At 41.2% G+C, this 144179-nt stretch overlaps 2 protein-coding genes and 1 pseudogene across 3 annotated transcripts in view; 2 read left to right on the top strand and 1 right to left on the bottom strand.

Annotated features, from left to right (window-relative positions):
* Nucleotides 1-5733, bottom strand: part of gabra6b (gamma-aminobutyric acid type A receptor subunit alpha6b) — a 26106-nt gene extending 20373 nt beyond the window's left edge. Inside the window, exons 1-7 of one of the 2 annotated variants that reach the window (XM_068331978.1) lie at nt 5561-5733; nt 5292-5410; nt 4869-4936; nt 3888-4108; nt 3289-3371; nt 2899-3042; nt 2573-2725 (exon numbers count right to left, since the gene is read on the bottom strand). In XM_068331978.1, coding sequence (XP_068188079.1) covers nt 2573-2725; nt 2899-3042; nt 3289-3371; nt 3888-4108; nt 4869-4936; nt 5292-5410; nt 5561-5649 — 877 coding nt within the window. In that variant the 5' untranslated portion in view covers nt 5650-5733. The remainder of the gene's footprint in view (nt 1-2572; nt 2726-2898; nt 3043-3288; nt 3372-3887; nt 4109-4868; nt 4937-5291; nt 5411-5560) is intronic. The other variant, XM_068331979.1, reaches the window with a different exon arrangement.
* Nucleotides 5734-28705: 22972 nt separating this feature from the next.
* LOC137606472 (uncharacterized) lies at nt 28706-33137 on the top strand (annotated as a pseudogene).
* A 7775-nt stretch (nt 33138-40912) lies between these two features.
* LOC137605977 (gamma-aminobutyric acid receptor subunit beta-2-like) lies at nt 40913-123986 on the top strand. Its single transcript, XM_068330974.1, has 10 exons — nt 40913-41201; nt 41368-41459; nt 42017-42084; nt 84131-84351; nt 100363-100445; nt 107352-107489; nt 115658-115810; nt 117048-117292; nt 121165-121305; nt 123451-123986. Exons 1-10 carry the CDS (start codon nt 41119-41121, stop codon nt 123796-123798), a joined length of 1572 nt encoding a protein of 523 aa, XP_068187075.1. The 5' UTR covers nt 40913-41118; the 3' UTR covers nt 123799-123986.
* The last annotated feature ends 20193 nt before the right edge of the window (nt 123987-144179 follow it).

Below are 144179 nucleotides of genomic sequence, written 5' to 3'. Positions count from 1 at the left end.
AAAAAAGCAAGGTACAAATTGGGCCACAGTCAATTGAGTCTTTCAGACTTGTGCTCAAGGGATTTTCAGTTCTTAGGTTGTTGACAATCCAGTACACAGCATCCCCTGACTTGAGTGGAACACATACATGTAGCAATAGGTTTTTTTTTCTCTTCTGCCTCATTTCAACTTTCTATCTCACATGCACAACCAGCAGCATCAATGAAACATTACACTGATTAATTTTAGAGCTCAAGTGTATAGAGACTTATTGCAATAGACAAAGTTTATCACAGTTAGAGAATAAAATCTCACATATTGTTATAAAAATCTTATTTTTGGTATCGTATTTTTTGTTATACATCTTAAAAAAATACAGTGTGCCCTAGCTTCAGCCAGAGATCATTCTAAAAACACCCAATATAGAGAAAGAAACATTTTAGTTTTTTTCTTTATTCTAGAGCCAATATTGAGTGAAATGAAACCAGCAAGACTAGGTGAGGTTTATGAGTTTCCAAAGATGGGATTTCCACATGGGGACTCAACTCCCACCTGAGCACTAATGATTGGGATGTATTCTCAGAAGAAGTGTGCAGGCTCAGAGTTCTGGCTTGTTTCCAAATGCAAGCACAGTGAACCTACCACTGCCAGCAGGACTAGTCCACTCGTGTTAGATCGTTCAAAATGAACAAATGGGTATATTATCAAAAATATTTGCTGGGAATTTTTCAAAATACTGCCTTAATTTATTCCTCTTTGTTCTGTGTGGTTGTCATCTCCCTCAATCTCTCTTTCTATCTTTGTTCATGGTCTCTCACTCTCTGATCCTCAGGCTAAGGGTTGATGGCAACTGTAGCGTAATGTAATGTGAGCAAACGGAACCTGTGAGTGCTGGGAAGAGAGCCAAATAAACATCCTCCCTCTCTCCCTTGCATGACCAAATTCAAACAGGACATTTATTTCTAATTAATGCAGCTGCAGCATAGAAGAAGAGGGGGGATAGCGGTAATGAAGAGAGGTCAAAACAAGCAACACTGAGTGTCTTTCTATTTTCACCAAAGGTTGTATTTGCAGAGCTGCTGGGGTCAAGCCGTGGGTGGTGAGTCAATAAATCCAAGATTTAGCGTCTTGGGGAAAAATTTTTGAGTTACTTGGAAGCTCACGATGAAAACAAAAAAGTTGATAAACAAAAATATCACGGACTTGGGATCCCCACCTATATATTTGAATAAGCTTTTGAAAACTTCATGCTGTCCCACGCCCAACCAATCATGGCGCATCTGCCAGGAGGAATCACGTGAACAATGTAGTGTAAGTCGTTGGGTAGCAAGGCTTTTGTTGCGGTTGCAACTTTCGTCCACACGACAACACAGATATCCGGGACGAAAACACTGGCCACAGTGAAGTTTTTTGAAAACGCCGAGTCTGCGTTGTCATGTGGACGCTGTAACCGAAACTTTTTGTATTTGGGGAGTGTCTCCCTGCGACGAAAATCGCTGTGACGTTAGTGTGTGACCCGTGTCTACATGTATACACAGAATGGATGGAGTTAAAACTGGCTATTTTCTGACGTATAACAGGTCCGCGTCGAAGAAGCGTTGATAAACATTCTTGACAGTTGGATATTTGTTCGTCTGTTTCTTGCTTTATAAGTCATAAAGTTTACATATTTATTCATTCATTCACATAAAATGTAGAACTCACTGTTCAGGTAGTAAAGTAATCTAGAAGGAATATGCACTAGGATACAATACATCACCATGTCTCACGTTGTGTTGCAGCAAAAGCTTGGCTACCATCAGTTGGCTGTTGTTTAGGTGGAGCTCTCCACATTGTGTAGCAGTGTAGCGTTAGCTCCATAGAACAAGGTAGCTATTTATTCTTTTCATATGTTTGGTATGAAGTCTAATATTGTTTTATTGTGGAATTTCCACAGATTCCCACTAGGTTTTTCTAGAACTATGGGGCTGCAGTGGCTCAGTGGTAGAACAAGTGGTGGAGCGGGTCATCCAATTTTCCAAGATTGGCAGTTTAATACCCGCTCCCGCCCAAAAACACACAGGGTGTGAGCTGACAGCTCACCTCTGGAGCACTGCCGAGGTGCCTTTGAGCAAGGTGCCATCACCCCTTACAAATTGCTCATTTGGGTGCACCAAGCAGGAGCTGCCCGCCAATCTACCTCCCCCTGCATGTGTACAGGCCCCTTCTGTGTGTGTTTGTGTGTTCAGGGCCTGTACACACTAATATGTGCATGTTACTAATACTAAAGTGTGCTACTAATTTCCCCTCGGGGATTAATCGAATATATGAAATTAAATTAAGAAATAAGACACTGCGAAAGATGAACAATATACCAAGAAATATCCTGCCTCAAAGACAACACTTCTTTCATGACTTCTTGACTATATGATTTAACATTCTCCTCACAGTAGTCATCTAAGTAATTCGAAATCTGCAACATGACCTTATTATTTCATTATTCCTATCAACCATGTTAAGCATGCATTTTTTATTGGTTTGTGTAAGTTTACATGTTCATTTTCACTTATTTTTTTATAAATAGACATAAAATACAGCATATAAGAGAGCTTACCAAATACAGTCCGCGCTGGAACCGATTCCTTATTAATCCAGAAAGACACTTGGGCCAAAATGACTGTCATAATACAGGGGATGTATGTCTGAATCAGGAAGAAGCCCATTTTCCTTTGCAGATGGAAATGGACCGTCATGATGACATATTCACCTGAGTAAAATTCAGAAATTTGTCTGTTATTCCAAAAATCAGCAATGTAAATGGGGAAATCAAGTAGTGGAGACAATACACAAAAATCACTTATCTTTCACTATAGATACAATCAACGCAAGTCAAACCACACATTGGAATGGACTCCCAGTTGTAAGCACTGAGGTCTTCACCTGTATTGGATTTGAGTCTCTCACTTGATACTGTCTGACCAATGAGGTCGTACTGTAGCAAGCTGGAGGATTCTTGTGGCACCTCAACAGATGACAGAGGACCCTTTTTCCATGTGTACACAATTTCACTGATGGGGTAAGCATCTACACAGAAAAGACAAAGATATTAAAGAAAACTTAGATCCAGAATTTAATACAATTGCTTCTTAATTCATTTACGAAAGAACACATTCATGCTGCCAAGTTGTTTTTTTCAACTGGCACATTCAACTGGCACTTTCAGGTATTCTGACCTGAAAGTGAATTTTTTTGGTGACAAGATGATCACTTTAGAATAACACCATCAGTCACATCCAGTTTGACCAAAGAAATAAAAATTAAGTGACTCACAACTCCCAAACTTCAGTGGGCAAGCGTGGCCATCCATCGGGAAGTTCATGAGACGCATGGGGCACTCTGCATTTATAGTTAATCTGTCGGAATAGGGAACTCAGTTTGATTTATACTTGACAAACTGTTACTGGCTAAGTAGAAACCACTGCTAAGAAACTGAATCACTAAATGTGGCACTGTGCTTTAGAATGGTTGACACACCACCCAAAGCACAAAACTAAATGATTTTTTTATTTTTTTTATTTTGTCATTTTGTTATATAATATCCCGTACCTCTTGTAATATGGGTTAAATCAATTTCAATCCCTAAACTGCTTTAAATTGAAGTTGGCATTAAGTATTTATTTTTAAGCAATCAGTCATTTTCATGCTAAATATTTCCTCATGGAAAAAAGCTGGTGTCGTTACTATTTGAATCACTTCCAAGGCATGCTTTCAGTATCAGATGGCACATATCTTGTTTTTGGAATGGGGCTCGTCATTTCTTTTCATGTCTGTACACATTCTTGGATGCCTGTTTGTTTTATTTTCTTTCCAGGTCTGTGCTCTATTCCAGTCTTGGCTGGGTTTGGACATCGCTGTCCAGCTCTGTTTACCTCATGGTGTAGAGGATAGTTCCGTTCTGCATGATGCGGAACAGCTTGTTGGGGGTGGTCATGTTGTGAGAGATCGATCTCTTGCCATTCCGGAAGAATGTGTCTGGCGTCCAGATCTTGCTGACCATAAGGTTGTTGAGCCGCAGGATCTCAATGGGGCCCTCAAATTTCAGCCGTTCGTCAATCCATGTTTGACGGAAGAACACATCCATGGTGTATTCCTTGATAGGGAATAGAGTGCAAAGAAAATATTTATTTACATTCCACTTTTGCTTCTATATCACCAGCACTTCTGCAGCTGCTACTCTTGTTCTTACTACTATCTCCACTGCAAAATGTGGCCGCTAACAACATACTGTAATTTTTGATATCTTTATCAAACATTCTTCAAAATTGAATGCACCTCACCTTTTTTCTTTTTTCAATTTATCTTAAATATATTAATGTTGCAATTAAGGTTCTGAGCCTGTCATAGACGCTTTGGAATGAAATAAATGGTTTTGTTGCCTACTCTACATTCCCTTTATGACACACATCACGTGGCACTCGAGTAGGCTTTAAATACAGTCAAACAGTATCTAAAGCGTAAGGCTTACACAGAGTACAATACACATACAGTGCTCAGCCTATCCCATGTCAAGACTTGCAAACCTATCCCATCTCAGCATCAGCCACATCTCTCTCTCTCTTTCTCTCTCTCTCCCGCCTTCTCTCTCAGGCTCTTTGGCCCAGGGATTGTCAACCAGATTAAAATCCTAAGCTGCACTAATGACATCCAACCCAACGCTGGAATACTGAAGGCTTGGAGAACCATGATTTCATGTGGAATGAGTTACTGGAAAAACTACATACAGTATTATTGGAATGTTCATGCATCGGTACCACTAGTGTTAAGTAAAGGTGAAACATATATTCAAGCAGCCAGTGAATAAGACTTTGAATCATGAGTACATGTGTCAGTAGTTTGTACAGGTTACATACCATCTCAACATCTGAAACCGGACCAAAGCTGGTGACAAAGATGTCAGTTTTGACCTCTGTAACTGGACCTACAGCAGAATGATAACAAGAAGCTCTGAAAGAGTAGCTTTGATTTGTGTTTGTGTTGATTTGTGTTTTTCATAGTAAGCCAATGTACCTATATGTAATTTACAGCCATTACAAACTGCAACATGACAAACACAATTACTTTTTAAGGAAAAAAGTACAAAACTGACTTTAAGATGATCTTTGCATTCAGTTTTTCTCATGACTGTTCATAATTTTATTTGAATTGGTAAAAGTAAAATATTCAAGCAATTCAGCAACGAAAATAAAGTGAAAGTTTAGCTTCTAATGAAAAAAAAAATCGATAAAATCATATGTGCTACAACAAAATACATCATGACATGGTCATTAGCATACCTCCAAATCCAGGTCTCAGTCTGTTATCATATCCATCCAGTAATCTATCCAATATACGCGTGATGTTATCTAAATAGATACTCGTCTCACTGTGCTGATTTCCCCAAACACTGCTCGCACTGTAACCAAAGTACACACAAACCAAAAAAAGACAGAAAAAAAAAGAGATGAAAATACACGACATTTCTATATTGCGCATCCATCCAAAGAATCTGACTCTGGTGCGTAAAAGTGCGAGAACATACGGAGAAAAGAGTTGACATACTCACCAAGACAGGAATAACCAAGTTAAAATAAAAGCCATGCCTCGCAGACACCCCACAACTAGAAATCCCTGGTCAACTTTTAAAATCAACATAGTCCATCATTTAAAACATGGCACGGCTCGCGTCTTCCTTTAGTTATTAACCGAGCGACGATATCGCGCCAATCCAGCACGACTTGACACCCTTTCTAGTGCGGTTGCGCCCGCCTCAGTCGGAATCGTTCAGCAGGAAAAAAAAAACTGAAGAGTTTCCAAGAGTGAGGAGGAGGGACGGGGGAAGTTGGGGGGGGGGGGGTATTAGTAAATCGAAGCATTTTAGCAGAAAGGAACCGGACTGATATTTGAAAAAATGTTCGTGGAAATGCTGTCGTTTGCTGTGACAATTTGATTGGAATGTTGAAGTGAAATATGGTGACAATCAGAACGGGGGTGGGGGGCGTGCGTGGGGGGTGGAAGAGAGCTTGCACGAATGCCAACATCATCAGGTCAGTGGACAGTAGACTTGCATTAATTGAATGCAATGTCATTTTCAGCATTAGACAACAGGTTCTCAGATTTTGCTCTGAGTGTGTGTGTGTGTGTGTGTGTGTGTGTGTGTGTGTGTGTGTGCGCGCGCGCGTAACAGAAAATTTCCTACAAGAGATAAAGCGTGATGAGCTGTGATTCATGTAGCGTTTGGGTGGTTGAGTGCAGTACGTGGTAGATACATTTAGTGCTTCAAAACTCAACTTCAAATTGCCATCATTCATAGGCCTGCAAGATTTCCCTGCAGGGAAACAGCTTTGGAGTCAAAGTTGTTTTTTTTCAGTCAGGACATTGTTCTGTTGCACAAGCTGCACAATGGTATTCAAAGCAAACCCAGTGTGAGATAAATCTTTTCAATGTATAATGTTTCAAAAGCTAATTATATCTCTTGCATTGAACATAATTTACATTCACTTAACTTGACCCGTAAACTGGAAAAAAAAAAGTAATTTAAATTCTAACTTAAGTTAGTGTCTTGCATTATGTCCCCACTGATCAGTGAGCCAGAATTTTTTTTTCCAGCAAAGCATTCCTTTTTTAATCATAAGTGGTATAATACTTTAGCCATCAATAATTCATTGTGGGGAGTAAAAAAAAATAAATGGCACTGCTCTGATAGCATTTAAAGGTAGAGACTGATTATGCAACATGATAGTTTAACTCCAATCTATTTGTATGCAAAGTTATATGATGATGTTAAAGATATATAAATGTACACAATTAAAAATAGACAATATACATTATTTTGTTGTTTTAATAAAATAGATCATCATGATTTGTAGCATACACAAACTCACTGGATTTTGTGTTGTCACATGTTAGCATGTTTTATAGGGGAATCACATTGAATAATACTGTGACGCAATAGTATATAATTGTTGGATTGCTAAGGGACATGCTAGATGCAATAGGAACAAAAAAAATGCAGTCACTCCAACTGCCATCCAAGTGATGTAGCACTACAGGAGAAAATAGAAAGGGTAGAAGTCATGGACTTGACAATAATTTATGTAATAGCTATAGCAATTGTGGGGATAGAAGAAAACGATGCAAGCAAGCGAGATAAGCAGCAGATGAAGAAGTCAATTACCCATTTCAGTGGTACTGGAATCATAGCAGTAATAGACTGGAGTTAAACGATCATGATTCTGGGCAATGACAATTATGACAATAGCATTTTTGTGAGCTCATTCAATTTGTTGATAATAAAAAAAAATACTTTCAGTAATCCCTTACTCATTCCCTCATTGGCATGGATATGATTGGCATGCTATGGGATGGCATCCACTATAAAGCAAGCAAGCAGCGGCCCACTGAGCATTGGGGCTCTTACACTTTAATCCATTCCTATAGCTGTGAGTGTCAAGTGTTGTGGTTTGGACACACCTGCTTAGTCATTTTTAATCTCTGCCTTCAAAGCACGTCACCCCTTATGAGCCTGTTCTGAGATGACGTAAATTTAGGTAAAAGTCTGATTTTATTGTTGATACTGAGAAGAGTCTGCAGCCACCTTGGATTATAGTTAACAGCTATGGCTCAAAATTAACATTCTGCACATGCATATTATTTTCTTCATGGAGTTTGAAAACACATACCATTTTAGTAATTGATTGTGTTCTCATACCAGTCTAAAGTTGTCTTAATGTGACAGAGTGAAGAAGGAAAAACAAACAACTATGAAAGAGAGTGGCCAAATTGCAATTTGCTTTTAACAGATGCATAGATGCATGAGATAAGCACTGTCGTCATCAGGCAGAACTTGCAGAATGATAAAATGATCAGAGAGGAGAGATAAGAACAATGCAGCAGAACATCATCTGCTCATAAGCAAAATGTGAATAGCTGACATCCTCGCACAAGCACTTTATTTTGAATACAATTTATTGTATTCAAAATTGTATTGTATTTAAAAGTGAAGCATATTACTTGTGCAAAAAGTAACAATGTATGTAAGTCTGTCAATTTACAGAAAAGATGCATGTCAGATTGGCTAAATCACTTTTACCAACATATTGGATTTTAAAGTCCAAATCAAGTGAACCTTGTTTAATAATGAAATGCCTTTACGTTGAATGACCATGTTTTTACAAACTTTAAATTGCATAAACATTCATTTGATTTAAAATCCTAATTTTGTTGGTGAAGGTGCGATGATTACATTGATATGCATTTACGCATGCTTCATTTACTGAGAACAATACAAATCACGTGACAAGGTGGGTGTGCCAATTCCAGAAATATTACTTTTGGAAGATGAGGGTGTATGTCAAAAATGTTTTGATGAGGGGACAAGAGCTTTGATTAGGAGTTTCTTAATTTGGTCATTATATAATACAAAAGATATATTTAAACATGTCATGTGGCTGAGTGCCAAACTAGCTAATCACTGGAAGAAACCTTCCAAAATTTTACTGACCTTTCGAAGGAAGATATTTAGACTTTTCGAATGACTTCAAAACAAAGTTTTTTCAAGCTGTTTGCACGTGCTACTCATTAACTTTTGTTCGCCTGTGGACAGACTAAAAAAAGCATGCTGCAAAGAGGAGAAAAAAGGAAAAAGAGCAGAAAAAAGAAAGAAATATAAAGTAACCACCCCTCTTGTCTAAAGATTTTACATTTTGACACCTTACAAAAGTACTCCCAGTCAGCTGCATGGAGAGGTCCGATATCACACTAAAACACACAAAAGCTAACAGTGTATCTCAATTGCCAAGAAACCTCATTGCTTCTCATTACCAAAAAAAACCACAAAAAACTTCACACCATTTCAAGTCATTTTCTGACTATACCATGATACTTCTATAAATAGATATTTCCTGCATGAGATGGACCCACTGTACTTCTTCAACCTCACCATGTGGTATCTATGGTAACTGCTTACAGTAGGAGAAACTCTGGTGGAATGTCTGTGTGAGTGTATTTCTAGACTGTAAAGGAGCAAATGTGTTAGAAGATGTGATAATTTCCCTTTCTTTGCTTCTGAAAGTGCCTTCAATGATTTCACACAGTAATCTCAGGATTGAACCATGAATTGTGCTCATAAACTTTTAACTCTCAATGATAATTCACCTTATATTATCTCCATTGTTTGTTAGGTGAACATAAAACATTAGTTTGATGCCTCAGAGTTGGTAAATTAAATGCTTCTTTGTACTTTAGTGGTATTCAGAATCAACGAGTTTGTACAAACTTTGGGACTAGATATACCCTTTACTTTCTTTCTCAGCCCCCATAGCCATACATCCTACATGAACAGTAGTTCCTTAAAATCTGTGCTCCTTAGACATGAGGTGCTGCACCGCCTCCACTGGATTTGATGTCAGGAAACATTTCTACTGCAGTTTCCATGGAGACTGAACCATATTATAGTAAGATAAAATAAATGTTGAGTTGGAGAAAACAGTTGTCTTCAGTGCCATGATTGACCTTTTGCCTAGCTGCAGCCAAAAGCCTCCCAATGCACTGTGCTGGACAGCTGCCAACAGCCGGTAGTACAGATAAGTGAAGTAAAGGCAGTAACCTTTAAAAAACAAGCAAAAAAAACAATGATGTCAGTTCAGTAAAGTTTATTGTTTTATTGTTTATTGGTTCTGTAATTTATACTGTATGTAAATATTATGCGTCTAATAATTTCTGCAAATGGCAAAGTTTTCAGACCAACAGTTGTTACACATCTTCCTTTAAATAGAGACACAAAATATGCAGATAGCCAACTGAGCAGACAAATACAGTTAGCATATTTGCAGCAAATATGAGCACACAGAAAAATTCTCTACATCAATGTATAAGGCACAAAAAGTTGAAAACAAATACATTATGGAACATGGGGTATCCAATCAATTTTCTCTGCAAAGCAGCATTTTAATGAAACTTAATTTATTTATTGCTTCAGCTGACCTGGATCACAGATAAAAAAAACAAAGGACTTCTGTCTTTTGTTTTTTCAACAGAATGAAATTCTGCCAGCAGACTGCTGTGAAAAACAAATACAAAGATGTGTTTCAAGAGTTCATAGTCTTACCTTAATACAGTGATACCTCTGTACTCGACCATAATCCGTTCTGAGGTGGTGGTTGAGCACCGATTTGTTCGACCACCGAAACCAATTTTCCCATAAGAAATAATGGAAAGTATTTTAATCCGTTCTTACCATTTAGAAAAATACCTAAAATATTATAAGAACGTGTATCTAAACAACAATGAATACGTAAATGTGCACAAGCAGTACATGATAAAGATAAAGCATTATAAACCATTTTGTATAATTTACTTTACGTTTTAGAGAGTGGTTGATGGCACTAGCGTCATCATGGAAGGGGAATCCCTTCCATGATGACGCTAGGTAACGCGCCTCCAGGGGTTTTCTCCCTTCTTTCTCTCGTCCGTGGAGGTGAATCTGGCTGGGCAGTAGCCTTCCTCTTTTCTTTAAGAAGGAACCTGTCCATTGTCAGTTGCTTCTGCTTCAAGATAGTGGAAATGGTTGACTTTGCCATTTCGTACTGCGACGCGAGGTCGGACACTCGTACACTACTTTCATATTTTGCTATAATTTCCGTACGTAATTTGCGTACGTAATTTGCGTACGTAATTTGCGTACGTCTTACTCCGCTGGCGGTCTGAGTCGAACTGACGCTTACCCGCTGGCTGAGGAGCGCAGCCGTGGAGCGCGTTCGGGTCGACTCGGCTCGTCGAGCACCGAAAATCGGTTCGGGGTCCGATACATTTTCTACTCGAATTTTTTGGTCGAGCACCAATTTGGTCGAGTATAGAGGCGGTCGAGTACAGAGGTATCACTGTAATGGGTATAGATAGAAATATTTTGCTGAGGCATGTTTCCTCACCTTCTGCAAGTCATTAAACATAGCCAAAGTCACAGTTTAGTGTATTTGTTTATAACTATTACACTTTTATTTGAGTTTTAATGAAAAACTGATTTTCACTTTTTGAGACGTAGCAGAAGTTCATTAAAATCCTCACACTCACACATCACACATACTGCCGGCCTAAAACCTTGTCTTGAAAAGGGCCTTGCAGTGGCCAAGAGATGTCAACGCACACTGCAGCTGAAGCAAACACATCCACATGAAGAATACACCCTAAATTATAAAACACATACTCATCATTTGGGAAATGTGGTGCTGTACAAATAAACTAACATAATATGAAAGAATATGTATTAATTACTGCATCGATCACAAAAATGACACTACTACCCATCATCATTAAAGTAAAGGCAGGTGTATGTCTATTAAAAAATATTGGTGTCATCATGACAAGTGTTGCTTCCTACATTTTGAAGTGTTACATAAATTCATAAATTTAACCTCAAAGCAAATGACAATTACTAAAGGTCTCCCGAAACACATGATATACTGTATATAGCAAACAATGGGCAACTTGAGTTTTGTTCATTCAGCTCTTGTTTCATTTTGATCATTAAGCTGTGCTGACTCTTAAACAAAGAAAATAACAATCCTTCAGCAGATGTAGGATTCAAGAGTTACTATTCAGTCTCTATGGTTACCGCTTGTAGTTGGAGAACGATTCAATGTCAACCTCCTGTCAGTGAGCATGCAGGGGTGGTGTTTTGCCTACTCTGTGGGGCTGTGGACCTTGATTGAACTGATCCACTTAAATTTGACTGGGTCAAAAACAAAGATGTCTATAACTTATGTAATTCATGAATTTCAATAATGATATGATTAAAGGGACAGTATATATATATATATATATATAAATATATATATATATATATATATATATATATATATATATATATATATATATATATATGCCACAATTAGTCGACTACTCACGATTATGTCGACTATTGAAATCGTCGACAACTAATTTAATAGTCGACTTGTCTTTTGTTTGTTTTTTAATCTTTGTTTTTCTCTCAAAACTGCTGCGGCACCTCCACGGCCGCGCCTGCCTTTCTGTCCTTGACACACATGCGCAGTAGAGGTAATCGGGGCCAGCCGTGATGTCACTGGAAGTTATACCAGAGGGGCTCTGGTGTCATGGCTACCCGGTGGCACCGGACCTCAAAAGTGTGGGAGCATTTTACTAAAACAAAAGAGAAATGTGTGCAATGCAATATCTGCAAGACAGAAGTTGCCTTCCACAGCAGCACAACTGCGATGTTCGAGCACCTGAAAAGGAAGCAGGCTGTGGCAACATCTCGGTAAGCTAACTGGGCAGTTAGCAGCTAATATTAGCGTAAACAGAGATTTAACTTACTACTTACTCATATAGCTGTAAACGTTAATATTAGCGATGACGATTTGATTCATTAGCCGCCCTTAGCACACATATTTCATGTGTTTTCTGTAACGCTACGACAGTGATGTGTTTGAATAGGAAATGTGGTAACCCTAATGTTTTCTAACTTTATGTTTCAGTGCTAAAAAAGTAGGTTCTACTTCAATGGACGGCGTTGTTACAAAGCCAGCTACATGCACACCTCAGCAAGCATACGTCCTGACTGAGCCCATACTGAACATGCTGGTGACGGACAGCATCGGAGCGGATTTTCTCTGCAGCAGGGAACATCTGCTCTCCAAAGAGAGCAAGCCTTTCTCCAAGAATTGGAGAAATGCTAACTTTCCTGGCTATGGACAAGACCCTTGTGCAGTTTGGGATTGCATAGAGTCAGAGTGTAGTAAAGCTGAATACAGTTGTGAGCACTGAGCACAAAATGCACTTTTGTTATATTTGAGTCAGTGAGACCAAAACTGTAATAATTCCTTAGTTACAGGTGCCTACCTCATTGTTGCTATGTTTGATGCCAAAGACAAATTAAGGAAAGAAAAAAACTAAAAAATAAACCTGAAGTATTTATTTTTGTAATGTTTAGGCAAGAGTCTTTTCCTTATTTTACTCAGCTGTTTGCACTTTATGCTACGCAGTTAAACAATTGTTTGTTGCTACAAGCATATTTCATTAAAGGTTTAATGAACTATCATCTTAATTGTCTTTATTTTTAGTTAGCATATGCCTTGAACACTTGAAGCTGAAAAGTATTGATGGTTATATAAGAGCAGCTTCATGCTGGTGCGATAAGCTGTATGTCAATTTACGTATGATCTGATTAGTCGACTAATCGAAAAAATAATCGGTGATTAGTCGACTATCAAAATAATTGTTTGTGGCAGCCCTAATATATATATATATATATATATATATATATATATATATAAATATATATATATATATAGTTGACTGGATAGTGTTTGTCCCGAGCAATCCCAGAGAGAGAGGGGGATATATGGGGCAGATGTGGGACCAATGGCTGCTTCGAAACCCAAAATCAAGGCTAACAAAGAAACAGCTGTTAGCCCAGTGTTCCAACATCTGTAACCGAAAACTGCTGTCACAACTAGAGATCGATGAAATACTACAACAATGCTACGGCAAGGGGGGGCCAGGACGCCAGGTCAGCGGGGGGATATCACCCCCCCCCGACAATCCGAGATTGGGTACCAAGCCCCAAGACATACACAGCCTCAATACAAGAGCTGCTGACCTGAGAAGGAAGATCGTGACCCAAATGGAAACCTGGAGCCTCCGACAAATACCGAAGCTAAGTTGTCAAGTACCTTCAGAAGATCTGCTAGAAGATGTGAATGCTGCAATAAGAACCATCCCCACAGGGAACATAACTGAGACGAACAAGCTGATCCACAGTACAGCAACAGTAATCCTTGAGATGCTGGGATATAAGATCAACACAGGGCATAACAAACAATACCCTCCCTGGAAGAGATGGTTAGAGGCCAAGATAAAGGCGACACGGAGAGAAGTCAGCCAGCTAGCCGAGCTACAGAAGGGGAACATCGTGAATAAAGGGGTACCCAGGAAATACCGCAAGCTCTCCATACCTGAAGCACTCGAAACTGAACAGACTGAAGAGATACACCAAGGAGATTGAGCCCAGGAGAATAAACATGTCCTTCTCCACTCAACCAGCAAAGGTGTACTCTCAGTGGCAGGGAAATAGCATCCGGCCAGACCCACCAAGAGCTGAGGCGGAGAAATACTGGAAGGGCATATGGGAAAGAGAAGCATCACACAACACCGATGCCCAGTGGCTAGTGGACCTGAGGACTGACCACAACTGCCTCCCAGAACAAGAACCGGTAACCATCTCAATGGCAGACATCCAAGAAAGAGTGTCAAAGATGAAGAGCTGGTCAGCACCGGGCCCGGATATGATCCATACATACTGGCTAAAGAAGCTGACAACACTCCATGAGCGTCTAGCAGCACAGATGAACCAGCTGCTAAAGGATGGGACGCACCCAAAATAGTTGACTGAAGGCAGGACAATCCTGATCATGAAAGACCCACAGAAGGAATCTACCCCATCCAACTACCGGCCAATAAGCTGTCTCAATACAACATGGAAGCTCCTGTCAGGCATCATGGCGGCTAAGATGAGTAGGCACATGGATCAATATATGAGCGGGGCACAGAAATGAGTTGGTAGTAACACCAGGGGAGCCAAGCACCAGCTACTGGTGGACAGAGCAGTACACAGAGACTGTAAGAATAGGCAGACCAACTTGTGCATTGCCTGGATAGATTACCAGAACGCCTACGATTCAATGCCACACACGTGGAATGTCTGGAACTGTATAAGATCAACAGGACACTAAGAGCCTTCATCAAGAACTCAATGGGGAAGTGAAAGACAACCCTGGAGACTAACTCCAAGCCAATTGCCCAAGTTAACATCAAGTGCGGCATATACCAAGGGGATGCACTATCACCGCTGCTGTTCTGCGTAGGCCTGAACCCCCTCAGTCACATCATCACAAAGAGTGGCTACGGATACCGGTTCCAAGTGGGACAACAATCAGCCATCTCCTCTACATGGATGACATCAAGCTGTATGCCAGGAATGAGCAAGAAATTGACTCACTGATCCACACCACCAGGATCTACAGCGACGACATAGGGATGTCATTCGGATTAGACAAATGTGGCCGGATGGTATCAAGAAGAGGCAAGATGATCAGAACTGAAGGGGTTGACCTACCAGGGGGCAGGATAGAAGACATCAAGGACAGCTACAAATACCTTGGAATCCCACAGGCTAATGGCAACCATAAGGAGGCCGCAAGGAAGTCATCCACAGCCAAATACCTCCAGAGAGTAAGGCAAGTCCTGAGAAGTCAGCTGAATGGTAAGAACAAGGTCCAAGCCATCAACATGTATGCACTGCCGGTCATCAGATACCCCGCTGGGATCATAAGCTGGCCAAAGGAGGAGATAGAAGCCACAGATATCAAGACGAGAAAGCTCCTCACCATGCATGGAGGGTTTCACCCCAAGTCCAGCATCCTGAGGCTGTACACTAAGCAGAAAGAGGGAGGCCGAGGACTAGTGAGCATCAGGGCCACTGTCCAGGATGAGACATCAAAATCCAAGAGTACATCAGGAAGATGGCCCCTACAGATGAACTGCTCAGTGAATGCCTTAGACAGCAGAAACCTGAGGAGGAAGAGGAGGAGACAACATGGAGGGACAAACCCCTGCACGGCATGTACCACCGTCAGATAGAGGAAGTGGTTGATATCAAGAAGACCTACCAATGGCTGAATAAAGCTGGACTGACAAACAGCACAGAGGCACTGATCATGGCAGCACAAGAACAGGCCCTAAGTACAAGAGCAATAGAGGCCAATATCTACCACAGTAGATCTGACCCAAGGTGCAGGCTATGTAAAGAAGCCCCAGAGTCAGTCCAGCATGTGGTAGCAGGGTGTAAGATGCTCGCCAGCTCAGCATACATGGAACGGCACAACCAAGTAGCTGTGATAGTGTACAGGAACATCTGTACCCAGTATGGACTAGAAGTACTCAAATACCAATGGAACATACCACCGAAGGTGGTTGAGAACGACAAGGCTAAGATCCTGTGGGACTTCAGCTTCCAGACTGACAAACAGCTGCTGGCTAACAAACCGGACATAGTGGTGATGGACAAAGAGCAGCTGATGCCAACATCAGGAAGAAGGAACATGAAAAGATTGAGAAGTATCAAAGGTTGAAAGAAAAGCTTGGAACAGATGTGGAAGGTCAAGGTTAATGTGGTCCCCGTGGTAGAAGGAGCACTTGGGGCAGTGACCCCCAAACTTGAAGAGTGCCTCCAGCAGATTCCTGGAACAACATTTGAAGCCTCAGTCTAGAAGAGCACAGTCCTAGGAACAGCTAAGATACTGCGCAGAACCCTCAGACTCCCAGGCCTCTGGTAGAGGACCTGAGCTTGAGGATGACACACAGATACCACCCCACAAGGGTGAGAGGGACATTTATTATATATACAGTGATACCTCTGTACTCGACCATAATCCGTTCAGAGGTGGTGGTTGAGCACCGATTTGTTCGACCACCGAAACCAATTTTCCCATAAGAAATAATGGAAAGTATTTTAATCCGTTCTTACCATTTACAAAAATACCTAAAATATTATAAGAACGTGTATCTAAACAACAATGAATACGTAAATGTGCACAAGCAGTACATGATAAAGATAAAGCATTATAAACCATTTTGTATAATTTACTTTACGTTTTGGAGAGTGGTTGATGGCACTAGCGTCATCATGGAAGGGGAATCCCTTCCATGATGACGCTAGGTAACGCGCCTCCAGGGGTTTTCTCCCTTCTTTCTCTCGTCCGTGGAGGTGAATCTGGCTGGGCAGTAGCCTTCCTCTTTTCTTTAAGAAGGAACCTGTCCATTGTCAGTTGCTTCTGCTTCAAGATAGTGGAAATGGCTCGTACACCACTTTCATATTTTGCTATAATTTCCGTACGTCTTTGCGTACGTAATTTGCGTACGTGTTACTCCGCTGGCGGTCTGAGTCGAACTGACGCTTACCCGCTGGCCGAGGAGCGCAGCCGAGGAGCGCGTTCGGGTCGACTTGGCTAGTCGAGTACCGAAAATCTGTTCGGGGTCCGATACATTTTCTTCTCCAGTTGGTCCCCAATTAAACGAGTTGGTTGGGCCTGTATGGCTCCATTTGGTCTTGTGTGTGTATGGAAGGGGGAAATTGCTTAATAAAATGTGAAAATGACATAATTGTCCTCTTTGATGATTCCATTAATGTTATTTCCATTTTTATAGATGTTGGGGAAGGCTTGGTATAGTATAACATAATGGCTCTACAGGCAAGCACATTAGTGCAGGTGGTTTCAAAGAGTTTTCTCTGAAACAAGAGATACAAGGTGCTATATATTAAATTATAAAATGACAGTAATTCAGGCAGGTCTATTCTCATCAAAGATAAAAAAAAAAAAAGGAATTTACTCTTACTTTTACTTTAAGTACATCTAAAAGCATTTACTCTTGAATACTCAAGTACATTTAAAAGCAAGTACTTTTTTACTCTTACTCAAGTAATGTATTGACTGGGCTACTCTTACTTGTAGCGGAGTAAATTTTGACCAGAAGTATTTGTACTCTCACTCAAGTACTGGGGTCAAGTACTCTGTCCATCTCTGGGCATGAAACCATACTGCTGCTCAGTTTCCATCATTTCGTCTTCTGCTCTGCCTTTGCCCTCTTCATCTTCCTCACCACCATAGTCATCCTGCACACCACCATTCTATGCTGTTTGGCTACACTCTCGCCTACCACTACTTTGCAGTCATTGATTTCCTTCAGATTACACCCTCTACACAAGATGTAGTCTACCTGTGTGCTCCAAAACGGCTCCGTAAGTGAGAGACATGGACAAATGTGAAGACCGGAGCTAACTCAGCTAGCGGTTAGTGCATACTGTAAGTATGAGGTCTTCTCCTCAGGAATAATCGGCCAAAAAAGATTTAACTGACTCTTGAGAGAAAATGTTTGCATCAAAGTTCTTAGAGTCATTGTGCCTTGTGAGAGTTTGACATGGTATTTACAGGTAGGATGGCTTGAGACAAAAGGATTGTTATACAGTAAGGGACAAATCACTGACCCTAGAAAAGATCAATCACAGTTGATAACCTTTCCTGTAAAGCCAGGAGGTAAACATCTGTGTGTTTTAAAATGTAAAATTATGAGAGCACCACTCTTGAAGTGTTCAGCTCTCCATACCGATATGTATTAAAGAGAGATGACTGACCACACCGTGTTCATAACTTAGAATTCTTCAAAGATTTAGCATCTCTCAATTTAGCAGGAATAATTTCCCTGATATATTTGGTGATGAGGATGGGATGGACGCTTCACTGCTCAATACCTGAGCCACAACTGAAGGTTGACTGCTGGCAGGAGTCTCCAGGAGACTCAAGGAAAGTTCCGCTCCTATACTCTGAAAAGTTACAAACTGCAAAATGTCTTTCAGAGAGATGCAGCACTCATAAATTATCTTAAATATCTAAAGAAAGTAGATACTGTAGTGGACACTTGGGAGAGCTGTCTCACACCAGGCAGGCACAAGGGAGGTGTGATGTCACGGGTGTGATAGGGGAAGCGGGTAATTAAAGGAACTGTGTTGGTTGTTGTGACACTTGTGAATAAATACACTGAACTCACCCGTACCCTTGCCTCGTTCCTGCAAACCTCCACATTGGTGACCCAGAGGTGATCATGGATGCTAGTCACGAAACCCAGCCAGGGAGTTCGGCGCAGGTTCCTGCCACTTCTCCTGCGATTTTTGCGGCAACAGTTAAGCTGCCGGAGTTTTGGCAGCACGACCCGGATCCCTGGTTTCAACATATTGAGGCACAGTTTCACTTCCGTGGGATCACAGCCGATGAGACCAGGTATTTCCATGTGGTCTCAGCTCTGGACTCCTCCACCACCCGCCGCATCATGGGGCTGCTGAGAAACCCGCCGCTGACTGGGAAGTACGGGGCGCTGAAGGCCATGTAGCTGCAGGTGTTCCAGCTATCCGACACTGAGCGGACGGAGCAGCTACTGTCGCTCAACAGCTTGGGGGACGCAAAGCCCACGGAGCTGATGGAGAACATGCTGGCGCTGATGGGATCCGGTGATACTTCCTTCCTCTTTATCTAGCTGTTCCTCCGCCAGCTTCCACCGCCGGTGCGCACGTCTCTCGCCACATCGCCTCTCACGCGCACGAAGATTACCAAGGGCTGGCGGAGGAGGCAGATAGGATTCTGCTGGCGTCCCATTGCTCTCACATGCACGCGGTGCTCCCGGGACAGCCGCAGTCCTCGCCAGAGGATGGGGCTGTGCCAGCTGTGGTGGTGGTGTGCCGGAAGGACAATCAGGAGCTCTTTTTATCATCGCCATTTTGGGGCCAAGGCAAGGCGCTGCATTCCGCCCTGCTCCTTCTGCAACCAGGGAAACACCAGGGCCGGTGTTCAGTAGCAGCTGTGGGCACTGGCGTGGCAGAACCGCTGCTTTTCATGGAGGATGAGTTATCTGGGCATCGCCTGCTGGTGGACTCAGGCACTCAGCTGAGTGTCATGCCAGGGTCATGCCAGCGTCAGCTGCGGATGCCCTGGCTGGTGGCGTCGGACCTCCGCTCGACGCGGCAAACGGGACGCCCATTCGCACCTTCTGCTCAAGGTTTGTGAGTGTTTCTTTTAATGGACGACGGTTCGGGTGGGAGTTTATTGTGGCTTCTGTCTCGGTACCCATACTGGGTGCGGATTTCTTGTGCGCGCACAGACTGCTAGTGGACGTAGCGAATCGCCGCCTGATTGACGCTGTTTCGTTTGCCACCTACCCCTGCACGCTGGGGAGCTCCGCGCCGCTCGCCCTCGCCAACATCCTTGCTAGAGGGGACGTATATCAGTGGTTCCTTGCTGAGTTTCCGGCCCTGACCATCCCAACTTTCTCTGCTGTGGTCGCGAAGCATGGTGTGGAGCATCACATCACCACAGCCGGTCCGCCGGTTTTCGCCTGGGCGCGGCGTCTGGATACCGCCAAGCTGGCAATCGCAAAAAGAGAATTTGCCACAATGGAGCAACTCGGCATCATGCGCCGCTCAGACAGTCCATGGGCATCCCCCCTGCATATGGTTCTGAAGCGGGATGGGGTTTGGCGTCCCTGCAGGGATTTCCAGCGCCTCATTAATGCCACCACCCCGGACAGGTACCCGTCCCGCACATCCAGAATTTCTCTGTGCACCTGGCAGGGGCAGTAATCTTTTCGAAGGTGGATTTGGTGCAGGGTTACCATCAGGTGCCAGTCCACCTGCAGGACATTCCTAAGACTGCTGTCATCACTCCATTCGGATTATTCAAGTTTTTGTGGATGCCTTTCGGCCTTAAAGGGGCAGCACAGACTTTTCAAAGGATGATGGACTCAGTCCTGCGAGACATGCCCTTTATTTTCATTTACCTGGATGACATCCTGGTGGCCAGTGCTTCGGTTGATAAGCACCTGTCACATCTTCGTTTGCTGTTTGCTCGGTTAAGTGATCATGGACTTATTGTGAACCCGGCCAAGTGTCAGTTTGGCCGGACCGTTATTGACTTCCTGGGACACCATGTCTCACCCCTGGGAGCCGTCCCCCTGCCTGCCAAGGTTGAGGCCATCTCTGCCTTTCTTCAACCCCGGACTGTTAGGGCCCTGCAGGAGTTCCTAGGCATGGTGAACTTTTACAACCGGTTCATTCCCAGGCAGCTCACCTCTTGCGCCCATTGTACGAGGTGCTGAAGGGTCAAAAGGCCAGCGCACCTGTGGACTGGTCACCGGAAAGGGTGCAGGCTTTTGAGGATGCAAAGGCTGCACCTGCCAATGCTGCCCTGCTAGCACACCCATCAGCTGCTGCTCCTGTGGCTCTGACAACAGATGCCTCAGATTCTGCAGTGGGGGTGGTCTGCGAGCAGTGGGTGCCAGTGGGCGCATGGCAGCCCCTGGCCTTCTTCAGCCGGACGCTGAGGGACAGTGAGCGGCGGTACAGTACATTTGACAGGGAGCTGCTGGCTCTTTTCCTGGCCTCACGTCACTTCAGGTTCCTGCTGGAGGGCCGGGACTTCACTGCCTTTGTGGACCACAAACCTCTCACCTGGAATTTACAACTGACATTCGCCATGTGGCAGGGAAGGATTACCTGGTTGCTGACTGCCTCTCCAGAGCACAGGTCACCTCTATGCATTTGGGGGTGGACTACTCTGCCATGGCTGCTGACCAACTCACAGACAGGGAGATCCAGGCGTTCCGGTTGGCCAAGACTGGACTGCACCTGGAGGGTGTGGCTTTTCAAGGCTGTGGGGCCACGCTTCTCTGTGACGTTTCCCTAGGGCAGCCCCGCCCCTTAGTTCCCTCCAGCTGGCGCCACCGGGTTTTTGACTCTGTGCATGCCCTTTTACACCCGGGCGTTAAAGCTTCGGTAAAGCTGGTGGGAGCAAGGTTAGTCTGGCCAGGCCTCTGGAAGGACGTCCGGGGATGGGCTGCTGCCTGCGTGCCCTGTCAGCATGCCAAGGAGCACAAACACACTAAAGCACCTCTGGAGCCATTTCTCATCCCACAGAAACGGTTTGACCATGTCAACGTGGACCTGGTGGGTCCGCTTCCCCCATCTAGGGGTTTTACTCATCTCCTCACCATGGTAGACAGGACCACCAGGTGGCCGGAGGTGGTGCCCCTGTGTTCCACCGCAACAGTGGAGGTTGCCCGGGCGTTCATTTTTGCCTGGGTGGCCAGGTTTGGTACACCCTCTGACCTGACGTCCGGCCGGGGGCCACAGTTTACCTCTGAGCTCTGGACGGCAGTAGTGGGGAGCTTGGGTGTGAAGCTCCATCGCACCACGGTGTACAATCCACAGGCCAATGGGCTGTGCGAGCATTGTCACCGGTCCCTGAAGGCAGCGCTCCGAGCTGCACTCACAGACGCCAACTGGATTGACCTGCGGTCTTCATCAGCAGAGTTGGTCTACGGCCAGCTGCTGAGGGTCCCTGGGGAGTTCCTGCCGGAGGGTTCGGCCCCCGGGCCAGCAGTGGTTCCCCGGCCTGTGCCCCCTAATGCTGACCATGTTTGTGTCCCTGTGCCTGTTCACCACTGTCTCCCCAGATCGTACATCCCGAAGGATCTTCTCGCTGCGAAATACGTTTTCATCTGGCACGATGCTCACCGTTCTCCGCTCCGGCCTCCTTATGACGGGCCCTTCAGGGTGATTGAGGCACGGCCGAAGTCCTTCACAGTGGAAGTGGAGGGACGTTCTGAGCGGGTTTCTGTGGACAGCCTTAAGGCTGCGCATCTACTGTCAGAGGAACACGTCAAGGTGGCTCAGCCCCCGCATCGCAGCCGGCCACCCCTTGTTTCATCACGTAAAACTTCTGCTTTTGTTTCAGGTCGTGCCTCTAAGCCAGCCCGCCGGCCAGAGGAGCTGCCACCGACCCCTGCACGGCCCCTGCCAGCTGTTAGGCGTAACCGTTGGGGCCGGATTATCAGGCCGCCCGTGTGGGGCTGAGACTTTTTCGGTGGTTGGCCTGTTCTGGATGTTCGGGGGGGGGGGGGGGGTGTAGTGGATACTTAAAAGAGCTGTCTCACACCAGGCAGGCACAAGGGAGGTGTGACGTCACGGGGTTAAAGGGTGTGATAGGGGAAGTGGGTATTAAAAGGAACTATGTTGGTTGTTGTGATAAATACACTGAACTCACCCGTACCCTTGCCTTCCTGCAAACCTCCACAATACAATATATTCATATAAACACATACACACTAGAATATATACAAGCATACGCAATACATAGAGGCTGACATGAGTGTCTCTGCCACTTTGACCATGAGCTTTGGAATACTGTCCTTTGTGAGGTAGGATTGATATCAGACAGTGAATTCATGAGATTATGCCCAGATTATACAGACCAGGTGCAAACTCCTAAAACTGCAAGATGTAGAGATACATTTGTAGGACTACAGATTAATCCACCACCTACCCTTTGGACATGACAGAAATATTTAAATAATACTTGTTTGAAGTACCTTAATTCCTTTGGTCAATATTTGTTATAGAAGTATGATACAACAAATTAATCAATTTTGAAAATAAATTGAATTAGTCTATTATTGTGAAAGATTAGCTCAAACGTCTATAAAGCCATCAAGATAATTAAAAACTTCAATAGGGTTTATGAAACTCTATTATTTATTGTAGTTATTGTATAGACTGAGGGGCACACTTTCAAACAAATTGCCAAGATGCTTGCAAACAAACCCCAACTTACTGACATGAAACAGTATGAAGTCTGAGGAGGACATCTTTTTTTTTCATCAAGACAGAACAACCTGGGAGGAATACATTGTGTTTCACTGAGTGGCTCAGAAAATCGGTCTTTATACTCCTTTCAGTGCAAAGATGTAGAAAGATGTAGAGAGAAAATGAAAGAGCTAAATGCCTTTTGGGAATGTAAATCAATTCACTAAATCAAGCATTAAGAACATCAGAGTGGGTCAAAGTACTAGCCTGCTTGCTTCGGTGCAGGTCTTACAGGGTTTTGAATATTTGCCCATGGATATCAAATGGTTACAACTCAATTTAGTACATTTTAGTCTCACAATAATGTGATTGATTGAATGCCTTTTGTTCATATTATCTGTTGGTTCTATAGTGGATTTTAAGAAAATACAAAGTCACATATGAACTTATTTTTCAGTTTTTTTAACACAGTTTCCATGGTGTTGTTGCTACAGTCTGCCCTTTAAAACAGGCACAGCATAACACTGAAAGAATTGCCAACTGTAAGCAGGGTGCGAAGTCAACTCACTATGAATTAACATGCAACATTTTCCCTCAACTCCCTTGACTCTAAATACACTCGGGAAAAACAACTTGTCCAGTAGATATTGATGATGTACATTATTCAAATAATTATATTTAGAAATACAGTGGCATGAAAAAGTTTGGGCACCCCTGATAATTTTTCAGATTTTCCCTTATAAATCACTGGTTGTTCGGATAAACAATTTTAGTTAAATATATCATATAGCAGATGAACATGAACATGAGAAGTAAAATAAAGTTTATAGGATTTTCAAAAAGTATGCAATAATTATTCAAACAAAAGTAAGCAGGTGCATAAATTTGGGCACCCCAACACAAAAATTACATCAGTATTTAGTAGAGCCTCTAAATGCTTTCTATAGTTTCCAATGAGGGTCTCGATTTTGGTTGTCTTCACAACACTTCTCTGGTTTGGTTAGTTTGAAGGTTGCCAACATGGTCAGCCTGCTTTAAATCACACCAAAATTTTTTGACAATATTCAGGTCCAGGAGTGTGATGGTGTTGTACTTCTTCCCCTGCATGAATGCCTTAATAGAATTCAAACAGTGTTTAGGGTTGCTGTCCTGTTGACGTATCCAGCCCTTGCGTAACCTCAACTTTCTTTGGTTCTTAAACATTGTAAGAATCTGCTGATATGGACTGGAATCCATAAATTCAATTTAAACAAGATTGACAGTACCTGCACTGGACACACACCCCAACAGGATGATGGGACCACCACCAAATTTTACTGTGGGTAGCCAGTGTTTGTTTTGGAATGCTGTTTTCTTCATCTGCCATGCGTACCACCCCTTGTTATATTCAATCAGTCCAGATCACTTCCTTCCAAAATGACGCTGGCTTGTCCAAATGTGCTTTAGCATACCTCAAGCGACTCTGTTTGTGGCAGGTACGCAGACAAAACCTCTTCCGCATCGCTCTTCCGTCGCCTCTGTTTATCTGACATTTTTCTTGGCTTGCCACTCTGGGCCCTAACTAAAACTGTGACTGTGGTCTTCTGTTTCCTCACTACGCTCCTTACAGTTGAAATTGAGACCTGAAATCTTTGATGTTGAACAATCTTTGTTTTCAGGTCATTTGAGAATTGTTTTGAGGCTCCCCTGTTGCCACTCTTGAAAGAAAAATTCAAAGAGGACAACTTACAATTGGCCAGTGTAAACACCCTTTCTCATGATTGGCTTCACTCTTGTACGCATGTAGGTCAAAGGTGAATGGGCTTACTAAACAAATGTTTTGTTCAAATAATTAGTGCTAAAGTTATTCAAACCAATGAAACAACAACAGTACCCAAATTTTTGCACCTCCCTGCTTTTGTTTAAATAATTACTGCACAATTTCTGTAAATCCTATAAACTATCATTAAATATTTTAATGTAGTCATTTTAGATTGGGTGCCTCACACAGACTCTTAATTAGGCATCTCTACATCTTTTAGAAGATGGTCTCCTGACCTTTACCTGTTCTCTTGCAATAACTTTTAGTGACTGCTGATTTCAAGCTACTAATATTCTTCTATTTGCTCCAGATCAAAAATATCTTTTTTTTTTCAATTTGTACTCTTTTTTCCCAACTTTTGTCTGATGAGTCCATAAATTGTGTTACTCCTTACTAGGAGATTCAACCTCTACCATGGTTGTCCCTTCATCCTTACATACTATTCACGTCCTCAGTCTATATCTATTGAGATGAATTTCAGATCAATCGATGTCGATCAAGGGAAGAAAAAGAGTCGTAGGGAATCTTGAAACTGTGAAACTGTAAAAACTGTGTGTGTGTGTGTGTGTGTGTGTGTGTGTGTGTGTGTGTGCGTGCGTGCGTGCGTGCGTGTGTGTGTGTCAAGACATTTTGACAAGGAACTGCAAAATTATGATAAAACAAAATGGAACATCAGAACAGGCTACGGTAAGAGCAGTCAGAGACATTCAAGAGCTGGATCAATAGAAATAAAAATGCTGTAGTCACAGGGTGAGGCGTGGAATAGTGGGGAATGTTGAACATTTATTTTGTTAGAAACATAAGCATACTGGAAATACTGCTTGTGTGTGACAAAGCACACTTGTGTGATTTTAAGTTGTTTGACTTTCAATATCACAAGCTTTTTGAGTTAGAAAATGATACTGACCCAGAGATTCACGTCTTCTAGAACATTGATATTATTACCAGTAAGAAGATGGAGGGGTTTTCAATGATTCATTTAATAACAGAAGTCTCTACAGTAACTTCTCAAAAATTAAGGATTACCCACAACAGCTTTCAACAGATTCAACTATGATTTACTATGTATGTAACAATATGTACTATATAGGTAAAGACTTTGTGGATATGACCAATGATATTGATAATTTGGTGGAATGAAACCATTGAACCATAGAAATTGGTGTTGAAAAATCCAAAAACATACTCATTTTTGTTATCAAAGAACACGAGGGTCAGGTATTAACAAATTCAAGATTTCTGATCGAGGTTGAAAACAAAATAGTAATGTAGCCACAAGAGGACACAAGCCAGTGTCTTATTGTGCCGGTTCAAAGCCCGGATAAATACAGAGGGTTGCGTCAGGAAAGGCATCCGGCGTAAAACTTTTGCCAAACCAAACATGTGAATCAAACCTATGACTTCCATACCGGATTGGTCGAGGCCTGGGTTAACAACGACTGCCATTGGCGCTGTTGACCTACAGGGCGCCGGTGGAAATTGGACTACTGTTGGTCGAAGAAGGAGAGGAGGAAAGTATGTTTGTTAGAAGAGAGAAGAGGAACGCCAAGAGTATAGGACTGAGAGTAGGGTCGTTGAATGTTGGAAATATGACAGGAAAAGGTAGAGAGTTGGTTGACATGATGTAGAGGAAGGAGGTAGACAAACTGTGTGTCCAGGAGACCAGGTGGAAAGGTAGCAAGGCTAAAAGTTTAGGAGCACGGTTCAAGTTATTCTATCATGGTGTAGATAGGAAGAGAAATGGAGTTGTCTTGAAAGAGGAATGTCCTGGTGGTAAAAAGGTGTCAGATAGAGTGATGAGTCTCAAGCTAGAAATCGAGGGTGTGATGGTCAATGTTGTTAGTGGGTATGCTCCACAGGTAGGATGTGAGCTGGAAGAGAAGGAGAAATTCTGGTTGGACTTTGATGAAGTGATGCAGAGCATACCTAGAAGTGAAAGAGTTGTCATTGGTGCAGACTTCAATGGACATGTTGGTGCAGGTTACAGAGATGATGAGGAGGTGATGGGCGGGTTTGGAATCCAGGAGATCCATTCTTTTTGCAAAAAGGATGGAAATGGCTATAGTGAATACTTTCTTCCGGAAGAGCAGGAACACAGGGTGACCTATAGGTCAGAATGGTGGTAGGAGCACACAGATTGACTACATTTTGTGTAGACGGTGTAATCTGAAGGAGATCAGAGACTGTAAAGTAGTGGTAGGCAATAGTGTAGCCAAAAAGCATAGGATGGTGGTGTGTAGGATGACTCTGGTGGTGAGGAAGATGAAGAGGACAAAGACAGAGCAGAGGACAAAATGGTGGAAACTGATAAGGGAAGAGTGTTGCATGACTTTTAGGAAGGAATGAAGACAGGCTCTGGGTGGTCAAGAGGTGCTCCCAGATGACTGGACTACTACAGCTAATATGATTAGGGAGACAGGTAGGAGAGTACTTGGTGTGTCATCTGGAAGGAAAGTAGATAAGGAGACTTGGTGGTAGAATGAGGAGGTACAGGAGTGTATACAGAGAAAGAGGTTAGCTAAGAAGCGGGACACTGCGAGGACTGAGGAGAGTAGACAGGAGTACAGGGAGACACAGCGTAAGGTAGAGGTAGCAAAGGCCAAACAAGGGGCTTATGATGACTTGTATGCTAGGTTGGACTGTAAGGAGGAAGAGACTGATCTATACAGGTTGGCAAGACAGAGAGACAGAGATAGGACGGACTAGCAGCAGGATAGGGTGATTAAGGATAGGGATGGAAGTCTATTGACAGGTGCCAGTAGTGTGATGGGAAGATGGAAAGATATTTTGAAGAGTTGATGAACGTGGAAAATGAGAGAGAACAAAGACTAGATGAGGTGAATGTTGTGGACCAGAAAGTAGCAAAAATCAGTCAGGATGAAGTGAAGAGGGCATTGAAGAGGATGAAGAGTGGAAAGGCAGTTGGTCCTAATGATATACCTGTAGAGGTTTGGACGTGTCTAGGAGAGGTGGCAGTAGAGTTCCTGACTGCATTGTTCAACAGGATGTTAGATAGTGAGAAGATGCCTTGAGGAATGGAGGGGAAGTGTGCCCTTGCCCATTTTTAAGAACAAGGGAGATGTGCAGAGTTGTGGCAACTACAGAAGAATAAAGCTGATGAGCCATACAATGAAGTTATGGGAAAGAGTAGTGGAAGCGAGACAAAGGGCAGAAGTAAGCATTTGTGAGCAGCAGTATGGTTTCATGCCAAAAAAGAGTACTACAGATGCAGTGTTTGCTTTGAAGATGTTGATAGAGAAGTACAGAGAAGGCCAGAGGGAGCTGCATTGTGTTTTTGTAGATCTGGAGAAAGCTTATGACAGAGTGCCCAGAGAGGAACTGTGGTATTGTATGAGGAAGTCTGGAGTGGCAGAGAAGTATGTGAGAGCGGTGCAGGACATGTATGAGGACTGTAAAACAGTGGTGAGGTGTGTTGTAGGTTTGACAGAGGAGTTCAAGGTGGAAGTGGGACTGCAGCGATCAGCTCTGAGCCCCTTCTTGTTTGCTATGGTGATGGACCGGCTGAGAGTCGAGGTTAGACAGGAATCTCCATGGAATCTCCTCAGCACTGACCACACCCCACAGGGTTTATAAGCTGGGACATTATCAGCCACTCTCTGAACTGAAGAAGTCTCTTGGATGAGAGACGAAACGTCTTCACGAACTTTCTTAACATCCAGTGGATTGACTTAAACAGCTTTTGGATAAGCATGTCCTGGATGACTGAGAACCTACACAGACATCTTGCAAACCACTTTGGGAGGAACACCCTCAGGGTGTACGGTAGTACGAAAGGACAGCAAGGAAGATCGCGGACTACAGAAACCACTTGCGTTTCAACCTGCGGTGTCGCCAGAACAACATCATCCCAAACAGTCTACGGCTGGGATCTTCAGTGAGGGGACACCGTGCCAGCATCATCTTGGAGAAGGCTCAAAACCAACTCCTAAATGAGAGAGTGAGGCAGGTCCACTTCATCATCGAGGCACTGAAGACGAAGGCTGACCAGCTCTATATGAAACTCACGTCAGCCTTACCACCCAGGAACCTACAAGAGGTCCACAAGTTTGTTGAGGCAGCCCAAATAGCTCAACACTCAAAGAGCAAGGAAAGGCAAAGACGTACGTTTCAAAGCCTCCAATCTCGGAAAAATACAAGGCCAGAAGAACTCAGCTGGAGGCAGAAACCACCGAGTACAAGACAGATGGGTGAGGAATCTATCAGACAGAGAACTCACCCAACCAGAGAAGGACGTCCTCACCAAAGGATTGAACTTCACCATCACCCCACAGCATGTACCGGTAGTGGACATCATTACCGCTATGTAATCAGCAATCAAAAAGAACAACCTTTCCGCAAAAGAAACAGAGGAGCTAAGGCTAAAGGTAACAGCAGCCCTTTCTGAAGCAAAGGTCCCCCCTTCCAACCTCTCCACCCAGGAACGGAAGGCAGTGACGGTGCTGAGTAAGAACCATAACATCATCATCCTTCCAGCAGACAAAGGAAGATGCACGGTAATCCTCCAAACAACAGATTACCACATCAATGTTATTTATTTATTTATTTATTCCATTTATTTTTCTTCTTTCCAGACATGTAATTACAACGTATTTCACTTTCATCCGTGCTAAAATATCATCAACAACATCCGAAAAGAAACAAAAGGGTTAACGGGTAGAAGCCATTGGCTTGTAAGATTCCCGTCCCCTAAATCATCAACAAAACATCTCTCTCTTGTTGTAATCAACAAACTCAGACATTAAGAGTCTGAGTCATGCATTGAATTTTGACAGATGTTCATATCCATATCTTCTTCCAGATGTTAGCCTTTTACCCTAGAGTATAACCATATTGACATTCTTCCTAGAAACACAAGGTTTGTTAACATCATAAATAGTCAAAACTAGACATTGACCTTGCCAGTGTTCTCCACAAGAATATAACGATCATATTCACCTTTCAGCAGACAGTGTTTATACAAGAATTAACCAGTTTGTTGCAGACACTTTAACAGTTTCACATGATATTATATTGTCAAAAGATATCGACATGCTCTTTAAAGTCTCAAAGTTAATGTCCTATGTTATCACGAATACATGTTGTTTTTTTTGTTTTAGGTTTTTTTCTTTTCTTTTTTTTTGTTCATTAGTCCATGTTTCTGACATCGATGGTGTTAATTTTTTTGACTGTTCCATGAAATACTTGACGTGTCCAAAATCGTAGAGCTCCTAATATTGAAGTGACTCTGTTGTATTGATCTTTGGTGTAGTAAGAATTCTTGTCCGTCTTTATTGCTCATATTTCACCAACTCCTCTGCACTCCTGATCACCAATGTTTTCATCTGGTCCGGAGAAAGCCCCTTTGTTTTGATGAAGATCCTGCAGTTGTTGGTCCAGGTGTTGTCGATCAGCCCATTCTCTTTCAGTTGTCGAGCTTTTTTAGCAATATCAGCATTCTTTTTAGTGAGATTCTCATTAATGTAAACATTTTTTCCTTTCAGTTTGAAGCCTTGTTTCAGAAGATCAATCTTGTGTTTATGATTGTTGAATTTTATCAGCACTGCAGGTGGTATCCTACCTCCAGATGGTAGTGGGTGACAAGTCTCAATCTGGTCCGGCTCTATGTTAATCTCCAGGTTCCTCAGTTGAGAAATCACCTGTTGTTCCACCGACTCAAAATCAGTGCTGTGTTCAGTTTCCACTCCTCTGGTCACAGCATGATCATAATTTCTCGGCTTAAGTTTGATGCCGGTGATGATCACATCATTTATTCGAATGCTTTGTTCGAATTCCTACATTCTTTGTTGTCCTTGCTCCGCTCCTTTCTGCATTTTTCCCATGTCATCCTCCACTCTTTGCGTGCGGTTATTTAACAGTTTCAGCTTTTCTTCCAGCCTCTTATCAAGTTCCCTGTTGAACTTTTCGAAGTCACTCCTTAGCATCACAGTTCTCTGTAGCTCATCCATCCCAGAGGCCAGCCGTTCAAGGGTTACTTTCATATTTTTATTCTCATGTTTATTCTCATACTCCTCGGATTTCCCTTTTCCTTTCGGCATTTTGAAGGAGTCAGTGAGAGTTGAGTGTTTATCCAATACGAGTTTGAGAGAGATAGCAAAGTTAGCAACAATGAGAGACAGAAGAAAATACGTCTGCTCACATTGAAAGTCGGAAGTGTCCGTACTCAGTTACAGCACAACCTATGAGACCCTGAAGCGCGGCCCAACCAGCAGCTACAAAAAGAAGGTTATGGACTGCCTACAGGAACTACAGAAGGAGGAAACTATAAATTGCCTGCTCTACCTTCGCCTGTACCCTGGGGAGGCTATACCATGCATATATGGCCTCCCCAAAATTCATAAAGAAGGAACCCCACTCAGACCCATTGTCAGCAGCATCATCTCTGTCACGTACAACATTGGCAAGCATGTTGCAACCATCTTGGCCCCGCTAGTGAGTAACAACCCCTATCATATAGAGAATTCCATGGACTTTGTGGAAAAGGTGAGAGGACTGAGATTGGATACAGATGAGACCATGATATCCTATTTTGTGACCTCCCTGTTCACATGTGTCCCCACAACGGAGGCTGTGGAAGCACTTAGACAACAGCTTTCACAGGACACCACCCTCAGCGACAGGACAAACCTCAACCCCGACCAGATCTACAAACTTTTGGACCTCTGCCCCAACACAACCTGCTTCCATTACAGAGGGAACTTCTATAGGCAGAAACACGGATGTGCCATGGGCCCGCCGGTATCTCCTATCGTAGACAATTTGTACATGGAAGAGGTGGAACACAAGGCCCTTAACTCGTTCAACGGAACACCACCAAGCCACTGGTTCCGGTATGTGGACGACACATGGGTTAAGGTAAAAATCCACGAGGTGCAACCCTTCACCGAACACATCAATTTGGTGGACAGCAACATCAAGTTCACCAGAGAGGATGTAAAGGACAACAGTTTGCCCTTTTTGGATTGCAAGGTCGACATAAAATATGACAGAAGTCTGTATGTTTGGGCATATAGGAAACCAACACACACGGACCAATACCTGTTTTTTGACTCTCACCACCCACTGGAGCACGAGGTAGGCGTCATCAGGACCCTGCAGGACAGGGCTGATGAGCTACCAACCAGCGCCCAAGACCAGGTGAAAGAACACCAACACCTGAAAGCGGCACTGAAAAAGTGTGGCTATCCTGACTGGACCTTCGTAAAAGCCCACACAAGATCCAGAAAGGAGAACAACCCAGGGAGGACGGAAAAGAGCAAGCACAATGGTATAGTGATCCCATATGTGTCTGGAGTGTCTGAAAAGATGAGGAGGATCTTTAACAAACACAAGGTCCCTGTGTATTTTAAGCCGGGCAACACCCTCCGACAAAGACTGCTCCACCTAAAAAACCCCACACCACACAATCAGAAGAGCAATCTGGTGTATGCAGTTAAATGCAGCGAGGAATGCTCAGATGTCTACATAGGGGAAACCAAACAACCACTACACAGGCGCATGGCTCAACACAGAAGAGCCAACACATCAGGACAGGACTCGGCAGTCTTCCTTCACCTCAAGGAAGAGGGACACTCATTTCAGGACACTGATGTTCAGATCTTGGACAGGGGAGATAAATGGTTTGAGAAAGGAGTGAAAGAGGCCATCCACGTCAAAGTGACGAAGCCATCTCTGAATAAAGGGGGTGGTCTGTGACATCACCTTTCTCCCATTTATAATCATGTCCTTTCGAAACTCCCAAAAAGATTGTCTCAGCAGATTGATCTAGGTGATGTGTCTCATGCTAATGACCCTCATTAGCATACAAAGGTGTAACTCACATCTCAACTACCCCCTTTGACACCCCCACCAACAATCGTTGAGGAGCCAGACGGGTTTTAACAACGGTCGTTGGAATGTGAAAAATACTGACCACACCCCACAGGGTTTATAAGCTGGGACATTATCAGCCACTCTCTGAACTGAAGAAGTCTCTTGGATGAGAGATGAAACGACTTCACAAACTTTCTTAACGTCCAGTGGATTGACTTAAACAGCTTTTGGGCATGGACTATGATGTTTGCAGATGACATTGTGATCTGTAGTGAGAGCAGGGAACAGGTAGACGAGAATCTAGAGAGGTGAAGGTTTGTCCTGGAAAGGAGAGGAATAAAGGTTAGCCGCAGTAAGACAGAGTACATGTGTGTGAATGAGAGGGACCCAAGTAGAAGAGTGAGGTTACAGGGAGAAGAGATCAAGAAGGTGGAGGATTTTAAGTACTTAGGGTCAACAGTCCAGAGCAATGGAGAATGTGGAAAAGAGGGTGAAGAAGCATATACAGACAGGATGGTACGGGTGGAGAAAAGTGTCAGGTGTGATGTGTGATAGAAGAGTTTCAGCTAAAATGAAAGGAAAGGTGTACAAAACTGTGGCGAGACCAGCGATGTTGTTTGGTCTAGAGACAGTGTCACTGAGGAAAAGACAGGAGGCAGAGCTGGAGGTAGCAGAGATGAAGATGCTGAGGTTCTCTCTGGGAGTGACCAGGAAGGATAGGATCAGGAATGAGTACATCAGAGGGACAGCACATTTTAGAGGTTTTGGGGATAAAGTCAGAGAGGCCAGACTGAGATGGTTTGGACATGTCCAGAGGAGAGATAGTGAATATATTGGTAGAAGGATGCTGAGTTTTGAACTGCCAGGCAGGAGGCCTAGAGGAAGACCAAAGAGGAGGTTTATGGATGTAGTGAAAGAGGACATGAAGGTAGTTGGTGTGAGAGAAGAGGATGCAGAAGACGGTTAGATGGAGGCAACTGATTCGCTGTGGCGACCCCTGTAGGGAAAAGCCGAAAGGAAAAGAAGAAGAAGAAGATTGAAAACATAATAGTAAGGTTATTTTGGTTTGTGGTGACTCAATTTTGATTATTTAAAATCTAATGATCATATGAAAACTGCAGGTTTTGTTAATATTTTGTTAAACACAAGTTTCCATCCGGGCAAACCAAAAAGAATAACCAGAAATGTTGCAACACTGATAATATTTTAAAATAGATAAGTTTATTAGTGACTGATGTAAAATGTAAAATGTAGCCGCAAGAGGACACAAGCCAGTGTCTTATTGTGCCGGTCCCAAGCCCGGATAAATACAGAGGGTTGCGTCAGGAAGGGCATCCGGCGTAAAACTTTTGCCAAATCAAAGATGCGAATCAAACATATGACTTCCGTACCGGATCGGTCGAGGCCCGGGTTAACAACGACCGCCATCGGTGCTGTTGACCTACAGGGCGCCGGTGGAAATTGGATTACTGTTGGTCAAAGAAGGAGAGGAGGAAAGTGCGTTCGCTCAAAGAAAGAGAAGAGAAACACCAAGAGTATAGCACTAAGAGTAGGGACGCTGAATGTTGGAACTATGACAGGAAAAGGTAGAGAGTTGGTTGACATGATGCAGAGAAGGAAGGTAGACATACTGTGTGTACAGGAGACCAGGTGGAAAGGTAGCAAGGCTAGAAGTTTAGGAGCAGGGTTCAAGTTGTTCTATCATGGTGTAGATAGGAAGAGAAATGGAGTAGGAGTTATCTTGAAGGAGGAGTTTGTTAGGAATGTCCTGGAGGTAAAAAGAGTGTCAGATAGAGTGATGAGTCTGAAGCTAGAAATAGAAGGTGTGATGTTCAATGTTGTTAGCGGGTATGCTCCACAGGTAGGATGTGAGCTGGAGGAGAAGGAGAAATTCTGGTCGGACTTTGATGAAGTGATACAGAGCATGCCTAGAAGTGAGAGAGTTGTCATTGGAGCAGACTTCAATGGACATGTAGGTGCAGGAAACAGAGGTGACGAGGAGGTGATGGGCAGGTTTGGTATCCAGGAGAGGAACGCAGAAGGACAGATGGTAGTTGACTTTGCAAAAAGGATGGAAATGGCTGTAGTGAATACTTTCTTCCAGAAGAGGCTGGAACATAGAGTGACCTATAAGAGTGGCGGTAGGAGCACACAGGTAGACTACATCTTGTGTAGACGGTGTAACCTCAAGGAGATCAGTGATTGCAAAGTAGTGGTAGGTGAGAGTGTAGCCAAACAGCATAGGATGGTGGTATGTAGGATGACTCTGGTGGTGAGGAAGACCAAGAGGGCAAAGGCAGAGCAGAAGACAAAATGGTGGAAGCTGAAAAAGGAAGAGTGTTGCATGACTTTTAGGAAGGAGTTAAGACAGGCTCTAGGTGGTCAGGAGGTGCTTCCAGATGACTGGACAACTACAGCTAATGTGATCAGGGAGACAGGTAAGAGAGTACTTGGTGTGTCATCTGGAAGGAAAGTAGATAAGGAGACTTGGTGGTGGAATGAGGAGGTACAGGAGTGTATACAGAGAAAGAGGTTAGCTAAGCGGAAGTGGGACACTGAGAGGACCGAGGAGAGTAGACAGGAGTACAGGGAGATGCAGTGTAAGGTGAAGGTAGAGGTAGCAAAGGCCAAACAAGAAGCCTTTGATGACTTGTATGCTAGGTTCGACAGTAAGGAGGGAGAGACTGATCTATACCGGTTGGCAAGACAGAGAGATAGAGATGGGAAGGACGTGCAGCAGGTTAGGGTGATTAAGGATAGGGATGGAAGTCTATTGACAGGTGCCAGTAGTGTGATGGGAAGATGGAAAGAGTACTTTGAAGAGTTGATGAACGTGGAAAATGAGCGAGAACAAAGACTAGAAGAGGTGACTGTTGTGGACCAGGATGTAGCAAAGATTAGTCAGGATGAAGTGAGGAGGGCATTGAAGAGGATGAAGAGTGGAAAGGCAGTTGGTCCTGATGACATACCTGTAGAGGTATGGAAGTGTCTAGGAGAGGTGGCAGTAGAGTTTCTGACTGGGTTGTTCAACAGGATCTTAGATAGTGAGAAGATGCCTGAGGAATGGAGGAGAAGTGTGCTGGTGCCCATTTTTAAGAACAAGGGAGATGTGCAGAGTTGTGGCAACTACAGAAGAATAAAGCTGATGAGCCATACAATGAAGGTATGGGAGAGAGTAGTGGAAGCTAGACTAAGGGCAGAAGTGAACATTTGTGAGCAGCAGTATGGTTTCATGCCAAAAAAGAGTACTACAGATGCAGTATTTGCTTTGAGGATGTTGATAGAGAAGTACAGAGAAGGCCAGAGGGAGCTGCATTGTGTTTTTGTAGATCTGGAGAAAGCTTACGACAGGGTACCCAGAGAGGAACTGTGGTATTGTATGAGGAAGTCTGGAGTGGCAGAGAAGTATGTGAGAGCGGTGCAGGACATGTATGAGGACTGTAAGACAGTGGTGAGGTGTGCTGTAGGTGTGACAGAGGAGTTCAAGGTGGAGGTGGGACTGCATCAGGGATCAGCTCTGAGCCCCTTCTTGTTCGCTATGGTGATGGACAGGCTGACAGACGAGGTTAGACAGGAATCTCCATGGACTATGATGTTTGCAGATGACATTGTGATCTGTAGTGAGAGCAGGGAACAGGTGGAGGAGAAGCTAGAGAAGTGGAGGTTTGTCCTGGAAAGGAGAGGAATGAAGGTTAGCTGCAGTAAGACAAGAGTACATGTGTGTGAATGAGAGGGACCCAAGTGGAAGGGTGAGGTTACAGGGAGAAGAGATCAAGAAGGTGGAGGATTTTAAGTACTTAGGCTCAACAGTCCAGAGCAATGGAGAGTGTGGAAAAGAGGTGAAGAAGCGTGTCCAGGCAGGATGGAACGGATGGAGGAAAGTGTCAGGTGTGATGTGTGATAGAAGAGTTTCAGCTAAAATGAAAGGAAAGGTGTACAAAACTGTGGTGAGACCAGCGATGTTGTTTGGCCTAGAGACAGTGTCACTGAAGAAAAGACAGGAGACAGAGCTGGAGGTAGCAGAGATGAAGATGCTGAGGTTCTCTCTGGGAGTGACCAGGAAGGATAGGATCAGGAATGAGTACATCAGAGGGACAGCACATGTTAGAGGTTTTGGAGATAAAGTCAGAGAGGCCAGACTGAGATGGTTTGGACATGTCCAGAGGAGAGATAGTGAATATATTGGTAGAAGGATGCTGAGTTTTGAACTGCCAGGCAGGAGGCCTAGAGGAAGACCAAAGAGGAGGTTTATGGATGTAATGAGGGAAGACATGAAGGTAGTTGGTGTGAGAGAAGAGGATGCAAAGGACAGGGCTAGATGGAGGAAATTGATTCGCTGTGGCGACCCCTGAAGGGAAAAGCCGAAAGGAAAAGAAGAAGAAGAAGATTAGTGACTGATGTAAGTCATCAAATGCATATTTTTGCTGTGTTAGAAATAATGGTAGAATTAAAAGTAGGAACAAATACTACCAAACAAGTAATTTATTTAGAATAAAATCACAAAAGGCAATTATGGCACTCAAGACAGACCTGGTAAATCATGACTGACAGATTACAAAAATACCAATCAATCATATAATCTATTTTTAGATTATTTTTTTAATATTTAGGACTAACATTACCTCTTGAAAAAAACAGAAGAAAGTAAAAAAAATAAAAAAACAGAAACCATGGTTTACGGAAGCGATGGAAATAGCTTGTAAAAAGACAAATAGCCTTTATTGGAATTTAGTATACACAGAATGAAGAACCACAGGAGCAAATATAAAAAAATAAATCAACATAAATCGACATCTATTATGAGAATGCACAAAAAGACTATAATGATATATTGCTGTTAAAACACAAAAAAAAAATCAATGTTACCTAGAGTGTGATCAATGGTGTGATCAAAAATCATAGTTAAATGGTTTTCTAACATACTTTTTAAATAATATAATTACTCTTAAAATACTAATGAGTTAAATGTCTTTTGGAAATGTTGGTTCAAATTTAGCATGAGAAATCAGGGATGTACAGCGTCATTATGAATTTGTGTTCAACATTAAAAAATCAGTATTCCTTGGTGGAGTTTGTGGTAGTGATGTATTAAAACTACATAATCCAGGTGTTTAAGAATAAAAAAATCTACAGGTAATGATACTATTGTTATATCACTTATAAAAGAAGTACAGTAATTGACTGTGTTTTCAAACAGTTTATTTATACATGTTATAAATCATGTATACAAATTGTTTTCACGATATGATGGTTCCAAACTATAAAAGTGGTGACAAACACATTGGATCAAATGACAGATCTGTGTCTCTGCTACTGTACCTCAGTTTTTAAAAATACTTGAAAAGTGTTTGGAAATAAAGTGGAATGATTTTAGGGACAACTATGGCATATTTAGCGAATTGTCCATTCTCAAGTTGCCTGGAGGTGTAAGTATGTGCGTGCTTGTTTGTATGTCTATATGTAGCTTTGTGGTGCACTGGCGTTGCACCCAGAGTGTACCTTGCCTCATGGCCCCAGTCCCCTGGGATAGGCTCCAGCAACCCAGTGACAGCAGAAGAAGCAGGTAATGAAGGTGAATTAATTAATTTACAGAAAATATTATCTTATTTTCTTCTTTATATTGCAGTGCGCCGTCATTACTCGCAGTTAATGCATTCAAGGAACCACATGCAAATGACAAATTCCGCGATATAGCGAAAAACTATTTATCTTATTATTTAAGGTAATTTAAAAGTTTATGAACCTCCCCATACTGATATTAAACCACCAACTATCTGTATTACCTTTTCTTACACTCTTATCAACTGTTTAAAGCACTTATATGTCTCACGGAAGTGCGCTGCGTTTTGAGACTCAAGGAACGTCGCGCACTTCCAGATGCCGTCAGCCAATAGAATGAGCGTATTGTATTATGTGACTACCTACTAAAAATCTGCTATGAAGTGAAGTCAGGCATGTTGATGCGTGGATGTGCAAGGAAATACTATACTGATATTCTGCGTAATTGAATTGCTTGTACATGTTAGGCATAAACAAGAATTGGCTTCCCCATATCCCTTTTTTGGTTACAGAGCTTGTATTTTTAGGGGGGTTGGCAGGGGTGTGAAAAATGTTTAGTTCAGTGAGGTATAAAAATGCTGTGTCAGCTGAATGTACATAATCATTCATTCAAAATAATTAAATAACCTACAAAGTAACAAATTTAAATCAACGATATTCCCATTGACCTCTATCTCATCGTCCGAAGGTGTGTCTCCCCTCCACAGAGGTTATAGACAAACTTTTTCAGGCCTATAAAATCGGTCAATGTTAAAATGGTTCCAAGAAATTTGAGGAAATTTTTTTTTTTTCATTTTAATCACAAATTAGATAAGTACAGTAAATGTCCCTCCAATATTGCAACACAGTTTCCATGTCATGACACAGAAGATAGTGTAGAGATTTATGATTAGAGTTTAAAAGTGCAGCTGGAAAGCTAACTCTCAAAGCAATGTTGCAACTCTGCCATTTCAGATACTTTATATGATTAATTTGTTTAAGTTTACTGAACCCCTTCATATTAAACAGGGTGTGATTTTTCTTTCTATTTTTAGATTCTAATATTTAATAAATGTAAGTACAAAAATGTCTGTACATATATATATAGTCGTGTGCTTTTATATCACACTACGGTACATTTCGCAGCCACTTAGTTGGATTACTGTTCCTTGGATCTCTGGCAACACAGCCGCTGTAGAATACATTCAGAGGCCACCGTTTTAGCATCCGCGTATGATCCCAACTATTCCATGACAATTCCTGTCTGAGTTCGCACAGTGGCGCACATCCTGCTTGCCAGTACGTGGAGCCACAAGCGCACAAAGATGCGAGAGCTGTGCCGCCTGAAGGCTTTAGTGCGTAGTGCGCTGCTCCATGCAACCCACTTCCACCCCAGGGGCGCTGAATTGACACAGAGCCTCTCGGTGTATTAAGCCACGCTTCTCATTTTGTCAAAGGCCTGTACGCGTGGGGATCGATGCGTGAGCAATTGTTAGAGCAGGGATATATTCATAGCACGGTATACCTCTTGTTTTTGTTTGGATACAACAGTAGTGATAGTGGAGCCCTTTCAGCACCACGGACAGCATCAGGGGGATAAATTATACAGTTAGTTGCATATTAGTAATTAAATGAAGTTATAACACAAAATTAAAATTAAGTTATAACTCAAAATTAAAATGAAGTTATAACATGAGATAACTTACATTGAACAGTGCAGATATTCATTGTTCTCAGTATTGTCTTTGTTCTCCACTTGAAGTGAAAGTTTTAGGTAGGCAGTCACAATGAAATCAACTGAGTGGTTGTCTTTCCATTACGGCTCTGACCGGCTCCTTATTGATCCCTCAGTGGGAAATTATCGTTTCACTCATTCATGTACATGGATATGTGTGTGTGTGTGTGTGTGTGTGTGTGTGTGTGTGTGTGTGTGTGTGTGTGTGTGTGTGTGTGTGTGTGTGTGTGTGTGTGTGTGTGTGTGTGTGTGTGTGTGTGTGTGTGTGTTTGTGAGTTAATCACAGCACAATGTTATGTACAGGCCCCTGAAACAGACACAAACACACCAGGGGCCTGTAGGCACGCAAATAGTACAACAGTGAGAGAGTGACGGGTCGCGAGTTTGGGGTGCGCCCAAAACGAGCAGCTTGTAGAGGGGACGGCGCCTTGCTCAAGGGCGCCTCGGCAGTGGCCGGGAGGTGAGCTGACACCTCCCACCGTCAGCTCACAATGCGAGGATGTCTGGAGCGGGAATCGAATCGCCGATGTCTCGGTGATGTCCGGTCTTAGGGCATCTGCTCTGCCGAAGAGCCCCACACGTTCACACAAGCAGTCATCCACTTCAGACTGTCTGTGAGCAAAGACTAGCTCTGCTGGAAGCGGCGGGTTTGAGCGTCTTGCTCGCGGACAGTGAGATGAGTTGCATGATGGGTGTCTTAAGAGGGAAGAGAACGAAACAACCCCACCCACACATCCAGCCTCGCCCCCGGGGATCCGAACCGCCAAGTTTCCCGTCACATTAACCGCTTCTGGAATGGCCACTTTCTGTGAAAATAACTCAGGGAAACTCCCGTGTGCGTCTCTTGTTCTTTAAATCTCTCCGAGGCTGAGTACATTTGCCACAACCGACGGCAGCAGCGGCGCTGCTTCTGAATGTTGTGGCCGGAAATACGCATGCGCCTCCGCATTGGAATTACTGCACTGACAAGAATAAGTTGGAGCTCGTTTGTCTTCACAAACAGAAAAAAAGAAGATAAGTATGACAGTGTTTATTAAAAGAAGGATGAGATGTTTTTGCTACTGGTTGTTCCTTATCATGATGGCCGCGGTGTGCGTCCAAAGGTAAGTGAATGGGTCGGATGATGCTCCACTCGCTTTTACTGAGTGTAACTGTGACACAGGATGCATGGTGAATACTTGCACTTTACGGTTAAATATTGTCTGGTATTTAAACCGGCTTAGCACCCTCTCTCTCTCCCTCTCTCTCCCTCATTTTTCCCTTACATAGTGCCAGTGACCCTAGCAATATGTCTTTGGTTAAAGAGACGGTGGATAAACTGTTGGACGGTTATGATATACGATTGAGGCCAGATTTCGGAGGTAAATGTTCTAATTTCTATGTCTAACTCTGGTATAGTTAACGCCTTGTCAGCCTGTATAACAGTGCAATGTTTAGATTACTTTTGCGATGATACGGACTTCCTCGCGTAAACATTTAACATTTCATGTCTTTTGCACGGTGAAGACAAAATGTGTCAAAACAACCTCGAGTACCGATAGAATGAGGGAATGCATGAATGATGGAGTTGAAAGGCGGATGGTAAAATATATCAGCACATTCGTTGGAATGAAAATCCTTATCGTTCACCTTTGGTGGAATTTCACAGAATTAAGCGCCAATTCTTGTTCAGGCTCCTGCCAAGTTCAGCCTTCCTGTGCGCGGTCCATGTATTTCATCATTTTCTACATGTCAACAACTTTCCTCAAATGCACCATCGCACTCTTTGCGACTCGGAACATTGAACACTAAACAATTATCGGGCTGACAACAGCAAAAGAACACAACTGTTAACCTGTGTTTACATGTTAATAACCGTTTCATGTATGTTCACACCGGCTGCACCTGACAGTATCTCTTCCCTGTCGATCTGTCTCAGGTGCCCCTGTTGGAGTGGGGATGAATATAGACATAGCCAGCATAGACATGGTATCAGAAGTCAATATGGTGAGTAGGCCATTATAACCTCTCGTTTGACAATGGACCAGTGATCCCTGCTGTGCGTAACCAGGGGAAATACGCTCCAATATGAGGAAACTCCTCCACAGGTCTATGGATGCATATTTTCCCGATCACTGGATTTGACTTGGAGGCTCTAAAAGCAATATTTTGTTTGAAGTAAGCTCCGTTATTTGCCATTACAAAGCGTCTCTAAGTGAGAGTGAATGAATTTATTTCTGTCTACTTCTGACATGTCCTTTAGGGGTAGTTGCTGGTATTTGCTCCAGTTAAACACAAGTTTTTTTGATAAGTGTTTCGGTTGTAAATCTTGCAGCTGGTATTTAGGTGCTCTGCAAGATAAAAGGTGGAGTCAGTGGACGAACTTGAGAGCTATGGTGATGAGTCGTGGAAAGCAAGTTTTGACTCGTACAAGTGCGCCTCCCAGTGATAAGATGTTACAACTGCAGCTGGGTTAACTGAGAAACGAGCATTTAGGAAGGTCACTTGCTCTTAATGTATTTTAACAAGGTGAGCGGGATGGAGATTTATGGCAACTGGATATTCATTGCATAGCTAATATTTATAGCTGTATTTTTTTTTAATGTTGGCTTTCTTCAACTGAGATATTTGCCGTTGTTTTGGAGGTTGTAGCTGTGAGTCATCGTGATGTCAAGGAACGAGTACACACAAGAATATTTTTAGTAGCAGCTCTCAAAGGCTATTCCTGGTGTTCTCGTTGGGCCCATATACACTATGTAAATGTGTCAAGATTAAAAGGAGAAAACACAAGAGGATGATTGTGATGACGATGATAATGATAACGATGATGATAATACAGATGATATTGTTTTTGTCTATTTACAGAAGGCCTACACAACCCACACACACACACACACACACACACACACACACACACACACACACACACACACACACACACACACACACACACACACACACACACACACACACACACAGTAGGTCATTCATTTGATATTAAACACAAACAGAGTAGCTGTGACCACCTGACCCTTTGGATTCTCATGAAAAGACACCACATGTGTGAATAAGGATGTTGGTATCTTTGATCTGCACCTCTTTTCCATAAACATAACTAATTTTCAGGGCAGCAGCTGTTGTACAAGCATTTCCGTTTCGTACATTTCTGCTCCCCCATCTGGCTGTCTGTCTGCTGGCTACTTTGGTCATAGAACTGCTCTGTGCACATTTTGTTACTTAGAGATGTATCCTAATGTATCTCATAAGCATTCATGGCAAAGCTCTCTGTTGAAAGCCTTACATCATTGGATTGGGTGATAATTGGAGCTATAAACAGATGGCAACAAAATGTGTTTGTTTGATTTTACCAAAGGGCCATTTCAACATGGAACCGCAAAAAGCTTCTTTTTTTTTCTAAGCTGGTTTGGTACTTTGTTTAAGCAAACCCTCCCTAACAACACAAGCCTCTGCCTCATTTTATATGAGTCACCAAAACAGATAAGCCTTCAACTATGAGTGCCCTATAAACCATGAAGTCCTCAACAGTAAACACATATAGTTTTGAAGTTTAAATGCACCGTGTGATCTTTAGAAAACTGTATCATCTAAACCACAATTTACCTTTGGACAATATTCTAGAAAGAGGTATCTAAGACTGTACACCAGTAGCTGGCTTCACAGAGCCATACACCATGTAAATAAAGTTGATTGAGAATGATGAGGCTATGGTTGGTGTTCATTATGTAACCATGAAAGGTCACTGGTTCCTTGTGTAAGACACCAGCTACCAAACCTTCTAGGGTGAGAATGGATAGGACATGATACCTTGGGGTCAAAACTTTCACCCTTTATTACATGACAGAGTGAGATAGAGATGGATCTGGATGAGAGAACTGACATTAGCGAGTTACCATGTGGAGAGCCAGAAGCAGTTCTGCTTTCGGAGGGGAAGGTCATGCACCTAGTACTGCTGAGGGTTCATTCTGCATGACTCAGAAGTGAACATATACGGAGGGACACACACTGAATGCCAATGTCATGCTAGATAGTCAACACAGGGCAAATGGCTTAACAGGCCTCAATTCAGGCACTGTTCAAATGAGGGATGGGCTATACATATACACAGCTGTCATGCAGAAGAATTGGTTGCTTTATTTTGCTTTCTTTTCACTAGAAATTGTCTTTAGGTGACTTTTGCCATTTAATCTCCACGTATGCTTTCGGCTGAGCCCCACAGCACTTGAATCAAAATCCAACAGTTTTCAGAGTAGATACTTATTTTTGTGCATAAACTAAAGCATATGTCTTTTTTCCAAAAGGCAGAGATACTATTATTGTGCACATAAAGGTCAAGAGGAGCTCATTGATTGTTGCAGTGGGACTGAAAAATTCAGAGCCCCCAATTTAAATGCCAAGTTATTTCTATCTCTCTAAGCAGAAGATGTCCCTTAAGTGAATTTTACAAAACAGTTAAAATAAAAGGAAATGTATGTCTGCATTTTAATGCATATCTAGGTGTATGTGGATTAAGTAGATCATTGCCTGACATGTATTATAAAAGGAAAGATTGTGGAAATGCTTATGTGGTATTGTAACATTTTTGAGCTACAACCTTTGCAATGATAATAAATGTGCACCTAAAGTTGTGTCAGAAGCTGTTTCACAGCATACCCCAATATTATGTGAATGTAACGGTACTGGCAGAACCAGGGCTTTGAACCAGAATTTTTTGCCAATCAGTTCGTTCCGAACAGAAATGGAATATAACGTTTCCGGTTTTGTGTTCCACCCATAAACTGACATTCCTGAAACGGTTAGAACAATAAAATATAGTTCCTGAACCGGTTAATAACGTTCCAGGTAAATATACATATGTAGGTGCCGCATTTTGCATACCATAAGACGCGCTTAAAAGCCTTAAAATTTTTCAAAAACCAACGCTGCGCCTTTTAACATTAAGCGTCTTATGTGTACACTGAGTTCCAAAATCTGTAAAAATGTTTTTGTGTGATTTTAGTCAGCGCTCCGCCAGATCGACCATTGTCCACCGACACAGGACGCATTACGTCACTACGCACGCCCTCAGCGATAGACCAATTAGAGAACATGACACGAGACTACGTCCGGCACACCCCCAGTAGGTACCCAGTATGAGGTAAATGCTGGTATTGTACCACAGGTATGCTGCATAATTGCATTTGTTTGACTGAAGACCCCCGACAATGACGCCAGCGAAGAGACACGCTTACGACGCAAAATGTAAACTTCAGGCTATCAGCTCTGGTTGTTCCGGTTCACGTAAAGAGACCAGGTGGCTTTTTTCACACTTCGCCATCTCTCTTGATCTGTGACTCCATGCACGCCCATACAACCGATTCTGTAAAAAACCATGTCAAGCGGCTGAATTCTGAGCTTGCCATCATCCTGGGAGGATTAACGAAAGACCTCCAACTGCTGGACATCGGTGTAAACAGAGCCTTTAAAGTTAAGCTGCGTGTGTCGTGGAGTGATGGATGAGAGACGTGAACACACATTTACCAGGACTGGGAGGCAGTGCAGAGCGAGTTACACCGCCAGTTACACCCCCACAATATGTGCGTGGATTGTGGATCCTGGACTAACGTGTCTGCTTCGACTTTTGTCCGATGTTTGCCATCATTACTGGACAACCACCCAGAAACCAGATGGTCAGCTATAGTGAAATTTCCAAGCTATTCAATGCAGACCGAAGATGAGGACTTCGAAGGATTTAGCACAGATTTATCAAAAAATAAAGAAATAAAAACATAAAAAACAATGTCAGTGTATTTTTTTTAATTTAAATACGTAGTACAACACAGTTCAACCACAGTCACATTTTTGCTTCTGTTAGCAAGCATGCACCGAACAATAACGTGTGCCTTGTGTAAAAGTAGAGAGAGTAGAGTATAACTTTATTTATCCCTTAATTTCACCGTCGCACACAGCATAAGTACACAAAACACAGACATAGCACACAGAAAGCACCAGGACATAGAAAATAGCACGTCGAAGTACAGAAATAAACTCGGTAATTTAGATTGCGTATCGTTATGCAATGCGCCGAATGGTGCGTAAAATACGGTAACTTAAGGACTGTTAAATTGGCAACTAAAGCAATTAGCTTATACTGTATACTATAGACTATAATTATAGATATGTCCCTACCCTACAGTAAACAGTACCACGGCACTACACCTTTGCTTTATGCAAGTTATATAACTGTAGTTAAGGCCTATGCCTCCTACTTAGACACTACATGAAATAAGACAATAGAATAAGAATAACTTTCACCATGTAATTTATTGCCGAACAACAGATCTTCATTGTGCTTCTCCCATAGCTCAGTATTGCTACAAAACGCTGGCAGTACCAATCCAATCCAATCTTTATTTGTTGAGCACTTTACCACAAAACAGTCGACCAAAGTGCTGTACAGGTGAATAAATAGAAAAGAACAAACATTATAGATAAAAGACAAAATGGCTCAAATATTATAAGTAAAATTAATCAATTAAAAACATAAAATATGGATAAAAACAAAAGCATATAATCAGAGCAATAAAAAATAAGATAAAATAAAATCCAGTGTCTATCTAGATGTTAAAAGCCAAGGAGAAGAGGTAGGTCTTCACACGAGATTTAAAAACAGATAGAGAAGAGGCCTGTCTGATTTGCTGAGGCAGATTATTCCACAATTTAGGGGTCACAACAGCAACGGCACGGTCCCCTCTGTGCTTCCGTTTGGTTTTAGGCACATTCAGGAGCAGCTGATCAGCTGACCTGAGAGAGCCAGCAGGTACATAGGGGTGTAGAAGCTCAGACAGGTAAGGTGGGGCAAGAGCATTTAGGGATTTAAAAGTAAATAAAATGATTTTAAAATGGATTCTAAAATATATGGGCAGCCAGTGGAGTGAGGCTAAAATGGGGGTAATATGCTCATGCTTACGGGTGCCGGTCAACAAACGTGCAGCAGCGTTTTGGACCATCTGGAGACGGGAAATGGAAGAAGCACTGACCCCCACATAAAGGGAATTGCAATAGTCCAGCCTAGTGGTGACAAAGGCGTGGATGACTGTTTCAAAGTGTTGCCTCGAAAGAATTGGTTTTATTTTGGCCAGCTGCCTCAAATGATAAAAGCTTGACTTCACTACTGCCCTGATATGGCTGTCAAGCTTGAGACCTGAATCCATTTTTACCCCAAGATTAGTGATGCTTGGCTTGATATGCTGGGCCAAAGATCCCAGATCTGGAAGGGATGTACCAGCAGTACCACCAAAAAACATCACTTCGGTTTTCTTTTCATTGAAACTCAAAAAGTTCAGAGCCATCCAGGCCATCAAGACATTTAACTAATGCAGCGATAGAGTATGCATTGTTCTTTTTGAGTGGAACATAAATTTGGCTGTCATCCGCAAGTATGGAGCCAAGTGGGAGCAGATAGAGAGAGAAGAGAAGAGGGCCCAGAATTGAGCCCTGTGGGACCCCACACAAGGGAGGAGCAGAGGAGGACACCGAGTCGCCAAGGCTGACACAGATCGTTCGATCTGTCAAGTACGACCTGAATCACTCCAGTGCTATGCCCCTGCTGCCCACCCACTGTTCCAAGCGGGAGATCAGGATTTCATGGTCCACTGTATCAAATCCAGCAGTTAAGTCTAAAAGCACTAAAATAACACAGTCACCAGAGTCAGTAGCTAAAAAGATATCATTAAAAACTCTTAAAAGAGCTGATTCTGTGCTGTGCAGGGTTTTAAAACCGGATTGGAAAACCTCAAGAATATTGTAGTCTTTCAGAAAGTCTATTAATTGACTGTAAACTATCTTTTCAAGGATTTTTGAGAGAAAAGGTAGTTTGGAGATCAGCCTGAAATTGCCAAGAGCTGTATGATCTAGCCCAGGTATTTGATCACAGGTTGGACTACTGCATGTTTAAAATACACTGGGACGACACCTGAGGAGGGACTGCTATTAATAATTGTGAGAACAGAAGTTCCAACCGTGGGGAAAACCTCTTTACGCAGTTGAGGAGGGACAACAGTACGGGAACACACTGCTCTGAAAATGACTGCAGCCAATGAGTTAATGTCTAAGTCATACATTTTAAGATTGACATATTGCAGTGTTTACCTGTTATGATTAAATTATGACTGGGAGACTGCCCTTTTCTTAACCGCTGCTGATAGCTGCTCCTTCTCTCTGCTCTCATCCCGCATCGAGTGAATGACAGAAAGTGAAACATGAGGTCAAATATTTTTTTCAAGAAAGAAAAAAAAAAACGGTATTAACCGGTTTACAATTATTTTCTGTTCCGATTCTGTTCCGGAACATTAAAAAATATAAATGTTTTGGTTTTGTTTTCATTCCTGGCAAAATACCAAAAGTTTCTGGTTTTTGTTTTCGTTCCATGAACGGTTCAAAGCCCTGGGCAGAACTGTCAATGGATGAGTGGCTTACACCAACCAGAAAGGTAAATCAATGTGATTTAAATAGATTTTTATGGCGTGGATTTGAAAATGTAATACCCTTTATATAGAATTAATTGTGAATGAAACATCGCCTTAATTATCTCATTGTAATGTTAAAGATATTAATCAATTTATGACTTAAGTCAGTGTTGGCTATTGACAATAATAGGCTGTATCGTCACAAGGTGGTATGCGGTAAATAACAAACCCCCACAATGGTTAGCATTTTAGCTATGTTACGAAATTGATATTGGCTTACAAGACTTATTAAGTTTAACAAAGAAGCAATGGTTAAAGAAACAAACAACAATAACATCAAGTATCAACGCAATTGTAACCCAGGTGAAGAAACAATTCATTTGGCGTTTCTAGTCGTCTCCTAGCGACCGTCGGGGCGTCACATGACCCCACGTATCCTATCGGTGCCCATAAAACGGCGTCCCAGGAAGTGAGTCGGGTGATGCGAGAGGGGCCGTGAGGAGACCGATGCCGAATTCTTAGTTTTGATTTCACTGACAACACTTGAAACGTTATTGAATGTGAATTTGTGAGAGCCAACTACAGCGCAACTACGTTCGTGAAACGGCTGATCCGGTGAGTTGCGCTACCAGTTAGCTTTTAGGCTGTATGCATACAATAGGGTTTGCGAGCGTAACTATGCTCGTTTCTCCAAATGCATGTATTTAAGTGTATCTTCGGGCATACACTTTAAAAGGAAACAAAGTTAATATAGTACAGTTATGTACAATTGTTATGCGAACTGCATTATTTATTGATTATGATTGATATATATACTGTATATATATATATATATATATATATATATATATATATATATATATATAGTGTACACTGAGCTGAAACTGGTCCTGTTCCTTTTTATTCAGGCCAGGTTTGGATGGCGAGCTAAGGAACGAAAAGAACTTGGAAAAAAATCCTTGTGTACTGAATTTTGAGGTCTGTCCCACACACTCACATTCACACATTCCCTTCCCTCACTTTGCACATTATCCCTATGGAAATTCTGCTCAAGTCAACGCTGGTGCAACCCCGTGCTGTGGACAACCCGAACTTTTGTTTAGCGCAATGCGCACAAGGACTGAAACCAAATTAAATGGGCTCATTGGACTTTAGAATTGAATGTATTAATTGAATGTATGCATTTCACGGCATTGATTTTTTTTTTTCCTTGAAGCTAATTTAAGTTAGAAATGTCATTTGATTTTTCCTTTGTGAGAATAGCCATTCTTTGTGTTCTATAATTTTTTTAAATATATGGTACCAAATTCAAACCTCAGTCTCAGTCTCTTCCTCTCTCCACTCCTAGAGCCGAACCACATCTTCTGAGAAAGCCCAATTTGATATTGTTAATTTGTTAATATACGCATTCATATGCTACACAATGCCATTTTGCATTATAAGGGGAGTCCATTGAAATGTTCATTTGAGACTAATACAAAAGCTGACATATTTTTGGAAGGTATGATGATCACAGTCAAAAGTTTTTGTGATGTATGCCATTGCAGTGCACAATTTTAGCATAAACTACATATGTGGTATAATTCATGTGAGGACCTCTCCATGTGCTGGTACCTCTCCCTGAACTGGTACCTTGACATTGTGTACTTCAATGACCCTAGAAAGCTATACCAGCAGAGGAATCACACCCTTGGCAGGTTTAACCAGGGGTTAAACCTCTATACCAAAATCGGGCAGATTTTGGGATCAAGGAAAGTCAGCACTTGGTCCTCCAGGTTGGGGGCTGGGCGTGAGGTTAACAACCTCACCCGTAAATAAAACAGCATGTTACTGAAATGACGAGAAGGAGCCATTCCGATATACAGTGGCGGACAAGAGAAAGCACATCCTTGGATGTATTTATGACGAGGCCGGAGCAAATCTGGCAGAAAGGCCGACCCCTGATGACTCCGATCTTTGATGCTGAAGCCGACACCAGAGTAGGCACCAGGAAAGTGCGCACACTGTTTCAATGTGAGCGCATGGACCAGGTGCTGAAGACTATGAGGGACTATATCCTGGACATCTTAAGCACCTCGTGATAGATGGAGCAACCGTCCTTTTTTTCTGGCAAGCAAGACCACCATACCCACGGAGTTGGGATCATCCTTTCCAGCTGTGAGGCACAAGCACTAATGAGATGGAAACCAGTGAACGATCGCATCATCTCAGCGAGGCTCTACAGTAGACGTGCCAAAGTCACCATCATGTGGGTCTATGCCCCAACCGAAGTCGCCTCAGAGGAGGACAAGGACTCCTTATACAGCCAGCTCCAGGCCGTGCATGATGAAATCCCCAGTTATGACATCAACATACGGATTGGAGATCTAAACACAAAATTGGATGGTGACAGAAGTGGCCTCAATGCCACAGTGGGACAACATTAGTCTGCAAGCTCCACCAATGACAACATGGAGAGACTGTTGATGCTAGCTAGTACCAATGGTCTCAGCAATGTTAACATATTTTTCATGCACAAGCCGATCCACAAGATGACCTGGGTTTCACTTGGGGGTGAAACCCGAAATGAACTGGACTATATCTGAATAAACATAAAGTGGCGTTCATCACTGCTAGATGTTCGCTCACACAGGGGTGCAGATATAGGCTCAGACCACTTTCTTGTGGTGGGTAAAATCAGGCTGAAGCTGAAAACGGGGAAAAAAGTGCAGCCCAAGATGCGGTGGAAAAGCTTAAGTTCACCAGCCTGTTGAGTAGCTACCATTATGAGTTGAGGAAGAAGCTTGAAGTACCATAACATCCTTCCATCGAGCGTCACAAAACCCCCACACTGACTGGAGGCATAGGGGTATTGTGACGCTGCCGAAATTGGGAAACCTCAGAGACTGTAACAACTGTTACAGTCTATTTAAAAGTCTACCCTCTGGGAGGCGCTACAGAGCCCTCCTCTCAAAAACAACCAGACTTAAAAACAGTTTCTTCCCCCAAGCCATAAGACACTTGAACAATAAACATTAAATATTTGTCTCCAAGGCCCTGCAACATGCACTCAGCACCTGTACATTGTGCCCCCCCCCCCCACCTACTGCGTTTTGCATCTTGCATTTTGTATTTAGTATAGTTATTTATAATATTTAAAGTATTTAGAATAGTTAAGTTATGAATGCACAGTTTGAGACACCACTTGCCGGGAAAAAAATTCCTCGTCTGCTTTCAACAAACAATGGCCAATAAAACTGATTCTGATTCTGATTCTGATTCTGGCGGGGCATCACATTGCTATCTATCCCTGGCAAGGTATTCTGCAGTGTCCTGTTCCAATGCCTGAAAGGCGAAGTAGATACCATCATAAGGGAAGAGCAAACTAGAACAGATCATCACTCTTTGCAACATCATAGAACAGTGCCAGAAGCTCCAGAGACCCTTCATCATCAATTACATCGATTTCAAGAAAGCTTTTGACAGCATCCCCCGAGAATCACTGTGGCAGATCCTCCAGCTATACAGTATACCATCCAAGTACGTCAACATCTTCAGATCCCTGTGCCACAACTCCACCTGTCGAGTGAGAACCACCAACACCACTACCAACAACTTTAATGACGTGACTGGGGTAAGACAGGGCTGCGTCCTGTCACTTTTACTATTAATCATTGTCATAGACTTTCTGATGAGGGAGTCTGTCATCGGGGCAAACCTCGGCATCAAGTGGGGAGGGGGCAGACTGGCAGATCTTGACTTTGCAGACGACTTAGCTCTACTTAGCCATACCCATGCTGCACTCCAGGAATTTACCAACAAAGATGTATTGACCAGCATCGGAAAAGCCACAGGAGTCTTCCCACACCACTGGAACATCTGGTCATCAAAATCAATCAGTATGTTCACAAAGATGCACCTCGATATGTCAGTGGTCATCCCTGCAGTGACCTACGCCTGCGAGTCGTGGATGAAGACAGCCGGCATCACAAACAAGCTGGATGTCTTCCACAGACAGTGCCTCAGATACATCCATTGATATGGAGAGACCATATCACCAATGAAGAGTTGATTAGAAGGGCAGGGGTAGCACCTCTGTCTCACATAGTCTCGAACAGAAGAAGGAGAATGGCTGAACCCGTACTGCGACTGCCAAGAGAAAGACCAGCAATTGTGACAATGGACTGGGTGCCAAAAGGGGGGAGGAGGAAGAGAGGACAGCCAAAGAAGACATACAGCCATAGAAGACATACAGCCATAGGAAGACCTATGAGAGATGGGAGTCAGCTGGCATGGAGCAAGAGAGGCCGCCAGTGACAGGAACACATGGAGGGGACTTGTCACCCAACATTCCAGGAGGAACAGGAAGAACAAAGTAAGTCAACTAAGTAAGTCTAAGTATGGGTTGTATCTCAGTGTCTTCATTTCTGAGGTTCTCTTTGGGAGTGACCATGATGGATAGGATCAGGAATGAGTACATCCGAGGGACAGCACATGTTAGAGGTTTTGGAGATAAAGTCAGAGAGGCCAGACTGAGATGGTTTGGAGTTTGGAGAATGCAAGCAATCTCAGTTTTTTAAATGAACTATAAGAATATAGAATTAATTACTTATGCAGACCAAGCATGATAACTTTTAATGTATGTAGACAAAACTTCTATGCTTAAAGTTGCATCTGATAACTGCTGGTCAGTTTCTGAAGAAAACAAAGTTTGACATTATCATTGAAATGGTTTGCTGACACTACACATCAACCACGCTGGTCGTGTTAGCAAACAATTTCCAGGTTATGCATGTAATACAAAAGGAACAACCCGATTGGTATTGCTGTTGCTTGATAGCTAGAAGGTCCAAATTCACTTGAGGACTTGTCGTTTTACTGTGTGGGTTCCTTCAATTTCTTCTCCCGAAATTGTGAAATCAAATGAATCAAAGTGATTTTTTGGCCACAGCATTCTCCATAGGCATGAATGTGAGTGTGAATGATTGCATACTATGGACATAAAATGATCTTTATATGTCGAATCGTCCTTCAGTATCACAATTTTGTGTTGATTTTTTCTTGTGTGTGTGTGTGTGTGTGTGTGTGTGTGTGTGTGTGTGTGTGTGTGCGCGCGCAACAACCAGCTCCATAGATTCATCAAGAAAGTGAAAATATTCATTCATTCATTTTGTCTAACCGCTCCATCAACTTGCGCGGGTCGTGGGGAGCTGGAGTCTCCCGGCTGACTGAGGGCGTGAGATGGGGGAAAGTCCGGGCGCTACGCCAGTGCACCATGGAGCCAAACAGAGATACAGACAAACACGCACACACTCACACCTACGGGGCAAATTGGAGTGGGCAATTAATCTGAAGCACATGCATTTGGAGGTGGGATGAAGCTGGAGAACCCTGTGAGAACCCACACAGACACGAGGAGAACATGCAAACTCTGCACAGAGCAGGACTCGCACTCGGAATCGCCTTGCTGCACAGCGAGAGCACTACCCACTGCACCACCGTGCCGCCCAAGACAAAATATAAAATATAAAAAAAACAAACTGCATCTGTGATTACATACAGATACAGAAAAGACAGCAAACATTGTGCAGAGCAGTTACAAGGCAGGGTGGGGAAAGCGATACACAAGGGGTTGAAGCATATGAGTAGAATACCATAACAGTCCATGCTCCAACGTCCATTATTCTTGGTGTTAGTTTTAGATACTCATGCCTCCCTGTGAACTTTGAATAATCCACTTACACTCATATATAATCTAAACATACTGCAATAATAATAACTATGATAACCAACAATGTAGCTGCTAATACTACTGCTACCATTATGCACATAATACAGTACTTGCAGACTAAAATTAATGATATGGTTAGAAAAATGAACAATGAAAAATAACTACTAACTTTTTTTCTTAATCAATAATGATCAGATCTATCTTTATATTAGAATTTATGTTAACTCAATGTAAAGAACTCAAATGAACACAATATGAAAATATTTAGTGTTGCAACAACAATAACAACAGCAACAAAGAGACATTGATAAATAATGTAGTATAGAATTAGAAGTGAAACAAAATCTCTGTAAATAAGTAAGCAAAAATTTGAAAATGTCATTTCTAACACAAACACATCCAAAATAGTGAAGATGACAAACAGGAAATCAAAAGCAAGCCAGATGGTTGTATGTAAACAGGTACAGATGTAAAACAGAAGGAAGGCCTCACCACTAAAGTAAGATGTCAACAAAAACAATTTGACGGAGGTGGCTGACTTAGCTATTCTCTATGTCTGGTGGGGATAATTACAATAACTACTGGGTGAAAAGGACACTTCGTTAAGCAGGAACAGGGTAAGTTCTATAAGCAAGAGCTGATGAACAGGTGAGGAACTGCACATCAAAGAAAGGTGGAGGTGACAAAGAGAATCATGTCACAATCATACTTACAATTTGAACTTTTTTAGGTAGTTACAGTATTTTCTGCACTATAAGACACACTGGATTTTTAGGCACACATTTAATGAATTGTTCATTTTACTATTTATTTCATATGTAAGGCGCACCGGATTATAAGGCACATATAATAAAAATAAATAAATTAGATTTTAAAAACTAGTGGTGGTAGTTGCACTATTCATCCACTGGATAGAACATCCATGACTATGAGTACCTGTGAACTGCTATTGTTATGTCAATGAGGCCATTCTGAGCCTCATCAAGGAAACCTGATCACTTGATCTCTTTGCCATTTAGAAAGAAGTCAACACGCATATTAAAAAATCTGACATTAAAAGACTGGTTAAATTCATTACGACTGGACCACTCAGTTCGAACAGGGTGGATTATTTCCTGATATGAAGTTATGAAGATATTTGCTGCTGCACTGTGTGTCCTAAACAATTTCTTTTACCAGTTTTTAATGTCAGGCTGCTAATTTACTGGCAAATGCTACACTGTTTTAGTCATTGACCTGACTTTACCATCGGTGTCTCACCGCCGTGAATCTCACAGCACGTCGCTGCCAGACAGAATACATAAGCTTAAATGTGCGCCCCCCACCCGTAATGTGTTTTTTCAAGTATCAACTACATTTGCAAGTCAATTGCAGCACACCAGCCACCTTTTTCTAGCAGTGAGTTAGCTCTTGAAATTTCACAAAAGGCTGGAAGTTCAGCTTTGAGGGTCTTTCATTCGCCTTTATGCCAGTTTCTCCGTGTGTTTCCGCACTCTAATAGAATGGACCATCACTAGATTGCAGATTAGAGCACAATGGCATTTTTTAGACCAATTAAGTTATTTCCGGTGCTACAGTGGTTGGGAAATACTGAGATCAGTCAGTCAAACTTTATTAATGGAGCTGTTGAAAATTCCCTATGTTCTGCTACATTATCGTTGCCGGTCACCAGTGTTCTCCGCAGGCTGCTCTGCCGTCAGACAGCAGGTCAGTGAGAGCTGGGACGCCCCTTGACTACCGTTGGTAGGGGGCATAGTACAGCCATACCTTCTGAGGGTGCCCCTGGTGGCGTAGTGCGGTATGACTGCTGACAAGACTGCCGGCTTTTTTTCAGCAATCTTGTTTTTACCAATACATTCACCATTTTACCATTCATTCATTCATTCATTCAATATCAATCCGTATATAAGACGCATTGGATTATAAGGCACACTACATGATTATGAGAAAATTATAGGCTTTTAGGTGCGCCTTATAGTGCGGAAAATACTGTATTATAATTTGATTATTAGCATGTTATACTAATTCTTTACATCTTCAACTTATATGCTATAACTTTTTATAAATCTTTATATATTTACTAGCGGGAACCCATGGAAATTCCACAATAAAACAAATAATATCAGACTTCATACCAAACATATGAAAATAATAAATAGCTACCTTGTTCTATGGAGCTAACGCTACACTGCTAACATGGAGAGCTCCAGCTAACCAATAGCCAACTGATGATAGCCGAGCTTTTGCTGCAACACAATGTGAGAAACAGTGATGTCAAGTATGCTAGCACATAGTCCTTCTAGATTACTACCTGAATAGTGATTTCTGCATTTTATTAGAATAATAAAAGTTGACGTTTTTGAACTTTCCAGAGTTGGAAACATCTTGTTGCGAGCATTGGACAGCAGGAACCAAAACCAGCAGGACGCCCGTTACGGTGCCAACGCCATCATGACCTCCATTGAGTCTGTAATCTGGTGGAGAGACTTTTCAAAATCATCCATACAGAATGAGATCTCAGTAGGGATTCAGCTCGTCTTCATCGGAATAAACTCAACAGTCTGCAGCAGAAACACAACTGGACGGTCTGATGTTTCCTTGTTGTTTGGGCCATAGATTGGTTGTTGATTGTGTACATGATCAGGCTTGAAGGAGACTTAATGAACTTGCAAAGCTTTGATTTCATCCTTTTCAGTTGAGTTTTGCCCATTTTTTTGACGACAGTACGATAGCATTTAGAAAAGTTTTCACCCCCTGCTGTTCGCAAAGGGATGGATGTCACAAATATAGGAGTTTCCTTTTTGGCCAAAGCAGTCAATGTGTAAACAGACACACTTTTTGTATACCCCACATTCATTGGCTCTGGCCGAGTAGTACTTCTGTTTTTGTGACGCAATCGTTTCCTCTTTGGTCGGAGTTTCACACAGAATTCGTTGACATTTTGTGTCTCGTTCCTGATGTTTAGACACTATGCTCAAAAACATGAAAATTGTTGAAACAGTTATGACACTGTAAAATTATGTTGACTGGGAAGTCCATGTATAGTTATTTCTTCTCCTAACATAGCAGATGCCTTACGACATATTGTTCACATGATTTCTTCTGGCAGATGCGCCGTGATTTGTTGGGTACCATGATTGGTTGGGCGCTTGATGGACAGGTGCTGGGTGGAGCTGGTGACAGTGTGACAGCACGAGACTTTCAAGTGAGCTTATTCAAATATATAGGTGGAGAGATAAAGATTTGTATATCATACATTTGTACAGTAATACCTCTACTTACAAATGTCTCTTCTTACGAAATTTTCTACTTAAAAAAAATTCTCAGAAGGAAAATATTACCTCTACTTACAAAAGAAATTTCGACTTAGGTAATGTAAAAACACAGTATCGGCTGATACTCAAATCTCCCACATGTTCCTGAATGCAACATTCTCATAGCTGATCTGCCATTGGCTTTTACCTATTATGTATCTTCCTGGCATCCCATTGGCTAAGAGGGATGCCACTCCACCTCTGTGGGGAGCTAGATTGGTGCTTATGGAGAGTTCGGCATTCGGCACTCGACCTGTGAGGTAGTCTGATAGTTTTGCGCAAATACAATAACCTTTTGAGTACGTATCCGCTATGGACCCCAAGAAAGTGACGGAGAAAACAGGAAAAGAAAAGACGAAGAAAAGAGTTTTTTTGTCCATACAAAAAAAGCAAGAGATCATAGAATAGCATAAGAAAGGGATGCGTTTGGTTGATCTCGTCAAAGAATATGGCCGTAATGCATCTACAATCGCCATGTTATTAAAACAAAAGGAAGTTTAAGGAGTTTAAGGCATTGCGTGGGTTGTTGGAGAAGTTCAAAAGGAGGACTGGAATTCACTCTGTTGTTCTGCATCGTGAGATAGGAGAGCATGAACCAAAGAGGGCAAAAAAACAATGGGGACAGCTGTTAAAAGGTACATGACAATCCTTATTATTCTTTACTCTAGTCTTTGTTTTTTACCTTATGCACAACTCTCATTTATTGTGTAATAATGTAATCGTAACATGTATTTGTTACGTGTTTTGATGCATTTTTATGCTTTATAAAACATTTATGTTGGAATTTTTGTGGGCTTGGAACGGATTAGGGCATTTGCATGGAAAACGTGTCTCTACTTACGTAATTTTCTACTTACATAATTTCTTCCGGAACCAATTAATTTCGTAAGTAGAAGTACCACTGTATATAAATTTATATAATATTCATATTTATAGCATTTACAATGTGCCCTTTGCGCATTCACTTATCAACCCTCTCGACTTCACCTCATCACCGATTTTTGGTAGGTAGTCAAGTGATACCATACGTGCATTCTATTGGCTGACGGCATTCGGAAGTGTGATACGTTCTGTGTGTCTCGGGCTTCAATGAGACACAAAAGTGCTTTAAACAGTCGATAATAGTGTGGGAAAAGGTAATACAGATAGAAGGTGGTTTCAGAATCAGAAAATAGTTTATTGCCAGGTACAGTAAAGTTTATCACACGAGGAACTTGAAACGGTGATGGGTGCATTAAAAGGTGGCAAGAGGCAATAAGGTTTAAAATATAAAAAATATTTTAAAAAAACATGATTTAATATCAGTATGGGGAGGGTTCATAAACATCTGAATCACAGCTGCCTGTGATGGCGAGTGATTGGATAGGTGCTAGTCCTTCAAAAAACAGACCAGTCACTGCAACTGTACATCTATTAGACAATACAGTTTTTTTTTTCTTGTCACCGGGCATACTGCAGGCAGTTGGCTGCATGCTGTCATAGTGCCATTTGCTCATTGCAGGGCAATAATTCCCACATCTGTCCTGCATTAAGCTGATGTACCTCTCTTCTGTTAAATTGATTTAACCCAATGTTCATCACTTGGCCAGTGGTTATTTCTACATTGAAAGTCCTAGAAAAAAAGAAATTACGATTAACTACAGCTTTATAGTTTGTGTCTGAAATGTTGTATTTGTTATCATCAACCCAGTTTAAAGTCAGTGAAGGGAAGTGCATCAAGAGAGAACCATGCTTCTCCTTAATGTTTTTAATAATTAGATTTACATTTATGGCTAGGTTTCCAAAACAAGTAAACTATAATTTCCAGCACATATAAACATTCTACCACTTCTGCCTTGGGTGTGTAATTCTGTGCTCTGTGTTCTGCAGTGAAGATAATGCTAATCAATGTGTGGGACCTATTTTTAGTTTGTTAATCAAGATAACATGTTCAGACCTACACACTCAATATGATATTCCATAAAGTGTGAGTGGTATGAGATTGTTTTCATTTCAGTTTCATTTCTGTGCTGAGCAAACAGGTCTGTGAGGTCTGTGGGTGTACATGCATGTACTGTAAGCAGCTGAGAAGTAGGGAACAAACTAATATTACTTATCAAGCTCTCTGGCATCCTTTCACTTTTCGGCATTCGTCTACTAAATCTCCCTGCCATCTTGCCTACACATTTCCATACTTCTACTCCTATGTCGTTTGGATCAACAGCCTTCCCAATCTCCATATTTTCCAATGCCGTCCTCATTGTTATCCTTAATAATCTGCATCATTTCCCAATGTTCAAATTCCACATCCGCTGTTCCTTTCTCATTGTCCTCACCCATCAACTACTTTGTAATACTCCCTCCACAGTCGCAAAACTCTCTATTTTTTATTTTATTTTATATCCCGAATTAATCCACGAAGGGAAATTAGTGGCACACTCTAGCTAGTCACATGCTTTTATTATATATATATATATATATATGTATATATATATATATATATATATATATTTATATACTGGTTTGATCCCCGGAGGGAAATTAAGAACGCACACTCTAGCTACTGATTCAAATGCATGCGTACATATATTAGTGAGTACAGGCCCCTGTATCACACAAACACACACACAGGGGGGCCTGTAGGCATGCAGGGAGGTAGAGTGGCAGGCAGCTCCTTCTTGGTGCGCCTCAAATGAGCAATTTGTAAAGGGGACGGCACCTTGCTCAAGGGTGCCTCGGCAGTGCTCCAGAGGTGAGCTGACACCTCCCACTGCCAGCTCACCTCCGGGTATTTTTGGGGGAGCGGGAGCGGGAATCGAACCGCCGATCTTAAATCATAGGACGACCCGCTCTACCGCCTGCTTTACCACTGAGCCACTGCCGCCCAAACAAGAAAATATATATATATATAGTATATATTAGGGCTGTCACTTTAACGCGTTAATTAGATTAATTAATTACACTGCAAATTAGCACACTATAAAAATTAACGTAATTAATCGCGAGTGGCAAGTCAATGCACAAGCATTTTAAATTTGGCCCATTGAGTGACCCGTAGGCTGCAGTGACGTCACTTAGTACCTGTGCCACTAGTCAAAAGGAGGGCGAATGACAACAGAGATGGACGCCACACAGGAGAACGAGGCAAGCCCACTCGGACCCCTGGGCAGAAAGTTTATTTATAAAAAGAACAAAGACGCAACTATCAACAAAAACGCAGTGATTCTGCGCTGCCAATCTGCACTGTAGACACCTCCGTCAGTCTGCCCGAGGGCAGCTGTGGCTACACACGTAGCTTACCATCACCAAATATGAATGAGGAGTGAATGAATAATGGATCCGATGTAAATCGTCTTTGAGTGTCCAGAAAAGCGGTATATACATCTAATCCAAACGCTGTCTAAGTCAATCCACTGGACGTTAAGAAAGTTTGTGAAGACGTTTCGTCTCTCATCCAAGAGACTTTTTCAGTTCACTGGATTTCTTAATGTCCAGTGGATTGACTTAAACAGCTTTTGGATAACCATGACCTGGATGACTGAGAACCTACACAGACATAAATCTAATCCATTATTATTACTATTATTGTTATTATTATTATTTGTACCTTTTGTAAAATAATTTTCATATCACCGAAGCAGCTCCAGCCTAATGTATCATTTAAATTCAAAACATGTCAAGGACACAGAGTTGAAAGTTAGCTTACCTTTTTAAAGGAAAAAGCCTGTTGGCATCTTGCTATTGATGGTGCCTTATTTAGAGGCATGTTATACGATTCATTTTGAATTGCTGTATTGAGTCAGCTTTTGTGTTCATTTTGATTGAGAGTCTGCTTATGGGCCTATTTGAGACTCAGCCTTATTTTATTAATTTTATTTAACTTTATTTGTATTGCATTTTTGAGAAATGCACCTGGCCTAATTGGTTTGCTGATGTGCTTGACCTTTTTTCCTCTGAATTTCATTTATAAAGCACACTTAACCAATAAAAATGTGGATTTCAGATCTTCTCCTCTTGGTGTATTCTATTGATTAGACATGCACTACAATTTTGTAATGTTCTAGAATTCAAATTCTTTTTTGGGGGGCTTTTAGCAGGTATGAGATTAAAATGTGATTAATTAGATTAATAAATTACAAATCCTGTAATTAATTAGATCAATTTTCTTAATCGCCCAGCAGCACTTTATATATATATATATATATATATATATATATATATATATAGGACGACGTGGTATACTGACTGCTCTACCACCCGCTTTACCACTGAGCCACTGCCACCCAACCAATCACTACTCAGCACATTACCATCTCTATACTCACTCTATACGTCACTCTAACAGGCTGCACATCCATATCTGCCTGGTCTCTTTAGCCGGTTAACCTGTACACGTTTTTTTCTCGTTCATTATTGTCCGGCCTTTCATATAATTCATCAGATGATTCTGGCTTAGCCTTTGCACTCTATTTGCATCATTATACCTGCATTATCATTATGCCTACTTTCCTCATCTAGCTGCCTAAATGAGGCAGTGCCAGTCCACACTCCAAACTTTTTGGTCCGCATGGGTCTTGAATCCATGATGACCAACCGGCCACCCTCTTTTCCACATGCCGAGACCTAGTGGACTGAGCTACTGCTGCCCCACACCCAATAAACATATATATTGAAGATTTTTAGTTTAGTTTAGATGCTTAGTTTATTTTTATTATATTTTAATTGTTGATAGATTAACCCATGAGGCTCAGCTGGTTTGTGTTGCCATCAATGCCTTACCATTTGACTTATGGGTCACTTTGGTTTGCAAGCAGCATGTGTTTGGCATGTGTTTCCACACAGAGTGTGGAAACACATGCCACTTGCATTCAGTGCGACACAACACAAAATTATGCAGATTGTCAAAATTCAAACTGATGACCACCAAAGATATTGCAGGTTTAGAGTTGTTTTCATAGCAGCTGATCATGACACCGATATGGCTTCATATGAAATATCATGATAAAAATGTCATTCACTTCAGCAGCTCAGACTAAGGTGAATAAAAATACTTTAATCAAGATAGAGAGGATCATGTTCACACTCAGTACCCTCACATCATTAGTTTTGACTCATCTCTGAGTGGTGTGTGATGTAATTATGAAAGTAACCCTTTCATTTTTTCAGATAATTAATAAAGAGCAAAAGGACCTGACTGTTCAATTTCAATGCTGCTATAATCCTAATGCATTCAGATAAAGTTTATAATGCATTAACTTAAATACCCTCTGTTGTTTCAGACTGTAATTATTAGGTATATTGTTGGATGGTGCACATGCACTCACATACACACAAACACACACACACACACACACACACACACACACACACACACACACACACACACACACACACACACACACAGTGTTATTGTCTATTGAAGGTCGTTTCAAATGTGTCCTTGCTGAAGGAGAAGCTGTATAAATGCTAACAACGCTACATAGACAGATAAATAGATAGAAACAGACATATAGACATGGCATAAGATGGATTTGTGGATCAGAAGTATTTTTTCAAACCATTTTTTCTTGCATTGTCAAGCTCAATGCCTTCTATTGATTCATGTAATGCACATATTGCATATTGTCATTGTTGACAATGTGTTGATGTGATGTTCGCTTCTGGGTACTCTGTTTGAATAGCAATCAGCTTCTTTGTCAGTATCCCAAACTTAGATTATGCATAAGGTGCAAGACTCACCAGTGGATCAGTGTGTTCGTATCTGTGTTGACAATATGGGATATTCAACAAACAGCTGTCAGGAGCCCTCACTGCATGGGAAAAACAAGAAAGTATGTATTAAAATAAACACACACACACACACACACACACACACACACACACACACACACACACACACACACACACACACACACACACACACACACACACCTTTACCCACAGTTAAGAGACCCAAAACAAAATCCTGAGACATGAAATGAAACTGACATGAAATGTATGTGTGTAAGCTCTTTAAGAGGGAGAAGCGGAGTGATCAATGATATCTGTGACATTTTTTTCATTATATATTTTTAATCTCTGTCCCACTCTGCTCCTCTCCAGAGACAGAAAAGCACCTGCAGATGCTCTAATCAACCTTAACAAATTGCTTGTTTGTCATTTAAGATTTTTGGTTGTCAACTTGACAAAATTGGGGGCCTTTGGTTTGGAAAAACCCTAAGAATAAAAAGTCTCACAAAACGGGATCCACACTGAGATAATTATATGATAGTGGAGGTGAGTGAGAGGAGGAGAGTGATGGAAATGGAGGTTGGACAAAGTAAACAAATACTGCACATTTTCTGGCTTCTTTGAAATGGGTCATCTCATTTCATACATTTAATAAACAAGGCAAAAAAAATGTCCTGAGTCCAAGTGTAACAGTTCTAACAGAGTTAGATTTCAAGCCTGTTTCTACTTACTGCTCAGTGTTTTGTATTATCCACTAAAGAAGATGAAGACATCTATTAACAAGCTTGTATGGTTTTTGTTCAGGCTTCTGACTGGCAATAGCATTCATCTTGGAACAAGCAGGCCACACAAATCCCCTTCAGCATACCCTGTATGGTTCCCTGTTGCAGATTTGCTGCATGCAGCGCACAAGCTGTTCCAGATACAAAGCTGAAACTTCGGATCTCTAGAGAGTCAGTTATATATGTCACTCAGCTCTGTGGGTATCGGCATGTTTATTATTAGGTCTCTGTGGAAATGATGCGCCCTATGCCAGTCTCCTCATCAGTGACGTGCGGTGAGGTTCATAACTGGTGAGGCACTGACTTCATCATTATCAAATAAAGATGTTTACAAACACACTAACCTGCTGTAACACACAAATAAGCACATGTGATTAAAAAACGTATGTTTTCACTTACATGTTTTTTTTTTGTGTTATGTTTACTTATAAAAGAAGTCCATGCGCAGCACTGTCTGAACAAAAGCATCGAAAAAAATTTGGGTGGAGATATGTAATCCTCCAATTTTATAGTAAGGCAAGGCGAGCTGCACTTGACTTGCTGACTATAGATTATAATTTGCTGTCACTTCTTCTACGGCCAAGGAAGAAGAATTTTCGGCCGAAACCCTGGGATCACCAGTACCACTACCATGAGGCATGAGAACTGCGTGCCTCACTTTGTGCCTTTTTGAGTGGTTTCAGGACTGCTCACCTCAAGAAAGACTTTACACACATGCAATTGTTGACAAAAAAACCCACTGTACATTAGCTGAATTATGGCAATTAAGTTCATAGAGCAAACGTGTTTCAACATTTTAATAGCGACATATAGAGAGATAGCATTACAGTCTCACTGTATACCATGCCAGCACAGCTAGTCGAGCCATTGCGCAATCTATGGTAAGGCACACTGCCTCACCGCAGGTCTCTTCTCAATATTTCAGCGGTAAATGTTAAAATTCAGCGATTTTGAGTAAAAATAATGTAAAATTGGTGACGTTAAAAGGTAAATAACTATACAATACACACCACTGAATAAATATAAAAATTAAATTTATTTTTTCCATTGTCCGTGCAGTCAGTCTTTCCCATGACTGCAAGGCACTGCTCCTCATACACTGTTGTTGACAACTGTAAAACAGGAAATTGCAAGCCACTTGTTTTTTGGAGGGCTTTTGGGAGGAAGTAAAGTAGATAGATGATAGACTTCAGTGTAGACATATGCTAATTGGAGGAGGGATTGCATTTCCTCCCTACTAAAGGTGTTTCCAAGAGAGTCAGAAAGGATACAGGGAAGAGAAAATTCAGAGGAGAGGCAGTTACATTAGGATTCAGTCCCACACTTCAAGGTCAGTGCACTATAATAATTGAAAGCACTGTGTACCTCTTTCTGCCCCTCCCCGGCTGAAACACATTTACCTGATTTGAAGAGAATCTTTTATGGAACCATTCAGAACCCATCTAGCACCTCAAAGGCCGATTCAACACCTGCTGTGTTCTCTGGGCAGCTCCCTCTGCAGTATCTCCTTAGTGGTAATGATCTAAGCCATTCACACTCAATTCCAATGTGTTCTCACCTTTTTTCCCCACTATATGCACACAGAAGCAATGGAAATGTCAGTGAGACTGAGGTGGATAGATGGAGAGACGATGTAAGAGGGAGAGACAAAGGTATAGGAAGGAGAAGGCGGAAGGATTTTTATGTAGAGACTTGAGGGGGAAAGGTGGTAGAACTGGAAAATTAGAGTGAAACAAAAAGAAAGCCAACGGATTGGAGAAGATGGGAGAGGGAGACACAAAGAAAGTAGCAACGGGAGGTTAATGCTGGTGCTGAAATCAGAGATTGGGAATGAAGAGCTTCAATAATAAAAGCATGTCACTGCTCCACAGAGCCAAAAGCCCCACCCATGCATTTAAACAAATTCAGACCATTTCAGAACACCACAAAAGGAAACTGTTTTTGAGAGTAACTGGCAGAAAAAGACAAATATGCTGACAATGTATTCATTTTCAATTATGTCCCATTTCTTTTGTTTTCTTGCACTGTTCATTTCATCTCATTATACCAGGTCACTCACCAAATGTTTATCAATAATCTTGTTCCTTTAGAAGTAGAGCAATTGTCAATTTATCTGGAAGGAGGGATTGCATTTCTTTTGTGCTGAAGTCACCTTGAGTAAGATACTGAGCCCCAATTTACTGCCAATGGCTGTTCCATCAGTGTGTGATTAGTGACAGATTGTGTGAATGATTATGGCCTCTGATGGCATGGTGCACTCTACAACCACAGGATTAATGTTTGTGTAAATGGGTGAGTGTTGTAAGATGCTTTGAATTGTTGGCCAGATTAGTAAAGTGCAATATTAATAATACCTGTAAAGTTCTTGTTCATCCATTAATAAACATAATTATCATTACATCATTATAATTACATGCCCCTTCCAAACAAGTGAGAATAACATGATTCACAACTCTTGAAGTACTGTTATGTCATTCTGTAAATCTCAACAGTCCTAACATTCATATGTCACAAATATATGTCACAAATAGTGCAACAAACTACATTTCTTAGCACCAAGCTTTTTCTCAGTAAATATATATGTGACCTCAATGCAAAATAAAATGTATTCTCCCTTCTTGCTTCTAGCTTTTATTTTATTTAATTTATTTAACCTTTATTTAACCAGGCAATTGAGAACAGGTTCTTATTTACAAATGCAGCCTCAACAAAGAGCAATGGCTCTTAGAGGTGTGGGGGTGGGGAGGAAGGCTAAAATAAACACAAAGATATACATTATACAGAAAATATAAGAAAAATAAATACAATACAAAAGAGAACGAGACAGAGAGAGAGAGAGAGAGAGAGAGAGAGAGAGAGAGAGAGAGAGAGAGATAGAGACACTCAACAAGTGCAGCTGTCAGCTACAATTTCAAACAGGTTATGTTTAAAAGCAGTGGGTGATATGGGGACAGTGAGTTCAAGGGTGTTTTGAAAAGTGTTCCAATCATTAGCACTGCGACCAAAGACAGTACGGGCTTTAGGGATGGAGAGTTTGATGAGCTTACTGGACCTAAGATTGCGGGCAGGATGGGAGTGTTGTAGAAGGGAGGAGAGGTAGGGAGGTGTTTTTCCAAGTATGGATTTGTAAATGAGGTGAAGCAAGTGGTGGAGCCGTCTGGTGTGGAGGGATGTCCAGTCTACCAGGTTGTACAGGTCACAGTGGTGAGTTCTGAATGGAGCGCCTGTGGCAAAACGGATGGCAGAGTGGTGGAGAGTGTCAAGTTTGCAAGGGTACATTGGGAAGCCATCCTATAGATGGTGTCACCATAATCAAATATGGGCAGGATGGTCATTTTCACAACCATGCGTTTGGCTGAACGAGTGAAGGAGGCCTTATTCCGGTAGAGGAAGCTCAGGCGAGCTTTGACTTTTGATTGCAGGTGCTTAATGTGAGTGGTGAAGGAGAGGGATGAGTCCAACCAGAGACCGAGGTATTTATAGCTGGTCACAAACTCCAGTTCAGAGCCATCGGCACAGGGGATTTTAGGGGCAGTGGTGGAATCATATTTCCGGTCAAAAATAATGCATTTGGTTTTCTTGGAGTTAAGTGAAAGATGAAGGCCATGAAAGTACTGCTCGACAGAAGTGAGACTGAGTTGGAGTGTGGATGCTGCAGAGTGGAGAGAAGGGCCCTCTGAGTATAAGATGGTATCATCAGCATATAGATGAATCTTGGAATTACCGGCATACTTGGCTACATTGTTGATGTAGATGGAGAACAGCGTTGGGCCCAGGATGGAACCTTGAGTCACCCCTTTCATGATGGGAAGATGGTCAGACAAGACATTTACAGATTTTACTTGCTGAACTCTGTTGTTTAGGTAGCTAGCAAACCAGTTGCAGGAGTGTGATGACAGACCAATGCTAGGGAGCCTCTGCAGGAGGATGGAGTGGATGACAGAGTCGAAGGCTTTGGATAAGTCATTAAAGGCAGCAATGCAGATTTGTTTGGAGTCCAAGGAGGTAACAACATCATCCAGAACCTTCAAAGTGGCTGTAGTTCACCCGTGGCCAGGCTGGAACCCAGACTGTAGGTTGGACAGAATAACGTTAGAAGCAATGAAGTGGCTGAGCTGTCTATGAAACAATTTTTCTAGGATCTTGGCCAAGCACGGCAGGATGGATATAGGTCTGTAACATTTGGGATCAGAGCTAGAGCCACCTTTAAAGAGTGGAAAGACCAAAGCGGATTTCCAATCTGAAGGAAAAACAGACAGCTCCAGAGATAAGTTGAATAGATACAAGATGGGGGTGGCAATGACAGGAGCAGCAACTTTTAAAAATAAGGGGTCGAGCCAATCAGAGCCAGCTGACTTGTTAGGGTTGAGTTTGTTGAGTTCCTCTAAGACCTTCGAGGTCAGGATGAACATCCGCAATGCTCCTTCTAAGCCATGTTTCAGAAACCGCTAAAGCATCAGGATTTGCAGTGTGTACCCAGGATTTTAGCAAATCAAGTTTAGGTAAATGACTATGGATATTGATGTGTAAAAAGCCCAAGGATTTCCGTTTACAAAAATCATCAAACGACAGACTAGGAGCAATAGGACTAACATTAACTGTAGCAGGCCCTGGATTTGAATGAACATTGCCAGTAATGGCCAACATGAGAATGATTAACAAACGACAAAAAGCAGTACTAAATCGTTGAGAGTTATTATCTTTCATTGGGGGCTTGGTAGAGATGAAAGACTTGGAACTAAGTAGCTGTTGCAATAGCAGGATAGAATACAATGGAACAAGAGCTGTTACACACCAAGTAGGAAGACCAACAGACATTGCAGTCCAAAGGGATGAGACATCCCTAGATGGAAAAGTGAAGTCCAATGTACCACGGCCATAGGATGACAATCGAGGTGATAATGTCTCTTGAACAGGAGATTGCCTAGGGGTAGTAATGGTCCCAGTATCGCGGGCAGTTAGAAGGAAGAGTAAGATGATGAAAAGAGACATCTTTAAACACCCAGCAGTATCTTACTCACGTGAAGAGTTGTGAAGCTTTCTGACCGCGGGGGGTTTCAGCCACACAGACCACTTCCCTCTCTGCTGGCGCCGACATTTGCTCCTGACGGTCTGCGCGCAGGTCTCACACAAGAAGGACTTTTCGTTCACGGTGGAATCGGGGAAGACCCTGAGAATGGTGTCCGGCGTGGTGAAGGTGTGCACCGCCCTCCGGTTGAAGCTGCGGCCGGTCCGCTCGAACTCCAGCTGGCAGCAGGAGCAGTTCCGGTCCTCCAACCTCACAGAGCCCCGGCGGCCGCCATGACCCGGACTGGTAGGTCCACAGCCGGGTGTCTGTGCAGAGTCTCCCCCAGTCCGTGGCAGCAGGACTGGGGGAGTTATGGAAGAACCGCTGTCAGGGAAGAACCTATGTACAGTGCACCCTTGTGCTTTGTGGTTTATGTGTTCCAGGAATCACACGCAATTAAGGAATCTGCGATTGAGATCGCAATCTATTTATCTTATTATTTACGGTAATTTAAACGTTTTTGAACCGTCCCCATACTGATATTAAACCACCTTCTATCTGTATTACCTTTTCCCACACTCGACTGTTTAAAGCACATTTGTGTCTCACTAAAGTCTGAGACTGACGGAACGGAGCACACTTCCAGATGCCATCAGCTTATAGAAACCGCGTACAGTATCACATGACTGCCAACCAAAAATCCGCAATGATGTGGAGTCGCGAGCGTTGATGCGCAAATGCGCACTGTATTTCAAAATTACATAAATTTCCCTGGTCAGACCAAATGAGCCTCAAAAACTCCAATACTGTATAGCTCTTCACACTTTACGCAATTGTAGCAGTCAATAACACATCAAAAAATCATAACATACCAAATTCAGCAAAAATATTAACTCTTTCAACCCTTCAACTCTTTTTTGGGTTTTTTTTTGTTTGTTTTTTTGTGCTACAATGTCAACATCTTCTTTCATATTTTATCAATTGAACAATTCATTCTTGTTTTATGAGCCTCTCAGGTGGCTTTCTTGGTCTGGTAGACCTTCTGAGTCTGACAATCACTGGGGGAGGTGAAGAAGGCTCACTGTGTTGCTGGTGTAACACCCACTAGTTCAGATCCTGTCTCCACTATCTGACCCTCAATGTCCCGAGTCTTTAACAGACTCCTCCTGTTTTGTCTTAAAATTTGTCCATTCTGTGTTCTAACGAAAAACGACCTGGGTTCTACTTCACTGAGGACTGTTGCTTTTCCGTCCCTCATCTTGGGACCTTCAATCCTCGCAACATCCTTTTCCTGCAGAGGTTCCAGATCTCTTGCCGTTTTGTCTTAGTTCAGCTTTTGTCTGTGCTTGAGTCTCATCCTTTTGTCATTCAGCTCATCGTAGGATTTATTGTCATTGTTTGTTTGACTGTGGAAGTGTGGTGCGCAGCTTACGACACATGAGCAGCTCAGCAGGTAATGCTCTACACTCCAGAGATGTAGCCCTGTAGCTCAGTAAAACCAAGTAAGGGTCAGCATTTCTCTTCCTTGCCTTTTTTAACAGTCTCATTACAATCTGGACCCCTTTGTCAGCGGATACAAGAGACTGGAAGAGATAAGATAAGATAAACCTTTATTGTCCCACAGCGGGGAAATTTGTGAAAGTGACTCGTACAAATCCATACTGCCTTGCAAACTCATGAAAGTCACTACAGTCGCACTGTGGACCATTGTTGCTGACTACACACTGTGGAATTCCATGTCTGGAGAAAAAAACCTTTCATGTGTGTGATGACAGACTGTGTTGATGTACTGGAAAGCTGTGCAACTTCTGGGTAGTTAGAATAATAGTCAATCACCAGAACATAGTCCTTGCCATGCAGATGGAATAAGTCAGTGCCCACCTTTTGCCATGGTGCAGTGTGTAGTTCTATATCTTTGTTGATGCCCGGCCAGTAAACTGTTTCTATTGCTTTTGCATTTATCCACTCCCGGATGTCCCTCATGGAAGCACTGAAGCATGTCTTGATGCATAGGTTGTGGAATGACAATTCTGTTTTGTCTCAGCAGCAGTCCATTAGCCCTACACAAATCTGCACACACAGGGTAGGACCCTGGGCAGTCTCCTCTCGACTATCCATTTTTGATATTGTGGGTCACCTTCTGCAGCAGCAGGTCTTTTGCTGTCTTTTGCACAATTTGCTGCAGCATGACATCTGATTTTGGGAGAGAAGCAGTCACCATGTTTACATGTGTCTCAACATCACTGGACACAGGGCTGACGAGCACATCACTGCTTGGAGCTGGTGCTCGTGACAAAGTGCCAGTAAAATGTATTTTCTTGGAATGATTCTGTAAATGAGGTCAAAGTCATAATGCTGCAAGGCCATCATCATGTGCTGGATTCTGGGTGACATGTCATTGAGATTCTTTTTTCGGAATGAGATGAGCAGTTTGTGGTCAGTCTCTGCTCTAAAGGTTGGCAGTCTGTACACATAACTGTGAAACTTTCCGCACCATACACTAAGCCCAAAGTCTGTTTTTCAATTTGAGCATAGCATTGCTCAGTCTCTGTCGTTGATCGAGACGCATATGCCACAGGCTGCCATTTATCTTCATGCATCTGGAGCAGTATGGCTCCCAAGCCATCTTTCGAGGCATCAGTGGAGATTTTGTTGGTTCTGATGGATCAAAGGACACTCCTCCAGAACAACTTTGGTGCCGTCCGATAGTCCTTCTCCATGGCCTCTCCGAACTCCTCCCACACCCTCTGTTTTGCCTCCATCACAGCCGAGGCTGCAGTCCTTTTGGCCTGTCGGTACCCTGCAACTGCTTCAGGAGTCCCCAGGGACAACATGCCCCTGAAGGCCTCCTTCTTCAGTCGGACGGCTTCCCTGACCACCGGGGTCCACCACGGTGTTCGAGGGTTACCGCCCCTTGAGGCACCCAAGACCTTGAGACCACAGCTCTCAGCTGCAGCATCAGCAATGGAAGTTTTGAACATCGACCATTCAGGTTCAATGCCCCCAGCCACCACAGGGATGCACGAGAAGCTCCTTTGGAGGTGTGAATTGAAGGCCTCACGGACAGAGTCCTCCTCCAGACGTTCCCAGTTCACCCGCACTACTCGTTTGGGCTTACCAGGTCTATCCAAAGGTTTCCTCCGCCAATGGACCCAACTCACCACCAGGTGGTGATCAGTTGATAGCTCTGCCCCTCTCTTCACCCGAGTGTCCAAAACACATGGTCGAAGATCAGATGATACGATCACAAGATCAATCATTGACCTCCGACCCAGGGTGCTCTGGTACTAGGTACACTTATGAGCATCCTTGTGTTCGAACATGGTGTTAGTTATGAACAATCCGTGACTAGCACAGAAGTCCAACAACATAACACCGCTCGGGTTCAGATCAGGGAGGCCTCAGAAGACAGTAACGTTTAAATGCTGTGTTAAAAGGGGTGTAAATGCTGCTTTCTGGGTCCAGTCTCAGCTGCCAGAGCCCATGTGAAGCATCTAATTTGCTAAAAAACTTTGCACCTGCCATTTCACTCATTATCTCTTCTCGTTTTGGAACCTGATAATGTTCTCTTTTAAAAAAAAAATTTCATTTAGATCTTTGGGATCAAGGCAGACTTTTATGGCACCTGTAGTTTTCTTCTTGACGCATGTCATGGAGTTCACCCAGTCTGTGGGTTCTTCCACTCTCTCGATGACACCAATTTGAGTCATCCTTTGCAGCTCTTTTTTCAAGCCAGCTCTCAGTGGTGCTGGCACTCTCCTTGGGGCATGGACTACAGGCTTGGCATCATCCTTGAGCTGAATTTTGTAAATGTAAGGTAATGTCCCATGTCCTTTGAAAACAGAAGGAAACTTATCCACGATATCTGTGGTTCCCTGACACTGTTGGTGTTCCAGTCTTTTGTCTTGTTTGACTATTTTCATGTTGTCTGTGTTTACCTAATACAGTAAATCCTCTTTACTAGACCTAGGTCCCCAGATGCCCTGTCTCTAAGAGTGACTCATGTCCATTAGGCACAATGTTGAACAACAGGTTATGCTTTTTGCCTTCAGCTGTCACCTTCAGTCTGCATCCACCTTCTGTTTGTATTGGCTGATTATTGTAAGCCTGACTTTTTCTGAGAATTTTTTAGGCTTCTTTGTCAGTGCCTTTCAAATCTTCCTCACTGACCAAATTAGCTTTGACCCCTATGTCACTTTTAAATTTTACAATAGTTTCATTAACTAACAGTGGAGTGGCACACTTATCTCCTGTTACTGGATTAACAGTTTGGACTGTATCATCCGCTCTTGATGACGGCGTGTTAACATCTTCATCGTGTGACACCATCTTTAATGACAATTTTTTCACTCAAATTATCATTGTCATCTGTGTCATCCTGCATTGTGTGCACACCCTGTCCCTTCTTTGAGAGACACATTCTGGCATGATGATTATGTCCCTTGCATTTTTCACACATTTTTCCATAGGCAGGACATTGTCTAGGTTAGTGTTTCTCACCGCATCACATGCAGTTGAACATATCCTTATCACTGGTTTTGTTCCGATTATCATTACTTTTAATTTTTCTCCGTTGTTTTCCTTTCACTGACACGCCGTTCACTGCTTCTTTTTCTTGGTATGTTGCTTCCTGTGCAGGCTCTCTGAAAGTCAGTACCTGTTGCCGTGCAAGCTCACTGGCGTGACATATTTTTATTGCGCTGTTTAACGCGAGGTCTGTCTCCCTCAATAGTTTCTCGTGGAAAATCGTAGAAAATTATCAAATGACTCACCTTGGTGCTGTAAGCGTGAGTGACAGACATACCTCTCGTACGTTTAATTTTTCTTTGACAGGCAATGCTCATTAAATTTCTTCACGACCTCGTCAAACTTGCCTTTTTGTCATCAGGTTGAGCAAAAACAAACGTGTTGAAGACTTCTATTGCTTCTGGGCTGGCGACTATTAGCAACATGGCTATTTTTCCTTCCTGTAGTCGTTGATCCACTCCGACCGCCGCAATATATAGCTGGAAATGCTGTTTGAAAGTCCTCCAATTTGCATCTACGTTTCCAGTCAGTTTCAACGGACCTGGAGGTTTTACTTCATCCATTTTGTTGTGTTGTGCCTCTTTCTTTACCCAGTTCCTGGTACCATGTAACGTTCTTGTTTATCCATTAATAAACATCACTTTGAACTTTATGCTAGCTTCAGCCAGCTGTTTATTCTTCTGCTCTTGCTGGATAACTCACATGTTACACACACTTCCTGTTACAACACTTCCTGCAACAGCCTCCTGATGCTATACTGCCACTTACTTATCATTGCAATACCTACCATTAACCTGTTTTTTCGGGCCATCCCTTACTGTCTGTCCTCCAATCAATATTATTACTAGTGCTGTCAGGCGAATAAGAAAATTAATGTAATTAATTACAGGATGTGTAATTAATCAATCTAATTAATCACATTTTAATCTCATGCCTGCTAAAGGCCTCCAAATAAAGAATTTGAATTCTAGGACATTACAAAATTGTAGTGCATGTCTAATCAATAGAATACACCAAGAAGAGAAGATCTGAAATCCACATTTTTATTGGTAAGTATGCTTTATAGATGAAATTCAAAGGAAAAAAGACCAAGCACATCAGCAAACCAATTAGGCCAGGTGCATTTCTCAAAAATGCAATACGAATACAGTTAAATAAAATTCAGAAATAAAATAAGGCTGCGTCTCAAATAGGCACATAAGCAGATTCTCAATCAAAATGAATACAAAAGCTGATTCAATACAGCAATTCAAAATTAATCGTATAACATGCCTCTAAATAAGGCAACATCAATAGTAAGATGCCAACGGGCTTTTCCTTTAAAAGGGTAAGCTAACGTTCAACTCTGTGTCCTTGACATGTTTTGCATTTAAATGATACGTTAGGCTGGAGCTGCTTCGGTGATATGAAAATTCTCTTTTACAAAAGGTACAAATAATAATAATAATAATAATAATAATAATAATGGATTGCATTTATATAGCGCTTTTCTGGACACTCAAAGACGCTTTACATCGGATCCATTATTCATTCACTCCTCATTCATACTTGTTGATGGTAAGCTACGTGTGTAGCTACAGCTGCCCTGCGGCTGACTGATGGAGGCGTCTACAGTGCTGATTGGCAGCGAAGAATCACTGCGTTTTTGGTGATAGTCCCGTCTGTTCTTTTTATAAATAAACTTTCCGCCCAAAGGTCTGAGTGGGCTTGCCTCGCTCTGTGTACCTAATTTAAAATAATATAATTTATTATGACATAGCACAACCTTTAGTGGCTGTGAAAATCATTACACCGGGATGTTGAGCAGAAAGCACATGATGTGTATTTTGTTTTTTCAATCTGTATTTCTTACCAAAACTAAAAAAAAAAAAAAATGTTCACTGAATCTTAATATGCTTTTATTTTACTTTCATTTTTTTGCTATAGAGGAGCATCAAATCTTTTTTAAAATCACATTTTATGATAATGGTAATTTTTTACATATCCAGAGTACATAGACCAATATTTAACTGAACTCTTAACATGCTGACAAGCCTTGGTTATTCATTAGCCAGCTTAAAACAGCTAATTGCTGTTTGAGTAAAATTTTGATAACAGTGTAAATGAAACAAAACTGTAAAGTTTGTAGGCTTTAAAATTAGAAAAAAAGAGCAGAAAAATTACGTAAATATATGGTTGAAGGGGACCTGTGGAATTTAGTAGCTCAGTGCGAAGTGGACTTATCAGATGTACTGTATATGTATAAGATATGACAAATAAATTAAAATCACAATAGCAGATCTAAAATGCTGCTGCTAAGGGAATATTGCTATTTTCATAGCAGGGGCAGTTCCAGTGTCAGACACTTAGGGGGGGCTCAGCCCCCTTAGGTAAGACAGATGTCTGTGGGTGCAAAATTTTGTTTTGCTGCATTTGCTTGAGATAGGCTAAGACACAGAGAGTTGTGCTGACAACACTCTGACATAAAATATCACTTATTCGTTCATTTCAAATCAATATAAAATACTTAATAAATCTGTTGATTGTATGAATTGTAAATGGACTGTAGTTATATAGCACCTTTCTAGTCTGACAAACTCCAGGTCTGTGCTTTGCAACTCTAGCCAGCATTCACCCTTACATACAAACATTTACACCATAGTGACATTACTACCATGCAAAGCACCACCTCATATGGAGCATAAGCATTCACCCACACATCAGTGGACCAGCCACTGGGTGCAATATCTTGTCCAAGGGAACTCTGAATGTAGGGCCTGGGATTGAATCACTCAGCTGGCTCAGTCAGTTCTGTTGTATTTATTTTTCAATTTGTCATTAATTTCATTACCCTCCTATTTTAGTATTTTAATTTACCTGTAATTTACTCTGTCTATTAGGCCTTTTAATGTTCATATTTACTGTTTTAGTTAGAAGAACTCAAGTCATAAAAACTGTAGTACTACACCATTAGCATTGCTGAATATATATAATCAGTCTGGCATAGAATTATAAGTTGAAGGCAACACCAAATCAGTCAAAATCAATATTTTAAAATAATTAAATTAAAATTATTTGTAAAAAAAATGCTGGTCACATTAAATTCACTGCAGGTTTCAGGAAAATGAAAGGGTTTTAGCCATACTGAGCGATTCCTGCTCTTCATCCCCCTCCCCATTTCCTTCACTGCATTGAAAAAAATGCTTTGTTGAATGAACATAATATTATTGTTGTAAGAGGTTGCACGAAACAATTTTATCTGAAGTTAGATATATTTATTATGTTGAAAGAACTAATACTTTTGAAGTAAATTCAATTGAATTATATTCTGTAACTCCTCCAAAACTATTTTGAGTAGATTTAACACAAATTTCCTTAGTAGATCCAATTAAATCTATTTTAAATTTACATCAATAGAATATTTTTGTATACTTTCAAAACAAATAAATTGTTTAAATACTAGCAATTTTTATTCAGCTGATTCTAATGAAATATGTTTAGCTATTATACATCACCAACTAATACACATATAACATTGACCAAACCATACACAGTGGGCCACATCAGGAAAACAAAATACATACAGATCACATTAATCTTTCCGTGCCACCTTCACAAATACCAAACAAAAAAACTATGGCCGAAGAATTTTTACAGTCCAATACCAACTTTGTTCTTTAGTCCAAGGACTTTGTGGGAAAGCTTTTTCCCCATCCATTCTCATGAGTACTTTCTGAATGAATTCATAATAGTGTCTCAGTTCCTAGGGGTATGCCAGGTTCAATGCGTAGATCACTACAAGCATCACTGCACAAGCCTGGGCTGCAGAACTAATGTTGTCCAGGATGATTTCTCCATCAACATAAATTCCGATATCATCATGATATCCAGGATCTCCATTCTCCTTGCTGATGATGTAAATGCCAATGGCCCACTTCTGCATGCAAGTCAGGATGGGATTTTCTTTCATGGCCAGTATATTTTAAGTAAATAGGAGAAAAAATAAACATTAGAATGCTGTTCCACAAATAAACATTTTTACCATACATTGAACATTTTCAGATTTCAATCAGGACACTGTCCATTTGTGCATCAAGTGTTTTGCAGGCAAGGTGTAGTTTTGTGCTTCAACTCTATGGCTGGCTCTATCATATAATCAACAGGAACAAAACATTTTACTATACTGACTAGGACAGGTAAGGCAACACAAGAAACATCACTACATGTCAAAGAATCAATAATGGTGCACTGTAACAGGCACGTCTGCTGTACACTGAAGAGACCTAGTGGGGAGCCAAAACTACAGGACAAACAACTTCTGAATCTTAAATAAAAGTTACATTCAGAACATTAAACTTACCATATAATCACGGATCAGATGTCCATCATCTTCACCAAGGTAGAGGCAAAGTGCTCAGAGGACAGCTGCCCTTTTTGAATGAACATCACTTCCAGCCTGTGTGAAGAGATTCCACTGATCCACTAAAGTACAAAAATATTTTCAGTAAAACATAATAAATGGTCAGTTAACATTTTTCAATCCACGATCATGTAATGATTAACCTTATTCCTTTTATTACAAAATGTGGTGCGATTACAATATGTGACATGAATGGATGTATAGGATGGAAGTGTTGTGTTAAGCATGGACAAATATCTTGCTCGGTGCTGGCGGTGTACATTAACTGTTCTACAAGAGAAAACATGGCTGTTTTTTTACATGTAAATATGTAAAATATGTGTCTTACACTAATGATTGAGGCTTTACTTAAACTGAATATATCAAAGCACACATATAGACCAGAATGAATGAACAGTTACCTATTGTAAGGGTAGTTTCTGGCCGGCGACATCTCCCTTTTCTGGAAAACTGCTGTCAGCTGAGGCTGAAGACTGTCCAACCATGAAGGTCGTCTCGAGTGGATGTGTTGTAACTTGTAATTTGCTGAAATTCAGCATTTATCTGTTGCACACAACAAAAAAAGTGGCAGAAGATAAAGAAGACTATGCTCAGTTATTAAAGCAATGGTGATTATAGTAATACACATATTGAAATCATAACACAAGTGGAAATGCATAATGAAAAGAGGCACACTGGATGGAAGCAAACACACATTTACCTCATTAATGCAGAAAAGTGCAGGCCATCTCGCTTTCATCTCTCCAACACCTGGACTTCCATAAACACTTCTTTCCTTCGGTAGGAGAAGGTTTTAGACATATTCTCCCTTACATCTGGTGCTCCGTTTCTTCGTCTGACATCAGTTAAAAGTTAAACTTGCAAGTTTTCCAGACTGATATCTGTTTGACCAGCGGGGTGTGAAGGACAATAATTAACCTCTGCCTTTTTAGCTTTCTTTACATTTTTGGCTGGGAAGCATTCGTCTCTTGATTTACTTTTCAGTGCATTAACAGTCCCTTCAGGACATCCAATGTTCCGCATCTTTGTCCGGTAATTAGACATTTTATATTTCAGGCTAGTCATTCAGCTGTATCATTCAGTGGCATACTGATCTTGCAAACAGGGAAACTTTTTGATGAGTGCCCTTGCTACGTCAGCTATTTGGTGATTTTGTGGATTTGCTGTACACTAGAAAAATGTTTCAGCCATTTTGTCTAGGATGTCGGACTTCAGCCATGGTGTAATCTTCAGACTTGTGCTAGTTTCTCTGAATTACATTTCCCCACTGAAGCTGAACTTCCACATCGTATGGAAAGCAAGGAATGGTGAAGTCACGGGGCCGTGCACATGTTCTCAGTTCACTGTCTGAATGGAACAGAAGGATGGTGGTGTCAGAGTCAGAGGAAGACATTGAGGACACATCTGTTTGACGGTCTTGCAGATGATCCAGCAGTTTTTGGACAGTTTGGCCATGAAATTGGATTCATATCAAATAATTTGAGGGTTTTGCTTATGCCACAAGAAATACACATGTTTTAATTTGAATTTTTTGTGTATCCCACTGTCTACACCAATTGTGTATTACAAAATATCCTATGAATAGATTTTTCTCAGCTAATTGATTGCTTTGTATCTATGAAGAACAAATTTTACCGCTCTGCCACTGTTGTTTTTTACATATATGTTTTTGTATGTTTTTTAATCCTTAAAAAAGGAGCACAGTCAACCCATGGCATCCATAAAAGATTTTTGTTATTCTCAGTAATATCATTTACTTTTGTAGCTCTTAATGTTAATAATAAATTGAAAAGGATGATAGATTTCCTCATGTTTCTGACAGTAAAAATCTATTAAATGTATTGTTAGATGTAAAGCTTTATTTACTGATCATCTAAAATTTATAGTAGTGCTTGCATGGACAATAAGAAAGCGCAAAGAATTTCACTTAGCTTCGGTTTCTGTTTTCTAGTTAATGCTTATTAAAAGCAATGTCATGACCCAATTATTCATTGTGGCTTTTAATGAGTTCTCATTATTTATTTGTTTACTGCATTTTAGGATGTTTCTTTGAGTATTTATATACATATTCTGGTGTGTTTTATTACTACTGTAGACATTTACATTTATTATGATTTTATGATCTGTTCTTGTTTACTTGTAATCCCACTGTTATGTGTCTGTGCAGAAGACAGGTTTAGATGGAGGCAATTGATTCGCTGTGGTGACCCCTGAAGGGAAAAGCTGAAAGGAAAAAAAAAGTGTCTGTGTAAATATGGGGCATATGGGGCTGTTTTTGATTATGTTATTTGTTTGCTACACTTTGTTTGTAAAATCTTATACAAATGATTGACTGATTAAAGTTTTCTTCACAGAAAAATAAACAAACCCCTCAGGTCACAAAATAAATAACATAATTGATTCTAGTAACCATCAAAATCTGTGTTCATTTTAATTAAATGAAAACAAACACCATGGAATGTCAGCTGTGGAACTAGATATTAATTACATGAGGGATTTTACATAATGTTTTCTCACATTCTTTACTGGATTAGTTTAACCATATAATTATTATTTTCTTGTGTCTCATCATCTTGCAAAATGGCACATAAATTCAACACTGTTCTTCCTTCTTTCATCATCTAATGTGTCTGTTGCTGTCTCTCTGCAAGTCAATTTACGACTTAATTCTCAATGAGGCTGTTATTATAAGAGCCTCACTTGTACATACAAGTATATAGTCATTGCAGTTACACTGATGACTTATAACCTTCTTCTCTTCCCACAAAGAAGAACAGAGGCACACTCTAGTCGTCTCTGAGGGGAGCTTTATTCTCACAGTAAACTGGCCATAGTGACAAATTGTCCCACAAAACAAACCACAAGTAGATAGGTCTGCAATAACAGGCTCTCAAGAATGACAGTGGGGTTGTTCACTCAATTTAATTACTACATCACAGTCACAATAGTTTAGAAATGGCTGAACTATTAACTAACCAATTCAACTATACCTTTTTTGTTACTTTGTTGTAACATTTGCACTACATTTGATGCAATAGACAAGATTTAAATTAATTTAATGTAGGTAAAGTCCTGTTAAACATTGTAATCACATTATTCCAAAGCCAAGAAACAGACAATAAATAGTATTAAATGTTGACAGTAAATTTATGCACACTAAATATAATGATTTTTTTTTTATTTCTCACAAATACTGTATCTGAGTGAAACATAGGAAGAATCCTTGTGTCGAAGGGTTGCAGTCATTTGGAATGTTATATTTACATCTGTTTTTGAGGGATCTGTTCACATTATTGATTTACTTGAATTTGTGGTATAATGTGGTATAAGTGAAATTTTGGATTCTGAGTTTCTTGTTGATTGTGGGACCCTTTCTTTTATACGGTCTGGAGCAGTGCAACTGTATGAAAAGCAGTTACCCCCTTGGAAATCATTAAAGTAAGATAAGATAAGATAAGATAAGATAAGATAAGATATACTTTATTATCCCACACGGGAAAATTTGTCTTGGGCAAGTTGCACTTAATCAGCATCAACATTTTAAAACATGCAAGACAATACAAAGACAGCAGCATTGTACATACATAAAAGAGACAAAACTGCCCAACCAAGAGGATATCACTGTCCTCAATCAATGCCAAAAAATACAAAAATCAGCAAATTAGTAAAACAAAATAAAGTGCGTAAACACAATAACATAAAACAGGACCACAGGTCAATAAAAATATAAGTAAATATAAATAAAATAAAATGCTAAGCACTGTAACAACACGAGGGACCAAAAGTTCATGAGAACAACTAACTGGAGCTTCAAACCACTTTATTGTCATTTAAAAGCGCAATAGAGGTTGGAAAGATAATTTAAAACGGTTGTTTTTGCAACGACTAGTTCTATAAAGTCTACCTGAAGGTAAAAGCTCATATTCAGGAAAAATAATGTGAGAAGGATCAGACACCACTCTATTCGCCAAACTGAGCACTGACTTCTCAAAGATAGACTGGAGAGGAGAGTCTTTCCTGCCAATCACCTTCATTGCCGTTTTCACCGTTTTGGATATTTAAGATTTGAGCTGGACAGACAGAGTCCCAAACCAGGCAGCCATGCCATATCTAATAATGCTCCCTGTAAATAACCCCAATTTACTGTTCAAAGCAGTTGAGAGTTTTATGTTGAAAGGCACGGTTATTTTCTGATGTTGCCATTTCCTGTTGAAAAGGAAGTTTATTTTGGAAGGTCGTAGGGCGCGCGTAGCATCACCAGGTAAAAACGAGGTAATTAGTGTAGAAACGGCAAGGTGTACGGGGAGAGAAACGAGTGATAAATACGTCATAAACAAATGGTAGAGTAAACGGAAGTTTAGCTCCAGTCGAGAGAGGCAACAAGGTAAGTTAATTGAATTTATTTGTGCCTGTAAACTTCATGTTTATCGTGTATATTTTTGATTTTATATTGTAAGAACTTATTTGCTAAGTAAGCTAATGTGCCGTTGTCTCATTGTTTCATTTTGTTTCATTTTAGCTCTAAAACGTCGGTCAAAGAAATTAGTAGTGCTAGTCTATGTTAATCACATACATAGTGTATATGTGTAAAGGCCCGTGACACACACACGTCCACACACGCACACGCACACGCACGCACACACACACACACACACACACACACACACACACACACACACACTCACACACACACACACACACACACACACACACACACACTGAGCTACTGCCACCCCAAGAAAAAGATAAAGCAAACTGAGCCCCCGAGAGCAAGCATAAAGTGACAATGGTCAGGAAGAAACTCCCAATTGGGAAGAAACCTGTCGCAGATCCTGATTCTCTGTTGGGCGGTCCTCTGCTTTGACCGGTTCGGGTGAAAAAAGGAAATACAAAATTCAAGAGATAGAGAGGTAATGCCGGAGTGTCAAATAGGTTAAAGAATGCTAGCGGGACAAACTGCTGAGTTACAAAGAGTCTATGTTTAAATGAGATGGACTAGTCTGCATTTTGAGTCTTGAGTCATGGCTTGAGCTTAAGAGGTGAAGACTTCGGGAATGTCGGGGATGGGTTTCCAGTACCTGCCATCCAAGGTCTTGATCAGCACCTACCAAAGAGACACGGAGACTGCACCAGTATCATTTAAAAAAAAAAAAATTTTAGAGGAGAGGGAAGATCTCGGGGAAGTACAAAAAAAGCCAAAGGAAATATAAAAAAGAAACTCCAGAGTATTCTACTTTTAAGCCAAGAGAAAGAACTCCCTCAGCAATCTAGGCCTATTTCAGCTTGACTTTTAATGGGTTCTCCCTGAATGAAAGCTTGATGGAATAAGAATGTTTTTAGTCTAACGTTAACAGTGTCTGCCCCCCACAGTGTAGCAGGAAGATGGTTTCACAGTAAGCAGGGTTTATAACTAAAAAGCTACCTCCTGATCTATTTTGTGACCTTCTGGGTCACCAAAAAGTTCTGCATCCTCTGAGACAAGGACCCTAAGAGAATAATGTGTATTAAGCTTTTCAATATAGGGAGGATACAGGGAGTGAACAGTTGCATAAGTAATCAGGATAATTTTGAATTCCTTGCTGAGTTTACTGGGAACAAATGTCAATATGCCAGGACTGGCGTGATGTTCTCAATCCTCCCAGTTTGAGTCAGTATTCATGAGGCAGCATTTTGAATTAATTGGAAACTCCTAATTGAAGAATATGGGCATCCTGACAGTACAGAGTTGCAATAATATAATCCAGAAATAACAAAGATACTTTTATTTCTGAGGTTTTTTTTCATCTGTGACACATTTACACTCTTTTACATGACTTTCTTAACTTCATGTTTCTATGATTAAAGTAATTCCCAGTTATTTTGTTTTTTTGGCCTGTAGAACTATTGTTCCACTTGCTTTAAGTGAATTCATCCAGTATTGAAGACAGTCTAATGAGAAATATTACAGAAACTGTAGCTGGGAATAGCTTTTTCTGTGCAACATTATTCTCTCTTTTCATTCCATCTCACTTGTTTTATCTGTTTCTCTCCCTTTCTGTCCTGACTACTTTCTTCTCCTATCATTTACCTCCTCTGACTTTCTGCACTTTCTCTCAATTCTCCTCTCTGTCCTCATATGCTCCCCCTTATGCATTTTCAGGACTACACACTGACAATGTACTTCCAGCAAGCCTGGCGAGACAAGCGGCTGTCCTATTCTGAGATCCCTCTCAACCTAACCTTAGATAACCGAGTGGCTGACCAACTCTGGGTTCCTGACACGTACTTCCTCAACGACAAGAAATCGTTTGTTCATGGTGTCACGGTGAAAAATCGAATGATCCGACTACACCCAGATGGAACGGTTCTGTACGGTCTCAGGTGAGATATTGATTTCTTATCAAAACATTTTTGAATAAACTTAGAAAGCAAGGTGAAAGAAATCAAGCTGACTTATCTATTCTCTCAATTTTGCATAACAAAAGAAAAGTTATGATAAAAAAAGGAGTTAACTGCATATGAAAAAGGAACTATAATAAAACAACTACCTACTACATATTTCTGAGTCAGAGTTAACAGTAATCTCAATCGAGTCAGACTAAAAAATACTGATGTGTGGTGTTTTTGTCAGTCTAATTCAATTTTTTTTTATCCTGTCAAATCATAACGGACACTTTCACATGATATTATTGGTATAGACTGGATCTAGACTGAACTCTTTTTTATACTCCATTTTTCTCTTTTTGAGGCAGAAAACTTGTGTAGGACTTGACCCACTGTTGGATAACCATTTTCCATGACTAGTTGAGAGAGGGAAAGAGAGAGAGGCAAAGATGTACAGCAGTAATAATAATAATAATAATAATAATAATAATGATAATGGCACGATGGGTAGCACTGTCCCCTAACAGCGAGAAGGTTCTTGGTTTCGAGTTCTTTCTGAGCAGAGTTTGTATGTTCTCCCTGTGTCTGCTGGGTTCTTTCCCAAAACATCACAAGATCACAAGGGGAAGAAAGACGAAGGGGTTTATCATGGACATTTCCCTGGCAGTCTAGACCTACTGTATAGCAGCCTGACTAAGAGATGGTTCAGGACTCACTTGTCAGCTTTAACTGTAATTGCTATAAAAAATAACCATTTCAAGCCTACACTTAATCATAGAGACGTTGCCTACCTCCTGAACAAAGACTGGGAGCTGGTACTACAGGAGAGGAGCTTTATAGCTGAAGGTTTAGTCTCCCAATCTTGTATGTTCCAAAACAACGAATAACCCTGAAATATGGAAGGGCAGTGTTGTAAACAGGGGTTTTTATGAGCTGTTTAAGATATGATGATGTCTGACCATTAAGAGCTTTGTAGATCAGGAAAAGGATTTTAAATTTGTTACTGGATTTTACAAGGGGCCAATGCACAAATGCTAAAATGGGAGAGATATAATTTATTATCCTGGTTCCTGTCAGTCCCTGCCAGAATTCTGGAAAAACTGCAGAGTCTCAATGGACTTACTGGGGCAGCCTGATAATAAGGAGTTGCAGTAATCCAGCCTAGAAGTAACAAATTCACGGAGTACTTTTTTTTCTGCATGTATTTGAGACATTCATGTGCCTGATTTGTGTAGTACTATGTTTTCCACTATGCTATATTGCGAAAAGAAGGCACTCCTCAAAGCCATTTTTATGTGGGAGTTAAATTACAAGACAAAGAGACAAAGACAAAGAGCTTTATTTGTCATTATACAGGGATGGTACAATGAAATTGAAAGGCCAGATGGAAGTCGGCCTAGACCCGCTGCACCCTGGGTGCGCCGCCACTACGGGCCAACATGACCTAATATTCCTTAGATGCATGTTTTTCCTGATAATGGGGGGAAACCAGAGAACCCGGAGAAAACCCATTCAGACACGGAGAGAACATGCAAACTCTTCACAGAAAAGCCATGTTGGAAATGATGGGGTTTGAACCCCTGACCTTCTTGCTGTGAGGACCAAAGATATCTCTGAGAATCCTTATGGTGGAGTTGGATGCTTTAGTGAACCCAACTAGAGTAACCCTATCTTTAGATGAACCAATTACAGTTTATGATCAGAAAATTACAGGTCACCAGTGTTGCCCTTAAGCGAAAATTATACTCATGATGAAGTGATCTACTTGTGTCATATTTTGCAGGACATGTATTTTACATTCAGTAAGTGCCTCTGCAATGCTTATCCAATACTATTCACTGTTTTCATCACCATATGCATATTAAAATATATTTTCATTAAGTAGTAAACCAATCATTCTGCTTTACTCAGAATGCCACACAGCAGACTGCTATGTGAGCACCTCAAGCCATGAACACAAACCTTCCTGCTCAACTTCCTGCTACAAGAAAACATTTGTTGTGTTGCCGTATTTGTTGTCAAATGAATGACCAAACACACATTTGATGGTGCACTGCTGATTGATATTTTAAAGGATAAATATCTTGTGGGCGGCACGGTGGCGCAGTGGTTAGCGCTGCTGCCTCACAGCACAGCGGACCCGGGTTCGAGTCCAGCTCTGTGCGGAGTTTGCATGCTTTCCCCGTGTCTTCGTGGGTTCTCTCCTGGTTCTCCGGCTTCCTCCCACCTCCAAAAGCATGCGCTTCAACTTGATTAGCCGTTCCAAATTGCCTTTAGGAATGAGTGTGTGTGTGTGTGTGTGTGTGTGTGTGCATGGTTATATGTCTTGTCGGTGCACTGGTGTTATGCCCGGAGTGTCCCCTGCCTCATGCCCTATGCCGCCGAAATAGGCTCCAGCTCCCCGTGACCCGCTGCGGCGGATATAGCCGAAGAAGATGAAGATGACTGACTGACTAACTAAATATCCGTTGTACAACTGTCTCTGGAACAGAGGATGTTGTAGATATCCCCTCACATATTTCGTTTTGCTTTTTTGATCAAAAATGTAACTTAACATTGACTTTGTTTTTGACAAATTGACAGTTAATATAATCATAAATTGCAATTTTTGTTGGATTTTGAATGTTATAATTGCAGATGACTGAAGCGTTTAGTGACACTTCCTCCCACACTTCCTCCCAAAATGATGTTTTTAATTTGTAGTTCTTGAACACATATGCAGCTTTTCAACAATGACAGCTACTTAAATATTATAATATAAAGACACACACCATATCACAAAACAGCTTGAACGTCTTGTTGAAATTTCACTAGAGGCTTTTTTGAATGATCATCAACATTAGACTTTTCCATGTTTGATATGTTAATATGACATGTACCATCTGTTTTACAGCTGCAGAAGTCAAGCCTCAGTTATAAACAATATAAGTTATAAACTATATGAACTGATTGATCCATTCCACTGAGCTTCAACCTCTCAGAGTTAATTTGATTACAGTGCACTTTTCACTGACCTCAGTGATGTCTCATCAGTTCATTTTCTAAATTGGCCTCTGATGCCCAAACCCTATAAAACGTTATTGAAAACCATAACATCTTAATGACTGCCATGGCAGCACACTGGCACTGCTGCGGGAGACCAAAATTGAGCAGAGAGAGCAGAAGAGACAAAGAGGGAATGAGAAAAGTTAATTTTAGAGAATTTAAATTTTAAACTTGTTTGTCATTGTTGTCAAGTCAGTTTTTATTTACAATGGCTTGCAAAAGTATTCAGCCCCCTTGAATTTTTCCACATTTTGTCACGTTATGACCAAAAACAGAAATATATTTTATTGGAATTTTATGTGAAAGACTTACACAAAGTGGTACACAATTGTGAAGTAGAAAGATAATTATACATGATTTTTTTAAAAAAATACAAAAGTATTCAGTCCCCCGAGTCAATACTTTGTGGAACCGCCTTTTGTGCAATTACAGCTGCAAGTCTTTGTGTATGTCCCTACCAGCTTTGCACATCGAGAGTCTGAAATTTTTGCCCATTCTTCCTTGCAAAACAGCTCAAGCTCAGTCAGATTAGATGGAGAGGGTTTGTGAACGACAGTTTTCAGATCTTGCCACAGATTCTCGATTGGATTTAGGTCAGGACTTTGACTGGACCTTTCTAACACACGCATATGTTTTGTTTTAAACCATTCCATTGTAGCCCTGGATTTATGTTTAGGGTCGTTGTCCTGCTGGAACGTGAACCTCCGCCCCAGCCTCAAGACTTTTGCAGACTCCAACAGGTTTTCTTTCAAGATTGCCCTGTATTTGGCTCCATCCATATTCCCATCAACTCTGACCATCTTCCCTGTCCCTGCTGAAGAGAAGCACACCCAGAGCATTATGCTTCCACCACCATGTTTGACAGTGGGGATGGTGTGTTTAGAGTGATGTACAGTGTTAGTTTTCTGCCACATATAGCGTTTTGCATTTAGGCCAAAAAGTTCAATTTTGGTCTCTTCTGACCAGAGCACCTTCTTCCACATGTTTGCTGTGTCTCCCGTATGGCTTCTGGCAAACTAAATGGGATTTCTTATGGTCTTCTCTTAACAATGGCTTTCTTCTTGCCACTCTTCCATAATGGCCAGATTTGTGCAGCGCATGACTAATAGTTGTCCTGTGGAAAGATTATCCCACCTGAGCTGTGGATCTCTGCAGTTCGTCGAGAGTCACCATGGGCCTCTTGGCTGCATCTCAGGTATGCTGTTAACCACATTTGTTTGGCTAAAGACCCCCGACAATGGCGTCAGCGAAGAGACACGCTTACGACGCAACATGTAAACTCCAGGCTATCAGTTCCGGTTGCTCCGGTTCACGTAAAGAGACCGGATGGTTTTTTTCATGCTTCACCATCTCTTGATCTGTGACTTAATGTACGCCCATACAACTGCTTTTGTCAAAAACCACGTCAAGCGGCTGAATTCGGAGCTTTCCATCATCCTGGAGGATTAACGAAAGAACTCCAACCGCTGGACATTGGTGTAAACACAGCCTTTAAAGTTAAGCTGCGTGCGTCGTGGAGTGATGGATAAGAGACGTGAACACACGTTTACCAGGACTGAAGGCAGTGCCGAGCGAGTTACACTCCCACAATATGTGCGTGGATTGCTGATACCTGGACTAACGTGTCTGCTTTGACTTTTTTCCGGTGTTTCCCAAAAGCCGGCATCATTACCGGACATCCACCCGGAAACCAGACAGTCAGCGATAGTGAAATTGCCGAGCTATTTAATGCAGACCGAAGATGAGGACTTCGAAGGATTTAGCACAGATGAAATACAAAAAATGTAAAAATGTCGGTGTATTTTTTTAAATTTAAATACGTAGTACAACACAGTCAAACCACAGTCAGCTTTTTGCTTCCGTTAGCAACCATGCACCGAGCAATAATGTGCGCCGTGTGTCCGGTTAAACTCCGTTATTTAGACTTCTTTTCCTTTCGGCTTTTCCCTTCAGGGGTCGCCACAGCGAATCAATTGCCTCCATCTAAACCTGTCATTTGCATCCTCTTCTCTCGCACACGAATGGTGCACATAATTAGGTAACTTAAGGAGTTTTGAATTTAATTGGCAAATAAAGCAATTTATAATTTTAAATTATTAAATTATTATAATTTTAAAGTTTATATAGTATAATTATAGATATGCCCCTACCCTACAGTAAACAGTACCACAGCACTACACCACTGCTTTACGCAAGTTATATCACTGTAGTTAAGGCTTGTGCCTCCTACTTAGACACTACATGAAATAAGACAAGAATGACTTCCACCATGTCATTTATTGCTGAACAACAGATTTTCATTGTGCTTCTCACGTAGCTCAATATTGCAACTAAGCACTGACAGTACGGGAACACGCTGCTCTGAAAATCACTGCAGCCAATGAGTTAATGTCTAAATCATACATTTTTAAGATTGACACACTGCAGTGTTTACCTGTTATGAATAAATGGTGACTGGGAGACTGCCCTTTTCTTAACTGCTGCTGATAGCCGCTACTTCCCTCCACTCTCATACCACGTCCAGTGAATGACAGGAAGTGAAACATGAGGTCAAATATTTTTTTCAAGAATAAAAAAAAACAACCCGCTATTAAGCGGTTTACAATTATTTTCTGTTCCGATTCGGTTCCGGAACATTTAGGGTTTTTTTCGTTCCTGCCAAAATACCAAAAGTTTCCTGTTTTCTTTTTCGTTCCATGAACCGATTCAAAGCTCTGATTTTAACTCTAATTCCAGTTAGAGCAACCCTATCAGTGGAAGACAAAACTACAGAATAGCCGCACCTTTGTATGAGCCCCATGGTTCAAAACCTAGGAAAAAAGTAGCAGCTTATAGTCCAGAAAATACGGTAGTTATGACATTATCGTTAATAAAATCATTAAAAATTTAGTTTTAGTCTTTATATTGCACTATTGTCAAAACTCAATCCTTGCATGTGGTTTCTACTGCATATTCTGTTCTTACTTTTGGGATGATTAAACGTAATGTTGGGATGCACAAATGTTTTTGAAGCACATCCCAGGGATGCACTACTTTCTTGAGGTGAATCACCCAGTAGCATTGGCCTTCACAATCATGAAGTGTATTAGCAGTTGGTGAAATCATCAACTCTTCCCTCCTTGACTCACTGGACCCACTTTAGTTTTCTATAGGCCCAGTAGGTCAACTAAAGATGCCATCCCCCTCACCTTTCTCATCTGGAACGAAGAAGCACATACTGTGCCTGGGAAAGCTGTTCATTATTGGCAGTTTAGTGTTCAATACCAGTGTGCCACTAAAGTTGTCAACAAGATAAGAAGCCTTGGCCTCAACACTGAACAGACAGAATATACTGCAATGGAGAAAAAATGCCTCCCTCTCAAAAAGTGGAGTTATGGTGGAGAGATCAGCAGCTTCAAGTTGTTTGAGGTCTGCGCTAGTGTAGGACTTGAGCTTTGTAATGGAGTCATCACACAGACTCCATTATAAAATCCAACAGACAATGCCTCTTCTTTTTCTGACTGTGGAGGTTCAAAATGGAATCATCAGAGTTCCCCTTATGGCCTACTCTTTGCCCTTGGGTGTGACTGTAGAGCCAGTCGATCTTCTAGCAGTCGGAGGAAGTCAGTGCTATCAATCATTGTCCTATGTATCTAAGTTGTCCTAAGTTTGTTAGGGATGTCCTGGAGGTAAAAACAGTGTCAGATAGAGTGATGAGTCTGAAGCCAGATATCAAAGGTGTGATGTTCAATCTTGTTAGTGGGTATGCTCCACAGGTAGGTTGTGAGTTGAAGGAGAAGGAGAAGTTCTGGTTGGACTTTGATGAAGTGATGCAGACCTTACCTACAAGTGAGAGAGTTGTCATTTGTGCAGACTTCAATGGACATGTTGGTGCAGGAAACAGGTGACGAGGAGGTGATGGGCAGGTTTGGTATCGAGGAGAGGAATGCAGAAGAACAGATGGTGGTTGATTTTGCAAAAAGAATGGGAATGGCTATAGTGAATACTTTCTTCCAGAAGAAGCAGGAACATAGGGTAACCTATAAGAGTGGAGGTAGGAGCACACAGTTAGACTACATCTTTTGTAGACAGTGTAATCTGAAGGAGATCAGTGACTGCAAAGTGGTGGTCGGTGAAAGTGTAGCCAAACAGGATAGGATGGTGGTGTGTAGAATGAGTCTGGTGGTGAGGAAGATGAAGAGGGCAAAGGCAGAGCAGAGGAAGAAATGGTGGAAGCTGAAAAAGGAGGAGTGTTGCATGACTTTTAGGAAGGAGGTAAGATATGCTCTGGTGATCAGGAGATGATTCTAGATGACTAGATGACTACAGCTAATGTGATCAGGGAGACAGGTAGTAGAGTACAGTCAAACCTCGGTTTTCGAACGCTTCTGTTCTCGACCAAATCGGTTTTCGACCATAAAATCTGAGAATTTTACGTCTCTGAACTCGAACAAAATTCTGCTCTCCACCAAACCGAAAGAAGCCGAGTGTACCTGAACGCGACTCACTCGGGAGCCGAGCAAACTCGAATGCCCAGGATGCTTCCTCCGTAGCACATTCGTGTACAAAGTTCGATAGGATGTCTTTTATTAAAATAAAACACAGCATCTATTTCTACCCTTTTTTTATTTATGATACAGAGTATACAGTGCAGTTTATGGTGTAAACCGAAAGAAGCCGAACGTACTTGAATGCGATTCACTTGGGAGCCAAGCGAACTGCCCAGGAGGCTTCTTCTGTAGCGCATTCATGTTCAAAGTTCGATGGGATATCTTTTATTAAAATAAAACAGTGTCTATTTCTAACCCTTTTTATTCATGGTAAACAGTATACAGTGCAGTTTATGGTGTAAAATAGTATAAAAAAAACTTGTTCCAAGTTGTTTTTTGACTTGGAACGGATTAAAATTATTTTCATTAATTATAATGGGAAAAATAGTTTCGGATTTCGAACAACTCGCTTTTCGAACAGCCTTCTGGAACGGATTATGTTCCAAAACCGAGGGTTGACTGTACTTGGTGTGTAATCTGGAAGGAAAGTGAGTAAGTAGAGTTGGTTGTGGAATGAGGAGGTAAAGGGGTGTATACAGAGAGAGAGTTTAGCTAAGAAGAAATGTGACACTGAGAGGACTGAGGAGAGTAGACAGGAGTACAGGGCGATGCAGTGTAAGGTGATGAAAGTAGACGTAGCAAAGAACAAACAAGGGGCTTATGATGACTTGTATGCTGGGTTGGACAGTAAGGAGGGGGAGACTGATCTATACAGGTTGGTAAGACAGAGAGACAGAGATGGGAAGGACTTGCAGCAGGTTAGGGTGATTAAGGATAGGGGATGGAAGTGTATTGACATGTGCCAGTAGTGTGATGGGAAGATGGAAAGAGTACTTTGAAGAGTTGATGAACGAGGAAAATGAGACAGAACAAAGACTAGAAGAGGTGGCCTTTGTGGACCAGGAAGTAACAAAGATCAGTCAGGATGAAGTGAGGAGGGCATTGAAGAGGATGGAGAGTGGAAAGGCACTCGGTCCTGATGATATACCTGTGGAGGTATGGACGTGTCTAGGAGAGGTGGCAGTGGATTTTCTGACTGAGTTGTAAAAGGATCTATGCTGTGGCGACCCCTGAAAGGAAAAGCCCTAAAGGAAAAGAAGGACAAACTGCATGTTCTTTCTCGACAGGGATATGTATCTCTTGGCAAACCGGAAATCCTGCTGTGTTTTGTTGTTCACTGGCCAAACTGATATTTCTTGCCTTATCCTTTTCATCTTGAGTGAAATGCACATTTTACGTATCTCCTTTGAGAGTTCTTTCTTATCTACCTTAGCACATGATGCTTGTTGTTTGCCAACCAAATGTAGGAAATCCTTGTTAACTGAGGGCTTAGAATCAGAACATTTCTCTTTCTGGCTTCCACAGATGATATCCTTAGAAGCCTCAGTTATAGCACCCAACATTTGTGATTGATAATATAAACATTAGTATGTGTACTGAGTCTTTATATCATCAGATTCTCTGAGAAGGCACACATTTGCAACATGATGAGCCTTCACTGATCTTTTTTTTTCTTATTGAAGATCTCACGCCATCTTCTTTTGGTTGGAAAAAGGACATCCAGCACAACTATTCAATTTTCTGACTCAAATGAGTCACTAACACTGGGGTATGATCAGCAATTCCTTGTTGTTTTTTTAACCTAATATTCAGTAATGATGTTATTTAGGCTCCATTCATAACCTTTAGGGGACTTGTAGATTAACCTTGAGTAGCCGCCTTGAGTACTTGGTTCCCATTGTAACTTGGGTTATCATAATTGTTCCTACAATTGCAGTGCCACCTGTCATTTGGGCTGTCAGTTCCTGTAGTGTAGAGTATAACTTTATCCCTTGAAGTGGTTCCGTCAGGGAAATTAATTTGTCGCACACAACACAGAAAAAGTACACAGAAAGCACCAGCACACATAAAGTAGTACAATACCAAAGAGTAATAAATAACCCATCAAGAATATATAAATAGAAAATCATAAATAGGCATAGAAATAAAAAAACAAACAGGCCTGTTTAAGTATGGGTATAGTGAAATGTCTATAGTGTTTGTATTGCTTTTGCTGTATTGTCAGTAGTATTGCAGTCTTCACACATAATGATCTTAAAAGAATGATGTAATTTTTTGTGATCTGACAACAGTCAGATTTTTGTAAAATGCTTCTTTGGTCAAGCTTTTTTCCAATTATGCCATGATAGCTCTGAAAAATTATTTACCTTTGGTGATCCTTGATAATTAGACTGAAAGAGGCTACTTTACAACCTAATCACCACTGACTCTGTTGGCTCACTTAACCACAAGGCTGAGCTCCCTAGGGTGATCCTGTCCTAATGACGGAAGTAGAGTCTGGATTGAGTGTGATAGGCGTTTAGGGTTGGCTCGACTTAAAAAAATTCCTTCAAAGACTATTAGAAAAACATCCGCAAGTTGCACTTGCATAAGCAAGGTGATCCTTGGTGTATTGTTGTAAAGAATCAAGTACATGCCAACACATTCAAGAGGCTGAGGAATTAGACCACTTTTTAAATACATTTTATTACCATCATTCTAAACTTAAAATTGTTTGATAAAAGCTGTATCATCCACATCCTGCACTTTACATTAAATTTACAGAATAGTGACATAAATCATGTGACAATTGCATTAGATCAGTGGATTATAATCATAGGCAACCCATAATTATATTTACATGTGTTGGTAAATATTAAAAAAAAATTATATATATATATATATACTGTATATATTTCCAGATTTTGTAAATTGATGATCTGCTCATCAATGTCAACTTTCCATGACTGTCATCACCAGAGAAACACAGTCATATGGTTTTTGTGTAAAGAATAAGATAAGACAAGATATTTACTTCATTCATCCCACTAGTGCCAGGGAATTCACAGTATGAGAAGACACAAACCAACAAAAAACAAATGAAAGAGACATAATAATTATGTGAATAGCGATTTTGAACGGAGCCAGAGGGATGCATATACCTTAATGTATAGTATAGTATAGTATAGAATATTATACTATAGCATAGTGTACTAAGTATAGTGAAGTATAGTATAGTATAGTATAACGTGGTGTGCAGTGTTCTCGTTTGCGTGCGTCCTCGCGTCTCTGACGCACATTTTTTGACAGGGACGCACTATCATCAGACACTGTGCGTCCCTGGGACGGAAACTTTGAATAGTCAGTCAGTCATCTTCAGATTACCACCGCTATATCCACCGCAGCGGGTCACGGGCAGCCGGAGCCTATCTCGGCGGCATAGGGCGTTAGGCGGGGGACACTCCGGGCACGACGCCAGTGCACCGCGGAGCCACACACAAAGACATACAACCATGCACACACACACTCATTCCTACGGGGCAAACTTTGAATACTTACAATAAAAAAAAAAAAAGATGTTACCTTTTTATGTAATATTGGGAAAAAATGTACTTCCATTCAACAAAAATATTCAAAATTTATCCATTTCTCCACTTAAATTTCGAACCCGGAAATCGCCATCGTGTTTTGATCTCGTGCAAGTTTCTGGTCACAAGACTCATCTGCTTGATTCAGCCTTATTAAAATTGACAAGGGGCGCAGTGGGTAGCGCTGTCCCCACACAGCAAAGCGGTTCCAGGTTTGCGTCCTGCTCTGAGCGGAGTTTGCTTGTTCTCCCCGTGTCTGTGTGGGTTCTTTCCGGGTTCTCCTGCTTCCTCCCACCTCCTAAAACATGCACTTCAGGTTAATTGGCCATTCCAAATTGACCTTAGGTATGGTTGTGACAATGAATGAACGAATGAATAAAATCGACCAAATACTAACACAACACCTGCTCATTTTACATGCTGCAGCGAGAGAGCCACGAGTTAGTCTCACATTAGACCATGCCTCCGAAAAAGATACAAAAGTTGGAGAAAACCCAAGTGACAAATGGGTGCTTTCCTGAATAAAAAAACAAAAGTTAATGAAAAGAAGGACAGATATTACTGTGGTCAGTATGGAAAAAAATGCAGAAGAAGCTGAGCGAAAACCAGCAAAAATTTGAACATTTGTACTGCAATGATCGCAACTTTTTTCATGGGTGAGGAATGGCTAAATTTCAGGACCCAAGACAAAATGCAGCTTTAAAAAATGTGTGTGGAGAAGGCTCCATCAACTTGGTGCAGTGTCCACAGGAGAATATATGAATTAAAGGCAAAGAAAACTATTAAGTGAAAATAAAAAGGGAAAAAGAACTGTTTTATATCTTTCTTTATTTCTGAAACTTTTTTTTTAAAGAATGACAACAAGGCTGTAACATTTTTATAAAAATAATATGTACTTTTTTCTGTTTTTTCTTTTTTCCTGAAAGTTATGACGTAGTTATTAGTAAAATCGTTAAAAGTAACAGTTTGTTTCATTTTTATATTGTACTATTGGCAAAACTCAATCATTGCGTATATGGTTTCTACCCTATATTTTGTTATTACTCTTTGGATGCATAAATGTCATGTTGGGATGCACAAATTTTTGTTAAAGCACATCCCAGGGATGCACTACTTTTTTGAGCTAAAATGAAATCTGGGTGTGGTGTGGTATAGTGTAGTGTAGTGTTTTGTCGTGTTTCTAATAATGTGTTTGTGTAATATAAAGAATATGATATCAAAAATAAAATTGGAATAAATTATTCCAATTAAGAGATGCACAAAGATTGGCAATACATTCAAGTAAAACATGTATTAGTGAAGTTCAAATGAAGATTGCAAGAGGGAGAGAGCTAGAGAGAGATGGTCAGAGACATGTGAGTGATTATTTTTTCAATGTTACACAGAGGAGTTCTCTCAATATGAGTCTCTCCACTGACACAGATTTATCTAAGTTGTCAGGTGTGGTGATTATCTACCATGCTGTGTTGCTCTGTAGCAACTTCGTCAGAGTTAATCAAATTCTAACATGAGACCAGAACCAGGATAGCAACCTGTACTACACTCCATGCTACATATTTCATAATTAGCAACATAGCCATAATGAAAGACTTTTGCTTACTTGAATTTATTTATGGGTTGAGGGTTAATGTGAGCAGTATCTCAGCTGGTTACAGTCAAGAGTTGACAAATCATCGCAGGGCCACAGATAGACAGACATTCATACTCACATTCACACCTACAGACAATTAAGCATGTCCAGTTCACTTAAGCTGCATTTTAGTGGTGTGAGAAAGCCAGGCAACCCATAGAAAGAGCATGCAAACTCCATACAGAAATGCCCCAAGTGGAATCAACCAAGGACGTCTTGCTTTTCAGGTAACAGTGCTACGCACTGCACCCACATACTGCACTAATTTACTTCATAAAATGTGATAAATCAAATTCAGTAAAAGTAAAAATTAAGATCTTCATGCTCCATAACCCATGTATCATTAAAGCTCTATATCTGTATAGAACATCTTCCTTGAAAGGACAATTATAATCTTTACTTATTTATTTATTGTATATACAGTGGTTCCTCTACTTACGAAATGAATTGGTTCTGGAAGAAATTTCTTAAGTAGAACATTTTGTAAGTAGAGTCACGTTTTCCATTCAAATGCCCTAATCCGTTCCAAGCCCCCCAAAATTCATACATAAATGTTTTATAAAGCATAAAAATGCATCAAAGCATGTACCAAAAACATGTTACAATTAGATTATTACACAATAAATGAGAGTTGTGCATAATGCAAAAAACAAGGAATAGAGTAAAGAATAAAGATGATGGTCATTTATCTTTTAACTGCTGTCCTCATTGTTATTTGCCCTCTTTGGTTCTTGCTTTACTTGCCTCACCATGCCAAACAACAGAGTGAATTCCAGTCCTCCTTTTGAACTTCTCGAACCACTGACGCGATGCCTTCAACTCCTGGTGTTTTATGGCTTCCTTTTGTTTTAATAACTTGGCGATTGTAGATGCATTACGGCCATATTCTTTGGTAAAATAAACCAAACAATCCCTTTTTTCATGCTTTTCTATTATCTCTTGCTTTGTTTGTATAGACAAAAAAACACTTCTTATTTTCTTTTCCTTTGTTCTCCATCACTTTCTTAGGGTCCATAGTGAATACTATAAAAGTTAATATATTCACTCTCAGAACACCGCATAGGTCGACGGCCAAATGACGAGGACGCTGCAGACACCTATCTAGCTACATATAGAGGTCCCTCTTAGCCAATGGGATGCCAGGAAAATGTTGGTAATAGCCAATGGCAGAGCAGCTGTAAGAATGTTGCATTTAGGGAACTTTGGGAGCTCCGAGTAGCATCCCATACTGTATTTTTACCTTTCGTATCCTGAAATTTCTTTCGTAACAAGAGGCAATATTTTCCTGTTGAGTCATTTCATAACTTGAAAATTTCGTATGAAGAGACGTTCGTAAGTAGAAGTAACACTGTACTGATTTTAATCCCTGCAGGGAAATTAGTGGCACACTAGTTAGTTTTGAATCATGCATATACTGTACGTATATGTGTGTACAGGCCCTGAACACACAAGCACATACACAGGGGGCCTGTACGCATGCAGAGGAGGCAGAGTGGCAGGCAGCTCCCTCGTGGTGCACCCAAAAGAGCGAAGGGGGACGGCGGCTTGCTCAAGGGGGCCTCGGCAGTGCTCCAGAGGTGAGCTGACACCTCCCACTGTCAGCTCACCTCTGGGTGTTGTTTTGGACAGGAGCAGGAATCAAACCACCGTTCTTGAAACATTGGGTGACCCGCTCTACCGCACACTCTACCACTGAGCCACTGCTGCCCACTGATCCTTATTCCACTGTGTCAGATCATGTTTATTTGAGGGCAACGTCTATACTAGCTGTTGAAGATTTAAAACTAGATCCCATTTCAGCCTGAGGAAGTATCATATGATATACTGTACATTCTTTATCTAAAATAAAATAAGATGAAACATTTAACTGAGGTATTTGTAAATAAGTTGGGATGATATATACATCAGTTTGTCCGAGGCTTATACATTTGGCCCCATCTTATGCACAATAAAAACAGCTACCGTGAGTCAAGCATACAGTAGTTCAGAAAGGCACAATTATGTTTTTAATACATAACATGTTCTAAGACTACTATGGTCATTAAACTGTGCTGGCATCTGGAGTTTCAGGAGGAACATAATTTCATTATGTCACAGGTCAATGTGCCACTGTCTTCTGTGTTCTTGTCGACTTATGCCATCATACACTTACAGTAACATACAAAATAACTTCAGTACTGAGTCACTACAAATGTAAGAACTGAGGAAGGGAAGGGCAAATGTGAAACACACACACTCATACAGCATTGTTTGCATGCATTAAGACATTGCCTTGCAGGTTTGTTGTAACATTTGTATTGTAAATGTATAAAAAGTGGATTTATTAATATTAGCAATCCCATTGAATTTTTCTGTTTTCATGGTGTCATTAACAAATATATATTTGTGTATTTATGGCATACAGCATATTGTATGTCAAGATAATATGACATGGAGCAGAAACTTATTGGTGACCCATTATTGTCACCGCTGTCGCACATTTGATCCCTGCTGTGAATCATAGCTCAGGTCTGGCCTCCCTGAGGACCCCACAGGATTATCCAAATAATACTAAAACTGGGACATAAGGATTAGCTTTAGACCTTTAATCTCAAAAGGAGTTCCCACCATCAGTGTGAAAACCCCAATGCTCACCAATGCTGCTGCCTCTACCTGGCACCTGTGCTTATATTTACTGTATAGATTCTTTTTTTTTAGTCCTCTGTCAAAATATGTTGTTTTGAGTTGGATGATTATCAGTACATCCGTCCATCCGTCCATCTATCCGTCCGTCCATTCCTCCGTCCATCCAACCATCCGTCCATCTATCCATCCATCCATCCATCCATCCCCTTGTCCACAGAAGCGTCTCTGATATCTGGTGACAGTTTTGACTATCTCAGCAGGCAAGAGGTGGGGGACATGTTTAAATCACCGTAAATAATAAGAAATAGTTTGTCGCTCGATCACGGAATTTGTTAATCGCGTGTGGTTCCTGGAATGCATTGACCGCAAAGAACGAGGGCACACTGTACGTAGTAATGAAGTTACTGAAAGAAAAGTTTGAGACTGACGATGGCTCTGACACTGGATCAAAACAAAACGCCTGTGAATGTGTGGGGGAGGGAGTTGTTCATAGAGAAGGCTCAGAGGGGGGAAGGGCGTCTAGATAGGTAGCTGAGAGCTACGCCCCATTAACACAGTCTGTTTGGGGGTCAGAAGGAATTTTATCAATATTCAATCAAAAAATATTGGGGACCACGGATCACTTTTGGGCAAGTGAATTCAATTTCACATTTCAAATACAGTGTAGTTGGACATCTGGCAGCTGAATGACATGAATTTAAAAAAACAAACTAACACAATATGGGACCTTTAATCATAATGTTGTGAGTAAAACTGCCCCATTTGTTTTCAGAATCACTACCACTGCTGCTTGTATGATGGACCTGAGACGCTATCCACTAGATGAGCAAAACTGCACACTCGAAATAGAGAGCTGTGAGTATTTTTTTTTTTTCATTTATCTACTGTTACTGACATGTTGTTCGTTTTAAATGTCAGAGCTGTTAATGGCAACCACCTTACACAAGAGATTAACCTCAGCTTTCTACATTCAGCTATTGGGAACCCAACTGAGTCTGTAATGGGAACCAACGATTTGTCTTTTTTGTTTAAATTTTAATAGTTTCAACATAAATCTTCCCATCCAATTTATTGTATTCCCATTGGTTGCAGCAAAATGATTTAGACCCACTTAGATACATCCTTGGCTGATTTTGCTCTTGTAGAAAGAGAGATGAATAAGAAAATACTGTTTTGGCACTGATAGATTTTGTTGAACTATGTATATACTATTACATGGCAAATAGAGTTTTAGAAAATTGTCAGAATTTTGCATAAAATATAGTTCTAATTTATTTCATAAGCAGTTTGGTGTGGATGGTCCATTGTTATCAAGTATAGAAATGCTCTTAATAATTTGTCTGTGGTGCTGAAGTGATAACATTATGTAAAAAATTCAAAGATATCACAAAGTTTAAAGTGACGACACAAGACAAGGTGTCTTATTGCCACTGTAATGCCTCAGTTGTTCTTTTTAATCTCAGCCATTTTAAGTTTTAAATGCCTACCATGATGTTTCTCTTTTTTACTTTGTTTTAAAAAACTGACAAAAAGTGTCATTTAAATGTTCAAATAGGAGTAATAATGAAACCTAAAATGCATTCTTCCTTCTCAAATGAATGTTTTCTTATCTTTGAGCTGGAATATTTATTCTGCGCAAAACAAAGTGACACGGTCACAAAGTGTGTACACAAAGTGGACAGAGCACAGCAATCTGTAGCACAGGATATGTCATGAAAAAAAATTGCCGCGGTGGCCCTGAATTTTTCCCACGAAATACACATTCTCTAAACATTGACCAAACACTTCACTCGTGACAAAAACAAAACTCAATATAACAAATACTCATTATATCAAACCAAATAATTACTTTCTAACACTATATCTTCATTTGTACAACTTTTTATACCATATACAACACGGGAGCACTTCACAAATTCACCTTCCTCCGTCATCGCCAGAACATGACTGAGGAAGGGGTGCACATCCCCGGAAGTGACATCACGTGTCGAAGGTAACGGAGATCCCAAAAGGAAACTTTAATATTCTCAAACAAATTTAAAATAAATACATACAAAACACTTGTTTAAAACAAAATAATGTAGATTACTTAAAAACATAAAAAAAATAATGAACAGAGAAATTTTGGTGGAATGAAATACTTTTTCCTATATGCTACATGTACAAAGAGAAGTAGAGCAAAAGAACAACATTTTTGTGAATTTGTGATAGTGGAATGCAGTTCAATGGTATAAAATAAAAAATAATTATATTTTAAACTTCTAAACTCACTTTTTGTTTGTATTGTTTGTGTAGTTATCAAAGATGATAGCCCTGGTTCTGCGTCTATTTCACTGCTCGATTCAATGGGCATTTTCCAGCAGGAACAATTGCATTAATTTTTTGCCTCTCCAATGCTCCCATTATATAATATTTCAAGCCTGAAAAACTGTAGAATGTTTGTAGTGGCTCAACTGTAGAGCAGACGTCTTGAAGACCAGACATCGCCCAACCATCGGCCGTTCGATTCTCACTCCCGCCAAGACATTCTCCAGTGTGTGAGCTGACAGCTCACCTCCTATTCACTGCCGAGGAGCCCTTGAGCAAGGAACCCTTGAGCAAGGTGCCGTCCTCCCCACAAGCTGATCATTTGGGGCACGATCCCTCACGCAACTCTTCACTCTGCCTTCCCCTATGTATACGTACTAACCTTACAACAAGTTCTCCCACTTAAAAAAGATGAGGCCTGTAAATGTCATTGTAGGTAAACCAACTATGACAGAATGAGAAAAAAAATCCAGTAAATCGCATTGTTTGATTTTTAAAGAATTTATTTGCAAATTATGGTGGAAAATAACTATTTGGTCAAATAACAAAAGTTCATCTCAATACTCAGTGTAACCCTGTTTAAATGTAATCATTTCAATTAAAAATTTCCTAAGTTGAATAATAAGTTCAGTTAATACATATAAATATAAAAATATTTAAGGTTAAAAAGGTTTAAATATTAATATATAATAGTATTTAAAGTTAAAAAAGTGAATCCTTTTTGTGAAAAGAAATGTTATGTTAATGTGTTAGCTACTCATGTTAAAATATGTGTTGATGTTCTGACGATGTATTTATGTTTATATTTTTTGAGTTTTGGGGAATGACTGCATCACATCCTGGGTCAAAGGACACAGAAGCGAGTGAGAGAGAGAGAGAGACAATTTAATGAGGGAACAGACGTGCAACCGGTGTGTGTGGTTAGTGGTAGTGAGAAGGACATTTGGTTAGTGGAAGAGTGGATTAAGAATTGATGAAAGAGTTCAACCCAAACTCGAGTATATGAAAATGTGGACAGTAGTTTCCGTCAGCGTGAGTGGACTACTTGGCGCCGAAGACAGAAAACAAGTGAACGTAGTTGCTGACTTAGCAACAAATACGGACTCACAGACTTTGTTAACGAGCTAGCCACGCTAAACCTTCATGAGCAAAGTTTGCGTGGAGGGACTGCTTCATGGGACTCAGAGGAGGTTCTTCTGCCACGTGTTCCTGATTCATCGCCTTCACCGCATCAGCCACCATCGCCTTCACCGCACCTGCTACCATCGCTACCATCGTTCTCAATGCTCCTTCTGTCTTGGAACCTGCGCACCTGAGAATCCCGTCACTTTAAAGTAAGGTACCTCTTATTTTTTATTCCACCTGAAAGGTGAAGCAGCCACTGGTTTAAGGCTACACCACACTCGAGCGACGTTCAGGCCTACAACGGTATTTAAGTTAACTTGAATTGCCTTCAATGCTGGCTATTTTGTTTTATTATATTGGGCCCTTATTTTGTTAATGTATTTCTATATTGCATATTAAACTGTGACTTTTTGTTGTTGATGATATTGAAGTATATGAGTTCTACCTTGTGAGTAAATGTTATTTTGGTAAAAGAGTTGTGTTTATTGAACAAGGTACATAGTTAAGTTTAAATTAAAGTTAAAGTTAAAATGAAAAGAGAAGCCTAACAACAATTCTATAGAAACTCATAGTACATATTAAAGAACACAGGTTTAGCCACCTCTCACTAATAGACCAACCACTCTAGAGATGTGCTACATTTGTTATATACCCGTTGTTGTCAATGACAGGTCAAGCATTTTCTGTAAGTCTTCAAAGGTTTTCACACACTGTTGCTGGTATTTTGGCACATACCTCCATGCAGATCTCCTCTAGAGCAGTGATGTTTTGGGGCTGTCGTTGGGCAACACGGACTTTCAACTCCCTCCAAAGATTTTCTATGGGGTTGAGATCTGAAGACTGGCTAGGCCACTCCAAGACCTTGAATTGCTTCTTACAAGGCTAATCCTTTGTTGCCCAGGCAGTGTGTTTGGAGTCATTGTCATGCTGACAGACCCAGCCACGTTTCATCTTCAATGCCCTTGCTGATGGAAGGAGGTTTTCACTCAAAATCTCACGATACATGGCCCCATTCATTCTTTCCTTCACATGGATTTTTGTGCACCGTTCTTGTCATCATTTTGACCTCACAGGGTGAGATCTTGCGTGAAGCCCCAGATCGAGGGAGATTATTAGTGGTCCTGTATGTCTTCCATTTTCTAATAATTGCTCCCACAGTTGATTTTGTCACACCAAGCTGCTTACCTATTGTCATTCTGGTGTAGGTCTACAATTTTGTTTCTGGTGTCCTTTGACAGCTCTTTGGTCTTGGCCATAGTGGAGTTTGGAGTGTGACTGTTTGAGGTTGTGGACACGTGTATTTTATACTGCTAATGAGTTCAAACAGGTGCCATTAAAATAGGTAATGAGTGGAGGACTGAAGAGCCTCTAGAAGTTACAGCTCTTATATATGTGTGTGTCTTCATATATATGCCATCATGACAGGCATAAATCGACTACTGAGTGCGCAAAATCCCCTGTAGCACAGGTAGGCTAATCCATGTAGCGTGATCACCTGCAGCCAGTGATGGCTAAGGGGGGCGTGTCATCATGAATTGACACGATGTCTCAAATGTACACAGTGATTCGTGTATGTTCGGCAAAAAACACCCAACACAATCCGCCGAACCCCTGAGACCGACTCACTGAACCCCTAGGGCTCGATCGAACCCAGGTTAAAAACCACTGCAACAGGCATCTGGTGCAGGTACTAAGTGACGTGCCACTGCAGCCTACAGGTCACTCAATGGGCCAAATTTAAAATGCTTGCGCATTGACTTGCCACTCACGATTAATTGAGTTAATTTTTATAGTACGTTAATTTGCAGTGTAATTAGTTAATTTAATTAAAGCGTTAAACTGACAACCCCAGAATATATATATATATATCTTATAAGCCAATGGCTTCTACCCATTAAGCCTTTTTTTTTTTCTTTTCGGATGTTGTTGATGATGTTTTAACACTGATGAAAGTGAAATATGTTGTAATAACATGTCTGGAAAGAAGAAAAATAAACTGAATAAATAAATATCAAACCCCACAAGCTTCTCATTGGGTGCTGCTACGTAACTACCATTCACAATGTTTCTCCCTTGATTTGCATGTTTACAGGGTCCTTGTGTATATGTCCCCACTGAGGGATTAATAAACTGGAGTAACAGGAAATGTCACAAATTTCTTTTTTTGTTTTTTCCAGAGAAAGACTGTAACAGAGTTAGGAGCAAATATGAATAGGTTAAAAATAAATTTCAAAAAATAAACAGAAAATATGCACAGAAAAATTGACAACATCAAGTAGTGTCATATTTCAGAAAAATTGACAACATCAAGTAGTGTCATATTTCAGAAAAATAACCAATATGGCAAAACTTGAGGAAAAAATTGTGAGTTAAAACATAAACTAGAGAAGAGTGGGAAAGAAAAAGACTTAAGAGGGAAGCAGATAAGCTATCTGTTACCAATTTATGATACAATGCAGGACTTCCTGCTAAATGGGTCTGTCAAGCATGTTGTTATTTTTTACCTAGTCCAGCCGGTTTTTCCACTAATTATGCAAACAGCTCACATCAAACAGGTAAAGTTACCTGCCAGTTACCTGTCAGCTGCCAGATGGGATGCAGGGAACCATTTGGTTCTTTCCAGCGTGCTGGAAATAGAGTTAATTTGGAAACCTGGTTGTGCCATTACATACCTTCTATTATGCAAAGCGCTGTGGTGTCAAAGCTGTCAATTCTGTTTTTGTGTTGTAGATAGTTTAGTCCCTCAAAATATGATGTGGTGTCTCCACAACAGTTTCCAGAAAGTGTTTTCATGACACTGGTTCTAAAGGCACATTGTCTGTCAATCAATCATGAAAAGTAAGTCACAAACTCATCTTCTTCCCTATTTACATGCAGTCTTTGCTTCAATCTTGTTTTTGCTTAGTTGACTTTTAGACCAGGTGTGTGGAATAGATCTCCAGTGCGTCTTCTAGGTGGTCTAGTGTGGAGCAGAATAGTGGCTTTCACCATAGCGGTGAGGAGATAACTGCCTAGTTGGACCCCTTAGGTGAAGTTGTTGGTCCCAGCATCTCCCTCTAGATTTTTTGCTTCACCTAACCAATATCCCTGTCTTTAATTGGAATGTTTCACATGTAATTCAGGTGGAAACATTGAGTAATTTGCTAACATCAGTGGCTCTGCAAAGATACAAAAAAGTCATAAAGAATATTGAAATGTAAAATTCATAAATTAACATGTTTGGTGTAGCTATTACAGCGACCCCTTAAAAAACAACAACAAAGCACTGAACTTAGATATCTCTTGACTCTACTCTTGTCCTTAACCCCTCCCTGGCTCATCTTTCACACCCTCAAGTCAGCAGACACAGCAAAACAAACAGTAGGTGCTGGATTATTTAACAATAAATTTCACAGACTAAAGAAGATTCTTCTCACAACAGTACTTTGAACTGTAACTACAGATCACCAAGTTACTCCATCATGTATTGCTCCTGCGCCCTGGCAACTTTTCTGTCAGTTTCCACAATCCAAAATAAGGGTAAGAGAGATATGTTTGATTCATGTTAATAAATATGGGCATGCCTCCATTTTCAAGGCTTTAATAATTGAGCTGTTCAAGTAACAAACATAATGAAGTTGATACATACATTTTAAAAGGATCCCTATGCATAAAGTTATATGCTTTTTCATATTTGATTAATTGTCAAGGAACCAAGAAGCTGATGTCAACCTTCCCTCAAAATGTAGAGCTTAAATGGCCCAGGACAGACTGGACTTATACTGTTAGCTGTTGTCTGCATGTGAATAAAACTAAAAATATGTCAAGGACCTGCTAAAAATCCCTATCAGACATTTGTAGTCATTGATGCCAAAGTTATACCATACTGAAGTATCACAAACAATATATTTTATGAGTAGTAAATACCATAAAAATGGATACTATTGAATATCAAATAACAATGATGGTGTTTAAAATGCTGCTGTTACTGGCCCTTCACAGCAAGAGAGATTTCAAACCACATCCATTTAATGCGTTGGTAGTTGACAGTGTTATTGATGTTTAATAACAGCAGTCTACTCAAATCTAGAGAGTAGTACATATGTAAATATATTTTAAAAAATAAATTTGATGGAAGCACACAAGCAAACAAATCTGCACTGCAATTGATTGTACAGGATAAAAAATAATAATTGTGCTTGCAGTCAACAAAATTCAAATTGCAAACCAACCAAACCTACAAAAGTGATTAAATGGACTAAATGCCATCCACATGGAATGTAGTTATGAACATAGAATATTCAAGTGGTATTAATAATCTTCCTGTCATTCATTTTCTATGTGTTTCAGATGGTTACACTACAGATGACATTGAATTCTACTGGCGAGGAGGAAAGAATGCTGTGACCGGAGTGGACAAGATTGAACTGCCCCAGTTTTCCATTGTGGATCACAAGCTTATTTCCAAGAATGTTGTCTTCTCTACAGGTAATGTTAATCTTCTTCTTTTCCTTTTGGCCTTTCCCTTCAGGGGTCGCCACAGCAAATCAGTTGCCTCCATTCAACCCTGTCTTCTGCATCCTGTTCTCTCACACCAACTGGGGCGGCAGTGGCTCAGCGGTAGAGTAGAGGTCTTGAAGACAGATCGCCCAGCCATCGGTGGATCGATTCCCGCTCCCGCCAGAACATCTCCGGAGTGTGAGCTGACGGTGGGAGGCGTCAGCTCACCTCCCAGCCACTGCCGAGGCACCCTTGAGCAAGGTGCCGTCCCCCTTACAAGCTGCTCTATTGGGGCGCACTCCAGGAAGCTGCTGCCCGTCACTCTGCCTCCCAATGTACAGCTTGATGTTGTGTTGTGTTGTGTTTGTATACTAACTGCATGATTACAGGCCCCTTTGTGTGCTGTGGTTGTTTCAGGGGCCTGTACATACATAGTGTGAAAAACTAACACAAAAAAAATGTAACAAACACCTGAGTGACAAATGTAATTTCCCCTAGGGGATCAATAAAGTGTATCTTCTTCTTCTTCTTCTTCAACTACCTTCATGTCCTCTTTCGCTACATCCATAAACCTCACCTTTGGTCTTCCTCTAGGCCTCCTGCCTGGCAGTTCAGAACTCAGCATCCTTCTACCAATATATTCACTATCTCTCTTCTGGACTTGTCAAAACCATCTCAGTCTGGCCTCTCTGACTTTATCTCCAAAACCTCTAACATGCGCTGTCCCTCTAATGTACTCATTCCTGATCCTATCCATCCTGGCCACTCCCAAAGAGAACCTCAGCATCTTCATCTCTGCTACCTCCAGCTCTGTCTCTTGTCTTTTCTCAGTGACACTGTCTCTAGACCAAACAAAAACTCTGGTCTCACCACAGTTTTGTACACCTTTTTTTTAATTTTAGCTGAAACTCATCTATCACACCTGACACTTTTCTCCACCTGTTCCATCCTCCCTGTACATGCTTCTTCACCTATTTTCCGCACTCTCCATTGCTCTGGACTGTTGACCCTAGGTCCTTAAAATCCTCCACCTTCTTGATCTCTTCTCCCTGTAACCTCACTCTTCCACTTGGGTCCCTCTCATTCACACACATGTACTCTGTCTTATTGCTCTCCTTTCCCAGACAAACCTCCACCTCTCTAGCTTCTCCTCCACCTGTTCCCTACTCTCACTACTGATCTCAATGTCATCTGCAAACATCATAGTCCATGGAGATTTCTGTCTAAACTCGTCTGTCAGCCTGTCCATCACCATTGCGAAAAAGATGGGGCTCAGAGCTGACCCCTGATGCAGTCCCACCGCCGCCTTGAACTCCTCTGTCACAACTACAGCACACCTCACCACTGTCTTACAGTCCTCATACATGTCCTGCACCACTTTAACATACTTCTCTGCCACTCCACACTTCCTCATACAATATCACAGTTCCTCTCTGGGCACCCTGTCATAAGCTTTCTCCAGATCTACAAAAACACAATGCAGCTCAGTCTGGCCTTCTCGGTACTTCTCTACCAACATCCTCCAAGCAAATACTGCATCTGTAGTACTCTTTTTTTGGCATGAAACCATACTGCTGCTCACAAATGCTGACTTCTGCCCTTAGTGTAGCTTCAACTACTCTTTCCCATAACTTCATTTTATGGCTGATTAGCTTTATTCCTCAGTAGTTGCCACAAATCTGCACATCTCCCATGTTCTTAAAAATGGGCACCAGCACACTTCTCCTCCATTCCTCAGACATCTTCTCACAATCTAAGATCCTGTTGAACAACCCAGTCAGAAACCCTGCCACCTCTCCTAAACTTCCATACCTCCACAGATACTGTATATCATCAGGACCGAGTGCCTTTCCACTCCTCATCCTCTTCAATGCCCTCCTCAATTCATCCTGACTAATCTGCTACTTGCTGGTCCACAACAGCCACCTCTTCTAGTCTTTCTTCTCTCTCAATTTCCTCATTCATCAACTCTTCAAAGTACTCTTTCCATCTTTCCACCACCCTACTGGCACTTGTCAATACGCTTCCAACACTAGCCTTAATCACACTAACCTACTGCATGTCCTTCCCATCTCTGTCTCTCTCTTGCCCACCTCTATAGATCAGTCTCTCCCTCCTTACAATTCCACCTAGCATACAAGTCATCATAAGCCCCTTATTTGGCCTTTCCTACCTTTACTTTCACCTTATGCTGCATCTCCCTGTACTCCTGTCTACTTTCCTCAATCCTCTCAGTGTCCCACTTCTTCTTAGTTAACCTTTTTCTCTGTATACACTCTTGTACCTCCTCATTCCACCACCAAGTCTTCTCTACTACTTTCTACTTTCCTTCCAGGTGACACACCAAGTACTCTCCTACTTGTCTCCCTGATCACAATAGCTGTAGTTGTCTCATCATTTGGAAGTACCTCCTGACTTTTCAGAGCCTGTCTTAGCTTCTCCCTAAAAGTCATGGAATGCTCTTCCTTTTTCCAGCTTCCACCATTTTGTCCTCTGCTCTGCCTTTGCCCTCTTCATCTTCCTCACCACCAGAGTCATGGTAATGTTAATACAGGTGGTTAAATTTAAATTGGTAGTAATTTAGTGGAATACATGAACAATTGAGGTCATTCAGGCTAATGTTACTGGATCTGGATTAAATGTGAAAGTATATACACATGTTTTAGATAATCACTGAGATGTAATTGTTTATTTTATTTCCATTAAGAATCTTTATGCAGTTTTGTTTATTCATTCGTTCATCCATTCATTCATTTTCTTCCGCTTTATCCGCCGCAGCAGGTCCTGGGGAGCTGGATCCCAGCCCAGCTGGCACAGGGCGTGAGGCGGGCACGACGCCAGTGCATCGCGGAGCCACACACAAAGACAGACAACCACGCACACACTCACTCCTAATGGCAATTTGGGATTGGCCAATTAACTTAAAGTTTATGCTTTTGGAGGTGGGAGGAATCCGGAGAACCCGGAGAGAACCCACACAGACACAGGGAGAGAATGTAAACTCCGCACAGAGCGGGACTCGAACCCGGAACCGCCGTGTTGTGCAGCAACAGCGCACCCACTGCACCACCGTGCCACCTAGTTTTTTTTTACTGTAGGATTATTTATTTTAATAATTACACTGAAATTGAGAAATTCAGAAATATTGACTCAATTCCTTGTGAGCATTTATGGATGTGAAAAGAGATTCAGCAATTTCCAGAAATGCAAACTGTTATGTAAATGTAAGAACCCACATATAAACCTTCCAATGAAATGCTGTCTGGATGACAGAAGACTGCATGACTTATTTAACAGCAATAAACAAAAAGAATGCTGTCTGATACAATACAATATTAATGTCTTCTGCACATCACTGTTCATGAATTTGTCATGCAAGCAGGAAAGTGTAAGTGGTACAGTGGTTTTGCTGAATATAGTTTATTGGTCTTATAGTGAATAAGAACAGAACTTCTGCCAAAGAGGGAATCCTTTTGTCTGCAAGGACCACCCACACCATACCCTACAAATGATGACAGCACCATGTTTGTTAGTATACAAGTATCTGCATGTGCTTGTGTTGTTCATTAACATGCATGGGAGTAAGTTTGGACAAGTGTGTCCCTAGTTTGTTAGATTTTACAACACATTAACACAGTTTCTCTTTTTAGCCCTTTCCCTCATTTTCAAGTGCCACTTGCTTTCTGACTTTCTGACTGCTTTCTGTCATTACATTTATTAGGGGTAGTGGTTAAAATGTTTATCTAGGAAATGGGAAAACACTCTTCATGGTAACAACAGGTAAGTTAAAATTTTGTTAAGTTAATTATTGAAAACAGTTATATATTGGCAAATCAACATAACTGAAAATGTCAGGTTATGTTTGAAATTGTACCGTTTTAATTGACTCAAACGCACAAATGTGTATGTGCCTCATTTCTTAATACTATTATGTTGATGCTGTTTTCTCAGTAAGTGGTAATATTTCCACAAACTGGAGGCTTGCAGGGCGGCACGTTGGCACAGTGGGTAGCACTGTTGTCACACAGCAAAGCGGTTCCTGGTTTGAGTCCAGCTCTGTGGGGAGTTTGCATGTTCTCCCTGTGACTGCGTGTGTTCTCTGGGTTTTCCAGCTTCCTCACATAACCAAAAACATGCACTCCAGGTGAATTGGCCAGGCCCAAATTGCCCGTACTGTAGGTGTGAGTGTGTGCATGCGTGTATGTTTGTTTACATGTGGCTCTGTGGTGCACTTTTGTCGTGCCACTAGTGTCCCCTGAGTCTCACCCCCAGTCAGCTGGGCTGGGCTCTAGCACCCAGTGAAATGAGCGAGTCATGAAGATGAATGAATGAAAAATGGAAGGCTGCTATATGCAGCACAGCACCTGTCAAGTTAGCAATTATTACGCTGGATGCTCCCAAAAGTAAAGCTCACTAAAAATATATCAAGTCACATAACAAGACATAATTACTTGTTGACAGTTGTTTAGGTTGCAACATATTTGTTGTTTTGGTTAAGTTAGGTTTAGGCTCAAACTACTAATTTAATTTCCGGAAAATATCACACTTTGTAAGCTTTTACTTTTAGAAGCTGTTACTTGTGGAGCATAAGTATACATTCACAACATTCAGGAATTCAAAACAAAGCCACTTAGAGTTGGTCAAGCACATGACTCAAAACCTGGTCTGCTGTGAAGTCCCACTCCAGAAAAGACACTGCTTCTAGACACTAGTTCTTTTATTGAAAATATGTTATATTCCTCCCTAGACACTCTTGTGCTCCTGATTTATTTTCAAATATTTGTGTATCAGAATCAGAAAAAGTTTTATTGCTGACTACAGTAAAGTTTACCATACGAGGAACTTGATGCGGTGTCGGTGCATTAAAGGTGGAAGAGAAGCAATAAAGAATAATAAGGAATAAGGACTTTTTTTAAAAAGTATTTACAATTTACATTACGGTGAAATGAGATGGTTATGGTTGATATGGTTGGTGTTTACAGGCGAAGAAGAGAAGTCCAAAAAGTAAACTCTCTTTGCAGGGTGGTCAGGGGCAGATAGCTACCTGGGGGGGGGGGGTATTGTTCATGAGGCTGACTGGGAGGGGAGGGTCTGGAACAGGTTGTGGCCATGGATAAGAGGGGTCAGCAGCAATCCTGGCTGCACGTCCGAGGGTCCTTGTGTTGAACAGTTCCTGGAGGTTTGGCAGGCTGCAGCCGACAACCTTCTCAGCAGAACGGATGACACGCTGCAGCTTGGCCCTGTCCCTGGACGTGGCTGCAGCAAACCACACTGCCATGGAGGATGTGAGAAATGACTGAATGGTGGCAGTGTAGAAGTTCACCAGCATCTTCGCAGGGAGGTGAAACTTCTTCAGCTGCCGCAAGAAATGCATCCTCTGTCGAGCCTTCTTGGTGAGGGAGCCGATGTTCTGCTCCCATTTGAGCTCCCGGGTGATGGTGGTGCCTAGGAAGCGGAAGGACTCTACTGGGGTCACTGGAGTGTCACAGATGATGATGCGGGGGAGGGCAGGAGTGTCTTTCCTGAAGTCTACTATCATCTCCACTGTTTTGATAATGTTGAGCTCCAGGTTGTTCCTGCTGCACAATGATACCAGGCGGTCCAGCTCAATTCTGTAGGTCGACTCATCCCCATCAGAGATGAGGCCGATGATGGTGGTGTTGTCAGCAAACTTCAGGAGTTTGACAGACTGGTGACCACATGTGCAGCAGTTGGTGTACAGGGAGAAGAGCAGAGGGGAAAGAACGCAGCCTTGAGGGGATCCAGTGTTGATGGTCCGGGTGTTCCACCTGCACATTGAGTCGGGCACGTTCAGCTGAGAGAGCTTGTCATGGAACAGAGCTGGGACGATTGTATTGAAAGCAGAGCTGAAGTCCACAAACAGAATCCTGGCGTAGGATCCTGGGGAGTCCAGGTGCTGGAGGACAAAGTGTAGCGCCATATTTACAGCATCGTCTACAGATCTGTTGGCTCTGTAGGTGAACTTCAGAGGGTCCAGGAGATTGCCAGTAATGTCCTTGAGGTGGGTCAGGACAAGGCGCTCAAAGGACTTCATGACCACAGATGTCAGAGCGATGAGGCCGCAGTCGTTAAATCCTGTGATCCTTGTCTTCTTGGGGACTGGGACAATGTCTTAAGTCTTGAAGAACGCTGGTACGTGAAAGGTCTACAGTGAGGTGTTGAAGATGTGAGTGAACACCGGAGCCAGCTGGTTGACGCAATGCTTCAAGGTGGAGGGAGAGACAGAGTCTGGGCCTGCAGCCTTGCATTGGTTGAGTCGTTGGAAGAGACTCCTCACCTCTGTTCCTTTGATAAGGAGAGGTGAGGGGAGGGGGGTGTGGTGCTGAGGTGTGGGGCTGGTCGTTGATAGTGATGTGGGCGTCAGGTCTGTCCCATTGTCTTTCAAAATGACAGTAATAGTCGTTAAGGCTGTTCGCCAGACGTACACTAGGTCGTTGACAGAGTGGGGGGCTTTAGGCTTGTAATTGGTGATAGCCTTGAGCCCTCTCCAGACAGAGGCAGAGTCGTTGGCTGAGAATTGTTGTTCCATTCTCTTACCATATGCAGATTTGGCTCTTTTCACCTCCTTACCAAATCTGGACTTGGCGTCCTTGTATCTGTCTCTGTCCCCACTTTTGAATGCAGCCTCCTTCTCTGACCTGAGCCTTCTGAGTGTGGCTGTGAACCAGGTTTTGCCGTTGTTGTAGCTAACCCTGGTGTGTGTTGGGATGACGCTGTCCTCACAGAAGGTGATGTAGGACGTCACAGTGTCCGTGTACTCATCTGGACTGTTGGTGGCAGACCTAAAAACATCCAAATCCATCAAGTCCAAACACTCCTGAAGTTCCCCCACTGCATCACTTGTCCACTTCTTGGATGTCCTCACAACATGTTTGCAGAGCTTTAATTTCTGCCTGTAGGCAGGAATCAGATGCACCATGATGTGGTCGGATTGGCCCAGTGCAGCACGGGGAACAGCGTGGTAGGCACCGCTGATTGTGGAGTACCAGTGGTCCAGGATGTTCCCTTCTGTAGTGGGGGACTTGATGAGCTACCTGAACTTTGGGAGGTCAGCAGTGTATAGCAGTGTATTCTAAGTGTTATAAAACTCAAACCAAATACAGTCAATTCCCAGTGTAGAGGAATTTGTTTGGAAGCAATTCACCCCATCAAACCTCTTGCAAAGGAACAGGTAAAGTATGAATAGAAGTACTGATTTCAACCCTGGAAAGAAGGATCACACCCAGGAAGAATCTGAATTATCCGCACACTAGGTGTCATCTGTTGTGATTTACAGTGCATTTACTGTATGTTCACTGTCTTTTCACATATACATTTACTACTACAGCACAGAAGTAAAAAACTATTGAGGGTACATTTTCATTTTTGTAGTGTATCTACAGATATGTAGTTTTTATAAGACAAAACATTTTAGCATTAATATCCATGAGGCAAAAGCAGTGAATGATGAAAATGCTTTTATTTTGAGAATATGTAACATTTAAAAACGGAATAGTAAGAGTGAATTTCAGCAATGACAACCACTTTCCACTACTTAAGGCATTGGTTTAAATAATCACAGACAACTGGTCTTCAAATGTAATTTCATATTGGATAATGAAAATAACATCTTTCATGTCCAATATGGTTTTCATTGTTTCCATTAATTTTTAGTGTTTAGAGGCCTTATAGCTTATATGACTACAAAACTCCAAGTTTTGGTCATTTATCAATATAAAATGAAAAATATTAAGTTATTTCAATATTCGAAATGTAAGGATTTGCTGCTTTTTTTTGGTTGTTGACAGAACAAGTCCCTTGAAACTTTTTGGATTTAATATGTGGGATTTTCATTTTCATTGTTATACTTTCAAAATGATATGGCTTTTTTGGACTTTTGCCACCAAAGGAATAACAATTTCACCTGGCTTTGTCTTCAGCAATTCTTTACTTTTGGAATGGCAAGTAGAGAAAACCAGAATGACTTGTTGTTTTGGTATGAATACTGCTTTTCTAAGCATTTTCTACGAATTTTACAGCATAGGGGAGAATAATCTCAGAAATAAAATCAAAATATCCTGGCAATTTTATAGCTGTTGAAAATATTGTGGAAACGCATCAACTAACATTGCCCCTTTTTACTGTACCATTTGCAGGTTCTTACCCTCGCCTGTCTCTGAGTTTTAAGCTGAAGAGAAACATTGGCTACTTCATTCTGCAAACATACATGCCTTCTATACTTATCACCATCCTCTCTTGGGTCTCCTTTTGGATCAACTATGATGCCTCTGCTGCCAGAGTGGCTCTAGGTGAGGAGGTCAATGCAAAAATAAATAAATAAATAAGATTTAACTTTATCATTGTCTTTAAATGCAAACAGAGAGGGGAAAAACTAAGTAAAATACGATCAAAAGGAAAATAAATTTCACAAACGAGCCATCTTAAAAACATAGTGCCTAAACTTTGAATATACTCACAGTGAATTAATTGGTAGAATACATTTTTAATGTCCTACATTACATGGAGTAAATTGCTTCATTAATGTTTGAATTATGTCCTTGGCAAACATAATTTTGATTATAAAGAGAGCAGGACAACAGTTAAGCGATGTGAAACTTTCACATTTACACTTTGTAAGTCTTCCATCGCAGTAGAACAAATGTTGCAGTATCACATTAAGAAACGAAAGGCCCGCAAATCACAATCTAACTTTGTTATCGTCAATTGTGTAAACAACATGGAGGCTGTCAGGTCTGTATCATGTTTAAGCTCATTCTTATTCAGCAGAAGCTCCCTGCTTTCTTTTCATCCAGGTTCCTTCCTTCTACTCATCCCTCAATTTCATAGACAAGGCAATTTCACTGATGTGAGGACCTCGTTTCATTTAATCATCCAGTTGGGAAGATATGCATGGGATTTAATACTTAAATCCTTGGGGAAACACAGTTGGGAAAATGTTCAGTAACCCCCAGTTTACGGAAGAGTTAGGAACCGCTGTGACCTAGTTTCAGGCATTAAAATGGTAACGTAATAACTGAATCACATGGTTACTATGCTGCAAAAATCCTTTGTTGTTGTTAAGCTCTTGTAACAACAGTTTGGGAAAATTACCTGAATCGTATTTTGAGTATTGGTCAACTGACAGCTCTGTGGCACTTGTATAATAATTTTGTAATGTTAAGTGAGATATGCAGCCCAGTGGTGGAGTGCATGCTTCGCATGTATGTTGCTCCAGGTTCAATGCACAGCAAGCCAGTGTTAACTGTAGGCAGCTCCCAAGCTCAGATAAATGCAGAGGGTTGTGGCAGGAAAGGCATCTGGTGCCAAAAAAATGACACACTGTGGTGACTCCTAACTCCTAAGGAAGCTTTTTTTCTGTTCGTGTGTGTGTGTGTGTGGGGGGGTGGTTGCTGAATGTTTTGTTCAATGCATTTTTTGTTTATTACCCAGTCGTAGCCATTTTTAATTTATTACAGAAAAGATTTGTCTCAACTGTCTCACTATTATGATTCTTATTATGAAATAAATATGATGTTTTTTCATCAGGAATTACTACGGTGCTCACCATGACTACCATCAACACCCACTTGAGAGAAACCCTACCTAAAATCCCATATGTAAAGGCCATAGACATGTACCTCATGGGGTGCTTTGTCTTTGTGTTCTTGGCTCTTTTGGAGTATGCACTTGTCAACTACATTTTCTTTGGACGGGGCCCTCAGCGTCAGAAAAGGGCTGCAGAGAAGACAGCTACAGCCAACAATGAGAGGATGAGGATCGATCCTAACAGGGTGAGGTTCACGTTGCATTCCTGTGCATCTTTTGTGCTTTTTCTTTTTTTTTTTTTCGGAAAAAGAAATGTTCTCCTGAAATACAATGTACAGTTGTGGTTAAAAGTTTACATACATAATGTCATGGCCGTCTTGAGTTTTCAGTTATTCCTACAACTCTAATAGCAGCTCAGTCCACTAGGCCTTGGGCTGGGGACCGTATTGTCCCGTTTCAATGCCTGTATGGACTAAAAACGTTTGGAGTGTGATCTGGCAGTGGGAGGTGCCAGTTCACCTTCTCAGCACTTCCGAGGTGCCCTTGAGCAAGCACTGCCTCGCTTAAAGCTGCTCATTGGGGTGCACCAAAACAGAGCTGCCTGCTGCTCTACCTCTCACTGTACATACTGCATGCCTACAAGCAACTTGTGTGTGTGTGTGTGTGTGTGTGTGTGTGTGTGCATGTGTTTCAAGGGCCTGTACACACATACATATATGAAAATATATGTGTAGTAAAAACATCATGAGTGGACGAAAATGTACCCATGAGGAGTTAATAAAGGATGTTTCTTTTCTCTGATAGAGTGATTGGAACAGACACTTCTTTGTCAAAAGATTCATGAAAACATTCATGAAGTTTGGTTCTATGGCAAAGAGGGGCAGTGGGTAGTGCTGTCGGTGCACACCAGAGTCCCACTCTGTGCCTGTAGGTGTGAGTGTGTGCATGCATGGCTATTTGCGTGGGGCTCTGCAGTGCACTCATGTCACACGCTGAGGCCCTGTCCACACGATGCCGGAACTTTTTGAAAACGCAACTTTTTTGTTGCGTTTATGCCTTCTGTCCACACGACAATGCAGATATTTGGGACGAAAATGCAATTTTTTAAAACGCTGGCTAAGGTGAATTTTTTTTTAATCGCTGGTTCTGCAATGTCGTGTGGACGCTGTTTCCGCAACTTTTTCTATCTGAGGGCATGTCCATGCGACGAAAACCACTGTGACGTCATGCATGTGACCTGTGTCTACATGTACAAACTGACCTAAAATCGGCTATTTTCCGACGTAAAACAGCTCAACGTCAAAGATGCGTTGATAAACATGCTTTGCATTTGAATATTTGTTTGTCTGTTTCTTTATCAGTCATAAAGTCATTTATATCTTTATTCATTCATTCCACACGTCCCAGTCCTCCCTGCCGTTCTCGGAGTTGTTCTGCTGATAAACGTGTTGATCAACGCACCGATGCGGATACATGTGGATGGAGATTTTTTCGAAAAACGCTGTTGTGTGGACGCAAATCTTTTTCTATGTGGGGTGAAAAAAGTTGCGTTTTCAAAAAGGTCCGGCACCGCGTGGACGGGACCTCAGTGTACCCTGCCTCACGTCCCAGGCAGCTGGAATAGGCTCCGGCATCCTTCAACCTGCAACAGCGGATGCAGCACGTATTTGGAGATGGATGGAAGTTTGGTTCTTTTATGACATCATTATGGGTCAACTGAAAATGTGACCAAATTTGCTGGGCGAAAATATAGGCATTGTTAATATTTAGTTACATATACCTTGGCCATTTTCACTTCCATTAGGCACTTTTAGTAGCCATCTACAAGCTTCTGGTTGAATCTTTGACCACTCCTGACAAAACTTGTTTCTTCAGCATTGCTCACATCTTTTCAATTGGGTTTCAATCAGGAATTTGGGAAAGCCATTCTAAAACCTTAATTCTACCATATTTTAACCATTTCATTACCATTTTTGATGTGTGTTTGGGGTAACTATCCTGTTGGAAAGTCCAACTGCGCCCAAAACCAAAGCTCCGGTCTCGTGATTTTAGGTAATCCTCCTTCTTCACTATCCCATTTACTCTCTATAAAGCACCAGTTCTATTGGCAACAAAATATCCCCACAGCATAATACTACCACCTCCATGCTTTATGGTAGGCATGGTGTTCTTGAGGTTAAAAGCCTCATCTTTTCCCCTCCAAACATATTTTTGGCTATTGTGGCCAAACAGCTCAATTTCATTTCTTCTGACCGCACGTTTCTCCAGAAGGTCTTGTCTGTGTCCATGTGATCAGCTGCAAACTTCCTTAAGGTGCCGCTTTTGGGGTAAGGGCTTCCTTTTTATATGCAGACTCTCAGTCCATGGCGATGCAAAGCACGCTTGACCTTGGACACTGACACCTGTGTTCCAGAAGCTACTGATTCTTGGCATATCTTCTTTATGGTGGTTCTCGGGTGACTCTTCACCCTCCTGACCAATTTTCTCTCAGCTGCTGGTGATAGCTTGCATTTTTTTCCTGATTGTGGCAGTGACAAAACAATGCTATGCACATTATATTTACAAACAACTGTTTGCAATGCTGCTCTTGGGACCTGCAGCTGCTTTGAAATGGCTCCACTTGACTTTCCTGGTTTGTTCAATCTGTCATGTTTCGGTGTTGCTGTGCTGGAGTGTGGCAGGAGGAGAGGCCAAACGTTTGGGCGGAGTCTCGTCTCCACCCCTGTCCCTCATCTCACCACCCGGACTTGATCAGGGTGATTAGCCTGAGGCTTTTTAGGCCTGGTTCTTTTTGTTCTGTGCCAGATTGTTTGTACTCATGCCCTTGTGTCTAGTTTTGAAATTCTTGAGTCTTCTTGTATTTCCTGGATTGTTTGCATTGATTAAAATATGGAGGAACATTTCTCAAATGGTGTCCTGCACTTGGGTCCTAACCCCACTTCTGACACGATCACTCTATCAGAGAAAATTTAGAGTTGTAGAAATACCTGGAAATTCAAGACAGCCATGACATTATGTTCTGTACAAGTGTATGTAAACTTTTGATCACAATTGTATACAGTAATCCCTCGTTACTAGCGGTTAATGTGTTCCAGGACTACCCGCAAAAAAATTCCGCAATCTGTATTACCTTTTCCCTCACTTAGAGTGTTTAAAGCACTTTTAAGTGTTCCTTTAATACACGGTAGTGTGCTACATTCCATGAGTCTCAGAACGCAGGGTGCTTCCAGATGCTGTCAGCCAATAACATGTGCGTACGGTATCACATGACTACCGTACGCACATGTACGGTAGTCATGTGATACATACGCATTGTAGTGAAGCTGTGCATATTGAAAGCACGGACAGGCAAGGGAATACTGTATTTTAGAAGAATACAATTTTCTTTTTTTGTGCCTCAAATGCAACTGCAATTATTTTAGTAATGCATTTCGATGTTGTAGGGAAAGACATAATTGAAATGGAATTAACAATCGTACTGATGATGATCAAACTGTACAAGGAAAACAAACTCATAAAGTGGTAATTATAAATTCCATTGTGGACTGAAGACGACAGAGGATGGGATGCAGGAGTTCTGACGAGAAGTTGAATATTTATCTGGACCTTGTATAAAACTACTAATCTAGCAAAATATGTGCCACTTGCATAAGAGGCTCATAATTATCACCTACAAAGAAAAAAAAACAGACAACACAAAGTATTGATCTGATTGATATATACCTTAATGGTGTAAGGTACAGCTACCCTGAAAACTAAGTTTAAATAGTTAGTGATGTGATAATGATGTGCCCCCAATGTCTTGAGATGAAATAGGAATGCAAAATGGACACCATGGTGGGATATTATGCTTATACAATATATTTTTTAGACTGAATGGGGATTGGTTTTATAAATACTGACTTCATGTGAAGTCAAAGGAGGGGAGTGAAAAGATAGGCACTAAAACATACTGCCAGATGGGGTTTTTTGAAGGAATTTACCTGTAAATTCAAGGTTTACCTGCCTTCATTAATAAAACCCATCCATCCATTCTCCTGTAGACCGGACATGAAAACCTTCTTCAACTAGTTTTATGTTTTACTGAGGAATTCTTGTCAATCTTATTTGATTGCAGTGGCTGGCGGGAAATATTGTTGGCAGAGATGATACACTGTATGCAAGAATGAAACAAAGGGATCTCGATGGTCATGATGCAATGTGGGAACCAATCTTTGTGGATGACACAGCAATTGGACTTGGTGATCAAAAGAATAAGGTAGTGCTAAAGTTGAAATGGTTAGATAGCATTAATAATTGTTAAAGTTGTGTAATGTGTTTTCGTGTTTGTTTGGATTGCTCACGATAGTTTTGGTCAAAATTTAAAGTTAATAATGTCAATGTGTTACCCATTATTACACAGCTAGCAAACATGATAACAATGGACTGGCACTGTGTTTTTGTCAACTCAGAAAACCAAAACAATGACATGAAAGACACTAAAACGTGCCATGGGTGTGTACGTGTGTGTATATGTGCGGGTGTAGTCATATGAACACAGTTGGTTCCGAGAGGTTGCTCATAAGCAGAACTGTTTGTAAGGCATTATTTATTAAATTTCAAACTACAATCACCATTTGAGGTCATTTAAAATTAATTATTACTGTAAAAGGGGTGGCAGTGACTCAGTAGTAGAGCGGGCGGTAGAGCCGGTCATCCAATGTTGTAAGATTGGCGGTTTGATTCCCACTCCCGCCCAAAAAAAACACCCGAAAGTGAGCTGACAGTGGGAGGTGTCAGCTCACCTCTGGAGCCCTGCTGAGGCGCCCTTGAGCGAGGCACGTCCCCCTCACAAGCTGCTCATTTGGGCGCACCACGAAGGAGCTGACCGCCACTCTACGTCCCATTGCATGCCTACTGGCCCCCTTGTGTGTGGTTGTGTGTATTACAGGGGCCTGTACACAATAATATGCATGCGTGTGATTTAATAACAAAAAAAACTAGAGTGTGTTCTTAATTTCCCTTTTGGGATCATAGCAGTGTATAAAATAAAAAAAGAATTTTAAAAAAACGTGAAAGTACTATTCCCTAAGACTTTCCAGAAACAATTATAGTCCACAAAAACAACACATTAACACAATGACATGCTGTTGTACCATAATGTAACGTTTTTTAGAGTCCTACCCCCAGGCTGCGGACTGCTACTGGTCTGTAGGTCAATTGATACTGGGCTGCACAGAAACAATACATATTATCACATTCAATTATTGCATTACACGATGTTCCATTTTATTTACTATCCCATGATGAAGATTGAGATTAAAGGTTAAATCAATTTTTCTTAATCCCAGAGAAATTACTTGTCCAGTCTAGTGTTAATTTATGTCAGTTGTGCCCAAACTAAGGCCCACGGGCCAGACGGGCCTCTACATTTTGCTCGGTCCCCTGAACAGTGCCTATTCCATGAACTACATGCTAATTCAAAATAAGTCTGTCTTTTCCGGAGCTTCTTTGTAAACTTGGCAGTTTAAGTTGGCCGAGTTACAGAACTGTGATGTTCTGGAACACACATTCAAGCCCGACAGTCTTATTGGGTTCTATGCCGCCCTCGCAAATGACATTAGGACCGGAAAGGGTTATTAATATTTGGTTCTGAAAGACAATAAATGTTTACTGTTAGGTGCCGCTGCAATTGTCATTTTTCTGTCATTAAGAGTCCCAGACCCCCATCAGAGAAGGGAAAGTTATGTGGCCCTTACATGAAAAAGTTTGGAGACCCCTGGTCTATGTTAATCACATGAACAGTGTATATGTGTACACGCCCGTGACACACACAGGAGGCCTGTAAGTATGCAGACAGGAGGTAATGGTGGGCAGTGCCTTAATTGAGCAATTTATAAAGGGTATGGTGCCTTGCTCAACTGCACCTCGGCAGTGCCTAAATTTTTTTGTCCGATGTGCTTCTTGGACAGGCCACCCACTTGACAGCCCAAGACCCAGTGGACTGAGCTACTGCAGTCCCAATGATGTTTGGTTTGGAAAATTACAAGTTTCTCTCCCCCAAATCTGTCACTCTTGATGTGAGATGCTTGCATCGTTCACATGTCTATTGTCTTAAAGGGGCTGCTCAGGCTGGTAACACAGAATACAAAGCAAAAGAAGAAGAAGAAGAGGGAGAAGTTATTTCTAGGAGAGGCAGAGTTGTCATTGGGGAGATTGTTGCGTTTCTTTAGCAGTACCACTACCATCACTTATGCATTATGCCAGAACCAGCATTAGCCCTAGGTTTTCCGTGTGTGTGTGTGTGTGTGTGTGTGTGTGTGTCTGTGTGTGTCTGTGTGTGTGTGTGTGTGTGTAATTCATTTTATTTGACATATTTTAAAAAATGCTGTTGCATTACAATAGATGACTCTTTCCTTTACAGATGGACCCACATGAAAACATCCTTTTGGGCACCTTGGACATTAAGAATGACATGGGCATTTCAGAACTGGCTTTGGGTCTCAATGACCCACGAAATACCATGCTGACATATGACAGCTCGACTTTACAGTATCGCAAAACAGGGCTGGCTCGGCACAACTATGGTCGAAACACACTGGAGTGCCACATGACTCAAAAGAAGAGCCGACTACGGAGACGTGCATCACAGCTAAAGATTACCATCCCAGACTTGACTGATGTTAATTCTATTGACAAATGGTCGAGGATGATCTTCCCAACTGTCTTTTCCTTCTTCAACATTGTTTACTGGCTATACTATGTCAATTAAATAAACAAGACAGAAATTAGGGAAAAGATAAACAGCAAAACATGTTCATTAGTGATTTTATCTGTTTTGTTTCATTTCTAATGAGACCTTCATTGGACTAAATTACTACATCCAAGACAGAATAATTCAGCTCTTGCAATATTGCTTTTAGATGGTTAACACTTGTAAACTTTATAGAGGAGAGATTACAAATGTATAAGGTGCCTGTTTCAGAGTAATTGTTTGAAATTTATCCTCAATGTCAACTGTGTATCTTGACATACTGTATTTGTAATGATTACATTCACCTTTTTTGTTATCATGGTAGATTTATATAATTGCCAAAATTCAATATCAGATGTTAACTGAAATGTTTGACACCTTGACAGTGTTTTCTTAAATTGAAAAAGTCAAAGGAACAATGAAATATATTCTTACTAAAAATAAGTTCATACTAATATAAGGGCATGAATTTCACCTCTTACTATTCTGTAATGTGAAATACATTTTTCACCTCCTGTTACTTAATGCTATGGAAGTAGTGCATAATTTTGAGCATATCTCAGTCAGGATCATTTAAAACTTCCAGGTTTTAACTCGGGTTGCACTAAAGAAACATGTAAAAGGTCATTAAATTCATAATATACAGACACAAATACCAAATACAGCCAGGATTGTCATTAATATAGTCTTCTCTAGTGTCGAACTGTTTAAAGAGAATAAACATAAAAAAGCAGTGAGACAAGTGTAAGAAATAAATATAAAATACTTTTTCAGCCAAATTGTGCTGTACATTGTTGTGATTGTTATCAGTATATTTGACCCTGGAATGCAAATAAATAGAACGGAAATCTTTGATAGGACTGTCTGAAAGTAGTTTAGGCTTTAAGCAACTCTACATGTATTAGTTGTGTATCATCATGTTAATTTTATCAGTATAGCATAAACATAATATAGTTAATATGACATATAATATCGAATTTCCTCTCCAAATTTTTTCATCATCATCATTATCACTACAATAACAATTATTTCCATTGGGAACTTATTTTTTCGACTTTAAATAATCATACAGGCCTACACACACATACTCACACAGACACAAGGGGCCTGTAAGCATGCAGATAATGGGACGTAGAGCAGTGGGCAACTTTCATGTGGTGCGCACCATGAGCAACTTGTAAGGGGGTGGGCCTTGCTCAAGGGCACCTCGGCAATGCTCAGGAGATGCACTGGCGCCACCGACTGCCAGTTCACACTCCAAACTTGAACCAGCCCTCCTCTGGTCCCCCAGCCCAAGACTTAGTGGACTGAACTATTACCACCATGTAGAATAATATTTAGGATAAAAATTAAAAATGAAGAATAGGCACTCTGTTGGCCATAAATATGGTTCAAGTAGAATGTGACAAAGATGAAAGAACTCACCTGACCCAACAAAAAGCCAGAATGCATGAAAAGCACAAAAATCATCAAATATTGACAACATTGAGAGATTTTTTTTTAGTGAATACATTTAATTGTTTATGGGCTGACAACCTATTTGCATTTTATGTTTATACTTGATGGATAATACTAAAATTGGTATTACATATGAAATGAATGAGTTATGATAATTTAGTTATGATGCCTTTGGGTGCACACACACAAAGTGGATTTTATTAGCAATTTCACACAGATGTTCCTTAGCCACAAAGACTATACTATAATTTTTCTAATACTACTACAGAACCTGTTGCTTAAGATCAACCTTTATCATGTAGGTTACAATTTTGCTTTAGGTTCCAGCTACAACAAAGAAAATGATGGAAAATGGGATAATATGATTTATTGCTGAAAGTGCTGTATTCCTTTAATATATTTACACCATTGGTTGTATGAATGAACTGTTGTAATGCCATATCCTTCCCTGCCAACACGTAGTATAAGTAAATAATTTGACATTGATATTATTTACTTAAAAAATAGCCACATTTAGCCACATTTGTCTCACTGCATGCTATGTACAAGTTTAAGCTTTTGATATTGGATTTGTGAACATCCTCCTTATTGATTTTTTGATTCTTACTGTTTTAACTTCACATTATGAGCATACACAACACACACGTTAATAAATTTACAGTGTCTGATTATTATCCCGTTAGACCTGTTAAAGAAAGACACAATGAGGCGTTTTCTCAGTCACTGCCCAAAAACTGAAATGTTATCTTTGAATATTGTACTTATATTCCCAGTTGAGTTGTATGTTGTGTTGCTCTAGGTATTGAAAAGTGCTCAAAAATATTTTTTAAATAGTTCCTGTCAACACAATTCTTATCTTTCAATGTTGAGTGAAAAGAATATTTATTTTTGAAATGTAAAAAGTGTACAAAATGGAGGAGCAAGAAAATCTTTATTGCCATAGTACTAAATCTTTGTCTTTTAAATTAGTAATCATGAGTCAAACTCAAACATAGAGGATGGCGCAGTGAGTAGCCTGTCGCCGCACAGCAAGGCAGTTCCCGGTTCGAGGTGCGCTCTTTGCGGATTTTTCATGTTCTCTCCGTGTCTGCATGGGTTTTCTCCCGCTTCCCCCACCTCCAAAACCATGCAATTCAGGCAAATTGGCTGGCTTCAAATTGTCCATAGGTGTGAGTGTGCGCGTCTGTGTTTGTCCGTCTACACGTCCGTCCACATATGCACTCACGTCACGCCCCAGAGTGTCCCTTGCCTCATGCCCCCATTCAGCTGGAATGGAACCCCGTGACCCGTGACAGCGGATGAAGCGGGTATCAAACATGAATGAACTCAAATACAGAACTGTCCCCTGAATTTATTTAAATGAAGCATGTATATATTTAATAGTATATTGTTAATCCGAAATTTGAACTTAATATTCCTGTAAATTTAAACCTATGAGCTGAAAAGAAAATAAAGAACATTATTTACACTGGAACTTTAAAACAATAAGAGGCTGTTGTGACATTATGTAAATAGGCTATTTTACAATATCACTGAACTTTTGTCTTTTTTTTTTTTTTTTTTACTCTGTCATTGCAGATTTTGTTATTTCCAGAATAGATCATGTGTTCATGAATGTAGCTAATGTTCTTTTACAGCACATATTTGCCGTAATGTCAGCCAAATTCTAACTTCTATCAATGAGCCACACATGTCTTTTCAAAATACACACAAATACACAAAAATACACACGTACACACTCAAAGTAATTACAAGGTTAGAAAAGCCTTTTTGTCATCCAAATACTAAAAGATCTCAGGTTAGCACCCTTCATATTACGATATGTCAAATACACTCTACAAACACAAATTACACTTGCAAATCCAGAATATTTACAAGTATATATACATGTCTATTCTGTCTACTGTGTATTCGCCAACAGAGTAGAAATGTACTGTTTTCTCTTCAAGTCATTTCCATGCTGCTGCTTTTTCCAGAGATTATGAGTTGTATGTATTGCTTGATGCTTATATTCATTATAAGATATAAGCTTTTTGTTTTCAGTTCGGCAGTGTCAGTTTGCCCTACAAAGCAGCCTGGCTTTTGTAGGGCATTAATGATTGTTTCAGCAGACTCTGCACTCCTAATACAGTGCGCCGTCGTTCCTCGTGGTTAATGTGTTCCAGGAACAAAACGCAATTAACAAATTCCGTGATAGAGCGACAAACTATTTACCTTATTATTTACGGTAATTGAAATTTTTATGAACCCTCCCCATACTGATATTAAACTACCTTATATCTGTATTACCTTTTACCAACTGTTTAAAGCCTTTTGTGTGTCAGGTAAGTCCAAGACTCACGGAACAGAGCGCACTTCCGGATGCCGTTAGCCAATACAATACACGTACAGTATCACATGACTGCCTACCAAAAGTCGGGAGCATTGATGCGCGAGGGCGCACTGTATTTCTAATTACACTTAAGTCATTGAGAGGTCACATCCCACTCAGTAAATGTAAATTCCTTACCTATCAATAACACTACAGTATATGTGATACAGTACACACTCTCCCTCTCGTCATTATACAGTATGTATACGTCCATGTTGGCCAGACAGGAATGTGTTTCTAAAGCATATACTTGGCTGGCAAGAAAGATCTTGGAATATATGTTTGTACTTCCCAACACCTTTTTTCAACTATTTTTATATGTCTAAAATATTGTGTATAAAGTGTAAACACTGTTGTTTGACAAAAACCTTGTAAATTTAATTTTGGCAATTTTTTCCACATTTATACAATAGACTGATATTTTCCTGAAGGGATTCTGAAAACTCAGTGACATTTGTCCTTACACAAGTACTTTCTGATCCCTTAAAGAAAACAATACATGTTTTGACAGGATTTGAAAAATACCCCTTTTCTTTATTCCTGGAAGCAACTACAGACTGACATCCTAAAAGCCTACATGACGCATCATGTTGACAGAGTACATTTGCACACACTCACAGAAGAAGCCTTAGCCTCCCACTGCCCTGGATTTCATTCTGATAAGATTCAGTCTCTCCTACCCTTTTAACAATGTTCATCTTGAATACTTCCTGTATGTGCCACTAATGAAAACATTCCTAGAATCCAGAGCTGTATCTTTCTGGAACTGGAGCCCTGTAAAATTCAACGTCTTTAATGAAAAATCTTTGATTACATTGTCAATAAATATTATACCGTTCTAAGCTTGTGAGTATGTCTGAACTTAATGTGAAGTAAGACTACATAAAAATCCATGTTTGTCCATTGGCTGAGATTTAAACCACTTTCCATTTGATTTACATGCAGCAATTCTTGTGAGCTTCAGAGTCGTAGTGAGACAGACATATACAGTATGATTACCGTATATGGTGCTTGATATAAAATTATACAGAATACTTAAGTATTGGAGGGCGGCACGGTGGCGCAGTGGTTAGCGCTGCTGCCTCACAACACGGCGGACCTGGGTTCGAGTCCCGCTCTGTGCGGAGTTCGCATGCTCTCCCCGTGTCTGCGTGGGTTCTCCCCAGGTTCTCCGGCTTCCTCCCACCTCCAAAAGCATGCGCTTCAGGTTGATTGGCCGGTCCCAAATTGACCATAGGAGTGAGTGTGTGAATGATTGTTTGTTTGTATGTGGCTCCGCGGTACACTGGCGTCGTGCCCCGAGTGTCCCCCGCCTCACGCCCTGAGACTGCCAGGATAGGCACTGGCTACCCCGTGACCTGCGTTAGCGGATTAAGCGGGTTGGAAGATGAATGAATGACTTAAGTATTGGAGCATAAATGGACCTTAAGTACTCAACTAATGAAAAGGCTTTCATAGGTCCCTAAGTAGAGTACATTCTTACAATCAACATCAGTGAAAGGTCAAAGGTTTCAACAATAATACTTTTTCTGACTTTTGGAAGAATTTGTGATGATGCACCTAGTAATTTATCTAATACTAGAGCTGCAGTTCATTCTTGCTTTAGACCATATTACAAATGTCTGTAGAATGATGTTCAGGTGCGGTAGTAGTCACTTTTCTCCTGGCAGAGCCTCTCAACATCTCTTGGCTGTGGTTGAGACACTTATGATGGCAGGCAATGAGGTGTACAAACAACAACATACAGTGAGCTAGAGTGTTACTAGAGCCTCAGTAGAAACTCACACAATTGGGCAGAGCCCCTCACTCTGTCACCACATACAGGTTCTGGTCATAAAATTAGAATATCATCAAAAGTTTTTTTATTTCAGTAATTTCATTCAAAAAGTGAAACTTGTATGATGTATACATTCATACCACACACACTGATTATTTCTTTTAATTTTGATGATTATAACTGACAACTAATGAAAACTCCAAATTCAGTATATTAGAAAATTAGAATATTGTGAAAAGGTTCAATATTAAAGACACCTGATGCCACACTCTAATCAGCTAATGAACTCAAAACACCTGCTAAGGCCTTTAAATGGTCTCTCAGTCTAGTTCTGTAGGCTACACAATCATGGGGAAGACTGCTGACTTGACAAGTTGTCCAAAAGACAACCATTGACACAAAAGGTCATTGCTAAAGAGGCTGGCTGTTCACAGAGCTCTGTGTCCAAGCACATTAATGGAGAGGCAAAGGGAAGGAAAAGATGTGGTAGAAAAAAGTGTACAAGCAATAGGGATAACCTTACCCTGGAGAGGATTGTGAAACAAAACTCAGTCAAAAATATGGGGGAGATTCACAAAGAGTGGACTGCAGCTGGAGTCGGTGCTTCAAGAACCACCACGCACAAACGTATGCAAGACATGGGTTACAGCTGTCACATTCCTTGTGTCAAGCCACTCTTGAACAAGAGACATTGTCAGAAGCGTCTTGCCTGGGCTAAAGACAAAAAGGATTGGACTGCTGCTGAGTGGTCCAAAGTTATGTTCTCTGACGAAAGTAAATTTTAAATTTCCGTTGGAAATCAAGGTCCCAGAGCCTGGAGGAAGAGAGGAGAGGCACAGTATCCACATTGCTTGAGGTCCAGTGTAAAGTTTCCACAGTCAGTGATGGTTTGAGGTGCCATGTCATCTGCTGGTGTTGGTCCACCGTGTTTTCTGAGGTCCAAGTTCAACGCAGCAGTCTACCAGGAAGTTTTAGAGCACTCCATGCTTCCTGATGCTGAGCAACTTTATAGAGATGTATATTTCATTTTCCGACAGGACTTGGCACCTGCACACAGCGCCAAAGCTACCAGTACCTGGTTTAAGGACCGTGGTATCCCTGTTCTTACTTGGCCCTGTTCTTTTCTGGTGGATTTGCAATATCCAAAAACAAAATATTTCTTGAAAGAAAATTAAAAGGATTTTAAAAAAAAGCTCAGATGGAAAATTGTAAATGTTGCTTTAAATGTGCTCTCTATAACCAGCCTCACTGAATTGATCATTACTAGTGTAAAATAAAAACGAAAGATAATCTGAGCAGAAACAAGTCATCTTTTAATTTGGCATCCATTCTTTTGAACTAGTGTGTGCAGAGGAGAAGCACTGTGAAACAACACTGTATGTTGCGTATGTCAGGTGGATCCCATGGGATGCCTTAGTTTTCACACATTCTGTGTAATATGTGTTCATCTACCTTTATAGATTAGAATACCTAGGGGAAGAGGCTGAGTCCAACAGACAAGACTGTTACAGTCTTGAAAACGGCACATTAATCATATTAACGCGAAATTACTGGCCTGAGATGTCCAAAATAGATCAACAACACTAAACAGCACATGAGTACCAGACAATGTTGTTTGTGGAAGAGAAACTACACATAAAAAGGACAGCAGTTACTTAACAGACAAAAATAAAAGTATTTATTTTGGTTTTACTGTGGTTTAATGGCAATTAAAGGTTAGCCGCAGTAAGACAGAATACATGTGTGTGAATGACAGGGACCCAAGTGGAAGAGTGAGGTTACAGGGAGAAGAGATCAAGAAGCTGGAAGATTTGAAGTACTTATGGTCAACAGTCCAGAGCAATGGAGAGTGTGGAAAGAGGTGAAAAAGCGTGTACAGGTAGGATGGAACGGGTGGAGGAAAGTGTCAGGTGTGATGTGTGATAGAAGAGTTTCAGCTTAAATGAAAGGAAAGGTGTACAAAACAGTGATGAGACTAGCGATGTTGTTTGGTCTAGTGGCAGTGTCACTGAGGAAAATACAGGAGACAGAGCTGGAGGTAGCAGAGATCAGGAATGAGTACATCAGAGGGACAGCCCATGTTGGAGGTTTTGGAGATAAAGTCAGAGAGGCCAGACTTAGATGGTTTTGACATGTCCAGAAATGAGATAGTGAATATATTGGTAGAAGGATGCAGAGTTTTGAACTGCCAGGCAGGAGGCCTAGAGGGAGAACAAAGAGGAGGTTTATGGATGTAGTGAAAGAGGACATGAGGGTAGTTGGTGTGAGAGAAGAGGATGCGGAAGACAAGGTTAGATGGAGGCAACTTATTCGCTGTGGCGACCCCTGAAGGGACAAGCCGAAAGGAAAAGAAGAAGACAGTATCTTGTCATATGACCTCTCTTGTTAAGATGCAGTAATATATGTCTTTATAGTAGTATGCTAGTGTGAGTTTGTCATTCTATGTCCACTCTGAATAAAGTGCTTTACTTTCTTTTATTCATTGAGTTCAATTTTAGTGAACAAAATGACTTCAATGGGATATGGACATCAAACACACATTTTTGTTTGTCCCTAATCTTCCCGAGGAGCTGATGCCAAGTAAAATCCATTTTCTCTGCCAAAGATATATTTCAATAAGGTAGGCATTCTGCACATCCGATTAATTTCATTTTGGAGGGATCTAGGAGAACAAATAGTATACAGACAAATGGTTGTGTGGGAGAACAGATTTAGCTTTAGGTGAGGTTTGAAATTATAAAGGACCAATGCAAAATACATGGTACATGCAGACATATGATTACTTTAATTCTATTCTGATTCTTTAGTAATAAAAATAGACAACACATTCAATATTTTATAGCCTGTATTGCCTTCAGTCACTCTCAGAAGACTAAAGTAATGTAGAATTATGGAAGAACATGTTTCACTTTATGTGAAAATAATTACCGTGACTCTAATTGGACAGATAATTCTCTTATTGAGCATATTGTTTTTTTCAGTGCAAAGGTTCTTTGCACTGCAATATTTACAATGTATTCCGTAAGTGCAAAATTAACCGTATTGCACTGTAAATGCCCATGCAGTCTGCATAGATTTGTCTTTGATAGTGATTTATAGTTATAAGAAATCTGGTCTTGTATGTTTTTAATGAATGAATGATGTGGATGTTTTACATATAGACACATTTCCACCAAGGTTCCATAACACTATATATACAGTAGGTCATGACAAAATAATTTAGAAAATGAAAGTGCTTTTTATAAAAAAAAGCTGTTCACAACATCCTTTTGAAGGACAAAAGCTTTTTTGACAATTTTATGAGAAACTGGCCTGAATATCTCAGGGCTTTTAAAAATAGGCCACAGTCTACTTGCCATGGAAAGTAGTACTGTATGTTACTTTAAAACTGGGCACAGCTAATCTATTATTCAAATCACCCATAAATGTATTAATGTCAACATACAACGGTGTAATTGTTATTTAATATACCTTAACATGTGGAGTTCTTGCACATTTCATAGGAGCCTTAATTGAACATGACAAAAATACAATACAATTTAAAGGGTTTAATCCTGGACAGTACTTTTAATTTAAACATGAATCATGAGGATGGATATAAGTAATTTGGCAGCAGAGCAGTGGTTTGTATCCATCCAACAGCATGCATTTGGAAAACATCAGTATTCCTCTTCTAATATATTTTTGTCTCCATCTCACTGTATTTTGACGTCCTTGATGACATTGGAGTAATTACTCTTCTTCTTAGTCCACAAACAATGCAGACAACATATGTAACATGACACAAGTTCATGACATGACTCTCCCAACTCTGTTAAAAAAAGTAATGCAGTTCAAATTTAGTGATGAAACATAACAAAATGATGTTGAAGTCTTATCAGAAGGAAATATTTATGCAAGTAACTCTGACATGGATGGACAAAAATGACTGTGTACACACACACACACACACACACATCTAAATAGCTTATAGCTAAGCATTATGATCATATTTAGCATGGTTATATATAAAATAATATTGTTGATCATATATTTCCATCAGCATCTGATGTCAATGATAATTATACTGGAGATTTACAGTTATATCTCTACTGTCTATAACAGGGTCAATAACATGTTTAAGACTTCAAATATCTCATTTAAAAGCATCAGCAAGATAGATGAAAATAAATCCCCCATGATGTTCGGTGTTGGTGGTGGTGGCAGCAGGTGATGATGATGAGACCACTGATGTTTACTGAATAAATAGAATAACTTGATAATCCCTCAGTGGGGAAATTCTCATGGGCCTGGAATACACATACACACGCGCACACACACAGATATACAAATGTAGGGAGAGATGCTGGACTGATGTGTCGCCATGTAGTGGCACCCTGTGAGCAGTTAGGAGTGTGGCACCATGCTCAAAGGAACCTTGACGGTCACTAAGAGGTGAACAAGTTACCAGTCCACGTTCCATACAGTGGTCCATGCTCCAGTCCCAAAGCCAAATTTACTGCTGTCCGCATGGCACTGCAATACCAGAATGATAGAGAGCAAATGGAGCAAGACCATTTTACAGCTCCCAGTTGTAACAGAAGTTGTTTTTTTTTTTGTTTGTTTTTTCAATCATGAAAAAAATAAGCTAAAAACAGGCCCAATTCTTTTTTTTTTAGGTTAATGGTCTCAGAATTCTTTACTGTTGGCATGACACAGGACAAGCTTTTGTCCAGAAGCCCCAATCGGAGAGTGGATTCATCAGAGAAAATGACTTTACTCCAGTCCAATTCAATCCCTGTACCTTTTGCAGAATATCAGTCTGTCCCTGATGTTTTTCCTGGAGAGAAGTGGCTTCTTTGCTGCCCTTCTTGACAGCAGGTCATCCTCTAAAGTTCTTCGCATCACCGTGTGTGTTGATGCTCTTATACTTGCCAGCTGCCATTCCTGAGTGTAACCAGGATGAATGTTACCATAGTAATATTCGATGGTTATTTTGGTTATTATTAATATTTTTCTTATTATTAATATTTTGTTTATTCTTACCATATCAAAGGACGTTAGGTTCCACACTAGTGTGAACTTGTCACGTGGTGTATGACATCACGCATTCACCTGTGGGGCTGCGGGTGGCTAATGATGTCACCTGCAATAAAAGCCAGTGAGAAGACGGCGTTGGTGGTGTGTGTCCGCGAAAGAGAGAGAGATCCGGAAGCGCCGAAAGCAGCCGGCATTGGAGTTACCTGATCAGCCGCAGGCTACCGGAACAGACCTGTGTGGAGGAGTTATATGAACTATATGAACGTTGAACATTTTTTATGGATTTGGTCGGAGTGCCGGTGAGGACTCGACTAAATGATGGCGAGCTAGGACTCTGATTCAGAGCGGGGACAACCGATGCGGAGAACTTCGCCTGGTCTGGTAGGAGGCTCTGGAAGCCGGTCCCCCACGTCACCTCCGGACACACCCACATACACACACGCACACACACGCAATTGCCAACGGACCAATTACGGATTGGACTTGACCCTGGATTATTTTGGACAATCAGTGTGATGATAAATATTGTGTGTGGGTTTATCTGAAATGTACTTTACTTTAGTTAATTTTATTCCTTCTGCAGAGAGTGAATATTGGGGTTCACTGTATATATATTTTTTTCTTCACAAATTAATATAACATACTATTTGCACATAAAGTTCTGTGTTTGTGTGGTTCATTGCACCGCTACCTCCATGAGTCGAATTGGTCTTCTGATTGACTAGTCCGAAAGCTAATATCTTTAATTAATGTAGCCTGGAATCTTGCTACATGAGCAAGCTTTGCACTTGCGGTGCCCCGATCCCATAGCTGAATCAACTTTAGTCCTAGCAATCGCTGGACTCTCTCTGGCACCCTGAAGCCTTCTTCACAACAATTGAACCACTCTCGTTGAAGTTCTTAATGATCCGATAAATGGTTGATTTAGGTACAATCTTACTAGAAGCGATATCCTTGGTTGTAAAGCCCTTTGTGTATAAAGTAACACTAGAGCCAATCTCAGCTGGCTACAGATATGAGGCAGGGTACACCTTGGATGCCTCATGGGACCACATGAAAGTCGAAAAACAATCATGCACACAATCATACCTATGTACAATTTAGAAGAAGCCTGAGAACCTGGAGATAACCCCCGCAGACACAGGGAGAACATAAAACTGCACACAGAAAATAATAAAACCTGGAACCTTCTTGTTGTGAGGCAACAGCGATACCCACTGCGCCACTGTGCCGCCAGCATCATCCATTCCAAACATAATTTTTTATTTGAATTTCTTCAAAGGTCAATGTTTCTCTTTAGCTCCAGCTGTTTTAACATTGACTCATATCTTCTTCCTCTTAGCAGACATTTCTAAATATTGGAATACTGTACTGAATCCTAAAAGAGAAACCCTCTCTGGGGCCTCATTTTTAGCTGGAATAGCAGGACTGCATATAAATTAGAGTTACAAAAGATTCTAAACAGATTGCGTCCACACCTGTTGGTACACACACACACACACACACACACACACACACACACACACACACACACACACACACACACACACACACACACACACTATGGAAACTGACGCCATATTGTACTTCAGAGAACCCGAGTAAAATCTGTTCTTTGTCAGAGCTCGAACAGGACCGATGGTCAGAATCCAAAAGCACAACAGTGAAGCAGGCGAGTCAAGTCTCTTATTGGACAGGAAGAGGTTTATGGATAGAGTGAAAGAGGACATGAGGGTAGTTGGTGGGAGAGAAGAGGATGCAGAAGACAGGGTTAGATGGAGGCAACTGATTAGCTGTGGCCCCTATGCTTACCTGGTGAGCTCGCCACCCTTACTGGACAATAAACAAAATGGCCAGCCTGGTCGCAGTAGAGGCAGTGATTTTCACGCAGGCGACGCTCTCTCTCGGCTGGGGGTAGACAATAGCGACCCAGTTGCATGGGTTCCTGCTGACCTCCAGGGATGTCCTCAGTCGTCGGTGGAGGTATCCAAGCCGCAGCTGGGTCGCGGGGCACCTGGACAGCCTCGGGGAAGCGCAGTCTCTCTTCTACGCTCCCGAAGGCGGCCAAGGCCACAAGAGAGTCAAGATCAGCAGGGGGAAGTTGCGTCGCAAGTTAATCTTTTACATGATCGGAAAGACCATGGTAAAAGGCATCAAAGAGGGAAGAAGACTGGACAGACGCAGAGACAGGCCAGGGACTAGGGAAATGCTCCCATCCTGCAGTTCCCCAGTCCCGGGCCTTCTCCGTGAGAAGGGAGACAATGTAAGCCACGCGGGACCGTTCTGTGGGGAAAACAGAGGGCTGCCGCACAAAAACAAGGGAACACTAAACCAAAAAACTGTTCCTGGGGCACCAGAACAGCGCTCCGGAGGAGGAATCCGAGCTTCAGAATATGCGGGCAGACGAGCAGACAGAACAGGAACAGCAGCAGAAAGCGGGTTGGTCAGAGGCGCTGCAGAAAGCGTAGCGAGATGTTCCCAGATAGCCTCTATTTTGCGCTCTAGGTGGGCGTTGTTGGACTACATAGCCTCAGACAAGAAGGAAAGGTTCTGCTCGAGAAGCATGGGTCTTGTTTGAGTCTATGGAGGACTCAGTTTGGGCAGGGATGCTGTTGGCTGGGTTCATACTGGCCAGATTGTTCTGTCAGAGCTCGAACAGGACCGGTGGTCAGAACCCAGAAGCACGAAAGGGAAGCAGGTGGGTCAGGTCTCTAAACAGGTTTAATTGGACAAGCAGGGTTCTGGTACCAGGGAATCAATCCAAACAGCAGACGAATCAGACAGACGGCAAGCAAACAGGCAGTCCAATAATTGGGCGGTTCTTAAATAATAAAGGCAATCCAATAAACCAGGCAGACAAATCCGAGGAGGGGTAGACAGCAGGCAAGATCCAGGGAAACAGGCAGTGTCAAACACACAATCAGCATGGTCAGGAGATAAACGCTGGAAGGTCAGGATGAACACTAACAATCTGGCAGATAACAGAGGGCTGAGCTGGGTATAAAAAGAGTGGTCGCTGATTAGGGGAGTGGCTGCAGGTGAGCGAAGGGAAGGCATGTGCAGGGAATGAACTGAGTACAAGTGGGATCAGATCTGGAATGGCATGACATGTTAGCAGAGATGGACAGAGTACCTGACCCCAGTACTTGAGTAATAGTACAAATACTTCTGGTCAAAATTTACTCCGCTACAAGTAAGAGTAGCCCAGTCAATACATTACTTGAGTAAGTGAGTAAGAGTAAAAAAGTATTCAAGAGTAAATGTTTTTAAATGTACTTAAAATAAAAGAGTAAGAGTACTTTTTTTTTTTTTTTTATCTTTGATGAGAATGGACCTGACTGAATTACTGTCATTTTACAATTTTATATATAGTACCTTGCATCTCTTGTTTCAGAGAAAACTCTGTGAAACCACCTGCACTGATGTCCTTGCCTGTAGAACCATTATGTTATACTATACCACGCCTTCCCCAACATCTATAAAAATGGAAATAAAATTAATGGACTCATCAAAGAGGACAATTATGTCATTTTCACAATTTATTAAACAATCCCCCCCTTCCATACACACACAAGACCAAATGGAGCCATAAAGGCCCAACCAACTCATTTAACTGGGGACCAACTGGAACCCCTAAAGGACACACTGGTGGACCACTGGTTGAGAACCACTGCTTTACAACAAACTAAATCTCTGCTTTCAACAACTCAATGTTTACAGGAAGGACATATCCCAGTACCACAATATTTGTCTCCCCCAGACTGTCTGTCTCCCCCCACCTGTCTGCCTGTTTGTCCCCCCCCCCCCCCAAGCTGTGTGTCTCCCCCTGCCCCCCAGTCTGTGTGTCTCTGTGGCCCTGTGTCCGCCAGTCTCTGTCAGTCTACAGTACTGTAAAATTAAGTGACAAGAGGTCTCTAGGTGTGACTTTTGTCAGTTTTTCTTCGGCAAACACAATAAGCATTTGATAATGTACTTTTTCTTGTCTGAGTCCGCGTTGTCCTTTTTCACTTCTACAAACTTGAGCATATCTTTAAGATGAGGCCGTGGGTTTTCTTCCTCCGCCTCATAAAACTCCAGCTCATCATGTTCATCAGATTCAACTGAGACTTCTTCGGCAGTCGCCATTTCCACCGTGGTCTTGTTTTGACCTGATAGGGGATGACATATTTCCGCTTTTACATAAATCCCAGTTGAGAACATGTACTGTGATAGGTTTCCTTCTTTGACGAACACTGCATGTGGCCAATTGCATGGTGGGGGGGGGGACAACAACATCAGGCAAACCTAAAAGTAACGAGTATTCATGAGCCTTCTCAGAAATTAAGTAAGAGTAAAAATCTTTGCCTTGGAAATGTATTCGAGTAAGAGTAATAAGTATGAAAGAATTCCAGTAGAATTCTAGTATTTGAGTAAATTAAAAATCCTCAGAATCTGCACTTAAGTAAATTTACTCCGTTACTGTCCACCCCTGCATGTTAGTGACAGGAAAACAGGATAAAATAGTACAGAGACGTGATACTCTTGTACTGATTTACATCATCGATAATGAATAGCAGCTTATCCAGTACTCATTTTCCCTCTTCAACCACCACTACTGTATCCAGCTCAGTTCCAATAACAAAGCTAACACATCTGATTTGTTTGTTTCACCCCTGGCTGGCCAACCAGGGAAGTGCATCCACATCTACTTCTTCTCATGGCTGTAGTCTGTGTTTCCTGACTGTTTTGACGTTTTGCTGCCAAATTATGTTCAATCACAGTTCACATTATTGAACTTGCTTTATGCGAGGATATTATGACAACCCTTTATAGCTGTACACAGTGTTATTTTGACAGAAAATTCAAACAGTGTTAAAATTATGAGCTAGTACATCCTTTATTAACCAAATCTCAGTATAGAGTTAGGATCCTAATGTCTTCAGATTGCCTCTAAACACAAAGTAGAGCTGAGACAAAGGAAGGGGTCTTTAGATTTGTAGGTAGGGCACATGGTCACAGATTAAGATATTAGTCTTATTTAGGAATACATTAGGTGATGGTAAAAGGTTAAATATTATGGGATGGAAAAAGTTTACTTTCCAGAATCTATGTTTAGACCACACTATGTTGGTATGAATTTCAAACAGTTTCTAAAATAAAAGTAAACAATCACCAGAGTCATTAGAAAACAGTGCATTTCTGTAGCACATGCAGGTCCTCTGTAAGATCTAGATAGTTTCCAAATTAGATTAATTTGACAATATATACTTCAATTTGAATTTTCAGTAAATTGCATCATTTTCAAGCTTATTGTAGAAATTATGGGTGCATGTATAGCTATGAGACAAATTGTGTGAAAGTTAATGTGACACTTATTTTCTCCACTGCCTTGTATTTTTGTGCTCTCTGATTAAACCATGTGGCAGTGCAGATGAGTCATTCACTAGGGGTCAGTTAAATAGCCACTTTTGGCTTCTTCTAAAGGCCATTTGGTAACTGAATGGCTAATGCTGTGATGGCGCCATGCCAACGAGGGTTCCTGCTGGGTGCCTTTTCATAGCTCATTATTGGCAGCAGGCTCCCATCAGCCATTGCTTTTAACTTTCATGATGACTGACTCCAGCAGGAAGCACATTACATTGTGTCATGTTTCAATTTTTATCTATTGCTTATTAGCAGTATATGGATTTTCAGGCCTCAAATAGATGAAGGGCATGCTAGTGTGAATAGGCCAAGAAGGACATAATGTGATTATGCTTTTGTTCACTGAATTTTGTGGTTTTGTTTCATGTTTTGAACCCTGGTTAGTTTATTGGACATGTCAGTGTCTGCAGATCATGATTATAATGTCAATCAGTCAGTCATCTTCAGATTACCACCGCTGTATCCGCCACAGCGGGTCACGGGGAGCCGGAGCCTACCTCGGCTGCATAGGGCGTGATATGGAATAAATTAATATGCATATGTATATTATTCAAATTCATCGACCAAAAGCAATCTTGTCTTATTGACATAACTCAATGCAATTTAGTTTGCTTAATTCATGATGAATGTATGTCAAAAATATTGCGTACAAATTCAGACTGATATTCTGTCCTGTCCTAACTATAATCATAAAGACACTGACTCTATCTAGTCTATCTGTTATTCTTCCTCCCTGTTTCTCTCGCCTACCCTTTCCTTATCTCCATTGTATTTCTTTTCCACCCAACAAGTCAAGGCAGATGGCTGCCCAAAAGAGTCTGGGTCCTGACTGGAGTTTCTTCCTCAATGAGAAGTTTTTCCCGCCGCTGTTACTTTTGCTCGCTCTGGAGAGTTTTGTTGGGGTGTTTTGCCTATTTAAGTGCTTTGAAATGTCTGTTGCCAGGATTAAGTGCTTTTTAAGTAAAACCTTATTGATTGATTGATTGATAAAGTGATGAAACACTAAATTCATTCATTCATCTTCTGCCGCATTATCCGCCGTAGCGGGATACGGGCAGCTGGAGCCTAACTCAGCTGGCATAGGGTGTGAGGCGGGGGACACTCCGGGCACGACGTCAGTGCGGAAACACTAAATTAATTTCACAAAATAATTATTTTATTAATTATTTTGTAAAATTTGTGTGGTGTTCACATTTGTCATTTGTCGAATTGATGTTCTGTTACATTTATGATAAACCTGCCACAGTTAATTACCATCAGTTTTCTCCATTTCTATTTTATCTCCCATCCTGGCGTTCCTAATCCCACACAACTCATATTGCTAAAATAGTTACATACTTTATTGATCCCAGAACATTTAAGATAATTAAAAAAAAACCCATTTGTATTAGCATTTGTATTGTGCTAAAAATGGCAGAAAGAACACAACTCTGAAGGTTCATAACAGGAAGCCAGAAGTGGATGTTGAGGCTTCACAGATGCGAAGAGATTTAACTGGCTAAGGAACTATCTAATCAATTACGGTTAATTTCCTCAGCTGTTACAGAACTATGCTACTTGCATAATTCTGTAATCATAGCTACACTAATAGAGTTACGCCAAATAAAATTTACTTCTTTTCCATTCGGCTTTTCCCTTCCGGGGTCGCCACAGCAAATCAATTGCCTTCATCTAACACTGTCTTCTGCATCCTCATCTCTCACACCAACTACCTTCATGTTCTCTTTCACTACATCCATAAACCTCCTCTTTGGCCTTCCTCTAGGCCTCCTGCTTGGCATGTCAAAACTCGGCATCCTTCTACCTGTTGAGTTGGTGCTCCCAATTATTAAATGTTTATTTGTTATATTGTGTGGGGCAAATTGATGGGGCAAACGTAATGTTATATATCATGGTATGTTTATTGATTGATTTGGAACTGATTGATTGACAGGCACGCTGTCTGTAGCTTGTGGGCGTGTCTAATAAAAGCCTTGCACCCGTAGCTGAAAACAGTTGTGTGTAGGTGACTTGGAAAAAGCAGCAGAGCGTCTTCAATTTATGCTTGATCTTCTACTTTTGGATCCAAATGCAAGGCCGCTGTATAGCCCTACTCTGCCAACAGGTTATGGGCCCAGAGTAATCCAGAGACAGTTTAGCGTGTTTCCACAGCGTGTGATGATTAGACGCTGTTAGCACCTTGAGTAGAAGAATCGCAGATGCAGGCCGCTGGTCTCAGCTCCTGTTTGATGGAGATGAAAAGAACTACGAACTATGGGAGATGAAATTTTTGGGTCATCTTCATCTGCAAGGCCTGAAAGACATTGTTCAAATTACCCCGACACGGAAGACGCATAGGAGCTGATGGTGGATGCAGCTAAGAACGCCGAGGCATATGCAGAACTTATTCAGTTCTTGGACGATAAAAGTTTATCGCTGGTAATGCGAGAGGCAGCGAACGATGGGCGAGAAGCTCTAAAGCTTTTGAGGGACTATTACCAAGGTAAAGGAAAGCCACGTATAATCAACCTTTATACAGAACTGACGTCACTGCAAAAGTCAGACAGTGAAAGTGTGACTGAATATGTGATCCGCGCTGAGACTGCAATGACAGCTTTGAGAAATATTGGTGAAACGTTAAGTGACGGACTACTGGTAGCTATGGTTCTGAAGGGGTTGCCTGAGTCCTTCAAGCCATTTGCGGTCCATGTCACACAGCGTGATGAGACCATATCCTTTGCCGAGTTTAAAACAAAGCTACGCAGCTACGAGGACATGGAGAAGATGCGAGCTGCAGCAACAGATGACAACGTGATGAAGGCGTGCATGCAGTAGCAGAGAGGGAGACCCGCCAGCGCAGGTGACCGGGGAGCAGAGAGGACGACCGCAGTGGACCTGGCGTGCTTCAAATGTGGCCTGAAGGGACATCTGGCCAGAGCCTGTCAGCGCAAGCTTTGGTGCAGTCACTGCAGGACCAACACACACTGGGACACCACCTGCAGAAGGAAACAGCGCAGAGACCAACACGACGCACGTAAAGTCTCCGGGGAGACTAAAGACCAGGATAAAGAGTATGCCTTCCGAGTGAGCGAGGGGGCAGCAGGCATCAACGTGAGGGGCCTGATGGTCGATTGCGGGGCAACCTCGCATATCATCACAGATCTCGCCAAGTTTAAGAGGTTTGATGAGGAGTTCCAGGCCAAGACCCACTGTGTGGAGCTTGCTGACGGCACGAGGTGCAAGGGGGGTGGCAGAGCGCCGCGGCGATGCGGAGGTCTGTCTGATTGACAGCAGAGGCAGACATCTGAACACCCCGCTGAGGCAGGCCCTGTACATCCAAGAAACCATCCTGGCAAGAAACCATACTGCTGCTCACAAATGCTGACTTCTGCCTATACTCTAGCTTCAACTACTCTTTATAGTTGCCACAACTCTTCACATCTCCCTTGCCAACCTGTATAGATAAGTCTCTCCTTCCTTACTGTTCAACTAAGAATACAAATCATCATAAGCTCCTTTTTTCGCCTTTGCTACCTCTACCTTCACCAAACGCTGCATCTCTCTGTACTCCTGTCTACTCTCCTCAGTTCTCTCAGTGTCCCACTTCTTCTAAGGTAAAATCTTTCTCTGCATACACTCCTGTACCTCTTCATTCCACCACCGATTCTCCTTATCTACTTTCCTTCCAGATGACACACCAAGTACTCTCCTACCTGTCTCCCTGATCACATTAGCTGTAGTTGTCCAGACATCTAGAAGCGCCTCCTGACCACCTGCCTGTCTTAACCCCTTCCTGAAAGTCATGCAACACTCTTCCTTTTTCAGCTTCCATCATTTCATCCTCTGCTCTGTCTTTGCCCTCTTCATCTTCCTCACCACCAGAGTCATCCTACACACCACCATCCTGTGCTGTTTGGCCACACTCTCATCTACCAGTACTTTGCAGTCACCGATCTCCTTCAGATTACACCATCTACACAAGATGTAGTCTACCTGTGTGCTGCTACATCCACTCATAACTCACCCTATGATTTTTAGCTTCAGACTCATCACTTTGACGTGTTTTTATCTCCAGAACATTCCTAAAAATCTCCTCCTTCAAGATGACTCCTACGCCATTCCTTTTCCAATCTACACCATGATAGAACAACTTGAACCCTGCTCTTAAACTTATAGTCTTGCTACCTTTCCACCTGGTCTCCTGGACACACAGTATGTCTACCTTCCTTCTCTGCATCATGTCAACCAATTCTCTACCTTTTCCTGTCAGAGTTCCAATATTCAACATCTCTACTCTCAGTCCTATACTCTTGGTGTTCCTCTTCTCTCGCTTCCTACAGACCCACTTTCCTCCTCTCCTTCTTCGAACAACAGTAGTCCAATTTCCACCGG

This window comes from Antennarius striatus, chromosome 13, assembly GCF_040054535.1.
Source record: "Antennarius striatus isolate MH-2024 chromosome 13, ASM4005453v1, whole genome shotgun sequence".
Lineage (NCBI taxonomy): Eukaryota > Metazoa > Chordata > Actinopteri > Lophiiformes > Antennariidae > Antennarius > Antennarius striatus.
The sequence above is the reverse complement of the archived record's forward strand: the minus strand, read 5'-3'. Positions and strand labels throughout refer to the sequence as shown.

Bases quoted from the DNA above. Each gene is read 5' to 3' on its own strand.
- LOC137605977 (XM_068330974.1), top strand. From the start codon at position 41,119: ATGACAGTGTTTATTAAAAGAAGGATGAGATGTTTTTGCTACTGGTTG. The intron at 41,460-42,016 runs GTAAATGTTCTA...GATCTGTCTCAG, and splicing joins ATTGAGGCCAGATTTCGGAG to GTGCCCCTGTTGGAGTGGGG. The intron at 107,490-115,657 runs GTAATGTTAATC...TACCATTTGCAG, and splicing joins GAATGTTGTCTTCTCTACAG to GTTCTTACCCTCGCCTGTCT.